At 42.7% G+C, this 144,179-nt stretch overlaps 1 protein-coding gene across 1 annotated transcript; it reads left to right on the top strand.

Moving 5' to 3' along the window:
- The first annotated feature begins 24,845 nt into the window (after positions 1 to 24,845).
- Positions 24,846 to 139,857, top strand: CPVL (carboxypeptidase vitellogenic like). The gene is made up of 12 exons (XM_043589171.1): positions 24,846 to 25,048; positions 33,082 to 33,200; positions 47,569 to 47,683; positions 48,833 to 48,891; positions 50,555 to 50,634; positions 56,708 to 56,774; positions 71,003 to 71,125; positions 71,647 to 71,778; positions 76,382 to 76,480; positions 78,204 to 78,377; positions 105,162 to 105,344; positions 139,504 to 139,857. The coding sequence occupies exons 1-12, from the start codon at positions 24,886 to 24,888 to the stop codon at positions 139,606 to 139,608; spliced, it is 1,419 nt and encodes a 472-aa protein (XP_043445106.1). The 5' UTR covers positions 24,846 to 24,885; the 3' UTR covers positions 139,609 to 139,857.
- The last annotated feature ends 4,322 nt before the right edge of the window (positions 139,858 to 144,179 follow it).

Raw genomic sequence — 144,179 nt, 5'->3', positions numbered from 1 at the left:
CCCCACTCATGCTCTGTCTGTCTGTCTCTCTGTCAAAATTAAATAAACATTAAAAAAAAAGATAAGAAGCAATGGGCCAATTATGCCAAGATATGCTAGTGAGTAGTGAAGAGAAGGAATACACTTGTCTCTAAGGAAAGACATGCACTAAAATCATCTCTGCCATGCTGCTGATGACTGTACCTGCACAGCCTGGACAGATGATCTCCTCTGTTGCAGGGCGGCTTCCGAACAGAATCTGTGCATAGATTCACCAGATGCGACACTCCGCTGAAGAATGGATATCAAGAAAGACAGGGTAGGTAATATTTAATGAAAATATACAGACTCATCCATTTTGTCCATCCCAGGTTTAGCTGTGCTCATATCCTCAGTTCATCAAAATACCTCTCACCGTTGTACCCTCCTTTCCATAGGGATTCTAGTGGGTTGAATGGTGTTCTCTTCAAAATGTATGCCCACCCAGAACCTCAGACCGTGACCTTATTTCGAAAGAGGGTCTTTGCAGATGAGGTAAATCCCTAAATCCAATGACTGGTGTCCTTATAAGAAAAGGAGAGGACATGCAGAAACACAGAGAAACAGCCATATAATGATGGAGGCAGACATTGGAGAGATGCAGGTTCCAGGTAAGGAACATCAAGGATTTCTGGGAGCTGGAAGAGGCAGGAGATTTTGCCCCACAGCAAATTTTCCCCCACGTCTGGAGGGAGAGCAGTCGGGCCAGAAGCTTAATTTCAGACTTCTCCCGCACTGTAAGAGAATAAATGTGTATTGTTCTAAGCCACCCAGTTTGTGATAATTTGTTATGGCGGTTCTAGAAAACTCATACAGGGACTACCACACACAGTTTGGCCCCAGGGCTCATCATCTTTTACAGGGATCATTTGTACTATTCTCTCCCAATTCGTCTGGTCCCGTGGCTGTCACCTCCATCCACACCCCCGTCCTGCAATGTACTTTACTTTGCCAACAGAATTCTCTTCTTTGTACTTGGATAACCTTCCAAAGACCCTCTGACTCAGTAATTCTGCTTTCCAGATTTCTTTCCTAAGGAAATGATTAGATGCACATAATTATTTATATGAGACTATTTCTTAGTGAATTAATAATAAGGAAAAATTGGAAACAACTCAAATGACCAAATGTTGGAAACGGTTGAATAAATTAGGGTAGATTCGTATGATTGAACATTATACAGCCACTGATATTATGTTTTTGAATTAATGGCATGTGAAAATAATTGGGATGTAATGCTAACTGCTAAAAGCACGATAAATAACACCATATAATACGATTCCAATTTTGTTTTAAACATACTTGCATAGATAAAAGATTAGACAAAAATAACACATCATTTGGTTATCTCTAAGGAGTCACAACAAAATTTTATACGACCTTCTTGTATATCCTCATATTTCTATAATGATCATGTATTATGCTCATAATAAGAAAATAAGCAATATATCTTAATCAAAATTTAGACTTCCAGTGCAGTGGCTTTCAAGCTATTTTGATGATATCTCATATAACAAATAAAGCTTGCATTATGACTATTGTAGGCTGAATACTCCCCAAACATGTCCATGTCCCAAACCCCAGAACCTATGAATATATTACTTGCATGGCAAGATGGACTTTGCAAATGTGACTAAGTTAAGGATTTTGAGATGAGAAGATTATCCTGGATTATCTGGTGGGGCAAATGTGGTTACAACCATCTTTATAAGAGAGAACCAGGAAAATCAGAATGAGGAGGAGATACGAGGACAGAAGCAAGAGGCTGGAGTGATGTAAGTAAGCGGCCAGGAGACAAAGAATGTGGGCAGCTTCTGGAAGACGAAAAAGATAGGGAAGGGAATCAGATTCTTCCCCGAAGCCTCCAGAGGGAATGCGGTCCCGCTGCCACCTTGATTTTAGACTTCTGACTTCAGAACCATAAGGGAATAAATGTGTTGTTTTCAGCCACTAATTCTGTGGTAATCTGTTGTGCTACCAAAAGGAAACTAATACAATGACCTAACATACACACATACACACACATTTACCCGAAAAAGAAAGTTTCACAAAGCATGACTTACTCTATTTTCTTTCCTATTTTCCTGGATTGAATTGTGTCCTCCAAAAAAGATACACTGAGGTCCTCACCCCCCCCTCCTTCCCATACCTCAGAATGTAGCCTTATTTGGAGATAGGGTCTTCACAGAGGTAATGAAATTAAAATAAGGTCATTAGGGTGGGTCCTAATCCAATATGATGGTGTCCTTATATAAGGGGGAAGTTGGGACACAGAGAAAGACGCACATAAGAGAAAGATAATGTAAAGAGACATAGGAGGACATCCCTGAAGACGGATGAAGAGACGCCTCTGGCGGGAATTATTCTGCCATAAACCCCGGTGCTATTAGAAGCTGGAAGAGAGAAGAAAAATCCTTCCCCTACAGGTTTCAGAGGGGTCATGGCCCTGCAGACACCTTTGCTCCGACTTCCAGTCCTCAGAACCATGAGACGATAAATTTCCATTCTTTATAACCACGCAGTTATTTAGTACTTTGCTATAGCAGCCCGAGGAAACTAATAAACCCATTCTATTCTATTCTAACCTATTTCGTTACGTTGATTTCATTAAGAAAGTCGCCTCAAATATGAATGACATCAGTCTTTGTAGATCGACATTCGAGCTTTTCCCACTCTGATTTCCTTCTGTCTGTTTTAGCCAACTGCTGACCCATCCCGAATACATCCAGTATTTGACCCTGAACCGTCAATCGTTCCCAGAACACAGCATCGATTCACACGTGGTACCCTCTCCCCACAATGTCCGTTCATTGTTCACGCCCAGCTTCATTGCACCTCCTCAGGAATGATATCCCTGGCCCCTTAGGCAGAGTCACTTGGTCCCTGTTCTCTGCACCTACAATGTTCTTTAGAGGCCCAATTACAGCCCTTATCATACTGTATTATGGGATCAATTTAACTGGTTCCTCCCTCCAACTAAACTTTGATTTTCTTAAAGAAGGCCACTTCTTTATTCCCCTCCCCCCTTTTTGTTTAATCTAAGCTTCGGTACCTAGTACAAAACCTTACACACCCCAGATACGGGGTGCTTCAAATATGTCAGTGCAATTTTAAACTTTAATAGCTTCAGAAGTATAAGTGCCACAAACTTACAAAACTATCATTTGGAAGTTTACTTCTTTTGACTCTATTATTTGGCTTTTAATCATTTTAATAGATGTCATTTTTTTCCCCCTTTGAATCAATGTATGCCATTTTTCACTCGGGGGAACTGAAACAAAAATTAAAACCGAAAAAAAAAAACCCGTGTTACTCAAAATTCACAAAACTAAATAAGTGTAAAATACATTTAGTTAAACTTTGAAATGATGTTTTTGTAAGTTGTAGCAATTTGTACCTCTGAAGTCCTTAAAACTCCAGTAACACTTTGGCGACACCCTGATTTTAAATAACTATGCTTGAGTGTGATTCATTTTTCTATTTACCATAAAATTCAGCTTGGTTTTCATTTAAGTGGTTCCATTTTGGGCAAAGGTATTCCTTGGCCAGTAGCTGTCCTTATATCCTAAGGCCCACAGTTTAGAAGGCCCCCTTCTGGCCCTCGACTGGCTGTACTTCTCCACATAGAGTGAGGCGTCCATGGGATTAAGTCCACTGTGTGTCTCCTACCCCAAATCCATACCTCCCCAAACCTCTGGAATCCTTCAGTTCTCCTCTACGTGACCTCTCACTCTCTAGGAGCCACACTGGCTTCTTGGCCTGGTGGTCCCAAGGCAGCAGCCTCAGAGCAGAAGCTGCAAGGTGCTTCGATTTCTGAGAAGCAAACAGCATTTGCCCACCTTCTAATGGCCAAAACTAAGCACAAAGCCAGCCCCGATTAAATGGGATGATGGAAAACAGACTCCATCTCCTGATGGGAAGAAGGGCCACATCACCTCACAAAGGAGTGTGGTGGCTTTGTTGGTGCAAGTGATATAAGTCAGTCAGAGAAAGATGTCATATGTTTCACTCATATGTGGAATTTGAGAAACTTAACAGAAGACCATGGGATAAGGGAAGGAAAACTGAGTTCCAGGGAGGGAGGTAAACCATGAAAGACTCTTGAATTCAGGGAACAGACTGAAGGTTGATGGCGGAGGTGTTGAGGGGGTGGGTGTTGAGGAGGTGTTGAGGGGGTGATGGGCGTCGAGGAGGGCACTTGTTGGGATGAGCACTGAGTGTTGTATGGAAGTGATAAATCACGGGACTCTACTCCCAAAGCCAAGACTACACTGTATATACTGTATGTTAGCTAACTTGATAATCAATCAATCAATGGATCAGAACTAGTAGCTAAGTAGCAGAGCCAGAATTCAAAGCCAGGTGGCCTGCTGGGGTGCTCTAAATAACCATCTCTGAACCTCAGGGCATTTGGGGACACTCTGATGTGGGAACGATGACATTCCTGTATTTTGTCTTACCTTGTTCTTGTAATCTCCTTACCGATTTAGTCTCTCTCTCTCTCTCTTCCCCCAGTGTCTGGCTCAGTGCCCAGTACCTGGGGCGGCGTGGGTTAAAAATACCTACCGATGTCACTTACAGGAGATGTGACCCTGAACAGGATACCTGACTTCTCTTAAGTCTCCACTTCCTGCTTGCAAAATGGGGATAATCTTAGTACAGAACTCATCAGGTTGCCGTAAGATTCCGACCCCACACCGCAGAAAACCACCTGACTCCATGTTGGTGTTCTGAGAGCTCCTAGAATCAGTGTGACTGGAATGCGGACCACGGATGAATGCAAGTAGACTTTTTAAACAGTGGCAGTAAAACACCACTTGGTTTCCAGATGCAAGCACCAGGCTTGCAAGCACCGGGGTTGCAAGCACCAGGGTGGGGAATAATTTCTAAATACAGTGTTTGAATTCTGATAGCAGCTTTAAAACAGTAGGCGGGAAAATCAAAACACACAAAGGAAGAAACACACCAGAGTTGCACCGCAGCCGACCTTTCTCTGTTACCTTTCCGGATTCCACTCTGGGGGTGCTTGCTTCTTCCAGGATGGAGAGCTCCCCGGTGGTGCCGCCAGGTCGCGGAGGCCGGGGGAGGTAGGAGGGGGTGGGGACCTACCTTTGGCGCCAAAGTTCTAGATCACGTGGGCCGCCGAGAGGAGCACCCAGCAGCTGGCGTCCTGCAAGGTAGTCGTGACTGCAGGGGCGAGGGGCGGGGTGCCTCACTTCTTCCCGCCTCCGCACCGCTGCGGGGGACTTGCTGGCTCCGGTGAGTGTGGAGCGGTGCAGCGGGTCCTGGCAGTGTCCCAGGGACTCAGGGAGCGCACGGCAGGTATCTCAGGAGCCCTGTGCTCAAGAAGGGAGGTAGCATCATCTTGGCCGGCTTGGAGTTTCCGGAGTTTCCAGGTTGGGGAACTGGGGATGCCTTGCACTTGGCTCTGGGTGCGCCCGGCCCCCGGGGAACATTCCAGAAGGCCCCTGGCACCACCGAGGCCTTTGCATGCAGGCCTCTTCCAGGCCAGGAAACCTCCCAGTTGAGGAGCCTCCCAGGGACGCGCGAAGGTGTGGGACACTCTTGGCGCAAAGTGGGGGCACATCCTTGCCTCCCTCAAGACGTCTCTTTGGGGTGTTTTGATTTCGTGGGTGCTTTGGAAGAGGGAAATGCCTTTGATCTGAGCATCCCACAAAAGGAGATTTAGCCCGATAGAGGGAAGGAAAGCAGGGGAAAGACGTGGACTATAGGATTAGGAGAAAACCAGGGGCATAGGACAGCTGGACAAGCTCCTGGCCAAGTGCATTCAGTACTTGCAGGGAAGTTCCTAGAAGCCAGTGGGAAGCATCCAGTACCTTTGAGGACAGCTTCGCTTCATGGGAAAAAATAGGCTTTGGTAAATTTTGGATTTAATCCCACCGATGCGTTTTGTTAGTTGGTGACCTTGAGCAAAGGTTTTAAGTTTATTAAGCCTCAGTCTCCCCATTTTAAAGACACTTATTTTTTTCTCCTCCACTTAAATGTACAAGTAACTTTTTACTATTTTGGGTGTGAGATGAGTAAAAAGAGATGTAAAGAAGAAAAAAAAAACATCTAACTAGAATGTATTTTGCTAACTTGAAAAATAACTTTTAAGAAAGAAAGTTGTTCCAAATAGGAACTTTTACACTTTTGGTAAAGTGGGTCACGCTGGCTTTGTTGGCATGTGAAAGTCTGTACAGTTGTCAAGACCCTTTGGCTGATGGGGCTTTCTAGATTTGTACTCCAGGTTAATCTAAGTCCAGTGGAAACCCTTTGTATTGTAATGAAAGTGTTCTTAGCAAGAAGCTGTTGCATTCTTTTTTTTTTTTTTTTTTTTTGGAGGGGCAAAATTGGTCTCACAATATATATGAGTCCATCTTATAAACCAGTTTATAGTGGGGGGTTCTCCTGCGCTGACTTGATAGTCCGAGAAATAAGTGGGTTTTGACTGACAGGTACTTCAAATGACTTAGAAGAGTTATCTGGAAAGTCCGCAGGGCTTACCAGTTCACTCCCCTTGAGAAAAGAAAAACAAGAAGCAAACAGCATGACAGTATTTGCTAATGACTTTGTTTTTGTTTCGGAAGGCATATGATTTGTCAGAGGGAAGACTGAGTGTTGAATACCACCCTGGTATGCACTGAATCAAGATAGTAAGAGGAGAGCTTAGTTACTGCCTCGGATAACGTCGGATACACCTTTATTAGCACCGAAATTCCCAAGGTAATGGCCCATTCTTAATAAGAAGTATAGTTCATTTTTTAAAAGTTTAATGATTTATTTTGAGTGTGTGTGTGTGTGTGCACGAGCAAGGGAAGGACAGAGAGAGAGAGGGAGAGAGAGAATCCCAGATAGGCTTCACTCTGTCAGCATAGAGCCCAACACAGTGCTCAAACCCACCAACCGTGAGATCAAGACCTGAGCTGAAAACAAGAGTCAGATGCTTACCTGACTGAGCCGCCTAGGTGCCCCAAATGTAAGTTCATTTTATTTTATTTTTTTTAAATATTTTTAACGTTTTATTTATTTTTGAGACAGAGAGAGACAGAGCATGAATGGGAGAGGGGCAGAGAGAGAGGGAGACACAGAATCGGAAGCAGGCTCCAGGCTCTGAGCCATCAGCCCAGAGCCTGACGCGGGGCTCGAACTCACGGACCGCGAGATCGTGACCTGAGCTGAAGTCGGCCGCTTAACCGACTGAGCCACCCAGGCGCCCCTGTAAGTTCATTTAAAATTTTTTTTTTCAACGTTTATTAATTTTTGGGACAGAGAGAGACAGAGCATGAACGGGGGAGGGGCAGAGAGAGAGGGAGACAGAATCGGAAGCAGGCTCCAGGCTCTGAGCCATCAGCCCAGAGCCTGACTGCGGGGCTCGAACTCACGGACCGCGAGATCGTAACCTGGCTGAAGTCGGACGCTTAACCGACTGCGCCACCCAGGCGCCCCTGTAAGTTCATTTTAAAGAGCAAACGTGATTATTCAGTTTAGCATTCCCAGGGGGTTAATAATGTGGGGTTTTCATGGACAGAACTAAGAACATTTAAAAGAACTGATGTAGGGAGGTTTCTCATAATTAGGAAGGTACTTTTGGAAAAATGACTCATTAATATCTATATAGACTTGGGAGAGGGTAAGCTGGACAGAATGCTGAAAACTGTACCTTCTTGGCCAGAACCAGGAATGGAGTTTAAACTTTTATGCTATATATTTGCAAGTTCAAAGATTTAAGCCATAATGGATTGAATTCATCAGGACAGTGATCAAGTGCTTTGTCATAAGGCCCAAATGCTAAGCGTAACTGAACTGAACCCAGATTACTGAGATTCCTCTCCCTTGGAGATACTGCAGGTATAGCATTGTATGTGAAACCACATGCTTTTCTTCATTGCTTTAAACCAGAACCTGGGGAGCAAGATAAGGAGGGCAGGGGATAACTTTTTAGGTCCTTAGATCTATTGGCCTGAAAAAGCAAATTCTTAGCATATTTCCAATATCCTTGGGTTTTATCTCTTAACCTCTTCTCCACAGTCCGATTCTAATTCGTGGCTGCTTTCAAATTATTGGGGTTATTTCCAGGCCAAAAGATGTATGTAGGTATCCTGGACCTTTCCCTTTTGGGATTCAATATCCTATTACTTACCTTTCAAAAAGACACCTAGACGTATCTTTGTGTAATTATATGGTTTCATTCTCCTTTTTCTCTCTCCGCAATCCATTCTGTTCACAGTTTAACGACTTTACTTGTCCCGGGACATGTGTGAAGACCTTTAACTTAGCTCTCAGACTTTAGGTCCTCTCCACTCCAGCCTAACACTGATGCTAGAATGAGCTTTTCTTTTTTTTTTTAAGTAGACTCCGCACCCAGTGCGGAGCTCAATGTGGGGCTCAACTCGGAACTCAAACTCACAACCCTGAGGTCAAGACCTGAGCCTAGATCTAGAGTTGGATGCTCAACCAACTGAGCCACCCAGGTGCCCCTAGAATGAGCTTTCTAAAGCACAAGACACTCCCCTCCTTAAATGCCTTCAATGGCTCCTGACTGCAGCCAGGATGAAGTATAAACTTCCTGCCATGAAATTCAGTGTCCTCCATGTGACTCCCAACGTAACCGCGCAGACCAAAGTCACCTGACCCCTTCACAAACTCTGCTCCGGTCAAATCAAACCCTTCCTTGTTCCCTAACGTTACTCTGGCTTTTATGTCTTTACAGGTAAGCATAGCTCCAGGCAAATAGAAGGCATTAAATCAATACCAGTTGAATGACAACGGAATTTAGGTAGGGTACACCTACCTAAAGTTGTAAAATTGTTTCAGCTTTTCTGAAAAATTTCATAATTGAACATTGTATATTCAGGAATTGTGGCAGATGCTTGCTTTCTTGTCACAGAATAATATACAGAGCCCTCAGCTGCCCGCTTAGGTTCTACCTTTATGGTCTCTTCCCTCTCGATTTTATGGTTTCTCTAACCTCATTTATGAGGACACAAAATCAGTTGTATTTGCTTACCTGCAGCAAAGGAGAACGGATCACGAAGAGGTTGGGATAGAGGGAGAGGCTTCTGAAAGGTTTGGCCTTGGGCCCAGTGAGGCAAGGGAGGGATCAGGGAAGCGGGGGTGGGAGGCATTCAAGGCAGTTCAGCAAATGACTGTCTCAAAGGTCTTGGTTCAGGAGGTGGAGGAGCAAAGCAGGGCTGGGGGACACAGGGCTAAGAGAGCAGTAACTACCCAGAAGAAAGGATTGACAGTCATTTTACAGCTGCAGTATGGCCTTGGGCATGCAGAAACATTGTCACTGTTGTGTTGGGAGCATCGTAATGTGATTACCAGCAGGGCTGATTTTCAATTTCTCAGGGGTCTGATTTTCCACTCATCCCTACACACACACACACACACACACACACACACGCACTTTAATGCACTAATGCTAGTTAAATTCATGGCAGAATCAAGTAGTGAGAGCTCTTAGTTAATGACACCACCATCTGCCCAGCCATTTAAGTCAGATCTGGGAATCATCCTAGATTCTGTTCTATTTCAACATATAATATTTCATCTCTCCCAAGGTCCTGCTAATTTTACCTTCTAATTATGTTTAAGTCGGCCCTGTCCACACTATTACCACTGCCCTTACCTGTTTAGGCTCCATCATCTTAACTCTGGATTACAGTAAAGTGTATTCACTTGTATCTGTGCCTTCTGTCTTTTCATTTAAATCCATCCTCACTCTGTGGCCATAATATTCTTTTCAAAATGTAGAGCCCTCCGTACCTGGTCACTAGAAGACGGAGGCTCTGAACACATCTTCAAGGCTGTCTGCAATTGCTCTCTGTTGACTTCTCCTCCATCCTGCTGTTTACCCACTTCCTACTTTATGCTGAGATCTTGCCTATGTGTTCATTATCTATTGCCATGCAATATAGTTTGAAAAGGTGTAAAACCCTTGGCCCAGCAAAATAAGAAAGACAAACGCAAATGAAGAGTGTGGGGAAATTCACCAGACTCGGCGTTAAGGTCAGGGTCAGGAATCAGCGTGGAGATTTACAACGGTCCATGCAAGTCATGTTAAGGACCTAGATTAAGACATGGGAGTAGCGCTGGTGACGAGAGGGCAAATTTGAAAAACAGCTAAGGGATTCAGTTGGCGATTGATTGGCTGTGAGAAGGCAGTGAGGAGACAGATAAATCCAGAAAGAAGCTGGAGTTTCTAGCTTCAGTGCTTTGAGAGTATTTTTTTTCTTTTCTTTCCTTTTTTTTTTTAATTTTAATTTTAATTTTAATTTTTTTTTAATTTTTTTTTCAATGTTTATTTATTTTTGGGACAGAGAGAGACAGAGCATGAACGGGGGTGGGGCAGAGAGAGAGAGGGAGACACAGAATCAGAAACAGGCTCCAGGCTCTGAGCCATCAGCCCAGAGCCTGACGTGGGGCTCGAACTCACGGACCGTGAGATCGTGACCTGGCTGAAGTCGGACGCTTAACCGACTGTGCCACCCAGGCGCCCCTTTTTTTTTTTTTTTTTTTTTTAAAGATAGAATTGGCTCTGGGGCACCCGGGTGGCTCAGTCAGTTGAGCAAACCAAGGCTTGATTTTGGTTCAGGTCATGATCTCACAGTTCATGAGTTTGAGCCCCACGCTGGGCTCTGTCCTGACAGTGCAGAACCTGCTTGGGATTCTCTCTCTCCTTCTCTCTCTGCCCCTCTGCCCCCCCAAATAAATAAATAAACCTAAGCAATTTTTTTAAAGATGTAATTGGCTTTATTAAGTTGTGAATTGGTTAGCATTTCATCTAGAAAGTGGAGGGGATTTCTGAGAAGTTGTAAAAAGAAAGTTATTACCAAAAGAAAAGGATCTTTCACCTTTCTTGTAGGGGGGACAGCAAGGGGTCTTATCATGCAGATGACCTCATCTTCCCAAGGGGGACAGAGAGGGCCCCTCCCATGTGGCAGACTCACAGCTACTCATCAGAAAATACCTGACTGACTGGTTAAGACTGCGTTTCTGGGGGAGGTTGGAACCGAAGTTAGATTATGTATTAAGCCTTGGTTTGGGGACTTGGCCTAAGTGAAGCCCTTGTGGGCCTGTAGTTTTCTTTTTAACAATCCCCCCCTTTTGATCAGGCTTTCAGCTTAACTGATCTATATGGTTAAAATGTAAGACATTAGCACTTTGAAAGTACTTCTAACCAAGACAGAAAAATAGGGAAGTAGGGACATGTTTAGAGAAGATACTAAGTGTAGTTTTTGAGTTCCTAATGATTTCTGTCCACATAGTTCATGTATGTAGGTGAAAAAAACCAACCAAAACACTGGTCTTACTGTTCCAAACTGCACTGGTGGACTGGTGGCTCTTCAGGCATAGCTGTCCTCCTGGGTTTTGTCTTCTGCATTAGCTCCCCTACGAGTGAGGCCTTACATCTTTCTCTTTCTTGGTTTTCTTCCTTCTTTCGGTGGAACCCATCTACCAGTAGCTTCCTGAGTAGTGGTATGTTAAGAATCAATTTTTGGAAACCTTATGTCCACCTGAAGATTTTCTCAATTTATCCTTATATTTGTTTGATAGTTTGGCTGAGTGTGCAGTCCTAATGTGAAGATCATTTTCCTCTTCGTATTTTGGAGGCACGTTTCCCCAGCATCTTTTAGCTGCCATTGAAAAGCTCAGTGCCATCTTGGTTCCTGGTTCTCTGTTGTGATATCTCTTTCTGTCTCTCTGGAAGCTTAATGACAGCCTCTTTATTTCTGGAGTGTGTTCTGTGTCTTCTCATTCTTTGATCCAGGAACTTGGTGGGTCCCTTTATATCTGGGAGGCATGTCTATATCTCTGCTAAATATTTTTGTGTTATCTCTTCCATAATTTCCTCCCCTGTAGTGTGTCTTACTTCTTTTTCTGGAACTCCCATTAGTTGGCTTTTGGTCTTCCAGAACCAATCTCTTAATTATCTTTTTTTCCTCCTGTTTTTAACCTCCTTTTCTCTTTTAGTGGTATTTTCTAGGAGACTTATGTGTCTTTATTGTCCCACTCTTTCATCAAAATCTTAAAATTGCTACCACCTTGTTGGTTTTCAGGAACATGTTCTTGTCCTTCATTTCTTTTTAAGGCAGTATTCTGTTATTTAATGAATGGAAGATCTTCTCTTATCTTCTTAAAGATGTATATGTGTTTAGATAGATAGATGTATCAATATAATGCTTCAATATAGATAGATAGATAGATAGATAGATGTATATCTAGATAGATAGATGTATGTGTATATATATATATATGTATATATACATATACATATGTATATATATACATATACATATATATGTATGTATGTATATATATACATATGTATATATACATATACATATATACATATAGATATAGATATATACACATGTATATGTATATGTATATATGTATATGTATATGTATGTATATATGTATATATATGTATATATGTATATATATGTATGTATATATATGTATATATGTATATGTATATATACATACGTATATACATGTATATGTATATATACATGTATATATACATATACATCTATATGTATGTATGTATGTATGTATATACATATGTATATATACATATACATATATACATATAGATGTATATGTATATATACACATACATCTATCTATCTATATATATATTGAAGCATTATTCATTCTACTCTTTGTGTTTTTGTTTCTTGTAGTTTGTTTTTCCTTCAAGTAATTTCTTTTGCTTTTTCTTTCAAATCAAAGGCTTTCTTCCAATTTCCAGTGCTTCTTTGATTCTAGTTTCATATTAAGTGGGAGAAACCAAGTTGTTGGTTGGAAGCTCTGTTGTGTTGAAGAGATTTGTCAGCCGTCCACTGGCTCCTTGGTATTGATTGATGAGGTCCAGGAGATTTTATTGGAGGACATATTAGTATGTGTGTGTGTGTGTGTGTGTATATATATATATCTATCTTTCGGTGGATTCAGGTATTCCAGAGAAGAATCCTTTAGTCTCCTAAATAGAGTGAGGGATAGAGGCATATAGTGCTGGCTGCCAGCTTTCTTAAAGATGAGCGTTTGAAGGACCAGAGGCATATCGGTGTGTAGATTTTCTCTTATTTTTCAATTGGATACCTCTTCCCCAGCTTTGACTGTATTTCATATTCTCAAATCTAGAGTTTCTATGGTTTAATCGCTCAAAGAATAAATCTCAAAGAACAAATAAATAAATTCTGCAGCATGAGTCTCTTCCTCTGCAAGGGATCTGAGGCTCTACCCGCTGTGACAGATTTTCATCTATCCCTCCGTTTTCAGCGCCACACCACCGTCCCCCCTTTGCCTTCTACAGAAGGCACCTACCCTTTGCCTTTCTGTGGTTTTGTGACATGAATTAGCTTGTTTCTCATTGATATTCTGCTTTCTCTCTCTGCAGACTATCTGTTCACTTTCCATCTAACAGCAACAACAAAATTTTGGTCAGCCATATTTGCTGTTTTCTTCAGCCATGGGATGTATACCTTAAAAAAAAAAGGTCTTCACTTTCACTTTAGAGTGGTTTAATGAGGGAGCAGAAATAAACACATGTGCTCAATTCACTGTGCCTTCCCAGAAGGGTTAGGTTCCATTTTGACAAGTTGAGTTTAATATGCCCATGGGGCATCGGTTGAAAATGTTCAGCAGACAGCTGGGTGGGTGAGTCTGCAGCTTTGGAGAAGAGTGGTTATTTGAGTGGGGGTCAGTGGAAGGTCTACTTGGAGTGATGGGCCCACCCTGGAGAGAACGTGTGGAGGAAGATAAGCCATGGACCAAGGATACACTCCTGGGACACCTAACGTTTAGGGGCAAGGCAGAGGAAGAGGGAAACATGAAGGAAAATATTCTAGAAGATCCCTGAAACACACATCACAAAAGGCAAGGCCATGGCAAATTTACCAAGGTGGTAATGACAAATGTGTCAGAGAAAGCAACTGAGACAAAGACCTTTGAATTGGGTATATGGAGATCATTAATGCCTGGGGTAAGATGGTGTGGAAAAAAGTGAGAAAGCAGCAAGTAAGAGGGTGAAAATACGTTGTTTTTTTGTCTTTGTGTTTTGGTTGTTGTGGTTTTTTTGTTTTTCCTTCAGAAACTATAGGGGTAATTATAGAGGGTGTTTCCATGGCTCAAGGACCAGACGAACAAATCTGTGGGCTTTTTCTAGGGTGTCCACTTTGGATACTATGCACATTTGATTTTAAAATACTTAATGAGGAGGTTTAGTTCTGTATTTATTTGTTCTTGCTATAGTCCATGACTTTGTTGCCCTTTGGTTACCTGTATGCAGGTATGTGGGCGGGTTTGAGTTTTAAAAATCATTTCTATTGATCAATTCCCATACCTTTCCAGGGCTGGTGTGGGCAAGCCAGAGTGTATGTGACTTCAGATTCTGAATATGTGTGTGAAGCTCATACTGTTAAGGATGCCTTGCTCCAATTATATATATGATGGAAAGTTCGCAGTGGGGTGTAGTGGGAAAAAAATTCCAGCCTGTTACACTTAGAAAAAAGTCCACCTTCCATTCTCCTGGGGTCTCTGAGGGAGCGCTCAGAATGGCAAACTCCTTTCCCTCACCTGAGTTCTGGAGAAATGGAGAAGACAAAAGAGCAAGGCAGGTGGAGAGTGAAAGAGCATTTTTATTACCGAAACTGGGTTGGGTTGGAACTCTTAGTTCTGGGCAAATAAACCTCCTACTGCTGAAGCCCAGGGTTGAGCAGATTTGCCCAACAATTTACAAGTCCAGACTGGGTGCGGAGAGAAGAACACAGTTCACTGTGAGGACATCAGGAGTTGAGCCCAGCATGCCCAGTTTACTACCCATATTTATCCATCAGATAAACCTTTCCACCTCTCGCCCCGCCGTCCTGGGAATGAACAAGAGGCGGGCATGAGACCGGTCTCACCACTGGTGGAAGCCTCAGGGCTGGGGAGAACTGAGCCTCTGAAACACATATTGGCTTCAGCACCCCGAATGATCGGATACCTGGCCCCGCTTTGTCCTTTCCCCTTCACTCGCCAGATTCCAGCCATACTGGTTTCTGGCCTCCTGGCCTCCTGTTATAGGGCCCTTGTAATCACTGATCTCCAGCCAGGAACTCTCTTCTCCCCGGATCTTCACCCAGAAGTCACTCATGTCCTTCAGATCTGCTCACAGGTCACCTCCTCACAGGGGCCCTCCCTGACCATCTGATATAAAATAATACCACTCCTCCACCCATCACTCCCGAAACTTTTACCCTGCTTTCATTTTCTTTTCTTTTTTAAAAAATATTTATTTAAATTCAAGTTAGTTAACATACAGCGTGGTATTGGTTTCCGAAGCAGAACCCAGTGATTCATCACTTACGTAGAACACCCAGTGCTCGTCCCGACAAGTGCCCTCCTGAATGCCCATCGCCCATTTGCCCATCCCCTCCCACCTCCCCTCCAGCAACCCTCAGTTCGTTCTCTGTATTTAAGAGTCTCTTATGGTTTGTCTCCCTCCCTGCTTTTATCTTATTTTTCCTTCCCTTCCCCTACGTTCATCTGTTGTGCTTCTCAAATTGCGCATATGAGTGAAATCATATGTTTGTCTTTCTATGGCTGACTTATTTTGCTCAACCTAACACATTCTAGTTCCATCCACGATGCTGCAAATGGCAAGATTTCATTCTTTTTGATCGCCGAGTAGTATTCCGTTGTATAGATATGTACCACATCTTCTTTATCCATTCATCAGTTGATGGACTTAATAGCTCCCTTTGTGCTCTTTCTCACCGTAAAGTAAGCTTTGTGAAGGCAGACGCTTTGTCCCTGGTTCTCTGTGCCTCCATTAGAGTCTAACACATAGTAGGAGCTAAAGATATGCAGTTTGAGCTGCACTGGTCCACTTGGATGCAGATTTTTTTTGATAAGTAAAGTAACATAAATGCGTTTTCTCTTCCTTATGCTTTCCTTCGTATTTTCTTCTCTCTAGCTTTCTTTATGATAATAACACAATTTACAATACATACAACATGCAAAATATGTGTCACTTGACTGTTGGTGTTATTAGTGAGGCTTCTAGTCAACAGTAGGCTATCAGTCATTAGAGTATGGAGGGAGTCCATATTATGCGCGGGTTTTAAGCTGTGCAAGGGTCACACTCATGACCTTCATGGTGTTCAAGGGTCAACTGTATGTCTTTGTTGAATGAGTGGATGGCCCCGTGAACTTGGGAGTCTGCCTCAGCTCTGCAGCTGACTGATGGCTTCATCAACGTGGACCTCTGTTGAAGAGCCACTGACTCCTTTGAAGACCAAATGAAATGACGTGTGGAAAAGAGATGAGAAAAATACTAGACTCAACTAAGGGAGTATAACATGGCAGTTATTCTCTATAATAATCGTCTCTCTTTTGGAATCAGGGAGGAGTTTCCTGCCACCTCAGGGAGTGCTGGTGAAGGTGACGACATTGCAGAATGTCCCAGGACCATCGTCACATAAAATGTTCTCATCCACCGTGTCCAGTCTTACCTTGTATTTGCCACGCTGTGTATCTTAAGTTTTTAGTTGAGAAATTTAGTCACAGTAGGTAGCAAAAAGGAGACTGATTCTAAGAGGAATAGGTCTAATTTACATCAGAAAAATCAAGAATTTCTCATTGGAAGACAGTGCTTTAGCCATGAGTCCTAAAGGACTGAGGGCTTCAGCCAACACTACAAAATTACTTTCAAAACTGAGGGAAGCATTTCTTCTTCCATTTCTTCTTCGCAGATAAACATGCCCTTAAATCACTTGCAATTTTAGCACCTATAAGTTTTATAAATGCCGAGATAATCCAGTTTACCCAGAATTCTGCTTTCGTCAAAAGCTACACTGAAGCAGGTTTTCTTATATTGTGTGATTTACACAGTGACATATGGAAAATACATGGACTTTGAGATCACTTAAATCTGGCTTCAAATTCCAGCTTTCCTGTTTGATAATAGCTAAGTGGGGGCTTGAAAAATTATTCAACCTAGTACTTAGTGTCCCATCTGGGTATGTCTTATGTAAACCTCTGGATTCAGGGCCTTTCTAAGAATAGTGTCAGAGTCAAACACATGCTGCCCATTAATAAGTGAAAGGCTCTGAGATGTTCTGGAACCAGGAAGCCTATTTAAGCTCGTTTAACCCAAACCTTCCCAAACTTTTTGTCCTTTTAAAATCTACTGATATTTTACTGAACTAGGATCCTATGGGAAACCCTGGCTTATAATAATGTCACACATATCTTAATAAGAAATCAATGTAGCTTCTCTTTCCCATTGTACTGTTGATGACTCACATTTTACCCCTCTCCGTCACGACTCCTTCCACAGTTTTCCCAGCCTCCAGTGGGATATTGGTCCCACTATCCACGTACTAGTTTCTTAGAGCTTCTTTAAAAAAAAATACCACAAATTGTGGGGCTTACACCATCAGAATTTATTGTTTCATACAGACGTCCAAAATTAGTCTGGGGCCATGTTCTCTCTGAAACTTGTAGAAGGGGAGGGGAAGGGGGGACCCTTCCCTGACTCTTGCTTTTGGTGTTTGCCAGCAAAAGCCTTGGTGATTCTTGGCTTGTGGATGCATCACTCCAGTCTCTGCCCCCACCCCACTGTCACATAGCTGTCTTCTCTGGCTTATTTATTTATTTATGTATGTACTCTGCTAAACATCAGTTACATTGCATTAAAATCTACCCCTAATCCGGTATGACCTCATTCTAATTTAACTGATTACATCTGCAAAGACGCTTTTTTCAAATAAGGTCACATTCTGAGGTGCTGGGGGTTATTAGCACTTCAACATATCTTTTGGGGGAACAAAATTCAACCGGTAACAATCCATGAAGTTGCTCTGGGCAGAAGAGCTTAGGAGTCATCCTTGCTTCTTTTCTTTCCCTCGGCCACTTTATCTAGTCTATTCACAAATGGCAGTGAATTTCCTTAGAAAATGCAGCTCACATTTTTCACCACCGCCACCGCTACTCTCTGGCCCCAGCCTCTCCCGTCTCTCCTGGGGTATTACATGAGCCTCCTAATTGGTGTCCTGGTTCCATCCTTTCTCTCCTATCGTCCACTTGCTAGGTGGCAGCCAGAGTGATCATTTCACGTTTCGCAATTCTGATTAGACCATATTACTCCCTAATGTTAATGAATATGAATACGGCTAAAACTCTACATATTTTGGCCCTGACCGCCCTCTGAACTCATCATGTGCTTGCCACTTTCTCCTTCATTCACTGTACTCCCATCAACAAACAACAAACAGACTTATTTGCACCTCAGGGCCTTTGCACTGTTTCCTCAAGGCTGGTTCCACCCAGAGATGTTTCCTAACCATAACTGAAGTGTTAGCCCAAATGCTTTTCTGAGGTCATTTGGAGCAGGAAGGGCCTAAGATATTGATGTTCCTCCATCATGTTTTGTTGAATAAAGACCACAGAGTGTGTTACATAATTTTTTTAAGATATTGCCCCCAAATAAAAAGGATTTCCTGATCAAAAATTGGTTGGTTTGGGAAATACTGGGCTAAGATTTAACAGATTTATTTACAGCAGAGATTCTTAGCAACATAATAATTTTATTCTGCAGGGATATAATATGTCATATTTCCAGATTTACCTGAAAAGGGAGGAGGGACTCTGGCCCACATAGCACATCTTACGAGATGCTGGTGTTGTGACTATAGAATAGTCTTTGCCAACTAATTGGGATTGGCCTTAACTCCTTGATTTACCACTTAGTGGTGTGAACTTGGGCCAATAACTTAAATTCTCTAAGGATCAGTCTCTCATCTCTAAAACGGGATGATAATAGTACCTGCCCCCCAAAGGTGAGAAATAAAAATATAAAGCAATTAGCACATCTGCTTGTACATAGAGAATGCCCAACGATTGGTAGCTGTGATTGGTATTGTTATGATGAGGCCTTTGATCATGAGGATGTCTTTCTATTTCAAAACTGTTATTAACATTTTGGGACATGTCTGCTTTCTTACTTGCCACCCCCACTCAAATTTTCCTTCTGGCTGGAGTGAGACTTCACGGTAAAGCTCCTTTCTATTGTGTCAGATATGATTTTCTCCTCTTCCTGATTCTTTTCATCCTCCACCTGCCACATAACTCAAATTTATCTTCCTTTCTTGTGAGTCCAAATGTATGATGGCAGAGATGGGAAATGACTAAGTCATTAGCAAGAGGAGACGCTCCTGTCTGATGCCCTGGGGGTGGGGGGGGGGGTGCTGTGAAAAGAAGATAGGCATGTTCTCAGTGCCCCCTCAACAGAAAGTTGCCTATCACCTCTCACCTTGCGTGCCGTGTGCTATGTCTTTTCTGGGAAAAGAGAGCTTCAAATATCAATTTTAGAAATTAAAATGATGTCTTGAGGAAAGTGAGGAGTGGATTGCTAAAAATAAAGGTTTATTTATAAAAAGGTTTGTTTATTTAGATAAAGGTTTGTTTGTTTATACACCTAAACCATTTGTTCCCATGGAAATCCTTTAGCAAAAGAGCTAGATTTGGGATTTGGTTTGGTATTTAAGTTGAGGGTTGCACAAGAACTCTTTGTTACAGGACTCAGGTGCTTTGGATGTGCTTGAATAATCTTGAGATGTGCTTAAATCTTTTTAAAGTAGAGGGGCGTCTGAGCGGCTCAGTTGGTTAAGTCTCCAACTTTGGCTCAGGTCATGATCTCACTCGCGGTTTGTGAGTCTGAGCCCCCGTGTCGGGCTCCATGCTGATAGCTCAGAGCCCGGAGCCTGCTCTCTCTCTGCCCCTGCCCAGCTCATGCTCTGTCTCTCTCTCTCTCTCCCACACAAATAATAAACATTAAAAAAAAATCTTTTTAAAGTAGAGGAACCACTTTCTTGTATACCCTTTTTTTACTACAGATTTCATGGAAATGTCTGTCACTAGGTGGCCTGTTTTATTAGTTTGTTTTAGGGAATGTTTTCATTATGTTGGGAGCCAGTTAAATAGGTAAGGGGAATCTAAACAGCTGGTCTATTGGAGCTATACCATTTATTTCCATCCTTTGATTAGAATAATCTACATATCAAAAGAGGGACGTGGGAAGGAGAGAAGAGAGTAGAGGGCTGCCTGACACATTTGCTTTCTTTGTCCTCATTCTGGAGTTTTTGTTTTTGATTCTTTTTCCATTGGTAGAACACACAGTTTCCAATGTTTTTTTCAGATTTCTTTTCTAGAAGCCTTGCATATCTGACCATGTTAGTGGTTGCTTCCAAACACAGAGGAAAACTTGGCAGGATTTTTCCCTTTTGTCTCTTCTGTTGATCATTTCTTTTTTTTTTTTTTCCTTTTGTTTATTTATTTTTGGGTGAACATAAGCAGGGGAGGGGCAGAGAGAGGGGGACAGAGGATTCAAAGCAGGCTCTGCGCTGACAGGCTGACCACAGCAAGCCCAATGTGGGGCTTGAACTCACCAACCTCGAGATTACCACCTGAGCCAAAGTCGTATGCTCACCTGACTGAACCACCCAGGCGCCCCTTCTGCCAATCACTTCGATTGGAATTGGAGCGTGAGTTGATGGAAAGTAGTTTCCAGCTCATTTTTCAAATTAGGAACATGAGACCAACACGTGTGGGTAAATGCTTAACGACTGGATTTCTGGGGGAATGGGGGTAAAGCCCTGATTTGTGCTGTTTGCTGATTTCTGTGGTGTAAATACTCCCACTGTGGCTGATTTCACGATGCCAACAAGATGTTCCTGAACACAGAGCTGGAAAGAAATGCACTGTAACCAACCGTTATGTAATCCGTCCACCAAATGCAAAAACCATAACCCCGAGTCATGGTAAAATGTAGTCAATAGTTATGCAGTGATGAGTTTTGAGTATTTATTACATCTTTCAATAAAACCTATTTAATGGTAAGTTTTCATAGTTTAATCTTTAACAATGCCTTTGTTGAACAACTAGCTCTCAAAGTTCCTGGAAAGGTAACCATTGGTTTTAACATAGCGACTGGGGCCCAGAGAAGTCACAGTCTTGCCAAATGGTCAGTGAATGAGTTGGCAGAAGCTGGATTAGTGTCAGTTTTTCTAAAAATCAAATTTCTCTAGGAAGATTCACTTATTTATGTTTCTGTTTGTTCATTTATTATTTTTTTTACGACTGTTACAGGCTATGAATTGTCTATTGAGACAAGAACAGAATATCTGAATATAATTGTAACCAAGTTTGGAAGTGTGGAAAACAGATTGGATGTAGAGCCACAAATAAATCCTAGCTTTAAGTCTTGGCCCTACTACTCACCAGTGGTGTAATCTTAAGGAGGTCACTTATGTACTTCTCTGGCTCCAGTTTTCTAGTCTCCAAGATGAAAGAATTGGTCCACACGAATATCTAATATCTCACATCTGTCTAAAATACCATGACTCATTATTTAGACACATCACTTCAACAAATATTTGCTGATACCAATCGCATGCACATTTGTTATGGATTCTATCCCGGGGGGCATTAAATACTATATAATAATTGTAATTATTATTATAACAGCCCCTCACATTTATGCAGAGCCTTCTAATTTACCAAAGAGAAAGTTTCCTTTGAGTCTTGAGGTTCTGTGGTTCTAGGAGATCAAGACAGACCTCCATAGAATGTTAGAGAAAGAAGAGTGCATTCCAGAAGAGCAAACAGAACACTTATTCCTGGGAAACGCAAGAGGTCATAACCAGGTAGTACCAAGGAATGAGGAACAAGCATTTTTTTTTTTTTTTGCCACATCTATCAGCTGTTTCACTTTCTCTTATCAAAAAAGCAAAGCCGAAAACTATTTTCTTCTGATGATAAGATTAATTATTGTAGAAAATTTAGAAGTTTCAAAGAAGTATTAAATAAGGAGAAACTACCCTATATCCAATATAATAGCCTGCTTTTCCTTTTCCCATTCTTGTCATTTTAATTGCTGTGTATAATTCCATCTTTTTGTTGTATAATAACTGACTTATTGTAAATTGTTTATAGTGTTGATAGTTTTTGTTATTCTAAGGAACACAGTGATAAATATCTGTGTTTATATTTAAAAAATTGTATGCTGAACATATGGCTTCCAGCTGTAATATTTAAGGATTAGTGAGACAATTTTAGCAAATCATATACCTTTGACCTTTAGCTTACTTGATTCTGCCAATATTGCTTTGTATTTACTTAGATTTTATGTTTCTAAACATTAAGAGGAACAGTTTGTCTGAATCCTTCAATATGATATATTTGAACTGGAAATAGCACCAATGTTTTCATATTATTCCAAATAGATATGATAAATTGTATGGTGAATACTCCCTCTCCCCCCCCCCCCGCCCCCCGCCGCCCCCGCCCTCCAGTTCTTAAGGCAATTGCTTCTAGTAGAGGATGTTTTGTTTAGAAAGTACTCAGTGAATGTTCAATACATTAAAAGATTCAGGCTAATTTAGTATAAACAAAAACATTTGAGAGGGATTTAAGAAGAAAACAACACTTCCTTATTCGTGATAATAGCCTTCATTTTCATTAGGAGACATGACAGCCAAGCAGAGTTCAGGAATTCTGGCAGTTAAATGAAAATTATGCAATGAAGTATGTTGTTGCTTTAATTCACCTCCATGAGAAACCATGACTCTAATAGTTATTTGATTAAATGTTAATGAGATCTACTAAATTGACCGAACTCTTACTTTTATGTATTAGATTTATGTCAATTAAAACAAGACGAGTTTTACCTCTTTCCTTTTTTAACATCTCTGAGTCAACATCTGCTTTCAAGGGAGGTGTTGTAACTACCCTGGTTATTTAAATATTAATGACTTCCATTAAAGGGAGCTGGAAGTTTGCAGCAGGAAGATTGAGAAATTAGATGGTGTGATTAGTTCCTTATTTCTGCCGCCAGGAAAAAAACCTCTTACTGGAAGAGCTTTTTCCAGTATTTTTTTAATTCCACAGATCTTCTTTTTTTTTTCCCCCGAACCAGTTGGAGAGTAAGATTGTTGATTTCAAGTATTCCTTGAAAGTAGCTACAGTATTAAAACAAGTTCACATAATTAATTTAGTGCCATAGTGGTCAGTACCTTGGGCTTCTTGGGACTAACTTCAGTTTTTAAATTCATTTTGTTCCTTATGATAGTCCATAATAGGCAAGACCAGTTTTTAGCTGCATATTGTATTTGGTTGGGCTTGTTTACATGAAGCATGGGGAATTCTATTAAGTTAACCATGAAAGACTTGACAAGAATTATATATTTGATCACATTATAATTATAAATGTTTATCTTATTGGGGAAATGTGTCTGAAAAGCTTTTAAAATTTGCTACAAACAGTATTTTCATTTTATGCTAACTTGGGTTGCGACAAGCCTGTGGTAATAGATTTTTATACATTTCATGTTTTTAAGATGTTTTAATGGCGTGGTATTTTAAGGCACTGAACAGTCCGAGGCAGGCATTATATTTGCATAATTGTATATTTATTTTTACATCCAGAAACCTAAGTGAGTAAAGTATTTATTAGTTTCATGTACTCTATTTAGACTTTAGAGCTAAGAATTCGGATCTTGCTTAAATGGTAGTAGGTGCCGAGTAATGTAATAGCACTGATGGAAGGTCCTAATTCTTAGCGTTAAGGATTAAGGTGAAGTAAGTGAGGCACTTGACTAGGGTCTAAAATGTAAGAGAGTGCCAAAAAACTGGATAATCATGATAAATAGTATTTTAATGCAACATCTGGAAAAAAATAAAAATAATGCAAGAAAATCCACGATGAACAAAACATCACAATTTTAGAAAAAGATGAGATCTGACCCTGCATCTGCCCCTGATTCACCTTGTGCCGGGTCTTGGCCTTGACTGGGTTTACCATGTTCTTGGCTGCGGCATTCCTTATCCAAGGAATCAACATTTCCTTATCTAACATTAGTGCCATTAATCTTTGATTTCCTGGTTGAGTTATTAGGATATTCAAATCAGCTAAAAATACATGGGGAAGCCCATTGAAAATACAAATTGCATATTTATTTACAAATGTAGGGAAATCGCCGACTTTAAGTCACTACTATTATCAGCCAAGGTGAGTAGTCTAAGCAAGCATCACATTTGAAGACCTTTGAAAAACTGTTCACAAAGGTTGAGGCCTAGCTCTTGAGTTTATCAGCTAGCAATAAGGGCAGAGACCTGAAGATAGTTGTAGGACCTTCCCTTTCTTCTTTCTTTTTTGTTCTTGAATGCAAAGTTTGTGATTTGTAAGAGACAGAAGAGGTAAGCAGAAATCCACTTGGTTTATTTTAAATTTCTCTGCCCAAGTGCCCATGGACAACTGAAGTCTCACTTTCGCTCAAGCTGTCCCCCCCATAAGTGATGCTTTCTCCATTTCTCCTGCCCATCTGGGTTCCACCCACCCTCCCTTCACACCTAATCTTGTTAAGGCCTTCCTAGGTCCTCTTGGCCAGAGATATGTTCTCAGTCCTGTGCCTTCCCGTGGTAGGTAAGCATCTCTACCACACATTTGGTGATAAGTTACAGAGTCCTTGTTGTCTTGAAGTTTTATCTGATCCTGCATTGAGTTTACTTTTCAGACCACAGTTTTAGAAATATAAATTGTTTCTCTAGTTAGATTGTAAATCCTTGAATAGCCCCTTCCTCTCCCTTAGACTGTGGACTTCAGGGTAAGCAGGGATTAGGTCTGTTTTGTTCAGGTGGTATCCAAGGTGCTTAGCAAAGGGCCTTTACACAGAACATTTATTTATTTATTTTACAATATACATTTTTTTTTAATGAAATAAATGAATGTCTTGTATATAAAAGGGCTGGGTAAATATTTACTCTTTGGATTCATCTGTTTTCATCCTAGGCCTAGAGAGACCGGTTGGTGCCATGTGGAAGACGATTGTTTTGGTGGTCGTGTTCATGTTCAGCCCTGGTGGCGGGATCTTTCACTCCTTATACAAAAATGTTCGGGTTTCCGTACCACATAAGGGAAACGTAGGAGAGCCATTATTTCTTACTCCCTATATTGAAGCTGGGAAACTTGAAGAAGGTAAGTTTAATAAAATCAGAAAACCACTGGGGTACTTTCAACAGTTTGGGGTTTTGTTTCATTTTGGTTTTTTAGCAGTTATTTTACAGGATTCAAAATACATTCTGGTATTTTTTTTAACCCAGCTGTTTTATTTCAAATATTAATGATTTGATGTCATGTATTATCAGAGTTTTGAGCTGAAATGAGAGTTGGTCAGGGACAGATTATCTGGTGGTCGAGTACCTACATTTCTATTTATAAAACTAGCGTAGTGCCTGTCCCCAGCTGGGCAATAATAAATACTAACCTTAGAACTTACTACACATACTGGCTCTGAGGATTCTACGTAAACTCACGTCAGCATCTTAACAACCCAGGCAGGTGTACCCATTTCACATCTAAGAACACTAAAGCAGAACGAGATTAAGTTACTTGCCAGAGTTGGGGGCACTTGGGTGGCTTCTTCAGTTAAGCGTCCGACTCTTAATTGAGGCTCAGGCCATGACCTCACTGTTTGTGAGTTCGAGCCCCACATCAGGCTCTGCACTGACAGCACAGAGCCTGCTTGGTATTCTCTCTCTCTGCCTCTGTCTAGCCCTCCCTTGTTTGCTTGCTCTCTCTGTCTCTCTCTCTCTCTCTCAAAATAGGTAAATAGGGGTGCCTGGGTAACTCAGTCAGTTAGGCGTCTGACTTCAGCTCAGGTCATGATCTCACAGTTCGTGAGTTCGAGCCCTGCGCTGGGCTCTGTGCTGACAGTTCAGAGCCCGGAGCCTGCTTTGGCTTCTGTGTCTCCCTCTCTCTCTCCACTCCTCCCCCACTCACTCTGTCTCTCTCTCTCTCTCTCTCAAAAATAAATGAAAACATTTAAAAAAATTAAAAAATAGATAAATAAACTTAAAAAAATTTTTTTAAAGTTACTTGGAGAGTCACAGCTGGTAGGTGCAGGATTTACACCCAGACAGCCTCCCTCCGGAGTCTATGACCACAGGCATACTGTTGGGCCCCTCTGCACGGCAAGTTACTCAAACATTCTAGACCTCGGTGTCCTCATTAACAACATGGAGTCACAGCCACTTAAGTCACAGGGATGTTATAAGAATCAGATGAGAAAACGCACATGAAAGCTCTATAACCTGTACGTTGCTCTCTAAATATTAGTGTTTGCAAATCACTTTTTATTTGGAAATTGTGGGGTTTCCAATAATTATTATTAATAGGAAAAAGATGTTATTGGGCATCATCGGAGACTAGAATTTATGACCTGCCTCTGTTCTTAATGCTTCCTTCTGTTTAGGTAAATCACTGGGTAGATAACACTACTTAATCTTTCTGGACATCAGTGGGTTCCTGAACTATAAAATAGTATATAGGCAGCTGTTTTCAAGTGTTGTTCGTAAAAGGAATCAGAGAAATGGGGTAGTGGCTGGAGGGAGCTGTGGGACCAGGAAGGGTCTTTAAACCGTAAGAGACTCTTAAAAACTGAGAATAAACTGAGGGTTGATGGGGGGTGGGAGGGAGGGGAAAGTGGGTGATGGGCATTGAGGAGGGCACCTATTGGGATGAGCACTGGGTGTTGTATGGAAACCAATTTAACAATAAATTTCATATTTAAAAAAAGAGAGAGAGAGAGAGCAGGAGACAATGTATTTGCTGATAGAAATGATTGGGAAGAGGGGACAGTTGATTGGGATGGGGGACTCTTACAGGAGCACTCTCTTTAGATGAAAGATGGGGAAGCTGGCCCATAGATGGAGACGTTGGTGTTTGCTTTGGAGGACTGACTGCTCTCGAATCACAGGCGGGACAACCAAGTTCATGGCTGTGAGGCTGCTAGGTTGGTAGACAGCAGGGGGATGTGGAAGTGATGCTGGAAATTTGAGGGAAATAATCATTTTCAAGATCAAAATAAATCTATGTACTCCACAAAGAAGGTTAAAAATAAAGCAACGCTTCTTCATTCAAAATATTCTCACAGCTAACAGGGTATTATTGTTTTGGGTTTTGTTTGGTTTAAAACCAAAACGTTCTTGTATCTTGGGGGTGCACTGGAGTCCTGGTCATGTGTCTTTTTTTCTGACGTACACGTCGACTCCATGTTTTACCATCTCTTTCCTGAGAAGAGGTGGAAAACTTGGATAAAATCGTCAGTGTATATTAGTGTACATTTTCTTAGAATTTATTAATTTATTTTGAGAGAGAGAGAGAGCCAGGAAGGGCCAGAGAAAGAGAGGGAGAGAGAGAATCCCGAGCAGGCTACGCATCATCAGTGCAGAGCCTGACGTGGGGCTCGAAGCCACGAATCGTGAGATCGTGACCTGAACCGAAACCAAGAGTCAAGACGCTTAGCTGACTGAGCCACCCAGGTGCCCCTGTGTACATTTGATGATGTAGCCAGCGACAGTGTAGTCAGAGAATGCAGTCATTCCTTTTTTTAAAAAGACTCATTTTGTTATTGATGTAGAAAAGTCATGAGAAGATGGTATTCCAATGGTACAGGCTCATATCACTAGACATATACGACGAGGCAAAATATCACCCAAATCTACAAAAACGGATCGCATGCATTCATTTGGGCTTCTTTAGTAAGTGGGTACTGATGGCTTAGATTATGTTCATTAACAACAAATCAAACCAAATCACTTAGTTAGAGCTGAAATGGCGTTGAATACTCATAACCAACCCTACCAATCCACACAGAAGGAATTTGAGACTCCCAAAACGTTACATGACTTGCCCAAGGATATGCAGGTAATAGGACCAGAGATGTGTTTAAGACCCAGATTTTCTGACTTCTGCTCTGGGATCTGCCTGCTCTAATTTGTTTCCCTTTGTTTTAGAATCTGGTGCTCTTCTGGAGTGACCAGATGCACACACATGAAACCAATTCAGGAATAAGGCAGTGAATACTAAAATACTAAAGTGTCACATTTTGAGGTAGGCATGTTGGAAATTTTGAGAAGGAAGCTATCCTATCGGTTGGTAGAGTCCAGAAAATAGCAATAGTGTAGTAAGAAAAATAACAAATCCTAATATTTAATAACTATATTCCCAATACATAGCACAGTTTCTATATGTAATAGGCATATATAATAAATACTTGCAGAATTTAAATTTTAAGCCTGAATATATGCCAGACATGGGTTTTACACACACATTAGCTTATTTAACTCTCAGAGCAATGGCAATGAAGAATGCATAATTATTGTTCCCATTTTAGAGATCAGGAAACTGAGGCCCAGAGGAATTAAATATCTTGCTCAGAGCCATTTAATGATAGTAAGTGGTGCCATTATAGTAGTAATTACTAAAGATAGTAATGCCAGAGGTGGCATTAAAACCTATCTTTGCTGGCTCCAGAACCCAAGGTATGAACCACTGTACTATGTGACTAGATCCAAACTAGGAAAGGATCTGTGTATACTGAGTGAGGAAAACAGTTAAGGCATTTAGCGCAAGCGACGCGTGGTGGTGTGTCTGTTTCATACATCTTGGAGGAACCAAGTGAAAACACAGAGAAATCCATCTGAGAGACTGTCCACATCCCTACCACTCCTGTATTCCTTGTTTACAAACATTTCACTGTTGCGGTCATCAGCAGTAGCAAGGAAGGTTTCTGAGGGAGGTAGTTTTCATCTTCTGCCCTTCTGTGCCAAGTCTGATAGATCGCCATCTGATGGATGACTTCTAAAATAGTAAAATTGATGTAATGTCACTTTCTAAAGTTCTGTTACGCAGTCAAAATCTTTGAATGGAATTTTGAGTGGCTGATCCAAATTCTGGTACATCTGGGTATTCACATACAGCCCTGATAACATAATTAAGGATAATTTTATTCATCCGCTTTACTGAAAGTTCAGGAAGCTCTGGACAGATGGTCAGCTCATTCCCCTAAATCCCTTTTGTTTATTGAGTCTGTCAAAACCTTAGGCGCATGAGTCTTAGTATCGCAATGGAACATTCTTGAGATAAACAGTAATTCACAAAAAGACAAGGGCGTTTTTATTTTTTAATCTCCCAATTAGCTGGCTTAGTTTTGTGTAATTGTAATTGCACGTTTACTTTCTCTGCAGCTAGAATAAACCCTTGAAACAAAATGAATAAAGGAGGCAAATTTTTAAATATTTACAAACACTGCCTTTTCACGAACTTTAAAGACTATTTTGTTATTAGGTGTCACTTTATTATCACTTACGGTCTGGCCGTGTCTTGTGCAGTACTGTTGATGACTGAAGACTTTGTAAATGTGAAATGCACCCTGATTAGCTGCTTCAAGTCCTTCTTTGGTCACAATCCAATCTTTTTCAAAGTGTTAATATCATAAACATTGGTAACTGCAGTGAATAATAAGGAGGAAGTGAAATCACTTCAAAGAAAACCTTTTCCTTTTTTTTTAAACTGTTTTGAACATTTGAATTGTGAGTCATGGTTCCAGGAAGTAAGAAACCCCTACATCTTCGGAGTTTATTTTCCACATTCCATTGGTAGACTCTGGAAGGATGAACCGAACGTTTGAAAATACAAAATATCATTTTAGTTGAAAGAGCTTTTAATTATTTTACCGTGACTTCGTTAAAGGAAATTTAAGAATTGAAATAGGGTGAAACACTTTTTAGTGAGCCAGAAAAAGTCCTTCTAAATTCTTAAGACCTTAATAAGGCCTGCCTTCTTTCGGAGGATTTTGTAGAAATATGCTAATCCTAGTGCATTGCCAATGCATAAATCAGCTGTACCTGTGGATATGAAGACAAGACAATTTCCCTGCTTTCCAGTAGCCCCTGATCTTCAAGGCAAGGCAGGAAATGTACCTGAGGAGGTACAAGGTAGCAGAGAAACAACTTTGGAAGCTTCAGAAAGGGAGGGCTGGGGGAACGTCGGAGTCATTGTCAGAGCAGGCCAGCAGACCTTGTGCTGTGCTGGCCTCAGAGAGATAGATTGATTCAATCATCTCTCTCCCATATTCCATTCCCTCCAGCTCCTTTCTATTACATATTTTCTTTTCTCATTCTTCTTCGACCTTTCTCATTTTTCTCTGTCTTCTTTCTCGAATCCCTGCTGCTCACATACCTCGCTGTGAGTCACATCTCATTTATTCCTAACCCTTCTACCTTCAGGTCTCTATCCACCTTTTTGGGGGTTCTCTGATTCTGAGAAGATTGATAGTTTGGGGGAAAATATGTCAGAAGTGTTTTCGGTACCACATTCCAGTTACAAAAGAAGTCTGGGGATATGATCTATAGCATAGTGACTACAGTTAGTAATATCATATTGCATATTTGAAAGTTGCGAAGAGAACAGATCTTGAAAGTTCTCATCACCAGAAGAAAAAATTGTAACTAAGTACGGTGATGGGTGTTTCCTAGATGTTGTGGTGACCATTTTGCAATATATGCAAACGTCGAATTGTTAGGTTGTACATCTGAAACTCATATAATGTTCCTTGTCCAATATATCTCAATTTTTTAAACAGAAAAAAAAAAAGTTTTGAAAGGCTGCCCAGCCCTGGAGGGTCAGCCTTCTTTGGGCTAATTGAGAGCGGAAGCAAAGTGGGGTGGGGTGGAGGCAAGGCTGCTGGAGGGAAGGGTGGAGGCTGGCAATCACCACTTTCCCTAAACATCCCCCTTTTCCTTTGCTTGAGATGCTCCTCTCCCTTTCTTTTTTCTTTTTCTGGCAGCAAGGGATAGGTCTTTTTGAGAAGAGCATGGGAAGAGCTAGAGAAGCTGGATTGAGTTAAGCAATCTTCCCTGGGGGAACCAGACGCCGCCAGAAAAAGGCAGAGTTTTCTAGACAGCACGTGGGGTGGCCCACAAGCCAGTGATGATCTTCGCTTCCTTTGCCCGAGCCCTTATTTTAGATGCAACTCCGTGTGCTGAGTTTGATCCCCACAGAAAGCCCAGGGTGGGGGAATCGGTATCCACATCTTGCACAAGAGGAAAGAGAGGCTCAGAGAGATAAGGCAGCTTGCCAGGGGGCCTGGTCAGAATCACAAACCTGGGTCTACCCATGTTCTTCCTATGGTACTAGCCTAGCAGGACCCTTCAGAAACTGCTCTTGAGACCCTGCCTTTATCCCACCATCTCTTCTGCTCCCAGATGCTACTTGTTCCTAATCAGCAGGTGCATTTCACAGGTAACAATAGCTGTGCTCCCTACGAGCCAGCTTCTTTTCTAAAGGTGGTACATGCATGGGCCCTTATTCTCATTGACACGTGAAGTCATCCACCTTCCGTGGATGAGAAACTGAAGCACAGGCAGGTCAAGGGACTGCCCAGGGACCACAGAGACGGTCAGTAGCAGCGTAAGGATCAGCAAAGTACGAAGGAAAGGGAACAGTGCTGTCTAGATGAGAGTTTCCCTGCCAGGAGGCAGGTTCATTTTAAAAGAGGAACTTGCAGCCCCGATGCCTTGGTGTGCTGGTAAGTGTCACAAGCAGCTCTGTGGGGACGGGGTCCTGATTTGCACGCTGATCTGCGCATGTAGACGTTCTTACCATGGCTTGTTGCCTGCTAGTGGTGATGTTGCTAATGCTAAGGTGGGAAGAGGCGCTAACAGCTTGAGAGCCTATGGGCTCCAGCACCCTGCTGAAGGCATCTTTAGTGGGTGGTGTGTGTGAAGGACTAAGCTTCCTGACCTGCTCCTCTCTCTAACCAGTCTCCTACTTAATATGTGTCAGACATAAATAGCTTTTCTTCAATCATTAGTTTTTACTGGGGACACTTGCTTTGTCAGCATTAAGGAATCTTTCTTCACCTAAACTCCCCTTCAGTTCCCCCTACCCCCTGCCATCCATGTCCCATTTCTCCTCCATTGTTTTCCTAATCACTGCTTGCGCTCCCTTCCCCCCCCCCCCCCCATGCCACCCTTACTTTGGGACTAACTCTTTGGTTGAGAAGCAGTGTAGCAGGGTCAGAGAAGGAGCAAACTCTGCACTCTGACTGCTAGGTTTGAATCCCAGCTCTCCTTTACTAGCTGTGTGACCTTGGGCAAGTTACTCACCCTCTCTGAGCTTCAGCTCATCTGTAAAGTGGGGATAATAATTACACCTACTGCATAATGGAAAGCCCTCGGTACTGTAGCCTTTAAAGTGTTAGCCCCTCTTAGTATTATTTACTCCTGGGTGTCCTCACGCTATCTGAGCAGTCCCTCTTTCCCCCTCCCTGTCCCTGTCCCTTTGGTGCCATAAAAAAGCCAGACCTCTGCCCTCTACAACTATCCTGTTGTCTTATTTGGTTTCCTGTGAGTAGCTATGAGGCCATGAGGTCACCCCTCGTCTCACTGCCTGCCTCTCCCTACCCTCCCAGCCATCCCCACTCCCCACATGCGTCAGCCTGTTTCCCTTAATGGAAGTGGCAGGCCCCTTGCTTTCATGATAAGGAGAGTGTGGAGAACATAGGCTTTCCGGAGGCTGAGAGCTGCTTAGCTATGTTGTTTTCCTTGTACCTGCCTCACCTTTTGGGACTTGGTGACTTCTGCCCTGGCCTTTTTATTTATTTATTTCTATTTTATTATTATTATTATTTTTTAATGTTTATTTCTGAGAGAGACAGTGACAGAGCGTGAGCAGGGGAGGAGCAGAGAGAGAGAGAGAAAGAGAGAGAGGTAGACACAGAATCCGAAGCAGGCTCCAGGCTCTGAGCTGGGCTCGAACCCCTGAACTGTGAGATCATGCCCTGAGTCAAAGTCGGGCGCTTAATCAACTGAGCCACCCAGGTGCCCCCACTTTGGTTTCCTTTTTAGAGTGGAGCTGAGGATAAGTGATTTTCTTTCTTTTTTCTTAGAAAGAAATCTTATTATAGCTCATAAATATATTTGGGGACCAAAGAAAAAAAGGTTAAAAATGCCCCTTGGCTACATTGTAAATGTGGAATATGTGGAACTGGCCAGGGCAAGCTGGAATTTGCTATAGTCCGTACCTTTATGCCAGTCTCCTGGTAGCTTTTCTGTTGGCTCCCTCCCAGACCTGGCCCATGAGAGGGAGAAGACCAGAGATGAGGCAGAGATAGCTAACTCGATATTATTTCTCTAATCCTCGGCTACATTCTTTTTTTCCACTAGCAAAAAAACAGAGTTTGGTTCCTCCTTTCCCTGGATCGAATGTGAAGAGTTACGCTGGCTACATCACTGTGAATAAGACCTACAACAGCAACATTTTCTTCTGGTTCTTTCCAGCTCAGGTAGGCCTGCGAGAGCGCTCTATGAGGACACTAACCCTCAGGAGCTGAGAGTTAGCCTAGGAAACCATACTTTAAAAAAAAAAAAAAAAAAACTTTTTTTTTTTTTTTCGCATCTTTTAGATTTTTTTTCTAAAAATAAGCGCCAGTGACTCCGTGTGGTGTTCCTGTTTATGTGCAGGAAACAAATGTTTGCAGGCAAGGTCCAGCTCTTAAATTCCTTGCAGCCTTATTCAGAATATTAATATTACCACCTTCTTCCTGCCACCGTCTTCTTAAATCATTCTGTCGTTGTTTTGTTCTAAAAATACCTTGGGCAAGGCTGGGCGGTGGGGAGCCAGTGGGGAGCCGAAGAGCCGAAGAATGATAAGCATGATAAGCGATGGGGAGATTCCCGAAATATACAGGTGTGATACATGTCAAAAGGTAGTTGATTGTGGACTTCTGTGGCTGCTCTGTCCTCTGTCCCCGTGGGCTTTGCAGTGCCAGCTCTTATTTTTGCGCCGCCTCCTTCATGCATCCGGTATCCATTAACTGGGTGCTACTCCATGGGAACATGGAAGAGAGAACTAAACTTATGATGGGGCTTTGGGGGAGCAGTGGGAAAGCAGTGCTAATCTAGGATGGCTTCCAGAAGGGGAATCACTTACCTTCTCAGGTCCATACACACAGCTGGATACATTCTTGTACTTTACCAGTCTTGACTTAGCGCACCCAGGTGCACACACACACACATATATGCATGTCACACAGCTCTTCAGCATGAACAAACCACTTTTGCCTTACGGGTACTGTTGGGCAGAATTGGTAGAGGTGCTGAGCTGCATAAATAAATTGTATCCCACCCCAGGATAATTTTCTATTTTCATTTTCCAAATTGGATTTGGTTTAGAAGCCAGAGAAAACAAAGAAAAAGCTATCCCTGCGGAGGGTTGTATTTATATTTGCATGTGATTTGCATATCGTCGTGTTGCATCTAGAAAATTGTTTAATCTCGGATAGTTTTCAAATCAAATTGCCTTTGTTGGTACTGTTGGGTTGGCTTTTCTTGACTTCTCATTTCTGCCTTCCCACCCACGGCTTCTGACATAGTTGGCCGCATAGCCAACTATGTGAATGGGAGGAAACATATTAGAATTGGTGAAGAATTCCAGATGCTTTTTGGTTGGGCTCATAGTAGTGTTCAGACTGTTGCCTACTCCAGGAAGACTTTCCCGAACCCTGGAGAATTTCTTAGTTCTTCCTTGATGTTATTGTTGAGTGCGCGGATGGGGTGCTTACTGCACAAAATTGAAGGAGAGACTTGCCCTCAGGGTTATATAGGTGCCATGCTGGCACCCAAGTGTCCCCCAGACTCCTGCTGCCACCTCCCATTGGTGGAATCCAACTGGAAACCAGAGGTGAAGGGTGGGGGAGTCCAGTTCTAGAGGTCTGTCTACCAGGGCACAGAACAGAGTAGAGAATGCAATAGAGAAGCAATGAGGAAAACATCCAAATACTCAATACAACTGTCTTAAAGAGAATTGGTGTACATTAAGCCTACCAATAAGACCTAATTCTAACAGGTGGACATTTTTCTCGTGTTCTTGGAAATCTCTTCAACTTTATGCCTTCCGGAAACCATACGATACATGTGCAGTTTTGATATCACACCTTTCAATATCCTTGAATGGAGGCATTTATCATGAGCCCCTTTGTATTAGTTCTCTATTGCTCTTGTACAAATTACCACAGACTTAGTGGTTTAAACAACACAGATTTATTAGCTCACAGGTCTGTAGGTCAGAAGTCTGACATAGGCCTCACTGGCTAAAATTAAGGTGTCAGCGGGGCTGTGATCCTTCTGGAGGCTCTCGGGGGGGGATCTCTTTCCCTGCCTTTTGCATTTTCTGGAGGCTGCTCACAGTCCTTGCCTCATGGCTCCTTCTTCCATCTTTACAGCCTGCGTCAGTGGGCTGAATCCTTCTCACGTTGCATCACTCTGGCCTACTCCATGGTCACATGACCGTCTCTGACTCTTGTCTTCTGCTGCCCTCTTTTACATTTAAGGACCCTTGTGATTGCATTGGGCCTACGGGATAACCCAGGATGATTTCCCCCATTTTAAAGCCAGTTGAGGGGCGCCTGGGTGGCGCAGTCGGTTAAGCGTCCGACTTCGGTCAGGTCACTATCTCGCGGTCCGTGAGTTCGAGCCCCGCGTCAGGCTCTGGACTGATGGCTCAGAGCCTGGAGCCTGTTTCCGATTCTGTGTCTCCTTCTCTCTCTGCCCCTCCCCCGTTCATGCTCTGTCTCTCTCTGTCCCAAAAATAAATAAACATTGAAAAAAAAAAAAGATTTAAAGCCAGTTGACTGGCAACCTAATCCCATCAGCTACCTTAATTCCCTGTTACCATGTGGCTTAACCTATTTACAGGATCTAGGGATATGGATGTGGATACCTTTGAGAGCCATTGTCCTTTTACCAGAAAGAAACACCTTGCACAGCTAAAATGGTGTGGACAGAAGTGTAGTGTTGCCCCACGTACCCACTTGGGGGAGGGCTGGAATGGGGGCCTGAAGACGCGAGTGTAGCCTATGGGGTCACCTTTCCTAATCCCGCTCAGTGTTCCTCTGAGGCCTGCGGGAGGGCTCTACCTCCCCCTCCGCGCTCTCTGCCTCCTTTAGCTCGGAGAAACCCCATTTCCTACTTTCTCTTCTGCTTGGATGGCTGTTTCTGATAGCAGTGAGCTCCCCACTGACATCTGCATGTTGAGTCTCCAATAGTAATAATCCAGATTTGTGAAAACAGAAATTAATGGGGTGGGGCGGGGGGAGAGAAGTGGTCCAATGAAAACAAAACGAAGACTCAGTCATTTCTTTCTGAGGTGGCCTCTGAGCAGGTATACAGAATTATCTAGAATAGAGGTGGTGTTCCAGGACTGGAAAGCCGGTCAGGGAAATGGGCCTAGACTCTGCATCCTCTCCTGGTTGCCAGACCGAGATCTGAACCCCCGCTGCATTAAACAGTGACGGGCTGTTAGGGGCCCCCCTTAATTCAATGAAGACCTAGCGATGCATCCGCTGGCCAGATTATGCTCTTTTGGGCCCAGGACTGTAGCCCTCAACACATTCTTAGATGAGCCCAAACGACATAAACTCGAGGCCGCCACACGGGAAAAAGATGTTAGAGCACAGCGTGTTCTATTGGAAGTGATAGGCTCAGCTTCAGGGGGGAAACGGACAGGGATGAAAGGCTGACAATTGTCACCATGTGGCAGCCAGGATAGATTTTTCTGAGACCTCCTTACCCAGGGAGGCCACATGCAGAGCTGGCATCTGAGGCCCCCAAGCAACCATTCTTGCCAAGCCAGTCAGGCTGTAAATTATGGAACAGGCCATATCTCCTTCTTGAGTGTAGAAGATAAAGCATGTGAGGAGAAGCAGTGGTCACCGAGATGGGGGAGAGTTCCTCTCATTTGGCAGAAATATCCGTTCATTGCCTGTCACGGGGAGGCAGCCGATACTCATCAGGAGAGAAATGACCCTTTACAAAAATTGAAGGTGGAGAAAATAAGAGACTCAGGAAGGATGCTGCACTTGTAATATCCTCTGAGTATTTTTTTTTTTTGGGGGGGGATGCTGTTTCTCAAATTAGTTTTGTTTTCCTGTTATTTCTGTGAGACTCCCCTGTTATTATATACAAATCAGTGCATAATGGATTCCAGAGCTGGAAATTTTTTGGTGTGTAGCCGGGAGGCAATCTGTGAGAGAAATAATAGGCATTTTCCGTGGGATAAAAAGTATAATGAAGCCAATAAAAATGTAACAATTGTAATGGCTTTTGTTAATTGAACATTAACTAGGTACAAAACACCGTGCATATTCTTATTTAAACCTTACGAGCACCACATGGGGAAGGAATTGTTATCCTTCTTTAAACAGATGAAGAGAATTACAGGGTAAATAATTAGCCCCAAGATGACCAACTAGAGATTGGCAGAACTTGAATTTAAAACTAGGCCTCTGGTAGAGAAATCTTTGTTCTTGATCGCTGTGTGTTGGTCCTGAGAATCAACTAGCCATGGAAGGTGCTAGACTCCGGTCATTAACATTATAGCTCTTGAGTTAGTCAAGCTTGCGTAAAATCTTGGCTCCACTACTTACGCCAGATGTGAGGATCACAGTACCTACCTGATGATGATTTTGAGACAAATGAGAGAATGTGGGAAAACCTTAGATTGGTGCCTGATACATAGGAAGTAGTGTTGCTATTCTTATTATTTCATAATTATCATCAGTATTATCATCAGTATCATTAGTTTTCCTATTATTAACACAAATACTGTATATAAAAAGTATAATGAAGCTTAGTTCTTAAGCCAGTCACAATGCGGGATGTTAAAGAAGACAGGAAATGGGCCATTCCAAATTGGAAGTCCCTGAATGCCAGCGAAGAATGCAAATTAATTGTTGGGGGGGTGTTAATACATTACAAAGCGAAACTGAGGTTTTCCACATTTAAGAAGATAAAAAGGCAGAAGATTATTATTGTTAAAATTAGAATTCTTCCCATTGGAGAAAGATACGCAGTATTTGACTTTGTCTTATAGGTATAGGAATATAGGTAATTCGTTGAATTATTTGCATCAAATGTGATGGAGCCCAAACCCGAGGCATTTAGACTTGGGCCTAAGCCCCTTTACTAGACCCCATCTTGCTCCTCTGGCCACGGGGAGTTGCTGGGATTCCTAGAATCTGAGTATCTGGTGACTGAGAAAGTTCAGTATCATATTGAGGAGTCAGCAAGGTTGGAATAGAGTGAGGTAGCCAGCCTCCCAAGAGCGATCCTTAGTTTCTTGATGTCCATTCTACTGTGTAGTCACCCGCCATATTGAATTAAGGCTGGCCTTCGTGACCAATACACTATAGCGGAAGTGATGGTGTGTGACTTAGAAGGGCAGTGCTGCTTCCGCCTTGGTCTCTTGGATCACTCACCCTGAGGGAAGCCAGATGCCATTGGGAGGACACTAAGACAACCATATGGATAAACCTGTTTGGAGAGGAAGTGAATGTTCCACCCACCAGTCAGCACCAACATTAGATGATCTTCATCCAGCCCAAGTCAGATGACTGTAGCCCTGGCTGATATCTTGGCTGTCACTTCGTGAGAGATCTTGAGCCAGAACTGTCCAGTCAGACGTCCCCAAATTCCTGGTCCACAGAAAGCACGAGAGATGATAAATGAATATTGTTATCTTAGGCCACTAGGTTTTGGATGCATGTTATACAGCATTAGATGACTAATATAGCCTCGCGTCCTATACTCTTTGGGCTGTGACTACGATATCTTATGACAACTAGAACTCATTCCGGTTCTGTCCAGTTACTTGCTTCACAGTAATAGAGCTATCAACATTTTCCCTGGACAGTGAACATGATATTAGGCTTTGTCAGTAGAGGGTGCTGGAGAGACATTGCAGGAGGAAGTTGGCTTCTCTTCCTGTTCCCTTGTCCTGCATTTCACTTTCTCCTGGCCCTGCTGTCCAGTCCGTCAGCAGGGCGTGTGTGGGAACATCCAGTAGCCCTCTGCTCTAGCTGGGCGCCCAGACCGCGAAGACCCTCAACAACCTTATAATCCTGGCTCCGTCCCAGTGACCGCCTGGCTGCAGCTCCTTCAACACAGACGCCATAACATCCTAGGCCATGCCAGCGAGCAGGTTCCCTAAGCCAACCCTCAGCAGCCTTGGCCACCTGTACCCGAGGCTGGTTTCCCACCGCCTTCCCAACGGGGACCCCGTGCACTCCAGGTTGTGTGCCACTTTCACACAAGTGGACTCCCAACATTTTGACTTGCTCTGTACCTGCTCCCACCAGCCACAGACCACTTTTCCCTGGAGGCCTTTCCTCCTTGCCCCTGGATTCCTGGCCAATTTTGAGCCAGGCAACCCAGTGAACTTCTCAGCCACCCAGTGGGTATAACCATACCTTCTTCAAGGAGGTCTAGACCATAGTCTTGGGACTTACACCTTAGGGTGTAAGCCTTGGGAAGAGCCCCATCCCTGCCATATGAGTTTGCCCATCCCTGGGCACTTTCCCTCAGTCCAGAGTACTCTTTGGAGTTCTCCTCACATATTTATGGTTATCCCCCATTATAATGAATATCTCTTTAAAATTTCCCTGTTCCTTGGTGGACCCAGGAAGCCTGTCCAGCATGCTGATATTTGGCCAACACTGAGGATGTGCCTCTTGGGGGAGCCGACCCCCCCTGGCATTACATCCCCACTTCTGCCCACCGGTGGGTGGGTGTGATACCCATGGTGGATGGGGACCAGAGCAAACACTGGAACCTGTAACAGAATTAAAGGTCAACATTTCCATATGAAAAGTAACAATAACTTTAAAATGGGAAAATTTAAAAATTAAAATTGCTACATGGTTTCTGTCTTCTGATTGGACCCTAACTAATATATCCACCCCATTCTAAATCCTTCTCTCCTGCCCCGAGACACCAAGGGCAGAAAGTATGGTCACCTGGAAAGGCATCAGGAGCCGGGACAGCCAGTCTTTCTGTCTCAGCCTTATTCTGACCAAGGCCACAGGATCACTTATCTGTGCCTCATTCCTCTCTCTTGGCAGATCAACATGCTTTGTTTCTCCAGGTATCTGGCAGAAGATGGCTGCCCTACAGTTTCTGCCTTTACCTGTTCTCGAACTATGCAGTCACCAAAGATCCACTAGCACTTCTGCTAGGGGCAGATGTGATTGGCCCACTCTGGGTCAGGTGTTCTTTCTCGGTCCAGTCAGCTAAAGCTGAGGGTGCCGTTTCGTGTGATGTAAGCATGACTAATGGGCCCTTTCTTTTGGTAAATGGAGAGTCAGTTCCTAGAGAAGGGGTTGTGGATAGAACAGATCTCTGGAAACTATGTCTACCACAGATGGCCGTAAATCCATTAGTCATACGACCAAGATTTGGAGGTCGTAGATATTTGTCCTCAGACTTGCACTGTTTATCGTCTTTGCTATTATTGTAATAACGGCACTGGAGATCTGGAGGAAGAGAAGGTAGGTGAGACAAAACAAGGAGAAAGCAGCTAAAAGTGATAAATGACAGATCATTCCGTCCATAGACATATTCAAAATGCAGAAACCGTTGTGTGCCTGATTTAACATGGAGAAGAAGGCGACTAACTTGTTCAACCATTTCTTTGTTTGCAACAAGAATGGGAAAGACAGGCCTCTCTCCAGCACCACCCCGCCTAAATTCTAAATTCCAACTTGATGGCATGAGGCACCAACAGAGAAGCCATAACTGCCTCATGAAGGAATGAGAGCCAAGTACAAAGGTTAAGAAGGAGAAAGGTAAAGAAGATTCTAGTGGTTGGAAGTTGGCTCAAATTAATGAGATGACTCAAAGCTCCATGAGAGTCAGTGGGAGCTTGGTAGTTATGTCAAGAGGCCTCAAAACAGAAAACAAACAAACAAGCAAACAGAAAAACCAAAACACGTTTGAGGAAGTTAGTTTTCCCGACGATGGGGCAATGGCAACAATCGTAGTAGAGGAAGATTTAGCGAGAGGTCAACAGCAACCACTGTAAGTAAAAATTCTTCCCCAAAGCACAAAATGTCTTAAGCAAGTTGTTTATATGTATTGGGAGTGGGTGTGTAGAATTAAAATGTTACTAGTTAGCTAGTTAGCGATTCTAGTCACAAAACCAATTGCGTTAAATAAAACTCGCTGCCTTGATTAAACCATTAATGCAGCAGCTGAAGTATCAGCGGAACTGGGATCTGTGTGGCAAAATGGGAGTCCATTCAAACATACTTGGGGGAATTTCAAGACATTTACTTGGGGTACTAATGACTTCAATTAAGATAGAACACATTACTTAAACCCAGCAAATGATCAGCCTCTGCATATAGAAGCGTGAAGGGAGCTTTAATTAATTTACTAATTGCACGTCTCATCTTAAGTGGTACCACTGATTTGGGCCTGTTAGTGGTTTGGTTGCTGTGTTCTCTTACAAAGTATGGTGCCCTTTGTGGGGTGGGTGGGAGGAAGAGGGTAGCTAGAGTATGTACCCAGCCCTGGGCATTGGCGGACAATGTTGCCCTAATACTTGCTTAGATACCTAAGATTTCCTGGTGGCAGATTTCCTGGTCTTCTGTATAAAATGCAATCAAGTGACTTCCGAGTACCAAGATTGGCAAGACTTTAGTGCCACTCCCACCCCCAGATATATGAACTTCCTGCTTCAGTGATATGTGTGAGGCCTGAGTAGAAGGTTATCTTTACCGTGGAATACAGAAGAGGGCTTCAGAGGACAGAAGAGAAGGTGGGTATGGTTTGACGGGGAGCGGGGTGACAAGGAAGGCTCAGAGCACAAGGGGATGCCTTCTACAGAGGGCACGTCCACGTGGGGAGCAAAGGGCAGGAGGGCTTGGTTTCATTAGTGTCTACCTGTGTTCCTCTGTGCTCGCTTAGAAGCAAGGAGAAAGGGAGAAACTGGGTGTTTCCAAGTATCCTTTTATGTACAGAATGTCAAACCGAATGAATGAGTGTCACTTATTGGAATGATGATCTATTAAGACGTCGGGTAGATTTGTTCACCATCGTTATGAATAAGTATTGGGATGCGCTAATGTGAGACTTGGTGAAACTTCTGTGTGTAGAGGTTCTAAAACACTAAATAAATAACCTGCTTCCTTCTGGGCTCTTCATTTGGGAACAAACCCCGAGAAAGGAGTGTCCAAGTTCATGAATTGGCCACCAGGGGTCACCAGAAGAATTTAAAGGGCTTCTGAAGCAAAGCCCTGGTTTCTTGCTCACCAACAAAAGGTGCAGGTTTGTGGGACCTGTGTGCCCACACTCTTCTCCAGTGGAGAGGCTTCTCGCTCAAACATTTACTATTCCTATGTCCCTTCTCAAATTTATAATTTCTTCGTCCCTTCTTCGTGATCATCAGTTCTTGCTACACTACTTGGACCTACACAACATTAATAGAGATCTTATTTTCTTTATAATTAAACATATAAATGCTTATTAGTAGAGGATTACTTACTTTTAAGGTCTTAGCTCGAATGTTAGCCCCTCACCAGACGCCTTCTTTAAGTAGTCAATCTAATGGCTTTCTATTACTCTCTCATATCACCCGTTTATTTAATTACTTATTTATTTCCTGTCTTCTTACCTCCCCAGAAAAATAATCAGAGCTAACATTTAAATAGATGTTTGGTCGGGGCGCCTGGGTGACGCAGTCGGTTAAGCGTCCGACTTCAGCCAGGTCACGATCTCGCGGTCCGTGAGTTTGAGCCCCGCGTCAGGCTCTGGGCTGATGGCTCGGAGCCTGGAGCCTGTTTCCGATTCTGTGTCTCCCTCTCTCTCTGCCCCTCCCCCGTTCATGCTCTGTCTCTCTCTGTCCCAAAAATAAATAAACGTTGAAAAAAAAATTAAAAAAAATAAATAGATGTTTGGCTATTAATAGCCAGACACTGTTCTAAGTGCTGTGCATATATTAATTCTTTGAATCTATATCGCAACCATATAAGATCGGCATTATTATTATTATTATTTTTAAGCAGAGGACACTAAGACACAGAGAAGGTAAGTAACTTGCCCAAGAGCACACAGCTATAAAATAAGATAGTTGGAATTCAGACCTTGCTAGTCTTGTGCCAAAATACATGCTCTTAAACATTAAGTATCCTACTGTCCAAACCTTAGAACAATGCCTGTCAGTGTTGTATGTTAAATGGGTTAATACATTGTGGTAAATCCAGAATGCCATATGGTTTAGCCAAAAGATGATATGCACTATTACGAAAAGATTTTCACAACATGTTAAGTGAATACAGTAAATATAGAATATCTTATATAGCCTGATTCTATTTTTGGAAAAAAGTATTTACACACATAGCATATATAACATCTACAAAATATATTTACATGTGTGTGTATGGGGGGTGCATAGAGAAAAACCTGGAAAACTAACCATCTCCACGATCATCTCTGGGGACTACAACTGGTGGGATAAAGGAGATTTTTTTAATACCCTCTCAAATACAAATTAATTAAGAGTAAGTGCTTTCTTTGTAACATAAAAAATTTTAAGGAAAATTTCTAGAACTTTTCACAAAAATAAATGTACTATTTCTCGTGTTCCATATGCTCTTGAATCATCGCTTCAAAATAATAAGTACTTTAAAAGCCCTGAACTTTGTTAAGTCTTAAGTGAATTAAAGCACTTGCTTCTTATAAGTTTTTCAATGTGGGTTTTTGTTCAGGATGTCTTTGTTTACTTTTATTCATTCCTAAGTCGGGGGTGCAGAGGGGGAGAGGGCTGCATTCTCACAACTGAGAGCTAAATATGTCACCCTAGGAATGATCACATTACAGCTTTATGCCATTATTCTTGATGTAATTATTGTTGCAGGCCATGTCATTAGGATGTCATATCAGATTACAAAAGTCTGTGTGCTGTGATATAACTAACTCTTGGGGCTTTAGCACTGAATACGTAAACCTTGATTTTCCAGCATCTGACTTTTGCATTTCATTACAGATGAGGCTAGTATTAGCTCATAGGTTGGTTGGAGTGTGGTAGAAAGATGTGTTCATGGAGTTTTCTTTTTTCTTTTTTTCTTTTTATTTTTATTTAATTTATTTTTTTTATTTACATCCAAGTTAGTTAGCATATAGTGCAACAGCGACTTCAGGAGTAGGTTCCGTAATGCCTCTGACCCATGTAGCCCATACCACCCCCCCCGCAACCCCTCCAGTAACCCTCTGTCTGTGCTCCATATTTAAGAGTCTCTTATGTTTTTGTCCTCCTCCCTGTTTTTTATTATTTTGCTTCCCTTTCCTTATGTTCATCTGTTTTGTCTCTTGAAGTCCTCATATGAGTGAAGTCACATGATATTTGTCTTTCTCTGCCTAATTTCACTTGGTGTAATACCCCCTAGTTCCACCCGCGTAGTTGCAAATGGCAAGATCTCATTCTTTTTGATTGCCGAGTAATATGGAGTTTTCTTTAAAAACGGGCTTCCTCAAGGGGTATTTGAGCTCATTTACCTCCTTCAGGAAAGTACATTCGAGGAGCAAGGTCGGCTGAGGTTGGAGGTGTGTATGCTGATCTCTTATTATTGAAGCATTCCAAGAATGCAGTGTCCTGTACTTCAAAGTTGCATAATAAAGATGTTTGGCACCGATGTGTTTGACTTGACTTTGTAGTGTGGCCTCTCAGGGTCAGGCTATTTTTCTGAGAGCCCAGAGGTCCCATCATTGTGCCAGGTCACAGGAAGGGACATGAAAAGGGAGGGGAGGGGAGGGGAGGGCAAAGACCAGAGGGCCAGGGCACCCGAGAGGACAAACTTCCTTTACCCTTGCAGCTTCTCAGCCCTGCCTCCACATCAGAACCACCCGAGAGCTTTGAAAAAGTCTGATGGCTGCCTCACCCCAGACCAATTGATTTGGTATCACTGGGATTTGGGCCTAGGCACTAACGTTTCAAGAAGGTATTTTAATGGGTGGCCAAGGTTGAGAACCACTGGCTCACGTGTAGCATACCGTGGCTTCTGGAAGCTCTTGTGCACATTCGGAAAGAAGTGGGGGCTGGGCGTCCACTGGAATGGGTGGGTGCACAGTACCTCCCATTCCCAGGGAGGCTGGACCTGCATCCACTGAGATGCACTGGAAGGTGGTCCCGGTAAGTGGTGTTGAACAGCACGTTAGAGCGTGGGCCGGGAGCTAAAAATCACTTATTCAGACCAAGCACACAGTCAGGGCCAGGCAGGTTAGGGTACAGATGGTTCTGTTTATCTGGCCCAGCAGAGTTTGCAATATCATTTCATGATCCATTTTCTCACGCCTGTGAGGTGGGCATTATTGCCATTTGCTGGACTGGGAAGCCGAGGGCTGGAAGATTCTGAGGGTCAGGATCACACAGCTGTTTTGTGGCCAAGTAGAACCAGAATCTGCCGGGCTTCCAATTCCAGTTGGCATACCAATGCCCCACTTCCCCACAGCAGCCTTAGAAAGCCGTCTTTGATTTTAATATTTCCTAGCTCAACTTATAAGAGAAATCCCTAATTCTTTTGAATTCTTTATGGACATTTGCAAGGGGACTAACTAGTGAAAAACTGACCAGGGAAGGTATTGGCCAAAGGTGCAAGGGAAAACACCAAACAAGCCGCTTTTCCGGTCCTCTCATTTATGGAGCGTTTATCTTAAAACCATCTATAACTCCTAGTGTTTCTTTCTCACATCAGTCGCTGACGTGTGCAGAACACGTATTATATCCCACTCAACTGAGCTTTTCGAAGATTAATTTTAGCCCTCACATCAACCACATGACATAGGTACTATTACTGATCCCCATTCTACAGATGGGGAAACTGAGGTTCAGAGAGCTTGGGCATCTGGCTTAAGGTCACACAACTAGTAGATAGGAAAGCCCAGATCTGAATCCAGTTAGGGGTAAGAGCTCACGGACTTGCATTATACTGGGCTGATTTTTAGCCCTGTATACAGCCCTACAGTCCTGCTGACCCAAGTTTCCCAGTCTGACTCTGGGCTCCTACCTTTTCTACCTGTTTCTTTAACCACAGTGATTGTTTGTACTTATTATACCTTTATCACACGTTAGGCATTCTTCCAAAAGCTTTACAGATTTTACCTCATTTAATTCCTTGATGCGGGAGAAGGGACCTCAGGGTAGACCCTCCTACAGAGGCTCTTGTCCAGCTTACGGCTGTTCTTACCACCACCTCCCTTTCTGCAAGGCTGACTTTGTCAGACTCCTGGTGACCCGAGAGGAGAAATCCCTGTCTCACATCTGTCTTTATGGTTAGAACCCTGTGGTCAGCTCTGCTTCTAGGTTCTTGGCTGTGGTGCCCAGATCTCCTCCCCTTGTGTTAGTCTTGCCTCTGCCCACAGCCTTCTCACATCATCCGGGTAGATGGAACCAGTCCGCTCAAACGTGCAAATGAAACACTGACTGCTCTCTACGTGACTGGGCTAAGTAAGAGGTTGTAGATTTCGTTCTGAGCTAAAGCGATGAGATCTTGCTTGCTAAGCCTGGCTGACTGAACATCAAATGAGCCATGACTTCCAGCCAACACTCACTGTCACATCCAACTGTGAGCCTCCCTGAAGCCACTTTGAGCTCCTTTCAGATTGCTCTGGAGGATTCACGTAGGGCCTGGTGACCTCTCGTTCACCACTCTCACATGCAGCTCTTTTCTGTGTTGACGATTTTCCTCCGCCATTTCCCTCTGTCTGTGGCATTGTTCCCTGGCTCCTCTCATGGCTGGATCCATCTAGAATTCAGATCTCCTTCAACTCAGGATCTCACTCAGTCTTTCCCTGATCACCTGTGTTTAAAGGAAACACCATTCTTTTCTGCCTTCACCCACTCTCTTAACATCGCCTTTATTGCCTCTTCATACTCTTTAATCATTGGGTTTATTCTTTATAGTCTCTGTGTCACATGAAAATAGAAGCAAAAGAGAATAAGTCTTTTTCTTTTTCTTTACTGCCAGAAACTCATTTTTCATCATCCCCACTCTGCCAATGACCTTTTCTTATTTACCTCTTCCCTGTCTCCTAAATCAATTTGTACCTTGTTTGGGGTTTTGTTACTAACTGATTCTGGGCCTATGCACTTCTTCTCAGTTCCCTCGTGTTTTTTTTTTAATGTTTATTTATTTTTGAGAAAGAGAGACAGACAGAATGCAAGCAGGGGAGGGGCAGACAGAGAGGGAGACACAGAATCTGAAGCAGGTTCCAGGCTCTGAGCTGTTAGCACAGAGCCCGACGTGGGGCTTGAACTCACGAAGTGTGAGACCATGACCTGAGCCGAAGTCGGATGCTTAACTGACTGAGCCACCCAGGCGCCCCACAGTTCCCTCATGTTGAATAAAGATGCTGTTGTCTTTGTGGGCACCCTCTCAATGAATGAAATCAGAAAGGCAGTTTGGGCTCCAGTGAAGCAGGTGAACTGTCACCGAGGAGGACGGGTTCTTTGTTGTGCCTCTTTGGGAACATGTTGGCCAAATGCAAGTTTAAACAGATTTTAAAAATATAGCCACGCCCTAGGCAATGTCTGGGTCTCTAGGGGCCTACAGAGGCAAAGCTTCTATCTTCAGTGGGTTTTCTGGCTATTGGCAGGAAAAGACTGAACTGAGCAAGATAGATACCAGCATGATGAGGCAAATACTAACTTAAAACAAGAGATAACCAGCACTGTGCTTGTAATGGAGAGCAGACACCGGGGTCTGGGCAGGCTTTATGAGATTTAGTCGAAGCAGTGAAAAACACAGGGTTTGGATATGTTTGCTTGGGTGTATTCTTTTGCTTAGTGCTCCGTGTGGTCATCGGCTTCTTTGTCCCCCTTAGGTACAGCCCATGGCTGCTCCAGTAGTTCTCTGGCTGCAGGGCGGGCCAGGAGGTTCATCCATGTTTGGACTTTTTGTGGAGCACGGACCTTATATTGTCACAAGTAACATGACTGGTAAGTATTACTTGGACTCTGTTTCCCCATGGAGAGGTTTTCACCTGAAACTTACATCTGCTGCATAAAAAAAAATTAAAGTATACACAGAACCACTAGGAATAGCTTGATAGTTGCAGGTTATAAAAACATATCTTTCTGACCATGTCTGTCCAAGAAGGAGGAGCCACCAGGCTGAGTGTCCTGGCTGGGCTGCCTTCTCCCTTGAAATCTGAGTGAAAGGTTCTAAGCTATTTTCTTGCAATCTGCTGCTGACTTAAGCAATCTGGGCTTATGAAAGCAGTTGGTATTTATTACTATTTGGGCAAGCTCTTTTGCATGAGCCTAATGGGTGGAATTGTATCCCTAATTATTCACATCAACAGAACACCGTATGGTTCAGTAGCATAAATGGTCAGATATCCTGGAAGCAAGATGCTGTGGGTGGAGACAGGGGTGAAGGAAGGGGCAGAGGAACCACATCTGGTTGTAACCCTGGGTCACCTCCATCTCATTTTGGGGGTTGGGGAAGATTGTTTACTTTCCCTGGGACAGAATTTGGAGGGCGAACGACTTTGTCACTCAGGTATAAAAGAGTTGTTCTCTTTGGCATTAGGAAGGAAGAAGAGGCTTTAGAAGAAGCCGCTGGGAAGGAATCGACGGGAAGTCGATTTCCTTCCCGTGTGGTATCTCCCTGAGGGCTCCGAGGCATGTGTTTGTCGGTGTTTATACCTGCTTATTTATTTCATCCTCTGGTGGGCACAGGGTTCAGTTTTACTGACGACCCCCAGGGATACGCAGTCAATGAGGATGAGGCTTTAGAAGAAGAGACTTTAAGAATGGTTGATTGGATCAGACAGATAGGAGGTTTATAGGTTTTTTTTCTAAGTGAAACAGTTGCAAGGGGTTTTGTTTCCAAACTTTATCCTAGATGGAGAAACCCTCTGGGGGTTTCTCTAGGTCCGGGAAAAGTAGAGGAGAAGAGGGGAGAAGAAAAAAGGTGCTGGTGTCTGTTCCCTACGGTATGAGGCTGAAGCAGTGTCAAAGGGACCCAGGAGTTCATTAACACGATGGGGACAGGTGGGCTTGCTGGGCTGCTGACCAGAGCCAGGCCGTAGGTGGGCTGGTTGGTTAATGACCCAGTCTCAAACCTCTTCTCTGTTTTACTAGTGCGTCCCAGAGAGTTTTCTTGGATCACCACATTTTCCATGCTTTACATTGATAATCCAGTGAGTATCCGATGGTCCTATGAAATGCCAAGTGGGCCTCTCTTGTCTTTTTCCTTTATATAAGGTACATTTAAAAAATAAGGGAAAAGAGGGGTGCCTGGGTGGCTCAGTTGATTAAGCGACCCCCTTCAGCCTAGGTCATGATCTCGCCGTTCCCGAGTTCGAGCCCCACGTCGGGCTCTGGGCTGACAGCTCGGAGCCTGGAGCCTGTTTCGGATTCTGTGTCTCCCTTGCTCTCTGCCCCTCCCCCATTCACACTCTGTCTCTGTCTCTGTCTCTCTCAAAAATAAAAATAAACGTTTAAAAAACATTTTAAAAAAATAGGGAAAAGACACAGGTTTAGGGTTTTCTTTGTAAAACAGAATTTAATCTCTTAAACACCATCTGAGATGGCGTTTTTCCAGCATATATCATTAAATCTGAGTTTGGAGGAATTTTTCTTGCTACTTTCTCTCCTCTCATTTTTAATCTTATGAAATGTCCTGTTCACTGAATTATATCATCCAGGATAAGGGATTGGTTTCTTTCGACTGATGATCTGCCTTCCCCATATCATGGGTTATTGTATAGTATTGGAATTCCTAACATTTCTAGCAGAGTTGTAGATTTCAAAAGTCAAAGCTGGTCTCCTTCATTTATCACAGTGAGCCCCATCTAGGAGCAAAATGTGGGGTTCTCCTTTGGAAGTTCTTCTGAAATTGAGTCCAATAAACAGAAAAATAGGAGAGTAACTTTAGAGTTAGCTTCTGCAGATCAGGAGTGTCGTTGCCCCCTAACTGATTTCTCTGATTTCTCTCACGCCCCAGATGGTTCCGAGAAAACAGATAAATAGGGAGAAAAAAAAAAAGTCCAACATACTTGTTCCCTCTTTACCCACCAAGTTTTGCCAGCCATCCTCTTTCCTCGTCTACAATTGCGTATTTCAAAAGAAGTCGAATGAAATGTCCTGTTCCCTTGTGTGTTTAGGGAAAGCAAAAACAAAAATGTTTACACCTAGTTGAGGTGCATCCTTTATGCAGATTTTTGACACAAAGTAAGTGGCAGCTTCTTCTGGATTTACAGCTTGGTTGTCTATGCGCTTCTAGGTGTAAGGAAGTGTTAGTTTCAAACTAATCTTTATTTTAAAACTTCTCTACTGAAGGTGAAGGGGCTTAGTGGCCATATTTCTCACAAATAAAAAAAATGAAAACACACACACACACACACACACACACAAACTATCGTTCATCTCCAGCCTAGAGAGTTCCTTCTTAGCAGGACAGAGCAATGCGCCCTCCAGGTTTCAGAGAGGGGACAACTTTGGGTCTTTTGATAGTGCAGCGGTGGGGGGGCGGGGGGCAGGAAAGGTGAATGGCTCCCCTTTAAATCAATATCTGGCAGAGTCCACATTGTGGAATCAGGACAGCTCAGCCACTGACCCCAGGGCAGAGCTTTGTGCTATTGTTCTATTTGGGGTTGGTGGAGGGGAGAGGCAAAAGGTGAAATGCAGCATTGCCCCCACCATGGGGATGGGTAAAGGCACATGGGGTAGTGTGGCAGAAATCCCAGCTCAGAGGCTTGACTTTTGGAATAAGGTCGATTTCCTTCCCGTGTGGTATCTCCCTGAGGGCTCCGAGGCATGTGTTTGTCGGTGTTTATACCTGCTTATTTATTTCATCCTCAGGTGGGCACAGGGTTCAGTTTTACTGACGACCCCCAGGGATACGCAGTCAATGAGGATGATGTGGCACGGAATTTATACAGGTAAAAGGTCTTGGCTGTCTCTTGACCTTCTTCAGACCAAACGTTTTTCTATTTCAATACGGAAATTCACCCAATGGTGTCAGTAGTACTGATGGATCCTCATGGACTAATTCTTAAAGACATATTAAAAATACGTCTACATGAGGAGCTCACACACTCACACACACACACACGTGTGCGTGTGCGCACATGTGCGTACACACAGTCTGCTTTTTGCTTTGTTACTTTATCACTGATAACTGTGAAAATGGCCGGCAGACTTGCTGGGATGAGCACTGGGTGTCATCTGTAAGCGATGAATTGCTAAATTCTACTCCTGAAACCCATACTGCACTATACTTGAATTTATTACTTTTATTTTTTTTTTCAACGTTTATTTATTTTTGGGACAGAGAGAGACAGAGCATGAACGGGGGAGGGGCAGAGAGAGAGGGAGACACAGAATCGGAAACAGGCTCCAGGCTCTGAACCATCAGCCCAGAGCCTGACGCGGGGCTCGAACTCCCGGACCGCGAGATCGTGACCTGGCTGAAGTCGGACGCTTAACCGACTGCGCCACCCAGGCGCCCCTGCACTATACTTGAATTTAAATAAATTAAAAACAACAACAACAACAACAACAACAAATGTTCAGCAAGAAAATAACAAGGAGGGCTGAAATCCTAAGGCACGACTGTAATTTTGTAAAAATATCCTTTAAGAGACAACAGAAACGGAACAGAATATCCGACCAAAGATTATTTTCAAGCCTTTCAGCTAGGTGCCTGAGAGGATGTTGTGTGCTTTCCAACATTGTATTCGAACTTTGCATTTGCCCAGAAACAACATCTTCTTGCTCGTTGCTCTTTTTTCTCGGGACTCCTGTTTCTGTGGCCTTCAGATGCAATTTTCCCCTCTCTTGCTTCTCCTTCATGACCCCCAGGCTGAAAGCTTAGCTTGTTAGCTAGTCTCTGACTTTTTCCTTCATCTTCCACAACTCTTCTTTTACTTAAAAAAAAGAAAAAAAATGGAAAGAAGATGTAAAGTTGTAAGCCTGGTCAAACACTGCACATAGAAGTTCTTCTTTTTTCGTACCCATATTTGCTATGGCTATTTTTAGTACTTTTTTTTTTTTTTTTTAAGTAAGTGACCATTCTTATTTGGTCACATTTTCCCAGTCTGTAAATTGTTACTAGAGGTCAAGTCCCGAATTCTTTCAGATCAGTAAGGTACCACCTTATGCCCTATAATCATTTACTCACAGAACCCTAGTGGCCAGAATGAGATAACCAACTCCCCTATTTCCTAATTGTACCGCACACTCATTCTGCTGGTTACTTGGTGAGCAAACCCAACCAATTGCTAAAGTGAAAGTAAGTCTAATAACAAATCAGAGTTTTCTGATCTCTGACAAAAGTTTTCCATTTTATTCTTTCTCCCCAAGGCAGATGGCTAGGGAACGGAGGAAAGAGTAACTTCTGGCCTTTCTTCCTGAGACATTTCTTTCTGTCTTCTCTGCGGACCCAGAAAACAAATATGGCTGTTGTTTTCTACACTTTCTTTCTTTTTTTTTAATTTTTTATTAAAAACAATTTTTTTTAACATTTTATTTATTTTTGAGACAGAGACAGAGTGCGAGCGGGGGAGGGGCAGAGAGAAAGGGAGTCACAGAATCTGAAGCAGGCTCCAGGCTCCAAGCTGTCAGCACAGAGTCCGATACGGGGCTCGAACTCACGAACCATGAGATCATGACCTGAGCCGAAGTCGGACGCTTACCTGACAGAGCCACTCAGGCGCCCCTGTTTTCTACACTTTCATTTGTCATTTGTCCCATTATTTAGTCGCTTCCATTCTGTGTCCAGGGGCATGGCTAGGACCCCACACTTCTGCTTCCAGGTACATTGGGTCCTGGGAGCAGATTAGCCAGATTTCCACAGGATTCCCCCTCCTCTGCCCCTAGCGCAGGCACCTCCTCTTTCCCTATAGACACATAATCATGATGGCTGTCCTTACAAGTTTACTCAAGTGCCATGAGCAGTGACTGTGTGCTCTCATTTTTCAGATAGAACACCTACTTCTCCCCTTATTCCTCCCTGCCCTCTCTGACCCTCTTTTGGTTTAAATCCAAACAAGCTCAGTTGTTTAACTAGCAAACACCCAGAGGGCGGAGGTTCTGTGGTGAAGAAATGCATCAATCCCCTCTAAGCCAGAGCATGCAACCCGCCATTCTTTTTCTGTCTCTTCTTCCCCTCCCCCAAAGATGGTTACAGCTTCCAGTTGACCCTCCGTGTGGATGTATACTGCTGACATGTGGTACATCTCCTCTTAGATGACATGTAAAGAGAACCTATTTCAAAGCATCCATTGTTTATAGCTGTTTTAGTTCTTTTTTGCTTCAGGCTCTTAGAACTGGAAAATAGCTAATCAAGGGTAGTGCAGAAAACTGATTTCAGCTGTTTCCTTTATAGTTTACACTATTTGTTTCCCTTTGTGACTACATTCTTCTCTCCAGCTCTCCAGATGAGTGTTTGGAATAAGAAGGTCGCTTTGAAACCCATAAACGTAGGTTTAAAGAGTAGACCTTCTTTTTCTCCTTTTGAAAACCATCTTTTTTTTTTTCCACTGAAAAACCCATTCCTTTTGACTATTAATAGCCCGTGCCTGTAAGGAGTAGACTCCTAAAGAGGCATTTGACATTCACACTTAGGCTGCCCTTGTGTGTGTTTGTTTGGAAGCAAAGGCTTTTTGCTAACCAGACATTTAAATATTCGATTTTTTTTTTAATTTGGAACATGCTATTGAGCCACAATGCCCCTCTGATTTAGCTAAAATAAATAACTAAATATACTAAAGAATAACAAATTTACTAACTTTGATCTGGAGTGTATGGTCTGGTACCATTCCCCTTCTACCACTGTTTATCGATTGCCTGCTACGTGCCAGACATTGTCCCTGATGCTGGTAATAGAGTAGTCAACAAGCTCCCCTAGTCCTTGGTCTGGTGCTTACCCATCTTGAGCGTGCCTGAAGTTAGTTTCTTAGCAGCCAGATGGAAATGCTACTATCATTCTATTCCACCTGCCGCTTTGTATGGGAAATAGTATCAATTGCTAAAACGTGTTTCATAACCATGTGACTATGAAACTGGTTTCACATATTAAATGAGAACACTGGACGGAGCAGATGATGGCCCGGCCATAGTGGGGGTGGAATGGATGCGAAGGATGGCTGCCCGTGTGCCACTGCTGAACAAAACTGCCGAGCTTCTTGGCACTGTGCTTATTTCAGTCACACTGTTACTGACAAAAGCTCCCCCTTGTCTGGCCTTTGTTGGCATGGAACTTTTGCTTAGATTGTTTTAACTTCTTTTTAACGTCTTGTGTTCATTATGCCTCTGACTCCATTAGACCTCTCCAAATTCTCTAGTGCATTATCATTTCCATCTACTTGCTGTGCCCCGAACCTACCAGCTTCCCTTTTTACAAAATGTATCTGAGGAATAATTTCTTCCTAGTCATTTTCCCCTGCGAGGTAGATTTCTTCTTCTTGTCCTTCAGTGTAACTTTCTACCACCAGATGGCCTTTGACTAAAATTCTGTTAGCGAAAGCCCCTGGCACAATGCTAGCAATGTTGCCAAATGGCATCGTCTGGCAGAGGCAAGCTTCCTGTGACAGCGAGCTCTTGTGACTGTGCGTGGACAGTGAGCTCGTGTGACTATGCACATACACGCGTGCGTGCAAATGTGTGTCTATCATGTATTATATATTTTAGCAATTCTGCTTCTAAATTTGAAATTTTATGTAGGCGTGATTCTAGATTGTATTTTTGAGCAAACCCTCACCGTGGAATAAGAATTACATATAGTTGACTAAGACACAGTTAAACAAGCAAATGGCATATGTAAATCTAACTTACTAAATTTACTTTTTTCTTCCTTCACTCCCATTTAAGAAAGCTCTACCAGGGTGCCTGGGTGGCTCAGTCAGTTAAGCGTCTGACTTCAGCCCAGGTCGTGATCCCACGGTTCGTGGGTTCGAGCCCTGCATTGGGCTCTGTGCTGACAGCTCAGAGCCTGGAGCCTGCTTCAGATTTTGTGTCTTCTTCTCTCTCTGCCCCTCTCCTGCCCATGATCTGTCTCTCAAAAATAAATAAGCTTTAAAAAAAAAAAAAGACCTACCAAAGGCTTGGATTAGCCAAATTTTTGCTCTGATCCTCTTGTGATATTAAAACTGTAACTTCCTCAAGTGGAGAACTTGGAAACTTCAGCTAGAGAATCCTGGCATTTTCAAGCTAGAAGTAACCTGGAAGGTTAGCTCCTTGAATTAAGATTGCCAGATGAAATACAGAATGCCTAGTTAAATTTTAATTTCAGATAAATAATGAATAATTTTTATAAATCTAAGTATGTCCTATGTAATATTTGGGTCATAGTTATGCTAACGCATTATTTGTCGTTTATCTGAAATTCAAGTTTAATTGGACGTCTTGTATTTTTATTTGCTAAATCTGGCAACCCTAACAACTTTAACAGATTCTCCAAGGAAATAAACTTTAAGCCAAAGCACGAGGCTTAATTGAGATTTACTATGTTAAACTGTCTATTGCCATTCCAACTAGCAGGAAGAGGGAAGAGAAATAGTTTTTAGCCTGAAGGTTGGCGAGGGAAGGGTAGAAAATAAACTCCTATTTTTATCTCTACGCTAAAGCTATCTTATTGCCAGAACAAACATGGAAGCTATATAGTGCAGCTTTCCAGATTTAGTTGCTACAAAGGCTTTACTTACTGTCAATAATAAATACAGAAATACACCAAAACTCTACAGTGGTCTTTCATGATGGATTTTTATGGAGCCTTTGCAAATTAAGTGCAGCCAGACCCGGCAGCGAGCCGTGAGCATAATGACCCAGTTTTGCCTCTCTGTAACCCTTGAACTTTCTCCTCCTCCTGGTTTTGCAGGGCCTCCTTCCTTGCCTTTCATCTTCACTGGATGGTTCGTGGCTTTTAGTCCCTCAGCAGGAAGCTGGAACAAAGCTCTGCCTGACTTCTCAGACAATGCAATCTGGGTCAAAACACTGATAGAGCTTCTGAATTCCACAAGTTTTGTTTCCTTTTTGAAAGATTTGGTCAAGTAGAGAATCATTCAATAATCTACCCTTTTCTTGCCTATTATGAAACAATTTCTGGAGTCTGTTGAAATCTATTTCAGGAGAACTCATTGAAGTGGCTGTTGGCATTCTTTAATAAGTGTGATTTTTTTGGAGCTTAGATGCCACTGTACTGTTAGTTCTATATCTGGCCATTTGGTGGTTTTCTTTTAAATTATGGTCATTTTACAGCCTTTTTGCTCTTTGGTTATTAAAATGCTGAAATTTTGGGACCCCCCCCCCAATAGAAATGTTCAGGGTTCCTCACAGGAAGATGTTGGTAAGCAAGTAACATTTTCATTACTTCACCAGAAACCCAAGTTAATGGGGTCATAAGGCTTGCAGAACTACCTCTAAGAATTGCTGTAGGGGGACCTGGGTGGTTCAGTGGGTTAAATGACCGACTTCAGCTCAGGTCACGATCTCACAGCTTGTGAGTTCAAACCCTGAGGACAGCTCAGAGCCGGGAGTCCACTTCGGATTCTGTGTCTCCCTTTCTCTCAGCCCCTCCCCTGCTCATGCTCGCTCTCTCTCTCTCTCTCTCTCTCTCTCTGTCTCAAAAATAAATAAACATTAAAAATTTTTTTTAAGGAATTGCTGTAATAATAGGTGAAAGCCTGTATCACTTTGCTCAAGGGTACCCTCAACAGCTAGAAGATCTAGGTTGGTAACCCAGAGATTTGGAAACCTGCCCAGAGTGTTAATGTCCCCTTGTCTCAACCTCTTAGTATCCTAAAGTAAGCCCACAATTATTTTCTAACCATCCACGGTGTGGAATGTTACATACGTGACATTTTGAAAACAACGCTTACAGGAGCTCACAGCCTAATGGCCTCTTCCTTCAGATGTGAAACTTACCGTCAAAAGGTTAGTTTTGGTAGCATAGCATTAAGCTTTTTTGATTCCATGTGATTTTTTTTTTTATTGTTGTTGTTCTTCTTTTCACAGTGCACTAACTCACTTTTTCCTGTTGTTCCCTGAATATAAAAACAATGACTTTTATGCCACGGGGGAGGTAAGTTAAAGTCCTGTGTTCTTGTGTGCTTCCAATATCCTCGGGACTGAAGTACGGTGACTCATGCATTCAGTATGTACATACACGTACACAAATATATATTAACATTAATTCAGCCCGTATTCAGAATTCTCTATCCCCCAAATGTTCTCTAGAACCCTTTTTTTAAAAAAGAAATATAGGGCTCAGTAAAGTTTTGCATATCACGATGGTCTCAGTCCCCTGACATATTGTTGTGGTTGTCTCATGATGATGATTTTGAAGAGTGTAGGCCAGGTGCCCTGTGGCATGTCCCGTTTCTGAATTTGGCTGATTCTTTCCTCAACGCGTAGATTCAGTGAAAACATTTCGGCAAGAACATGACATGGGTGATGCGTGTGCCTCCTATCTTATCACGTCAGGAGGCTCGTAATATCAGTTTGTCTCATTATTGGCGATGCTACACTTGGTCACTTGGCCCAGGTGGTCTCTCCCAGATCTCACCGTTGGAAAGGCACCTTTTTCTCTTGAAATTAATAAGTAACATGAGACCATGTGGAAATCTGTTCCCTCCAGATCTGTCACCCTCTAGTTTTCGCATTCATTGATGATTCCTGCCTGAATCCGTCATTCCACTGGGGGGTTGTAAATGGTGATTTTTTTTGAGGGGGTCTATCTTCCTATAGATGTCATCTAGTAGTCTTCTACAGAGAAGATCTTCCCCTTTTCTTCTTTTCTCAACATCTGAGCACTAAGTGTGCCCATTGCTCCTGGGATGCCATTTCTTTCAGGCTTTCTTTGTAAGCAGAACCAGGGAACTGAATGACTTCATACTGACCCTTAATTCTAATTCAACATCACGAGGTTCTTTTTTCCTTTCCCCATTCTGTGTTTGTATACCCCTTCTCCCACGCTGTGGACCGTGTTTCCCAGCAGCATCAGTGTATTTATTCCTTTGCTGGATCCTAACAATATGTGCAAAATGATCTTAGAAGGTGACATCAGTACCGCTACCAACAAAGAAACCTCCAAGTTACATTCAATATTTTTTGCTACAATTACTGTTATCCTTAGACTATATTTCACTACAGGTTTAAAAGTACCATATTTCAAAGTTCTAACAATTAACTCTATTTTTTCCCTAGGCTGATTATGTTACAAGTTTTTTAATTTTTTTTTATGTTTTATTTTATATTTGAGAGAGACAGAGTGCAAGCAGGGGAGGGGCAGAGAGACGGAGACAGGATGTGAAGCAGGTTCCAAGCTCCGAGATGTCAGCACAGAGCCTGATGCAGGGCTCGAATTCACTAGAAGGGATATCACAGCCTGAGCCGAAGTCGGACGCTCAACCAACTAAGCTACCCAGGCCCCTCTATGTTACAATTAAAAAAAAATTTTTTTTACATTTATTCATTTTTGAGAGACAGGGAGAGACAGAGCACAAGCGGGGAAGGGGCAGAGAGAGAGGGAGACAGAATCCGAAGCAGGCTCCAGGCTCTGAGCCGTCAGCATTGAGCCTGACGCAGATCTCGAACCCACGAACCATGAGATCATGACCTCAGCCGAAGTTGGATGCTCAACCGACTGAGCCACTATATGCTACAATTTAACATACAGTTAAGTTCACTTGCCTAGGTTGGCTTCAGTTTTAGGGTTTGCTTTTTTTTTTCCATCCAGTTAAATTTAAGGTTATTTTAAGCACGTATAACAGCCAATACTTTGAGAGCCCAGGAATCCCAAGGTGCTAGGAACACCACTGTGAACAAAACAGAACAATTTCCTGCCTTCATACATTGTAGAGGCGAAGACAGTGATGAGTGAAGAGATACATATGCGCTATGCGTCAAGCGGTGATGAGTGTCATGAAGAAAGATGAAGCAGCTGAGGGTTGCAGAGTGGTGCAGGTGCCCTCCTGGATACTAGAAAGGCTCTCCGGTAAGGACACAACTGGGCAGAGTGCCGAGACTAGTAGATGCAGACTAGTGGATGAGACTGGTACAGTGATAGCTGCGGTTATCTTAGAGAAGAACTCTCCTGGAAGGAGGGATAGCAAATGCCAAGACTAAGGTGGGGACAGGCTTGGTGTGCTCAAGGAATAGCACGGGGCCACTGTAGAAGGAGCTGAGATGGGAGAGGCAGACAGATCACGTAAGATGATCTGGCCCATGGAAGATTTTGGACTTTATCCCGAGGGTGATGGGAAATCGTTGAGGGGTGCAGTGTTCGCTGAAAGAGTAGTTAGAATCAAATTCGATTCAATTCAGCACTCCTGTATCGAGTGACTATGGTGGCTGAGGCATTGGACCCGTATTGGAAATTCAGCCATTAATAAGACGTTGAGCCTACCCTTAATCTGAAAGCCTGGCAATAGGTAAAATACTGAATGAAAAGGACGATTAGAGAAGTGGCTGGAGAGACAGACAGCACAAGGAGAGTGCAAATAGCTTACTTCTCTCAGTGTGGGATCCTCAGGAAAGGCCGGACAGAAGAGGTGACAGTTAAACCGGATTTTGAAAGATGCGTAGGGGTGGGTTAGTCAAGGATCTTTTGCTTATAAGTGACAGAAACCCTATCCAAAATGGCTTAAGTAAAACGGGGTCATGGCTGTGTCTGGGTGCTCAAAACGTTGTCATCAGGAATTTCTCTCGATCTACTCACTTGACTTTGTACTGCACTAGTTTCATTCTAAGCTATGTTTTTTTCACTGGTAGCCTTGCACCTCTACCCCATCCTAATGTTCTAAGTATAACCTATCAGCTCAACTTTTCTTCCCCAATAATTCCACTCTATTCCTGAATCTCACGTGACCCATTTGGATCCCATGCCTGTTCTAGAACTACTAACTGGGGTCAAGGGGATGGACATACACGTTGGCCATAATGGTGCCTGAGGCCCACCCAGTGCCCTGGGAAGGGTGGGATCATAGTGAGGCCCTCCGCCTCTGAATCACAAGGCCTGAGAGTGGGAGATGGGTGGTGCACCAGGGAAGACCCCAGTGACGATACTAGAGGAAGGGCTGGAAGGATGCTGGATAAGCTCAAACCACAGAGGTCCACCGTAAGGGAGACAAGGTGAAAACAATCTCAGTTTTTCCAAGGAAATGGCAAGTTAATGGAACCAGGAACTTCCTCATCTTCTGCCTGCGTTCTTCTCTATTTGGAAAGGATATTCTAACTGTTTGCCTTACTCCACTTACATCCTTTTTAAGCCAGCTATCTGGTCAGGATTATTTAGGATCTCTACCAGTAATTCCCTGCTGGTCCTTGACTTTTAACCCATTTCAGAGGCAAGTGGGGCAAAGGGGCAGGAAGCGATGCCTCTGTCATTTTGGAAGCCACCCTGAAAAATTCCCAGTCTCCACCTCCACCAGAGGAGTGATCTGCTTACTGTGTAATTCCTGCCTTGCAAATAATGTGGTGATGCTGTTAACCATGAAGTTGGACTTTCAGCAAAGCTGCCCGATTCTGGATGAGAAATTTGTCTATTTCACATCTGCCCGGTGGTTTCATGCATGTAACTGAATGTGTGTAGGAAGGGACAGTTTTCTTTTTTACACTCTTGGCTGCCAGGATGAATACTTTTAAGGAAACCTGTGCCTTTTGAGTGATGAAGGAAGATGTGAACGAGGGCAGGCAGGAGCCGGGATGAGATGCAGTCACCAGACAGCAGCATTTTCATAGGGGCTACAGGGGATATGTTAAATCCAGGGCCACATCTCTTTCTAGAAGGAAGAGCACTAAATAATAACACCTTGGTGGTTTGTTTTATTAGAATGCTGTGTTTTTCCAGTCTAGTTTGTTCCATCTGGTCTTCTGTTTTAAGGTTAGGAGGCAGAATGGAAAAGTAGTTCTGGGTTAATAATCAGGGGACCTGAGATTCATTGCTGGCTTTGCCTCTCTGGGTGATTCCAAGCGAGTTCTTTAACCTCTCCTGGCCTCTGCTTTTCATCTTCTAGTCGGAGGGCTTGGCTTTTCAATTAGATCACTTTCAGGGATATTTTGCTTTACTAGATGTTCAACCGTAGTTACCTAGATGTACTCTTATAGCATCTGTATACAATTGCAATTTTAATGTAATACCCACCCTCTTTCTCTCCATCCCCCCCCCCCCAAAAAAAACCGTTGTGATAGATTTTTCAAGAAAGGGAAATCCTATCTGTTCAGAACTTTTAATTTCCTCACACCGTTCCGGAGGCTGAACAAACAATGCCACTAAAGTAGCAGGATCGTGATTGAAAAATAAATGAGTAAACTCAGAAATGCTTCTCTGGGGCTCCTGGGTGGCTCAGTTGGTTAAGCGTCTGACTTTTGGTTTTTGAGTCAGGTCATGATCTTATGGCTCATGGGTTCGAGCCCCGTGTCGGGCTCCACCCTGACAGCACAGAGCCTGCTTGGGATTCTCTCTCTCTTTCTCTTTCTTCCCCTCCCCTACTCTCTCTTTCTCTCTCTCTTAAAATAGATAAACTTAAAAAAAAAAAAAAAGAAAAGAATTGGTTTTCTCCTTTTCAGCGCAAATGTACTGGACCTAAATATCCTTTCCATTTGCGTACTATGAGTGAGGGGTATAGCCTGATCTCAAAAGGTCTGGAGCAGCTGTTCAGCACCCTGAATTTGGTGCAAGAGAGTCTGGAAGTAATAACAATACCTACTGCATAGGATTGTTTTGAGCATCTAATTAGATAATCCTCCTCAAATATTTAATGACGTGATGGCTGTGGTGAGTACCGAACACACGATGACTGTTATTACCGTTCTTGGTGAAAAGCTGGATTAATACGTTATGGCTCCAAAGCATATGACCTAATGCATATAGACAGGGCCTGAGATATTTTAAAAGTTCTGCTCACGTCTTTCTGGGAAGTGGCATTGTCTCTCCTGTTATTTTGAAATCATCTTCAAAAGAAATAGTTTGCTTTGTCTAAACAACGATGGTGGGGCTTAGAAGATGATATTTGAAAGTTTGGGATAGTAGCGAAACGTGCCGGGACCGACCCAGGCCCCCTGCCACAGCCGTGTGGCCCATGGCGAGCCCACAACCAGGCATACTGTGGGATCTGCCGGCGGTACGATCCAGAAGGAAGAACCGCCTTGTCTCCTTCCCTCCTTCTCTCCATTTCGGCACAGAACACCAACTGGAATTAATTTTCTCTAAAGAGAGACAAATGTGTCTGTAAATCACCCTCCTCAAGGCATGAAAAAAATGTACTTCAAAAAGAGAAACAAGCTGCATTTAATTCACATAATTAACTTTCTTTATAAGGGTTATCCTTTCTGAGCCAGTAACTATTAGTGAGATTGCTCTTGTTCTTGAGGTACAGACTCACTTGAGAATCCTCTCAAGTGTACGTGGGCCCAGCTAGAAGTTAAAGCAAAACAGCCCTCACTGGAAGGCAGGAAGGTGGCGGCGGGAGGAAGGGGGACTGCCCATTGTTCTCTGAGCGTGTGGCTTTGCGTCCTCTCCCCGGAAAGATTCCGTGCCTATGGGTGGTTGTGGCAATGAATGGGGAGCGTGTCCAAAATGGCAGAATATGTGGTTACAACTGAGCATCTCTCCCTGATCGGGAGGAAGGGGCCAAGTTGCCTCAGAGGCAATTTTGCAACCATGGTTAATGTGAGGGCCAAATAAAGGCAAAGCTTTGAAGCTATTTAAAAATTAGTGAGCTTAATAGGATACTTTATCTTCATCTGCATGAGTGAAGTCCTGCTGGGATCATGGAGTCTGACAACATTTACTGGAATCATCATGGTCCACTGGGTTCGGGTTGCAGGCTCCCAGTAGGTGAGAGCCGTGTTTGTGTAATGTGTTTCCTACACTACTAAGCAAAGTGTTTGTTGAATGTTACAGAGCAGCCTTGTGCAAGGTTGTTGCTGGACAAAATAAAAATATTGATGACATTTCTCACCAGTTTCTTTTCATCTCCCTTCCATCGCCCCTGTCTCCCTGCTCTGTGTCCCGGGCCCTGAGAACCCTCCTTTCTACTCCTTTATTTTCCAGGTCCCTCCGGTACCCTACCTGCCACCCCCAGCCTCCCTTTCTTCCCTTGGCTCTATTGTGCTCAGGTCCTGTTTCTCCATCATGACTGTTTTGTTCCTCTCCCCCTTTCTGACTTGCCATCAGCGCACTGTCCATTAGAAAGGATCTGATAAATTAAACTTACTCTCAACATGCTTGTATTTGAATAGAAGGCATAGTTGTAATCGGGAATTTTCCAGCACTGATATACAAGCAGGGAGCGGGAGAGAACTATTCTGCAGGCCCACACCAGTATCCTTTTAGCCTAGGCTTGAATCTGGCAGCTAGGAGGAGGCCTTCAAGAGTCTATAGTTCACTAGTTTTATTTGTAGCTCTTATTTGAGAAGACTGAGTGTGGATTGTAGGGCAGGCATGGGGCTAAGCACTGTTTTATGTATGTCATAGCAACCCTCTGAAGCTGGCACTATTCTTATCGTCCCCATCATACAGTTGAGATGACTGAGGCTTGGAGAGGCGAGGTAGGTCTTACCAAGGTCACTCAGCGAGGATTGGGACTAAGCAGCTGGATTCCGGAGCCCAAAGACTGTAGACAAGAAACTGGCTAAAGATTGGAACCCTGCTTGTGTAGATGCTGTCTGGAGCCTCAAAACCTCCATCGCTAAGACCTGCCTCTTCCAGAAAGCAGGTGCACTGCGCTTAGAGGGGAGTCAACATCCCTTCCCTGTTTCGTGCAGAATCTCTAAGGGTTATCAACCTTATACAAACATAAAAGAAGTTCCTTGTCCTTTTGCACGTTTCTGTCTTTCTGGCGAAGGCTGAGTTTTAATCGTAAAGACTTAGCTTTGATCATAAAGTTTTATGGAGTAAATGAAAGTTTCAAGTGATATAAAGGCTTGAAGTCCATGGAATGCAATTATTTATTAAAGCTTAGAACTTGCTGAATTTTATTAGATGACATCCAAGCCGCTTTAACTCTTTTTTCTTTTAATTTTTTTTCAACGTTTATTTATTTTTGGGACAGAGAGAGACAGAGCATGAACGGGGGAGGGGCAGAGAGAGAGGGAGACACAGAATCGGAAACAGGCTCCAGGCTCTAAGCCATCAGCCCAGAGCCTGACGCGGGGCTCGAACTCACGGACCGCGAGATCGTGACCTGGCTGAAGTCGGATGCTTAACCGACTGTGCCACCCAGGCGCCTCCAAGCCGCTTTAACTCTTGAGCTCATGACAAATGTCTAGTTTCAGTTTTGGTCATGTGACCTGCCAATATTCCTTTTAGAATTGAAAATGAATTTGTGACTTAGAACTGGAAGTTTGTACCTTTTGGCCTCCTTCCCCCAACTCCCCCTCCCCCAAATCCTCTGCTTCTGGTGACCACAAGTCTAATCTCTTTTTCTTTGTTTTGTGTGTGTGTGTGTGTGTGTGTGTGTGTGTGTTTTAGATTCTACATGTAAGTGAGATCATACACTGTCTTCCTTGTCTGACTTATTTCACTTAGCATAATGCTTTCAAGTTCCATCCATGTTGTCGTAAATAGTTGGCTTCCTCAGTTTTCATGGCTGGATAATATTCCATTGTATGTATGTACCACACACAACTACTTTCTCCATTCATCCATCGATGGACATTTAGGTTGTTTCCATGTCTTGGCTGTTGTAGATAATGCTGCAGTGAACATGGGAGGGCACAGCTATCTTTTCAAATTAGTGTTTTGGTTTTCTTTGGATATATTTTCCAGAACTAGAATTGCTGAATCATATGCTAGTTCTTTTTTTCATTCTTTGAGGCACCTCCATACTGTTTTCCATACTGGCTGTGCTGGATTCTTTTTTTTTTTTTTTTTTAGAGAAGCATCCTTTGAATAAAAAATAAGAATATATCATTTGGAAGGCCGCATAGCGTGTACCTTTGCATAAATATGTGACCAAGAGATACAGATCAAGATGTTTTTCTTATGTGTCTATTCCTAGAGATTCTACATTTCTTTTAAGCTCATTTTGCAGAACAATAGATGTTTAGATAAACTCATACTCTTGTTGGGAGCCTTCTTTTATTCTTTTTGCCCTTTTTTTAAAAATTTTTTTTTAACGTTTATTTATTTTTGAGACAGAAAGAGACAGAGCACGAACAGGGGAGGGGCAGAGAGAGAGGGAGACACAGAATCTGAAACAGGCTCCAGGCTCTGAGCTGTCAGCACAGAGCCCGACACAGGGCTTGAACTCACGGACTGTGAGATCATGACCTGAGCCGAAGTCGGACACTTAACCGACCGAGCCACCCAGGCGCCCCTCTTTTTTTTTTTTTTTTTAATTGCACCAGTGTGGTCTGGAAATTAGATGACACATGGTCTAGAAATGTCTAAGAAGTTGTACAGATTACCACAATACCAAAGTTCCAGCTTTCCCCATTCATTAATTTTCTCAACTGGCCATTTTAAGGACACACGTCTTCTCTCAGAGAAAATAATGGTCCCCAGTGAAATAAGAGTCTACCCTGAGGCCAGATGAAGTCAAGGTCCCTCTCACTCAGTCCTGTCTTCTGGGCTGCTGTATCATCTGTTACTCCATTACACTTGGGCTCTTCGCCCGTTTTTGAGGTTTTTCAATGTGTGTATAAAGCTCTCTTCAAGGCCTATCCCCTTATTCTCTTTGATCGCCTCCAAAAGTGGGGGTGGTTCCACCAACAGTCTTCGTGGTTGATGATATGCTAGAGGATACAACACTGCTATGACTCCTTCCAGAAGGGTAACCCGCCCTGTGTCCTTCTGGGGACACGAAGGAGTTATGACCAGCCCATAGGTGAGTTCTTCAAAGAGATGTTCATTCCAGGTGGAGTGGCTGGGGGAGCGGGGACAGAGCAGAGCAGGGGGTGCTCAACATACCAGTCCTGAGGCTGACAAACTCCGCCTTTTCCACTTCCAGGCAGGGCTTAGGAACTAGGACCCGTGGACAGTGACGCTTTGTGTCCAGGCTTCGGTGTGTCTCATTTCCAAGGCCATTGCTCATTATCCTGGGTGAAGGTTCCACATGTTTTACCATAAAACGTATACCTAGAAGCAAGGCAGAGAATGAGTATAGCTGCACCTATTTTTTTTAACCTAAACTTTAGTAAGAAATGCAGACGAGAAACGCAGAGCAGCTTAAACAATAGTAACTGCTAACATATGTGAAATTTCTGCAAGAGGACATTGTTTCCATTATAGTATTATTCTCTGACACGATTTTTTTTCTTCTAGGGGCTGATTTTAGATATGAAATCTTTTTTCCTCCTTTAAAAGTAACCGGGTGGCAGGGGTACAGGAAGCCCGCTGTGAATGTTGCGGGAACATGTAAGCAGGGAGGGCTGCGACAGAATACGCAATTACAAGTTTCTTTAAGTCCCTAGTTCATTGTGCTTTCACACATCTGGATAATTAACCAAGCATTACATTCTCTCTAGACTATTTTTACAAGTACAATATGCTCCCAACGTGATTTCCATTAGGCTGTTCCAAACATCCTTTAAGAACTCAGAAAGATTGCAGACTGAGATTGAAAACCACTGTTCAGCTGTGATGTTGAGACCTTTTCCTCTCGTGGGGGGAAATACAAGACTGAGAGCTGAATTCCGAGATCCTTCCGATGTAAGAGGAAAACTGGAGGCTTATTGCTTTTTTAAGCCCCAGGAATACAAGCATATACAAACACACCTTAATATCTCTGGTCCTCCTTGTCAGAGCCGAGCTCAAAATATGGTCACCATGGGAAAACGTGAGCCACACAACAACGGTGCTGGAAACTGCAGCTTGAAGCTTCTTTAAATATTAGGAAGGAATAATAAGGGCAGACTAAAATCCTGACGTGTCGATGGCTAACCTAATTTGAGTGGTTGTGTTAGAAAAATACCTTTGTCTGGCTGAGGTCCTCATTCGAGGGTCACTGCTGAATTCTGAAACAATATGTGCTCAGATAGTTAGTGGCCACGCTTTTCCTCTTTTCTTCTTTTATAATCGCTTTGATGCTGTTTCGAGCTTTTATGAGGCCAGGGTCTGATCTGCTGGTAGAGGGTTAGTGCTAATTCACAGGCTTTAGGAGCTTCGCCGGCCAGCTGCTGCCCACATTGATGAACACCAGCAAGAGATCGGAGAAACCACAGGGCTGATAGTTGTGCTGGTTGTTGTTCCCATCGTCGTTATAGGCAGGACTCAGAACAAAAGAAACAAGAGTTCATAAAATTACAGGATTGCGACTGGAAGTCCTAAGGGCCATAGAGTTCATTTCTAATAGGTGAACAAACCTAAAGTCTCTCCCCAAAATATACGTCTCTATTCTATTTAAAATACATCCAGAAAAGAGAAAGCTGGGTAAATAAAACATTTGATTTATTGTCTGGTTGTCTTTGAAAGTGCTGTGGTGGTCAGAGATCGTTAAATTGAGAAATAAATGATTTGGGAAGAATAAACGAACCCGATCTTGCCAAAAAATAAATAAATAAATAAATGTCTCCACGAGGAGAGTGAAAATAATTGAAATTTCATTATAATGTTTCAGTGTCTGTTTTCCATAAAATAATCCCATAATTGTCTACTGTGTGACAGCCTGAGCCACTCAACCAATGGAATGATTAATGAAAACAGCAGTGAAGGATTTGTCACACTGACACAGGGCACGGAAGTGTGTGATAGTCATTAGAAAGCAAAAATGAGATAAACATCATCGTTAGGAGAGCAGATGTGGACTGAACAGTGAGGAATCTGTTTTGGACGTGGTTGTAGAACTACCCGTGTTTTCTTTGAATGGCCAACTTAGCAAGCTTGTAGGGGATGAACCCAGGGCTGAGCCCCAGCTTGGGAGACCATAGACTCGTAGTCTATTCCAGGACCCTTGACTGAAATGTGATTTGATATGAGAGATGGGAGATGTGGAGGCAGCCAAGCCTAGATGAAATCCCAGCCAGGCACGTGATTGAAATGCATAGACCCTTGCTTTCATCATTTTAAAACATAGGAAGATAATGTTAACTGTCAGGTGGCTCAAATTAAAGTGGGGGAGGTAGCCTGTTCATAGTAGATCATAGTAGATGCTCAGAAATTGAGTGGATGTTCCTTCTTAATTTCCTGCCTGGATATATCCCAGATACACATGATGGTCAAGGGCGGGGGGGGAGGGGGGTGGGGGGGAAGGAAAGGTGCCATAAAAATGTGGCTGTTTTCGCCTAAATTTGTCATCATCTTCAATAGAGCAATTTAAAGTACACGCCCTTCCATCTCAGAAAGAGCCAAAGAGATGTTCTATCGCTAGGTCTTATAACAAGACAGCTTAAGGGATGACCTCCAATAGAGAAAAAATGTTTAGCAGTAATGACAGGTTAGTCATTCATTTCTCAAACGTGTCTTCATGGTCCTACTATGTGCTGGGCAAGGTACACCTTGTGAGAATAATAATCCATGAAATGGTAGACTTTGCCCTATCACATTAAAAAAATTTTTTTAACATTTATTTATTATTGAGAGACAGACAGAGACAGAGAGACAGAACATGAGCAGGGGAGGGGCAGAGAGGAGGAGACACAGAATCCAAAGCAGGCTCCAGGCTCTGAGCTGTCAGCACAGAGCCCAATGCAGGGCTCGAACTCACAAACCGGGAGGGCATGACCCGAGTTGAAGTCGGACGCTTAACCAATTGAGTCACCCAGGCGCCCTTGCCCTATCATATTTGAGTCAAGTTTTCTGTAATATTTTTTCAAAAAGAAAGCATTAGCTTTACGAGTCTTGTGTTGTATTCATTTTCGTGCCTTCTCAAATATCTACTGTGATGCCTTTGACAGAAGAGTTGCCTAATAAACCATTACTGAATGAAGACTGTACAATACAGGTTTACCACTGAAACGATTACTCAAGGAAATTTGGCCTCTTTTGTTCACCTTACAGAAATTATATTCGATAAATGTTCACTTATTGTTCCTCACAAGAGAAGATAGCACTTTGGGGCAGCAAACTGCATTTCAGGCATGTAAACACATCTTATTACCACAAGGACTCTAAAATGTGCTCATGGTTATGAATGGATACGTTGTTTTGAGTCAATACTTTGCCCAAATAATTACTACTCCACAGAGGTCTGCATCAGTGAGGAGATCCTGTATAAATTACACAGATTACGTAATTGTATCATACCTCGGAAGGAGTGTCAGTTTGGGAGCAGGTCAGGGCAGGTTTGATTCTGATTCTGCCACTTAACATCTCTGAGCCTCAATGCCCTCGTATTGAAATGGGAGTAATGGCATCTCCAGCATGCGATTATGGTGTAGAATTAATAGAGCTCTCGGGGGCTCCCAGCCTTTGAACTACAGACCCCTGCAGAGCCTTGGAAATATTACAAAGGGTCTGCAGACTCATAAGTACCCACATGATGCCTTTAGTCTATTTTGAACACACATGCATTCGCGTTCTTCAAATGCAAGTAAGCTAATTCAAGACCATTCATTCAATGACTGTTGGCTGAGCACTAACAGATAAACAGCATCAGGCACAGGGGACATACTAACCCACAAAAGAGACGTGGAGCCCTGTGTTCGTGGATCTTTGGTTCTAGTGTGGATGGGAGAATAACGATGCACAAGATGAATTAGTTGAAGTGTATAGGAAAGTGAATAGGATTCGATGAAAACATAGAGAAAAGAAATATTAAATGTCAAAAAAAGGGGGTGTCCAAATTTTAGAGGAAAAGCATCCCTAGAAGGCTTCACTGAAGGAAGTAGGGGAGTTAACCATAAGGACACTGAGGGAAGAGCATTCCGGGTGGCGGGAACAGCTAATGCAAAGGCCCTGGTGGAAGAGGCCAGTATGGATCACAATCATGATTATGGTCCAAGACGGGCTGGAGACGAATGAGCAAAAAGGTAGCAGGGGATAGTGTTAATGAAGTGACCAGATCATGCCAACCCTTATGCCTCCAAGAAAGCACTTTTGCTTTTACTCTGAAGGAGATGAGACGTCATCAGAGGGTTCAGATTTATGTTCTAGTAGACCACCATCTTGAAAATAGACTGGATGAGGGGAAGGACAACAGCGGGGGCAGGGGGTGGTGGTGAGGCCACTGCAATAATCCAGGCAAAAGAGGAGCAAACCTGGAGCAAGGTGATGAAATATGGGTATGTGAAAACACCGGATCCTGGACCTATTTTGACAGAATAGGTGCAATTGACAAGGCTCGCTGATGAACTTTTGTGGGGGGAGAGAGAGAGTGTGTGTGTGGCGGGGGTGGGGGGGGGGCGGGGGGAAAGAATGGCACCAAGATTTTTGGTCTAAGCAGTTAGAACAGAGTTAATAATAGAGAGGCTGTTGGAAGGCTTGGGGATTAGAGCTTCATTTTGAACATACGAAGTTTGATATTAGACATGAAGGTGATGGTCCAAAAGGAAGCTTTTTAATGTAAAAAATACAAAACGATTTTTTAAATCTCCCTGAATAGTAGCTTTTGTCAGCATAATCTAAAAGCAGAATTATAATGTTTGCATCCACAAAATATTTTAAAATTGGAAAAGAACTTTGTACTTGGAAAGGTTGGAAACAGAGATAGTTGTCAAGTGACAATTTCAGTAGCCAATAAATACTACTTTCCTTTTCCTCTTGCTTTAATACATGTTGCTTTCAAGCTGCATCATCGTAAGTATTTTGAAATCTTAATTTTGGCCTTGGGGGTTTCTTTTTCTTTGTAAATGAAGTTTTCAATGGAGCTTTCTGGTAAGAAAGGTTCTGTGGGTGGCGGAATCGTATTCACTGGCCCATGTTATTTTGGAAGGAAGTTAGACTGTTCGCCTATTACACATCCACTTGTCATTTTTTGTGCACCTCACCCATGACTTGCATGTCACGGGTGCTATTTGGAATGCCAAAAGAAGTGACAGACAGAGCTCTGTGCTATTGTGGAATTTACAGCGTGAGGTAAAGAAAATATATGGTATGTCTCATGTGGAAATACTGCTGTCTTTCTTTAATTCGCTTAAACACATAATTTTATACCTTTTTTTTAATGTTTGTTTATTTTTGAGAGACAGACAGACAGGGTGTGAGCTGGGGAGGGGCAGAGAGAGAGGGAGACACAGCATCCAAAGCAGGCTCCAGGCTCTGAGCCATTTGCCCAGAGCCCGACGCGGGGCTGGAACTCACGGACCGCGAGATCGTGACCCGAGCTGAAGTCGGACGCTTAACTGACTGAACCACCCAGGCGCCCCATAAACACATAATTTTTATAGCACCAATTTGTGATGGTTCATTTTAACACCCGCCCTTCTCAGTCTTACGCAGGGAAGTACGTGCCAGCCCTCGCACACTATATCCATACATTGAACCCCGTGATGACAACGAAAATCAACCTGAAAGGAGTTGCTATTGGGGACGCGTATTCTGATCCCGAATCAGTAGGTGTCTCCTTTTTCTTTTCTGTTCTGTCCCTGAAAACATTAAATCCCCTTTCGTCAAATGGAGGCTCCTCTTACCTTAGAGACCTAACTTGGTAGAAGGAAATAATGTTGCCCAGTTGATTTTCTAATGATTGACATCTTCCAATTTCTACAAAATGTTTTAAGCTGTCAACTCCCTATGTCAGCCTAGATTGGGTGTGAGTGCGAATGTGGGGCACGCACGTGTGTGTGATACTGTTTGTGTGAATTTTGTGCACATGTGGGTTGTGTGTATGCTTGTGGTATGTGTGGGCATTGTGTGTGGTATGTGTATTGTGTATGTTTGTACGTGTTGTGTACGTGTTTGTGTGTTCTGTGAGATCTGTGTGTGTGTGTGTGTGTGTGTGTGTGTAATTGTCTTGCTTGGCTAATTTCAGCACGCGCTCAACGAATTACAAAGGGTTATTTCATCAAGCAAGTGGGTCCCTAGCTTCTCTCTTTCTCTCTGTGTGGCATTTGTGTTTCTCTTCTCTCCTCAGATCATAGGGGGCTATGCAACATTCCTGTACCAAATTGGCTTATTGGATGAGAAGCAGAGAAAGTACTTCCAGAAGCAGTGTGATGACTGCGTGAAATACATCAGGGAGGAGAGGTGGTTTCAAGCCTTTGAAGTGAGTTCTGGGGCCTGCGTTGCCCTGGAGCAATGAGAACCATCTGAGGAGGGTCCTAGAATCCCCGTGGCACTCAGGCATTTTGTTGTTGTTAGAGAAGGTCTATCTGGGATGCTGTCTGAGCTCAGGAGGCAGATGTGTGGGCTGGAAATGGAGAAAAGAACTGTCCCGGCCTCTTTGAATTTACTTGGGCTGTATTTTAAACCTTCGATCACCTTGGAGTGTTTATCTAACTGTGTCTTTCGTTAACTGTTTTGATTTCTTTAAATGCTGTGTAGCCCTAAAGGCATACCCCATCACAAGGAAATCAGAAGAAAGGCTACCCAGAAAGTGGGTGCATGTGCTTCAACCTATGCTCTATCCACACACAGTGTCTCAGCTGGAGAAGTGGCCCCAGTGTGTAACAAATGTCACACGTTCCTGTGCGTCAGGAACAAAGGTTATGAAGTATAGAAACCAGCACCTTTTACAGAGGGCCACTGGTGTTTGTAAATATTGTCACATTACTTCCCCAAAGCCGAATTTGAGGATCAAATAATACGGGTATATTCCTCACCCTTTTCGTTGGGGGGAGAGCTATTTCAAATCTGAGACTATATAGTAGATAGTAAGACATTCGGGGTTTTGTTTGGGTTTGATTTGGTTTTGCCAGTGCACACAAAGACCGTGTATCCACAGTCTTCCTGAAGGGTTTTTGTTTTGTTTTGTTTTGCTGCTTTTGCCATAGAGCCATCATGTTTTCTACACGAGTAAATGAGGCAAGGATTGCATTTTGAGGACTTCGGTCTTTTTGTTATTGGGAGCACATCCTGTATCATTAATGCTGAGGCCTGGTGTTAGCAGTCTTCTAGGCACTGCAGGTCAGCTGGTTCAGATCAAAACGAGAGACATACAAACTTAGAAGGGGGTAGCAAATATAAAATGCTCCATTTTATAAGTAAGGGCGCCTGGTGTGGCTACAGAGTGTGGATTCAGAATCTCCTGTGCAATTGTAAATGCCAAGGAAGAGGGATCTTATGGGGACAGGGAGGGTTGCCTTTCAAGTTGCGATGACTATTTTCAGTCTAGTGTTAGGCTGTCTGTTGTAGTAAGTGGAAAGGGTGAAAGGATTGAACCGTTAGAATTTAAAATTAATATCAAATTTTACATCACGTGAGACCAATAAGCAAGTGAGATATTTGATGTGTTTGTGAGGAAGCATCCAAGAATTATCGATGTTAAGAGGAAAAACATCTGATTGGCCCTGAGGGATAAGGAAAGCAGAAAAGATGTCCATGATGCATGATGCGGTAGCCTGAGCACCCACAGGTTTAGTGAAACAGTTGTCAAGTTCAGGTTATTCTTTGCATTCGGAGGTAATGAGGAGACGCCCTGTAAGGTTAGAGTTTCTGCCAAACTAGATTCATCAGGAAAAAAAATGCAGAAAGACACCAAAATACAGTACAAAACAAAACGAAAACAAAAACGACAACAAAACCTGAAATCTTTGAAGGTATGCAATGTCTCTGTGACCATCGGTCCAATATTTGGAGTGATGAATTAACAAAAAAACCTTTGTTTTTTTCAAGGGAAACAGATAAAATGGCACTTGGGAAAGTAAGCAAGTACTCGTCAAATGTGTTTCAGTGTATGCAATAGAAGTCTCCCAAGAAATCCTGAGACCCGAGAGAATACAAATGTCAAAATCACAGGCCTAAATAATAGAGCCTGTTTGATGCTCTGGTCCCTTAAAATGATTTAGTTAATCAAAGAGCAGTAACTCAGAGCTGGAAGGAACTTTATAGATCATCCTCTGCCCTTACACACACACACACACACACACACACACACACACACACACGTCCACACTTCCTTGGGGAGGAGGTTAAGGCCCAGAGGGCCTGCCTTCAATTGCCAGAAGCCACTTAATAGATTCTGGAAGGCCTAGAGCTAGAATCCACCCCTGCCCCAACACCATTCCAACCCCAGTATTTCTCCTGTGGCTAACTTTCAGGCAGTCTATAAAAATCCTGGGACAGGGGCACCTGGGTGGCTCAATCGGTTAAGCACTGACTTCGGCTCAGGTCTCATGATCTCGTGGTCTGTGAGTTTGAGCCCCATGCCAGGCTCTGTGCTGACAGTGTGGAGCCTAGAGCCTGCTTCAGATTCTGTGTGTCTCCCTCTCTCACTGCCCCTCCCCTGCTCATGCTCTTTCTCTCTCAACGATGAGTAAACATTAAAAAAATTTTTTTAAATAAAAAGATAAAAATAAAAATCCTGGGACATTTAGACATTCTGCAAGGCGCACAGTGGCCCGTCCCTGGTCCTGTATTGTCTCCCTTATCATGACAATGTTCTGGATCACAGAGTTCTTTTTGTGAAGCAAGTTTCAACCAGAAACTGGATTTCACAGGTCTGGACCACCCACCTTCTTTATTTGTTTGATAACAAATGATTTTTCACTCTGAAATCAGATCCATGCTTAAGGATTGAATTCATCTCCTGTTGGTGTTGATCATTTCTAACGATAAATACCCCAAATGCTGCATCCATTCAGGACTACTGCTGGCCTACAGTGTTCCCTCTGGGTGGACAATTTAGAAAAAGGCGTCTCCCTCTGGGCTGACATAGTCCTATGGATTCAGGGCTTGGCAAGTGGACGCCACCATTGTATGAGCCGTCTCGTACATGAGCCATGAGATGGCTCACACAATGGCTGTGTCTCCAAATGCAGCCCAAACCTAGTTATCCAGCTCGGCAAAGCAGAACTTTGGCTGGTTCTCCCGCCCTTCTCACCCCTCCACCAGGCATCCCCATGACGTGCACAATCTGCACAGCCAGAGCCAGTGGTCCTGAGCGACCGTGGCATTGCACAGACTGTATATGTACAGTCTGGATATATACAGACTCAATTTCCTCATCCCAAAACATCCCAGTGTTCTCGATCTCTTCTATGACAATCCCTTTCATCTTCTTGCCCTCCCCCACCGCCTGCTTCAGCCCTGCTGCTGCCACTCTCCCCCTCCCCCCCCCCCCCCCCCCCCCGTCCCCATGCAGGGGCTGGGTTCTTTCTTACCTACTCTGTAAGGCACTTGGTTAGGAGGTTAGAGGGGATGTCCTTGCTCCTCAGTGCTACTTCCAGATCATATCCTTCGGGAAGCTCTGAGTGTTGACTCTCGTATCCTCACATGATACCACCCACCACTTTTTTTTTTTTAATGTTTATTTTTGAGAGGTGGGGGGAGGAGCAGAGAGGGGCGGGGGAGACACAGAATCCGCAGCAGGCTCCAGGTTCTGAGCTGTCAGCGCAGAGCCCGACGCGGGGCTCAGACTCAACGGACCACGAGATCATGCCCTGGGCTGAAGTCGGACACTCAACCGACTGAGCCACCCAGGCGCCCCACCACCCACCACTTCTTGTTGTAGTTACCTACAACCCTCTGGCTTTCTCCTTCTCATCCTCTGAGTATTGTAGCTCCTGCCTCACTGTCCTTCTCTCAAGGGCATCATGCTTGCCATTGTTTCTAGTGATCACAGTATCTGCATGAATGACCCTTTTAATACCTGGCCCCTTAGTTCTTTAGCTTCCTCTCTTTTAGTGATCTTGTTCTCCTCTTTACCTTAGCTGTTCAGTCCCCCTCCCAAAAACAAATCTGAAAATCACTCCACGATCTCAGATTCCCATTGTGCCAGCTCACTTTTCTGAATATACAAACTCAAATAACCGTCCTGCAACCCCACTGTCTTCCGGTCCATTGATCCTACTACAGTTTCATGATCCTTAACCCCTCTAAATCTTAGCTTCTCTAATTACCCGACTGAAATTCAAGGCCAGTCCACCTCCTTTGGCTGGACCGCCATCCTGGCTACAAGTGCCACTCTAGCACCCCACGCCTGCCTCTGTGCAGCTGCACGTGACTGGAGAAGAGCACGCAACCACTGTTCTCACCTCCGCTGATGACCACTTTTTAAGGTCAGGAGTCCAAAGGGAACTTCCGCCAACTCCAAGCACCTGCGCATTTGTCCATACCCTCTGCCCTCTCTCCTCAAACTGTGGGTGAGTGGTCAGCCGTCCGTGTTACGGCTGTCCTTCCCGACAAGCTCACTCCCACAGTCGGGCCTTTGGGCTCACTGTTTCCCCTGCCTGGAATGTTATTTCCTTAGATGTCTCCATGGTCCACTTCCTTCCTTCCAACAGGTGTTTACTCAAATGCCACTTTCTCAGTGAGACCTCTGTTTCCTCCTCCCCGCGGCATCCGTGCTCACACACACACACACACACACACACACACAGGCCCACACACCCCCATGACATTCCCTACTCTTCTGCTCTTTACTTTTCTCCTTAGGACTTCTCACGCTTACCTTACTGCATGTTTTTCCTATGAATGCTTGCTTATTGTCCTCCTCTAGAATATCAGCTACATTAGGGAGGACTTTTGCTCTGTCGTGTTCACAGGGCCGTGTCCCCAATGCCTGAGACAGTGTCTAGCACAGACAAGATGTGCAATAAAAGGTTGTTGAAGAAAACAACGGAGGAGTGTCAACGCAATGACAAATGTCTGTACGTTTTTACCTACCCTGATGTTTTCCTTGTTTCTTTCTTCCCTCTCTCCCGACCTAGGTACTGGATAAACTACTAGATGGTGACTTAACAAACAGCCCTTCTTACTTCCAGAATGTCACAGGATGTCCTAGTTACTATAACCTGTTACAATGCAAGGTAGTGAGTTGCAACAGTTTACAAACTATACTAGTGTTTGCTTAAACCTTTTGGTAACACCAAACGTCTTTCAACTTGAGAAATACTATAGCTGGGATGGGGGGTGGGAGGGAGCGGGGGGTAGGTGATGGGTATTGAAGAGGGCATCTTTTGGGATGAGCACTGGGTGTTGTATGGAAACCAATCTGACAATAAATTTCATATATTAAAAAAAAAAGAGAGAAATACTATAGCTGACTTTATACTAGATAAATATGTCCTAACTGTAGTGCATTATTTGGTCTACTAATCTGTAGGATTTTTTTCCCCCACTGATGTTGTATATGTTATAACCTGACCATCAAGAATGTATGATATTCCAGATAACTCAGAACAATCTCTGATTAACAGTTTCCCCCCAGTAGAACCTGTGATACAAAAGTTCTTTTGTCAAGGATAGGCCAGTATTGCAGTTCTGGGTATTAGGTTCCAGAACGCCAAGACTGTAGTGAATTTCTTGAAAGTGTCCACATTATTTGTTCTGTACTTAAGGCAGCTTGGATAATCAAAACTGCCAAAGCCTTTATGAAAATATTTGCTTTGTCTTACTTTTAACTTAAGAAGGTTTGTGCGCTTAGTATGGCCCTCACTTCAAGCTCTCTGGAATATTTCTTAAAGTATTCAAGTAGTTTTCTTTCATAAAAGCAGGCCAAAGTTGATGTCTTTTGTGAAGAATTAATCAAATATAACCAAGGGAGCCAAAGTGGGGATTTGGATTTGTACAATCTTTGTCTAGTGTATATGACAATGTATCTTGTTTTTAAAATTGCCTTATTTATTAACTATTTCATAAATAAAATACAAAGCTAATTTCAATAGAATTTGCTAACCCTGTGGTTTTGGATCTAGAGTCTACCAAGAGGAAAACATGTGGTAGGCAAGAGAGAAACAGAATGTAATTACATTTCTTTTTTTCCTTACAAACTAATGTATTCAACAAATTAGCATAAATTGATGATGCACAAAATTATTGATCTCAAACTCTAAGTTTTTTTATGATTTTTGTCATTTTTTAAAATAGCACTTACTCCTTTGTCTTTTAGTATGATGAATATCACAGACTTTTCAATACCACAGACTTTTATGCAATATTTTTTTTTTTTAAATAAGGATCATGGGCGACTTTTCTTTTGTCTGATGTCCTTCATAAGGTATCATCTGTTTTTACACTTGGTATATTTCCCCCTTTCAATTATGGTTAGCTGATAATTTTCTATGTATGGTTTTAATAAACAGAAGAACATGCAAAAGAATGCCCAGCTTTTAGTCCGCCATGCCACCACCTGGCTCCTGTGGTCTGTTTGACCCTCCTCCTGAAGAGCCTCCGACAAGAAGCAAATTGCTTTTGATAATCCCACCTCTTCCGTTTTTCCGGTCTTGGCCTCAAGCTGTTGATTGGAGTCCTAGACTGCAGAAGTTTCGTTACCGAGAAAGGAAAATCGAGCATTTGCAGATTGGCTATTAGGCTCTGAAGGTATCAGATCATCCAGTTTTATTGTCAGTAACATTTAAATTACCTCACAACCCCCAAGTTAAAAATGTCAGGGTGGAGACCAGAGTTAACAGCCACGTCTCATCTTGTTCATGATGGTTTATGTTCTGAGAAATTTGAAGCTTTCCCAGCACGTTGTTCCTGTCACCAAGTCATGTTCTCTGATATTTTTCTGATGTCTCCTTCCGCCAGGAACCCGAGGACCAAAATTACTATGGGAAATTTTTGTCCCTCCCACAAGTGAGACAAGCCATCCACGTGGGAAACCGGACTTTTAGTGATGGATCCCAAGTTGAAAAGTACATGCGAGAAGATACAGTAAAGTCCGTTAAGCTATGGTTAGCTGAAATCATGGATAATTATAAGGTAAGAGGGTTACTTCTTTTCCTGTTGATTTCAAGAACTTTTTAGATTATCTAGAGCAGAAGTGACTTTCTTTTGTTTGTAATTTGACGGCCGCCATGTTTTTATCTTTAAGATATTTTACAAATGTAAATAACAGCTCCCCTATTGTTTGATTTCGTTGAACTAAGTTTTTTTTTTTCCTTCTAATTAAATCACTGTCCCCTGATTGTTCCTTAAAATGGAATTCTCTTTGGCACATGCCACCTCTCATCATTGAGAAAAGAAGTACAGCAGAGCCAAGAAGTTGATTGGCCTGTGGAAGCCGGTTTTGCCTTATTGCCTGCTTTATAATATTAATCCCCATGAAGTCAGGAATAAATGCAGCCAACTGGTTATTCCAAAAGATGCATTTTACCTAATAATTGTATTCATTCCCATTGCTTAGCCACCATTTTTTCAGTATCTACGTTAAGCCCAAGAGCGTGCTAGGCTGTCAAGTTGAAACAATGAATGAGAAAGAGTCTCTGTCTTGAGGAGTGTAAATTCAAGTACTGCGTTGTCTGAGATGTTCTGCCTGATTTGGTGCTGGATGTACCAAAGGAAAGTGAAAGCGTAAAGCCCTGAAAATTCAGGCAAAGGGGTCATGGATCCTAGAATTCTCACCGTGAGGGATGGGCACCAAGAGCAAGTGATGGAGGGAAGAGTCATCCTGTGAATTTCTTTGCTGCTCCTTTATTCTCACTTCCTTCTCTGATCTTCTTGGGCTCTTATCATCTGTCCCAGGCGTGGTATATGGGCCAGCTCTGCAGGGTAAGTGTGCTCATGATCGAGATCACCACCCGAGGTGATCCACTTCCTCTCTATTTCCTGGCAGAGGCAAGAGTAATGTTTGAGATGAGCCAAAAACAGGGCAGCTGCTCTCCAGCACAAATTGTATAAATTAGAAAAAAGGCAACCTCACCTCAGGATACTTTAGTTCCACTGGTCAAAAAATTCTCCAAATAGATTGCTTTAATTTGAGCCAAACCCTTTACGACCATTTTCTGCATGAGGAATACACAGGTCTACGATGTCTCTGTTAGGAATACTTTCCCTCAGGATTATTCAGGCTACAGCTGTCATTACTGTGCAAGGGAGTCCATCACCACACGTACCCTTACTCGATTGTGTTTTGAAATATGCCAGACCTAGAAGGCCCCATTTTTTTTTTTGATGATTTGAGTCCCTAGACATACATACAGCCTTTACTGAAAATAATCTAAGGCCGATGCCATGCAGTCTACAAATGCACTACAAATTTGCAGAACTTTATGAAATGCTTTCTAGGAAAGAAAGGGTCTGGCTGGATGAGGTCAGAATTTCAACCGTCCTAGTGTTTGGTTCTTTTGGGGGGTCCTTCATGCTTGCCAGTTGGAGACTTCTCTGCACACCTGTTTAAAGCACTTAGCTGGTTGTCCTCTTCTGCAAGCTCTCAGACCATGTTGTCTCTACAACTGTGGGCACACTTAGAACACTGGACTGCCATTACAGGCTGTCATTTCCAGCACTGGAGCAGATCTAAAGAATGAATGAATGAATGAATGAATGAAAAATAAGTTCCATAAATTAGTGATACATCGAAAATATATCTTATGAACTTTTCCATAAATCATTAGATTTTAGGGGCGCCTGGGTGGTGCAGTCGGTTAAGCGTCCGACTTCAGCCAGGTCACGATCTCGCGGTCCGTGAGTTCGAGCCCCGCGTCGGGCTCTGGGCTGATGGCTCAGAGCCTGGAGCCTGTTTCCGATTCTGTGTCTCCCTCTCTCTCTGCCCCTCGCCCGTTCATGCTCTGTCTCTCTCTGTCCCAAAAATAAATAAACGTTGAAAAAAAAATCATTAGATTTTATCTACAAATTTATTAGGCCATAAAGAGGTGAACGCTTGTGTTTTCAAGGCATAAACAATAGACTATAATATAACATCAAAGAATGCAAAGTGGGTTTTTTTGAGGGGAGAGCAAATAAGGAAGTTTGTACATTTTTTGTGCCCTTGGGAGATACATTTTCTCACTGTATACATTTAACTAGAATGTGGTTCTTTTCTCAACCACGTGAGGATAGGGTGGACTGTGCATCTCCCCTGAGAATATAAACTCTCCTGATATTGGCTAATTGCCATAGAGTATCCATGGAGTATCCAGTTATCGTAACTGATAAAGACTATATTGACTAAAAACAACCCAATATTTTGATATGTAGACTTCTCTGTCCTTGTTTCCCATGTGTCTTAAACCAACCAATATGAATTTTAATGAAATCAGAATATTTCTGAGACTTGAAGCTCTGAATCAGTTGTTAGATAAAAAAGAGAATAGATTAGTGGTACAGATAAACCATGTTTCCATAGAGAAAGAGAACAAGGGGCGCCTGGGTGGCTTGGTTGGTTAAGCGTCCGACTTCGGCTCGGGTCATGATCTCACGGTCCGTGAGTTCGAGCCCCGCGTCGGACTCTGTGCTGACAGCTCAGAGCCTGGAGCCTGTTTCGGATTCTGTGTCTCCCTCTCTCTCTGCTCCTCCCCTGTTCATGCTCTGTCTCTCTCTGTCTCAAAAGTAAATAAGCATTAAAAAAAAAAAATTTTTAAAAAAACATTAAAAAAAAAAGAAAGAGAACAAAATGTGCCGTCAGTCCAAGTACAGACTACAAAATGGCGCTTCTAAAGCAGACTATGTATTTTGCTACAGCTGAGGTTGCCTCCAGGGCAACAATGATCTTTGGCTTGTCTGTTAATGGTGGTGAACCTCAATGTATATGCAATAGAATCAGAACAACCTACGTTGGCTTAAAACATTAGTACCCTCAAAGTTATATTTATGCAAGTCTCAGTGCTAATTTGTCATAGAAAACAGTGCACATGTTTCGATTCATAGGAACTTGGAGGTCTTTTTCCGGTACTAGATTCACTTTCAGCAACACGAAGTATCTCTGATGGGCTGAGGAGACCTTCGACAGTTTCTGGGAACTAATAGAACTCCTGGCCACATCAGTTTCTGTGTGGACTGCATAAACATATAATCATTTTCTAGCAATGCCTTACAGGGAATGTGTATTCAAAGTCATTCTCTTTCATTAACTTCAGATCTTTGGGCAGTAAATTGAAATATATTAGCAGTTTTCAAAATAACTAGGAAGAGAAATAATCTCTCGGACTATTGGAATTCTTCGTGATTAAATCGAAGTCACAATATTATCAGGAATTTTAGGAGTCAGCTGTGTTGTAGAGAATGGTGGTTATGAGCATGGGTTCTCAAATATTTTGAGTTTGAATTCTGGTTCCCCATTCACTGGCTGTGTCCCCTTGGAGGAAGATACTTAAACTCTCTGTTCTTCAGCTTTCTCATCCATAAAAGGAGAATAATCATAGCACTTGTAGGTGAGTTCTTGTGAGAACGTAAATAGATTACGTATGTGAAAACACTTAGAACAGTGACTGATGGTTAGAAAGTACTTGAAAATATAAACTATTATCAATGATGTTCAACAAATTTTAGCAAAAGTCCTTAAGCATGTGCTATATATAAAAGTTATATAGGAAACCCCGGAAAACACAAAAATAAGAAAGACTTAACAGACTTTTGGTTTCTAGTCCAGCATGTAAGGAGCTTAGAAGTTACCACTCGATCCCAAGAACAAGTAAAAAGTTAAACAAACTGAAAAGTCAACAACTCTTCTTAGATCTGTGAGAGAAGTGAGGTCAGAGGGCAAACCACTTCTCCACAAATTAGAAAGAGGCCAATACCACAACTTAATCCAAGCAGAAACTTCCATAGGAACCAATGCCAGGGTAGGAAAGCCTGCACTGTAAGTTTTTACAATAAGAAAATGAACAACCCCATTAAAAAAAAAATAGTCAAAGACTTTAATGGACCCAAGTCTTTTTGTTTTTTCATTAAAAATTTTTTTTGGGGCGCCTGGGTGGCGCAGTCGGTTAAGCATCTGACTTCAGCCAGGTCACGATCTCGCGGTCCGTGAGTTCAAGCCCCGCGTCAGGCTCTGGGCTGATGGCTCAGAACCTGGAGCCTGCTTCCGGTTCTGTGTCTCCCTCTCTCTCTGCCCCTCGCCCGTTCATGCTCTGTCTCTCTCTGTCCCAAAAATAAATAAACGTTGAAAAAAAAAATTTTTTTTTAAATTTTTTTTAATGTTTATGCATTTTTGAGAGTCAGAGAGAGGGTTTGAGCGAGGGAGAGGCAGAGAGAGAGGGAGACACAGAATCTGAAGCAGGCCTCCGGCTCTGAGCTGTCAGCACAGAGCCTGACCCGGGGCTCAAATCCATGAACCATGAGATCATGACCTGAACCAAAGTCCAACGCTTAACCAACTGAACTACCAGGCCCAGTCTTAAGACCTTCACCTCACTCAAGAAGATATGCAGGTGGGATAGACGCATATGCAGACATGTTCAACATGATATATGCCATTAGGGAATTGCAAATTTAAACCATAAGATACCACTACATACCTATTAAAATGACCCAAATCCAAAACACTGACAACACCAAGTGCTAGGGAGGATATGGAGTAATAGGAACTCTTATTCATTGCTGGTGGGAATGCAAATTTGTACAGAACCTTGGCAGTCCATTTGTGTGTTTGTTGTACAACTAAACAACTCTTACCGTACGATGCACTAATCATACTCTTGGGTATTTACCCAAGTGAGTTGAAAACTCATGTCCACACAAAACCCTTCATGCAGATGTTTGTAGCAGCGTTATTCATGATTGCCAAAACTTAGAAGCAACAAGATGCCCTTTAGTAGGTGAGCAGGTGACCTGTAGTGTAGACAATGGACAGTATTACTCAGCGCTAAAAAGAATGAGCTATCAAGCCATGAAAAGACATAGAGGAAACTTAAATGAAAGAAGTCAGTATGAGAAAGCTACATACGGTATGTTCCAACTATATGAGATTCTGAAAAGGACAAAAGTATGGAGACAGTAACGGGTTCACTTCTTGCCAGGGGTTAGGGAGGAGGGTGAGGTGAATAGGCAGGGTGTAGAAGATCTTTAGGGCAGTGAAACTATTCTGTATGATCTTACAGTGATGGAGACATGTCATTATACATTCGTCAAAATCCATAAAGTACACAATACCGCAAGTGAACCCTAATGGAAACTAGGGGCTTTGAGTGATAATGATGTGTTAGTGTAGGTTCATGTGTTGTAACGAATGTACCACTGTGGTGGGGGAAGTCGATGGTGGGGGAGTTTGTGCGTACGCGGGGATAGGGGATGTAATGGATTTGTCTGTTGTATTTTGCTGTATGCCGAAACTGCTCTAAGAAGGAAAGCTTATGAGTTAAAAAGCGAAAAGACTTGATTGTCTGCCTAGTGAAAAAGATAGTTACCAGTAGAGTTGATAAAAGGTAGACTCATTTTCTGCTTCCAGCACAATGATAAAGCAGACACTGAAAGACCCTTTCGTTGAAATACAACTAAATTCAGAGCAAATTACAACAAACGTGATTGTGATGCTTTTAACCGAAGGAGACCTCAAAGCGAAAAACAAAACAAACCGGAAAAAAAAAAAACCAGAAAAGAAAAACAAAATATTTCAGATTTTTGTTAGCTAAGTTTGACACAAATGTAATCTCATAATCAAAAATCACCCAGTATGCTGGGAAACAGGCTACCCATTGCTGAGGATAAGCGGAAGCAATTATAAAATGTGGAGCTATCCAAGGCACCTCCGATGTAGGAAATATGAGGCACAGAATAGAGAATAACTAGGTATGAAATATTTACACACATAGAAATGGAGTTGAAAATAAGCAGTGAACAAGGAACCATCAAGTAGGGCTAGGCCAATTTGAAGGAGAACCAGTAAGAGCTGTTACAAATGAAAAATACAGTTGTTGTATTTAAAGCCCAGTGCTTGCGATAAAGAACAGATTAGACATTGCTGCCAATAAGATTCACGGGTTAGAAGAAATTAACCAAAATGGAACACAGTAAGACAGAGAAGAGTTGAACAATATGATTAGTGAGCTTGATTTAATGAATGTATATAAATCTCTAAACGTCATAATCAGCAAGTCTCAAATATTTTAAAGAATTTGCATCATACAGCCCGTATTCTCTGCCCATATACAATTAGTTTAAAAATCAAAAATAACAGGGGCGCCTGGGTGGCGCAGTCGGTTAAGCGTCCGACTTCAGCCAGGTCACGATCTCGCGGTCCGTGAGTTCGAGCCCCGCGTCGGGCTCTGGGCTGATGGCTCAGAGCCTGGAGCCTGTTTCCGATTCTGTGTCTCCCTCTCTCTCTGCCCCTCCCCCGTTCATGCTCTGTCTCTCTCTGTCCCAAAAATAAATAAATGTTGAAAAAAAAAAATTAAAAATCAAAAATAACAGTATACATTAAAATGTCAAAAAATACAAATGAAAATGTAAATCTGTGTCACTTAGGTATCAAAAATGTAACGTTCAAAAAAGGATGAAAACTACATGTATAGTGATTTAAAACGTAATGCAGTATCACTAGAAAAAAAACTTATGGCAACAAATTTTAAGCAGATAAAATGGGCAGAATTCTTGGAAAATAGAATTTACAAACACTGATTCAAGGAGAAATAGAAAACCGTAATGGTCCTTAACCATTGAATAAATTGAGTCAATAGGTGAAAATTGCACCACAAAAAAACACCATACCAACAGGGTTGTATATGTAAATTCTGCCTTTCATGAACTAGATTAATCTAATTTTATACAGACTTTTTTACAGAGAACAGAAAAAAAGAAAATACTACTCAAATTGTTCTAGGGCACTATCATGTTGTTACCAAAAACATTTCAGGAAGAAGACGGAAAACTCTAGAACAATCTCACTTATGGGCATGTATGTAAAAATCCTAAACAGGATATTAAAACAACCTGATCTACCAATGAATAAAAAAGGTCAAGTTTAGTTGATCCCGTGTATACAAGGACACTTTTGTATTAGAAATTCTATCATAGGGACACCTGGGTGGCTCAGTCGGTTAAGCGGCCCACTTCAGCTCAGGTTATGATCTCAAGGTCCATGGGTTCGAGCCCCACATCAGGCTCTGTGCTGACAGCTCAGAGCCTGGAGCCTGCTTTGGATTCTGTGTCTCCCTCTGTCTCTGCTACCCGCCCCCACCCCCGCTCACACTCTGTCTCTGTCTCTCAAAACTGAGTAAACATTAAAAATTAAAAAAAAAGAAAAATTCTATCATAAAATTCACCACACTAAAATTTTAATTTTTAAATGTTTAGTTTTGAGAGAGACAGAGACAGAGTGCAAGCAGGAGAGGGGCAGAGAGAGAGGCAGACACAGAATCCGGATCACGGTTCAGGCTCTGAGCTGTCGGCACAGAGCCTGAGATGCGGCTCAAACTCACAAACTGCAAGATCATGACCTGAGCTGAAGTTGGACACTTAACGGACTGAGCCACCCAGGTGCCCCACCACACTAAAATTTTAAAAAAGAAAAACATTTTTGTTTCATCTAAATAGATGCGAAAAGTGGATTTGATAGAATTAAAATGCACTTACAATAAGATTTTTGGCAAACTAGTAACAATATCTGTATTAGTTTCCTATGGCTACTATAATACCATTACCACAGACTTGATGGCATAAACTACAGAAATTTATTTTCTCATAGTTCTGGAGAATAGAAATCAAAGTGTCAGCAAGGACCCATTCCCTTTAGAGGCTCTGTGGGATAACACATTCCTTGTCACTTCCAGTTTCTGGTGGCTCTTAGCATTCCTTGGCTGGTGGCCACATCATTCTAATCTCTGTCTCTGTGGTCACATTGACTTCTTCTGGTCTATGGTCAAATATCCTTCTGCCTCCCTCTTATAAGGAGGCATTTTAGGGACTGCATTTAGGGACATTCTGGATAATCCAGGATAATCTCCCGAAATGCTTAATTTAGTCACATCTGCAAAGTGTGTCTTCCTCCTTTGTTCCTCTGTTCCTTTCTTCCTTTTTTATTTGCTACATAAAGTAACATTTACAGGTACCAGGGATTAGGATTGAGTATTTTTGAGAAAGGGCGATTATTCAGCTTAGCACAGTATGAGACTTCCTTGACTTGATAAAAAATCTACCAAAAGCCTACAATAAGGATTATTCTGTTTCATAAAACAGAATACACATTGCTTTAGAATCAGAGTCCATTATGGTATGAACAAATGAATTAAAAAATGAATGGAGGGATGTTCCCATTACTAAATGTATAAGGAATAATGGAATCATTATTTGGCAAATAGTACAGTAATAGTTGTTTCAGGCAAGAATCACTAATGGATGCTAAATTCAGTGAGGGAAACTATGATGAGAAACAGGGTATCAATGTCGTCTCAAAGTATTCCCCTTCAAAATATTTATGATGAAAGGAAAAAATTAGTAACTTTACAGTAGAGAAACCTGGCATGTAGGAACCAAATGATCTCAGTTAACATTACCATTAATGAGACAGATCAATATTATATGCCTCCGATGTATTGTACTAAGAAGACACAATAACACTAATGTGATATTCTTTCAAAAAATGTCTAAGAGGAATTTGATCATGAGGAAACACCAGGCAAACCAAAATTGGGGGACATTTCACAAAATAATTGCTAGTACTGGTCAAAAGGTCACGAAAAACCAAAGACGAAGAAGAAGAGGAAGAGGATGAAGAGAAAGAAGAGGAAGAAGGTTGAGAAAGAAGAAGAAGGCGGAGAGAGAAGGAAGGAAGGAAGGAAGGAAGGAAGGAAGGAAGGAGGAGAGAAAGAAGAAAAGAAGACAAACAAAACCCAACCTGAGGGACTAAGGAGACTTGAAACCTAAATACATACAATGCATGACCTTTTATTGGATCTAGGACCCTCAAAAGCTTATTAGGTGACAAATGGAAAATTTTGAATAAAATCTGTAGAATAGGAAATGGTTTATGTCAATATTAATTTTCTGGCCTTAATGAGTTCATGGTGATTATGTTAGATGTTAATAATTTGAAGGCTACATAAAGGGTACATAGAAATTCTTTGTACTATATAACAGCTTTATTGAGGATACACTTCACATACTGCAGAATTTACCCATTTAAAATGTTCAGATCTGTGGTTTTTAGGATATTACCACTATTTAATTTCAGAACATTTTCGTCATGTCCCAAAAAATCCCTCATCTTTTAGCAGTAACGCCCACATTCTCCCTCTCTTCAGCTCCCAGCAACTATTACTCTACCCTTTCTATGGATTCGCCTATTTTAGACATTGTTCTATAAATGGAAGCCTGTAACATGTGGCCTTTTGTGACTGGCCTCGTTCACTTAGCATAATACTTTCAGGTTCATCCACGTAGCTTGTGTCAGTATTTCATTCATTTTTATTGCCAAATAATATTCCGTTGCATGGATATGCCCCATTTTATTCATCCATTCATCAGTTGTTCCCACTTTTTGATTATTATGACTAATGCTGCTATGAGCATTCATGTGCAAGTTTTTGTGTGGACATGTGTTTTCGATTCTCTCTCAATTCTCTTGGCCATATCCATAGGAATGGAATTTCTGGGTCATATGGTAACTCTACATCTAACATTTTGAAGAACTGCCAAACTTTCCAAAGTGGCTGCGCCATTTTGCAATTTCCCCAGCAATGGATGAGAGTTTGAATTTCTCCACATCTTTGTCAACACTTTGACATTTTTAGTATGAACTATCCCTTTGTGGTTTTGACTGCCGTGTCTCTAATGACTAATGATGTTGAACATCTTTCCGTGTGCTTTTCATTGTTCATTTTTGTAAATTCTTGGGAGAAATGTCTCTTCAAGTCCTTTACCCATTTATTAATTGAGTTATTTGCCTTTTTATTGTTGAGTTGTGGGAGTTCTTGATGTATTCTGAATATTAATTAGTCCTTCATCCAGCATAGGATTTGGAAATATTGTCTCTCATTCTGTGGACTGTCTTTTCATTTTCTTGGTGGTGTCCATTGAAGCCCCAAAGTTTTCAATTCTGATGAAGTCCAATTTGTCTCTGTTTTCTTTTGTCACTTAATGCTTTTGCTAGTATATCTAAGAAACCAGTGCCTAACTCGAGGTAACAAAGATTTATTCCTATGTTTTCTTTTGGGTTTTATAGTTTTGGCTATTTTTTGTCATTAAAGGAAATTAATAAACCACAGATGAATGCAACAACATAAGGACTCGTAGCTACGGAAGAATACATACAGAACGAACCACGAACACAAGCCAAAATAAATAACATATTATTTGGAGATACGTATATATGTAGCAAAACTGTTTTCAAAAGTTAGGAAATTCTAAACCTCAACTTCAGGACAGTGGTTCTCTCTGGGGGGTAGACAGAGGGTTGGCACAGAGAAGTGCTCTGGGTACATTCAATGGTATTGGTAACATACCAGTTCTTAGGATGGCTGGTGCATTTGTGGATGTCTGTTTATTATTACGCTTCCTAACCTCAGATACAGTATAATATATTCATATATATATATATATATATATATAGTATTCATAATAAAATTTTGAAGGAGCCAGACTGTGATTAGTGCTTTGCAGAGGTTTAATTGACCATGTTTTGAGCATATGGGCTGCTTAGTATGGCCATGCCTTTAAACTCCTTCAGCATATGACAGAGATTTGCAAGACATTATCGTGGAGGCAAAGACAGACACCCATCTACTCTCAGAGACTTCCATCACTCTTCCTCACGGGTAGACATTGGTGACATAATCTGAAATAGCAGGTCATCAAAATAATCTTTTCCTACCTGGCCCTATAGGCCTATTGGTGGGCAACAAATTTACCTTACAAATCATATTCTAGTCCAGCTCCCTGATAGTGGTATCCGGCTGTGTTCAGTGTCAGAATTTAAATTTTCCCTTTCACTTCCAAAGCTATAAAATTCTATTTATCTCATCGACAATAAGCATAATTAGGACAGTCATCTTACCTTCTTGTTCACCACTCTATACAAGACCTAGCACTGTGTCTGACATATAGCGGGCACTCAGTAAACTTTGATGATGAAAGAATTGTCATGGGAAAAAGGAAGTAAGGTCAAAAGGCTTGGCAGAGAGTAGATGTTGCTTCATACATTTTACTTCCTTTAATTTGCCCTTCTCTTACCATTGTGAAACTGCACTTCCTTGTTGGTTATGGGGTACATCGCTCCTTTTGCTTTAGAAGCACCTGGGGAGGCTTGGGGTGCCTGGGTGGCTCAGTCGGTTGAGCGTCCGACTTCGGCTCAAGTAGTGATCTCACGGTTCATGAGTTCGAGCCCCGCGTCGGGCTCTGTGCTGACAGCTCAGGGCCTGGAGCCTGCTTGGGATTCTGTGTCTGCCTCTGTCTCCGCTCCTCCCCTGCTCACACTCTGTCTCTCTCTCAAAAATAAATAAATATTAAAAAAAAAAAAGAAACACCTGGGGAGCCTCAAACAAAACAAAACAAAAACGCTAATCATGGCCCACTCCACCAAATGTTCTGATTTAGTTGCCTAGTATAGCAACTACCACATAGTGTGCAATAAACTTGGAAGGAAAGGCAGGAAAAAGGACAAAATCACAGACACAAGACAAGTGGCTTGTTCCTTTATAACATAATAGGTCTTTACAATGAGCTCCTATTTGATTTTAGTAACTGCAGATAATTCACCGGTCTGATTGCCATTGATTATATTATGTGTATTATGTTCCTTCCTCTTGCAGCAGAATCACACACACACACACACACACACAAATATACTCTCATACATTGATTATAAGATGTATCTTGATTTTTAAACGAATAAAATGTGGTAGGGTGTGGAGGGTATCTCTAGAATCTAGGAAATGCAGCCCGTACTCTATAAGAGCTATTAGCTCTGAATACCTTGCTCTTTGTAGAACCCTGTGCCCTGGTCCCTAGGCCTTTCTGATAAAGAAATTACACTGTTCTTGTGATGATTCTTTAAAAATCTGAATATGTTTGGGGCGCCTGAGTGGCTCAGTCGGTTAAGCGTCCGACTTCAGGTCGTGATCTCACAGTCCTTGAGTTCGAGCCCCGCGTCGGGCTCTGTGCTGACAGCTCAGAGACTGGGGCCTGCTTCAGATTCTGTGTCTTCCTCTCTCTCTGCCCCTCCCCTGCTCATGCTCTGTCTCTCTCTGTCTCAAAAATAAATAAAAACATTTAAAATTTTTTTATTTTTTTAATAATTTTTTTTAACGTTTATTTATTTTTGAGACAGAGAGAGACAGAGCATAAATGGGGGAGGGTCAGAGAGAGAGAGGGAGACACAGAATCTGAAACAGGCTCCAGGCTCCGAGCTGTCAGCACAGAGCCCGACGCAGGGCTCGAACCCACGAACCGTGAGATCATGACCTGAGCCGAAGTCGGACGCTTAACCGACTGAGCCACCCAGGCGCCCCCCAAAAATATTTTTTCTAAAGAAAAATCTGAATATATTTTTAACCTCCCTTTCTCTGTCTGGTTATAGTTCTTGCCTTCCACAAAATATATAAGCTATATTTTCAAAGACTAAATGTGCACGAGAGAGAGAATGTGAAGGGGAGTGTGTGTGTGGCGGTGGGGGCAGGGGTGGATTTCCTGTGTGAAACCATTATTTCAATGAACGGGAGTTCCAGCTCTATACCTAAGGGTCATTTGGATCCAAATCAAAGCAGTGACCTTGGATTTGAAGTTGCTTCTGTTGCTAAATTGGAAGACCACTGCAGTTTCAAGAGGTGCATCTCCAAATGCCACTTCTTACCTCCACATGCTTGTATTTTTAAAGGTTAAATTGCCCTGGGGTAGGGCTCAGTTTGCTGTGTTTGAAAGTTCATCTTGTCAGGAAATTGTAAATATAAAGTTACATTTCCCTGTCATTTATCATTCTGCAGCTCATTAAGTTTCAACTAATTGCATCTTCAGAATTCAGGACCTTAATGTTTCTCAGCTTTACCACCAGATGAAAAATCTTAACACCCAGGTCATTAGAGTTCTATTAACTTATCCTAGGCTATCAAAAGATCTTCATTTAGAAATGGGCAGGTCCTGATTAGTGAATGTGAGTTAGAAATTTGAAAGGGAGATATTTCTAGCAAATCTAACTCATTTTAGTGGTCATTCTAATTGCTTGTGACATTTTCCTTAATGACATCTTCTGATGGCAAAATGGCTATGGCAACAGTGGCCAGGAAACTAGATTTGATAAATGTCTAGCGTCCAAGAAAACTTTAACACTTAAATAGGTCTGATCCTTCAACTTCTTAGTTGGACTCTAAGCTTCCACAAAGCATGATGGGAAAAGTCAGCCTTTGTTGACTGTAAGCCGCTGTGATCACTTTTCTTCCAAACCCTTTGAAGACAACGAAGGGATACCAGCGCCCGTTCTATGAAAAGCTTCTGGAAGGAGGAAGGAGCTCCCAGTGAAATACAACTAAAGAGAGGGAAGCTAATCCTGGGACATTTGTTTTATGTAATCGTAGCCTAGAGACAAGCAACCACCACTTTACAGACAAAAATAGCATACATTTGAAAATCAATTTATACTGCAGAGGTCATTATGTATTCATTTTTCCTGTTTCAGTTATAATCCAAGTACAAGAGTAGTACTAATGTTTTTATGAGCCGAACTTCTTCTGGGCTCCTTTAATTTTTAAGCATTTCAATGAATAGAAGGGAAAGAGAATACTCATAAATTATGAAACAGACTTTGATTTCACCCAAACTTGTCATGCTTTTGATACCTTTTCTTGTTTGTCCTTTACATTTATGTTGGGACCAGGGGCGCCTTGGTGGCTTAGTCGGTTAAGCGTCCGACCTCAGCTCAGGTCATGATCTCATGGTTCGTGGGTTTAAGCCCCGGCTCAGAGCCTGGAGCCTGCTTCAGATTCTGTGTCTCCTTCTTTCTCTGTCCCTCCCCTGCTCACACTCTGTTTCTCTCTCTCTCTCTCTCTCTCTCTCTCAAAAATAAATGAACATTAAAAAATTAATTTATGTTGGGATGAAATGTTTAAATGACAACCAACACCTATTTTTATTTTCTTACTTCTTTAAGGTGTGTGAAAACACATGCCACGTAAATTGGTTTGTTTTCCGTTGCTTTGCCTGGTAAGCACCGTCATCAGTTGCAAGGGCTTTAATTTGTTGTGTGAAGGTACCTCACGCTCAAAACTTTAGAAGGCACATTTGTGATTTATGGCGGTAGGAAAAATAGAATTTAATCTGGAGTTACCCAAATACGGCAGGGGGAGGGTGGTATGAGGAGAAAGATAATAAATGACGGTACCATTTGCTAGGTAGGCTCCAGGGATCTAAACATCAATAAGCAAAGAAATGCATATTTAAATCCAGTTGCCAGGAAACCCAACTGCTGTGACATAAAGGCAATTATATGAGTTGACTTTACCTTGAAAAGATAAACAGGGAAAGAGTGAGGAGAGTAGTCCTTTCTGGATACAGTGAGGAGTATCTCTTGTGCAATAAATGTCACCACACGGCAGTAGCTTCCCCATCTGTAGTCCTCATGCTATAGTATAATAGGAGAAGATGCAAAAACAATCACGGAAATGTTGTAAAACACCGGACCGTCGGAAACCGGTGTGGGAGAATGTTTAGTAGGTGGATGGGCACTGGGCGCTTATGTGGTCTGTGTGTTAGAGAGTCACCTAGCAGCCGTGACGGAGCCAGAATACAGAGCCAGTGTTTTAGTTTTTCTAACCTTCGCCATCATCACTTGAGCCCATTTGCCTCCAGGATCTGACTCCGGGTTTAGTGCTTTTTCCACGTGAGTTTCCTCTTCTGCCATCAGAATGTGACTTAATTCAGTGGCAGTGGACCTTGTCTGTTGGTTCAAAAGGGGAGGCAGTGTTCGCGCCCTTCCTGCGGCCTGAGGAAACCATATTCGCAGCCTCTGGGAATTAGACGTATAGGAGTGGCTTTTCTGGCTCTTTGGATGGGTGCCTACTTACTCTTGTCCTCTTCTAATATGAAGGCAAAGTAATCCTCATTTGCAGGGAACTGGAACTTTCTCAGGCTGGAAGGGACGTTTGTGCTGGGAGAAGAGAATGTGGACGGGTTGACACGTGTCAAAGGCCAGCCGGAATCTGAAGTGGACCGCACTTTGCTGAGTGTTCTACTCACGGGGTAGTGGAGGGCCTGCCTTGCCACTGTCCGTATTCCCTTTGGGAGTGTCTGAGCACTTCTGAACTGATGCCCGTTAAGGTTATTTGGTACTTCTCCTGTGACAAGACCACGCTGCTTTCTGTCAGTCTTTGGGATAGCTTCAGCAGGAGGTCATTTCTCTGCCCTGCCCAGGCAGAAGGGAGAGCAGGCAACGGTGACATTGCACGGTGGCAGGGGCTCTGCTTCCCTGTTTTGTCCTCTCGAAGACCTTGGTGGACCCACTCGGTTTTGTGGCGGTGCTATTTGCTTTTGAACTTGAGTGACCGCGATGTGGAGGAACCGGGAGCTGGAAGGGGACTCGAACGTGTCCCGTAGCTCCTGTCTTCCTGTAAAAACTGAGGCTGTAGGAACGACTTCTACTCCCGCCCATGAACTCTTTTCCAGTTTCCTTTGTCCCGCTCAATGAATGAACTGCTGATTGCTCCTCTAAGAGTGGCTGTCCTTGGAAGTTGTGCCTGTCCTTTGGCAGCTGTTGACAAAGGGACAGATTTTCTTCACAGGGTATGCCAAACCCAAGGTATAATGGCGGCTGTCCAATAGAAATATAACGCAAGCCACATATGTAATTTTAAATTTTTCGGGAAGAAACATTAAAAATGTATAAAGACATAGGTGAAATTAATTTTAATAACATTTCTTTACCCCAATATACCCAAAATGTTATCAACACGCAATCAATATTAAGAAATTATTGAGCGAGGCGCCTGAGTGGCTCAGTCGGTTAAGCCTCCGACTCTTGATTTCAACTCGGGTCACGATCTCATAGTTTGTGAGCTCGAGCCCTGCGTTAAGCTCTGTGCTGACAGAGGGAGCCTGCTTGGGATTTTCTCTCTCCCCCTTTCTCTGCCCCTCCCCAGCTTGCATATGTGCTTGCTCGCGCATGATCTCTCCCGAAATAAATAAATAAACATTAAAAAAGAAATTATTGAGATATTTTACATTCTTTTCTTTGTACTAAGCCATCACAGTTTCAGTGTGTATCTTAGACTTATAGCCCATCTCAATTTAGACTAGCCATGTTTCAGCCACATGTAGCTGGTGGCCACTGTATTGATTAGTGTAGGTCAATATCTGTGGACTTAATTATTATAAATTATAGCATTTTTTATTTGTTCCATGGGGCTGTTTCTTGTTGCTTGGGTTGAGTGCAAATGTGTACTCATTAATGAAGTCCATTTAATAATGGGGAAAAAGGAAAGATTTGGCTCCTTGGCCTACCTTTCAGTAGAATAATAACATGGGCAAGCATGAGACAGTCTTTGGAGATGACCCTTGGTGTGATCTTGAAGCTGACATTCTGATGACCAGGAGGACAATTCCTCTCTCGAGAGGCTTGTCTGGGGGAATGGACAGTCCTGCTCCGGGAGCAATTTCAGTTCGTTAATCCAGTTATTGTAATGAGGGTCAGAGACGACTCTTAAGAGGTTAGGAAATCAGGAAAAGGCTCCGAGAGCAGACCCTGAAGAAGAAGCCGAGTAAAGAATCCCCTCAAGTGGGCCCCCATGACTTTTCTATTCAAACCGGAGGAAATGCATTATTCTGGGTCATTATGAGAAGTAATTTTAAGTGTGCTATTCTAGGTAGTTAAATTTTCTTTCAAAGAGCTCAGGGTCGCAGTGATGGCTTGCTGGATCCTTTTCAAGTTGGCTTTGCTTTCTTGTTCCCCTCACAAAGCAACTGAATTATTTAGTTAAGTTGCAAGAAAGCAGGAAGCATTTTCTTTGGCCAAAAGACATTATTTGTATAATCGCCGGACACTCACTCAAACTTGTTTCTCCCCTTTCGTTTTTCTTTACTCGTCTTGGCAAAACCAGCTGGTAGGGGAATGGCAGGCACATGGGGGTGTTTATTCTAAGTTCATTTCCCCCTCTGTCTTTGTCTTCCCTTTTCCTTAAACCTGGAAGCAAATTACATCCCTTTTGAAGAACAGCTTGGTTGCAGAAGTGACTACTGTTGCATTCGATCGTTGCACAATTTTCCACCAGTCCTCTCTAGGCAGGCCCTGGGGATGCAGGCTTCCTGAGCATGGCAGTCCTATATCCCCACAGAATCCCCAGGAAGAAGTAAGGCCAAAAGCACAAGCGGTGGGTAGGTAGGGTTGAGGCATCGTCCATGAAAGGATAACAACTCTGCCTCCAGTCGGGAACATTTCTTGAACGTTATACTCCGCAGCTGAAATTCAGTTTTTCTTTTGCAGTCGAGTTTTTGGGAAACCCTCGGGAATTACCCTGTGTCGAAGTGGATATTAGTGAAGTTAATTCTCTTCTGTTCAGGAGAAAGGCACTGGTGGGTCATGCTAATTGCGTCAGGCAGGAAAGAACTCCCAGCTACATTGGAGTTTGTAATAGAAAAATGATAAGTAAGGCGGCCAGGAGAGGAAGTGTGGAGGGCTGCTTTGTAGGAGTTTCATTGATTTAGCATCTGTAGGGAAAGCTTCTCTTAAAAAAAATTTTTTTTTTATTAGTGAACAGGAGAACATTCAAAACTAAGACAGATAGCGGCCAACTGGGAATGCTGTGCAGCCTGGAATAGCTTAGGCTGCTGTTCAATCATTTCCCCAAACAGGAAACCACAAAATGTTAGAGATTAAGGTCACTAGATCATTGGGAAAAGAGCATAACTTTGTCTGCAAAGTATTATGATGGATTGTAAATGGGCCAAAATATAAGCATAAATCTTTCGTCTAAAAATGCAACAATAAAAATCCAGCCTTCTCGCAAAGCACAGTTTGCTTTCCTGTCATACTGCTGCTGCCCCTTCGGCAGCATTTCAGAAATTGTCCTAATAAGTGGAGGAGCAAAGTGGGGGAAACAGAGAGAAAACCTTTGTGTTCTCTGTGGGTGACGCGTGTGTTTCGGTTTGGGTTTTTAAAAAAGAAGCTATCGTTTAGATCAGTAAGGGGCCCTCACATGATTTATTTTCAGTCTTGCGCTTTTCTACCGGTGACAATGAAAATATATCAAAATCACATTCATATACATTTCTTCCCCAAATCTCTTCTTTCAAGTATTCAGTTGTATAGCCACCGTGAAAACGCACAGATGTCTTTTTCCACCTGTGAGTATCACGTGGGACCTCCCAACTTGAAGTCAAAATCTGATTTCAGAAGGCATGGGGTCTTTTTACTGGACTCTGCCGGCAAACTGGTCTGCCGCTATCTTTGGCTAACAGTTGGTTGCTTTTTATCTGCCTGGAAAATATTTACCCTTCAGGAGTATACACTGTGTAAAATAAGGTTAATTATCTGATTCTGTTCGTCAGATCTTTACAAAGGAGGGGTTTTCTTGCGGAGAGACTTAAATCCATGAAAAAAAACTGATTTAGGGGTGCCTGGGTGGCTCTGTCAGTTAAGCATCTGACTTCGGCTCAGGTCATGATCTCGTGGTTCACAGTTCAAGCCCCGCGTCGGGAGCTCAGAGCCTGGATCCCGCTTTGGATTCTGTGTCTCCCTCTCTCTGTTCCTCCCCTACTTGCACCCTGTCTCGCTCTCTCTGTCTCAAAAATAATAAATAAGGAATTTTTAAAAAAACCCTGATTTATATACATCCAGAACCTTGAAAGGTTTATGGTTTGAAGTGTTGAAATGACTAGACTTTAGAAAGATTTAAGTGGAACTGACTTTTTTGTTGACCCCTCTTTTTTTTTTTTAATTTTTTTTAACGTTTATTCATTTTTGAGACGCAGAGAGAGACAGAGCAGGAGCAGGAAAGGGGCAGAGAGAGAGGGAGACACAGAATCCAAAGCAGGCTCCAGGCTCCGAGCCGTCAGCACAGAGCCCGATGTGGTGCTCGAACTCACAAACCGTGAGATCATGACCTGAGCCGAAGTGGGACGCTCGACCAACTGAGCCACCCAGGCGCCCCTTTTGACCCCTCTTTTAAGGAAAACTTAGACATGAAAGAGTAAATTTGCCTCTCCTCTTCTAATTATTCGCTGGTTTTTAGAAAGTTAAAAAATATGGAGCATTAGGAGGAGAGGGGGTCACATCTTTTTTTTTTTTTTAATTTTTATGTTTATTTATTTTTGAGACAGAGACAGAGCATGAACGGGGGAGGGTCAGAGAGAGGGAGGCACAGAATCTGAAGAAGGCTCCAGGCTCTGAGCTGTTAGCACAGAGCCTGATGTGGGGCTCGAACTCACGGACCATGAGATCATGACCTGAGCCGAAGTCAGACGCTTAACCGACTGAGCCACCCAGGCGCCCCTAGGGGGTCACATCTTTTGATACCTGTTCCCTGGGTGTCTCGTCCTCAGGCTCCCCACCAATATTTAGTATCGAATAAGTGGAGATTTCACGTGAGCAGATTCAACAAGCAAACAAACAAAACACACTCCATGTATAACTGAGCATGCATTCTTTCCTCCAACTCAGACAAAAGGTCACTTCCCTTCCATTTTCAATGGAAGTGAAACTCAGCTGCCCGTGAAACTCAGCTGCCCGTGAATCCTGGAAGGGAAGGAAATAAATGAAGAGAGTTGGATCGAGACCTACTGATCTTTCTTTTTTACCGATGACAAAGACACAGATACAGAGAAATATTTTCCTCTTCTAAGAAAAACAGTGGCATAAGCGTTGAATAGATGACAGGTACTCTTGCACCCTTGCGGGGGGTGGGGGTGGGGGGACACTGAGGAAGGGGTGGATACAGTGTTAGCTCGTTGTGGGTGAGTGGAAATACAGGCACGGCATGGCCAGATCTCCCAGTAATTAGACGCCGGCATCTAATTGCAACACTGTGTAGACTACGCGAGTGTTTATCTGCAAGCTGCATGCCGACTTCAGGCAGCCCACTTAAAAGTTATGCGCTCCACTATAGAAACTTAACTTTTCAGGTTAATTTTTGAACGGGAGTGACAACAACATTGCTAAACCGCTGCTCTTCAGGCTCCAGGGTACGTTTTGCATCTCACATGCCATCGGGCCCTCTCAGCAATCCTAGAACATAAATATTCCCCTTCACAGAGGAGAAAATTAAGGCTCGGAGTGGGTCGATGACATACCCAAGGTCGCTTCTTTTGCCCAGGCCTTGGGAGGCTGCGCTGGGGCTGGAGCTCAAGCCTTCTGTCTGCACGCATCCTACTACTTTTTCTACGCCCCTGCTGTTGGTTTTGTTAAACTGATGACCTAGGGCGGTTGTATTAGAATTTTAACTCTTACATCCTAAACCCTGATTGTAATCCACAGATAACGTCTCACTTGGAAACCCTGGAGCTCTTTGACTAGCTATGTGGAGCTATTCAAATGTGGTGATAATAATAATTAGCTTAATTGAATATTCACTGTGTGCCCAGAGTGCAGGGAGCTTTACTTGCATTACGTTATGTAATTCTCCCAGTGACCCTCTGCCATGTATGTTTCTCTTCCACCCATTTTACAGATGAGGAGACGGAACTCTAGATGGATTGAGTCACTTAAGATGATCTTGCTAGTAAGAGGCAGAGTTAGGATTTCAAACCCGGCCACGGAGCCTGTGCTCTTAACTATAAACATGCATCCTTCATTCCATGCTTATCTTTAGGTTTGCTTCCTGCCTGTGGAATTACAAATATAGGATAAACTACCTATTCAACGTGCTCCTTTGGGGGCAGTGATTTAGATGGTGAGGCAGTACAGAAGAGGGCTAAGAAGCACACATTTGGGACTCAAGCAGATCTGAACTTGAGGCTCTGTCCCCAGTTTGCCTCCTCTCCCTGTACCTCTGTCTCCTTGTCCCTAAAATGGGATAAATAACATCGGCCTTCTGGGGGTGCTGTGAAATCATGGATGCAAAATGCTTAGCACCACTTCCCCAACATAAGAGGAATGAGAAAGTTCCACTCTGATTCCAAATTGTCCGTTTAAAAGCTATGCTCTTGACCATACTTTTCTAGCCGTGAATTATGGGCAAATTCCTTGCTGTCTTGAACCCTATGCTTCAAAACTGAAACTCCTTTTAAAAGAGTAATTTATAAACTCATGGCTCCGACTACCAAAAAAAGACTGCTGAGGTATCGCGGCCAATGTGTGTAAAATTAATAGTGAAAGGCATGTTATTTCAGGCGTTTGAATAGATGGAGTTCAGGTTTATCCCAGCTGGACTTCCTCCTACTGTAGGCCTTTTCTGCAAGGGTGAGATTGGCAACTAAGTGTTTGACTCAGAAGGACCATACGCATATTCTGAAGGCTTATTTTAGAAGAAGTGCTTCATTGAGTCTTTCAAGTCTTTATCCGCGTATCAACCCCCCTGAAAAGGAGGAGGAACTTACACTCATTGAACTAATTTGTGTCAGGCACTGTGCTAGCAGCTCTGTGCACATTATCTCATTTACTGTCACTACCATGAGATGTAGGTCTTAACCATATTCATATCCAGAAAAGGGAATGAAGCCCATGGAGGTTAAGCCACACGTCCAGGGGTTCCCAGTTATTGTATACTGGGGCCTGGGGGGCACTGGTCCATTGGTGTATGAGTTTGGATTTCATGCTTTCAGCAACAGAAACAACTGTGCTTGCTTGAAGCATAAAAGAAATTAATCAGATGACATGATAGGTCACAGAATTCCCAGAAAAAAAAAATTGATTGAAGCACTGGATTGAGACTAAGGAAAATTCTGGGGATCTAGGACGAAAAGCTAGTGGGCAGACTCATCAGGGAAGCCTATGTTACTCTGCCCACAATTCACATTTTATGAAAAGAGCATTTGAATGCCTTAGCTTGGGTCACATGCTCATCCCTTGCACAGAGGAGGCAGGATATTGTGATTGACAGCCTCCACCAAGGCTGGATCCATTGGGGGGGGTGTGGGAGTCCAGGGGAAGAGAGAGTGGACCTAGGCAGGCCAAAGCAACAGACGATCGATGTACAGCATTATAGAAAACCTTTAGAGAATGCAATTGACTCTTCCCAGTGTCAGTACTTTTTCTGGGATGCCCAGCACTGAGCAAGGGCTATGGAGCCAGGAGAGCCTCGTTCTCAAGGAGCCCAAGCTCTGCCACAGCTGCTTCATCAGTGGTACCCCCTTCAACAGAAGTGAGACATCTGTCGCCAGCTGGATAACGTCCTTGCACACATCATTGTCCATGGAGCCAAAGTGAGAAATGACTGAGAGATGTCACCAGACTTGGACCAACAGACCAACGTTATTTCTGAACTGGAGACGTGAACTGTGTCTCACACTCAACCAACTCTCCCTTGCCAGAGGCGTTCGGTAGCACAAAACATTTAGCTACGGGGAGTCAGTAAATGCCTGTTGGTTTGAAGGAATTTGGCTCCTTTCTTAAGGAGTTCTGGGTAGAAGTTTGGAAGTCTGGGATCTCAGACATGTTCTGACCCCTCGCTGTGTCACAGTTTCCTTAACAGTAAGGTGGAGGCAGACGTTGTAATTCCTCTCGTCCTGACCTCAAGAAACAGTGTGAGAATAAAGTCATATGTACGTGGAAGCACTTTGGGAGGTAAAGAACATAATAAAAATGCTTTTCTCGGGGCGCCTGGGTGGCACAGTCGGTTAAGCGTCCGACTTCAGCCAGGTCACGATCTCGCCGTCCGCGGGTTCGAGCCCCGTGTCGGGCTCTGGGCTGATGGCTCAGAGCCTGGAGCCTGTTTCCGATTCTGTGTCTCCCTCTCTCTCTGCCCCTCCCTCGTTCATGCTCTGTCTCTCTCTGTCCCAAAAATAAATAAACGTTGAAAAAAAATTTTTTTAAAAATGCTTTTCTCATCTCTGCCTTTGCCTCTACCAAACAAACAAACAAATAAACAAACAAGATGCTTAAAATCGAAACCACCTTCTACCATTTCTTATAAATGCCTGAATTCTGGAATGGATTTTTAAGATCATCTACAAACAAACTAGTTATGCTGTTTGCCTAGTTGTCATAAAAAATTGAGAGCTGGTACTATTTGGGTTAATACAAATTATTCCTTAATAAAGACCCATTTTTGCCACCCATGGTTCCCCAAACTTAGTGTTATTGTTTGTTTTATTATTTTTTCATTATAAAACCCCCTAATCACATTTTCAAAAACAGACCAAACCAAAACAACAGCAACAACAACAAAAAACCCACCTAGCAAACAGTCAAGTGAAAACAAATTACCCACACTGCAGCTACCTTAACTGTTGGTATTTTGATGTATTCTTTTCCCAAGCTTGAAGCATCTTTTAAACCTTTTTAATGGTTATTTATTTATTTTTGAGAGAGAGACAGAGACAGAGTGCGAGCGGGAGAGGGGCAGAAAGAGAGGGAGACCCAGAATCCAAAGCAGGTTCCAGGCTCCAAGCTGTCTGCACGGAGCCCGACTAGGGGCTCGAACTCACGAACCATGAGATCATGACCGGAGCCGAAGTCGGACGCTCGACCGACTGAGCCACCCGGAAGCCCCGATGAAGCATCTTTTAAAAAAAACAATGTCACAATCATAGAGTACAAAGAATCATAGTCTTTGCTGATGTTTTAATAAGAAGTATTTTTTCACGTCTTTGCAAAACCATCCGTTTCACCGCGCTAACTGGTCAGACCTCGAGTAAAAGAAAAGAAAATTTTCCAAAGGGAGTGCCTTTGCCATTGAAAGGAGGCTTCACAGCTGTCCAGGAAGGAAAGCGAGGAAACAGGAAGGAAAGTGTTTAGGGGTGCTGCCTCGCGTGTCACTGGAGGCCAGCTGCAGCCAGTGATCCTCCTGTGCCTGGTTTTGTTACAGTCACTACTGAGAAGACAAGGGTAGCTGAAAGCCGCCTTCATTTCTGTCTCCTCCTCTCTGTCTTTAGATCTCGTTGCTTAAAATACCATCAAGCCTTGGGGAGAAGCTTGCCCCAGACTGTCCCAGGGTTAGCTTGAAAGCCCAGCGTCCTGGAAAACGCCTCAGGCCAGGGCAAACCCGGGGCTGTTGGTCACCCTAGAGGAAGGAGTGGAACAAATGTGTGCCAACGTGTGCCCTTGGGCTTCAGGACCACCCCCCCACCCCCACCTCCACCCCCCCCCCACCCCATGCTCCACGCTCACCCCTCCCCCCAGCCTCTTGGCTTACTGGATCCTGGGATATCTCCCCACTCATCCAGCCCTAAAGGCAACTGAAATATTCCTGTCAGGGCTGATGAGAGTAAATGTGACATTTAGATAAAAATAAAAGCTCTGGAATTCTTATATTTAATGCTGGCAGCCTTAAATGCCAGCTTTGAAATCATTTTGCTTGATCATTAATCTTTCATTTTTTTTGTTGTTGTTGCATTTGACTTATGTGCCCTTTCGAAGTTAAAAATGTTTTCCTTGCTTTAAAAAGAAGATTTCCATTGCCCACCCTCCCCCCCGAAGTGGGCCTCTACCCATCACATGCACAACATTAGGCAGTTCAGCCCTTCACGGCCTCGTTCCCGAGAGTTAGTGCTCTCGTTTGTGTTGAGTCTTGAATAGCAAAGGGTACGGCTCAGGCATGGACTTCATTTCAATTCAGTCCAACAAACCTGTGCTCTAATGCTGTACAAATAAGCCTGCTTTTTGCCGTGACCCGTGGATTTGCATCCCCGAAGGAGAACACATTCAAATCAATTTCAGAATACACTGATGATAGTGAGGTAGCTACAAGAGACCCTCAGAAAGAGGCAGGCTTCATTTAGTAGCCACGGAGTGGAAACCAGCCAGTTGCACTTGTGTGTTTGCTAGTTAATCAGCATCTTTTCATTGAATTCTGGAAGAGGAAGTACTTTATAGATAATTATCTTTGTTAATCAGGCCTTCCTAGGATGATGGAGTATTTAGGCCTTGTTCCTTGGTACAGATCATGTGTGATTGCTTCCATACTGTTGGCAAGACAGCTGTAGGAGTTTTGCATGCACCGTAAGTACCCAAGGTCTTTGAGGCAATGTCTTTGTATAAACAACGCACATTTTTATGGCTATAGTTGAGTTGAGTTTTTTAAAGAGGCTTTAAATCGATCAGGAGTTTTCCCTTTGGGTTTCTGCTCAGGAGAGCGGAGGTGGTGGTGGTGACGGAGTAACATGAGAGGCCCAGGGCCCTTTCATCTTACGCTGAATCCTGGCCCACTGCTGCTTGAGGATTTGGAGTGTGTAAAAGTCCTGGGCTGTTTAATTATGTGCAAGCCTTTTAAGAAGCCTGCACCAGGAGGGCAGAGATGGAAACATAGGCAGTGAAACATTTTCTATCCAATTTGAGGATTCGACCAAAGGTCTTCACTTGAGCAAAACCAGAACTTCCAAGTAGATCAAAGGGTAGCGTGGAGTTGAGGAAAACCTCTTTGTTGGGGGTTGAGTGACAATGCCTTAGGAGAACTAAGGTCATGTTAGTTGCATAAAAACAACCTAAGAAGAGTGGAAAACAAAGGAGAAAATTACTCAGCTTTGTGCCACCTAAATTAACCAACCGTATTCCTTTTCTTTAAAGGTGCATGCCATATATGTAAATATGTATACCTATTTTATACGCTCATAATTGTGAAATATATTTGACTTTCAGCTTTCATACTTAACCGTGTGTGATAAGTATTGCTTATCACATTGCCACACGGTTCAATGAAACATTTTAAATGGCTTTGCACTATCCGATAGAAAATCTGTTCCATAGTTTATGTAACCAGTCACTAATTATGGAACTTTTAGACTGTGTTCAAGTTTTTCATTATAAGACGTGATAAACAGGGCGCTATATATATAGATATTTCTTTGGGCTTATTTTCATAGAATTCCTTTCACAATCTGGGGTTACGGGGACAGCGAGCCTCAACATGTTAAAATCTTTTTGTTAAAAATGGATCATTGCTGGGGCGCCTGGGTGGCGCAGTCGGTTAAGCGTCCGACTTCAGCCAGGTCACGATCTCGCGGTCCGTGGGTTCGAGCCCCGCGTCAGGCTCTGGGCTGATGGCTCAGAGCCTGGAGCCTGTTTCCGATTCTGTGTCTCCCTCTCTCTCTGCCCCTCCCCCGTTCATGCTCTGTCTCTCTCTGTCCCAAAAATAAATAAACGTTGAAAAAAAATTTTTTTTAAAAATGGATCATTGCTTTCCTCAAGAGTGGTGCCATTTTTACACTTCCTCGGCATTGGATAGTATATGAATTCTTTTTCAAGCCAAATGAATATTAGTTTTGGAGAAAAGACAAGACCTTGCTTCAGAGTTGGTTCTCCTATAATATCCACCAACTTATCACACACACACACACACACAAATGTATTCTAGGAAAAAAAGACATTCCTCATTGTCGACAAGTGGCTATCATGTTTAAGAAAAGGAGGTCTTAGAAGTTGCATGGCAAACATATTTGCCTCCAACGTGTAACAAATCTGAGGCCTGCGTCTATCTGTCCGCCTCAAAAAATCATAGTTGCCCCTGTAAAGTCAATGTCAGAGGGGAGAACAATATGGATTCTCAGCTCCCGAGAGAATGCTCAGCTACTGAGAGAAGGCTTTGTGCAGATTCCTATGAAGGTTCAAACTTTTGGAAGAATTGCAGTGGCTGAGACCAGGCTTGAGTTTATTTTAAGTTGTTGGGGTGTGTGGCCAACTGGAAAAAAATGACCCCGCTCCCCTGCTGGACTGGCCTCTCTCACGTTACCTTTCTTCTCATGCACACACTATCTATACGTAGATAGATTCGCTGCCTTCCCCTGCTGAATCCCGCATTTGCCCCCGGATCCGTTTCATTTCAGGTACTGATCTACAATGGCCAACTGGACATCATTGTGGCAGCCTCCCTGACAGAGCGCTCTCTGATGGCCATGAAGTGGAAAGGATCCCAGAGATACAAGCAGGCAGAAAGAAAAGTCTGGAAGATCTTTAAATCCGATAACGAAGTGGCCGGTTATGTGCGGCAAGTGGATGACTTCTGTCAGGTATGGAGACACTTTGGGACCTGTAAGCTGTGAGGAATGGGATGGGCGGGTTGGAACTAAAGCCTGAGTACCAATAAGGCATGGCTGACCCTACACAGAGTCACGCAGTAGCCAAAGTGTGCCTTCTGCAGCCCTAATTCCCAGAGAGCAGGGTGGTATGAGTTCATTCAAGTACATAGTCCCTCATGGAAAACAAGAGGAAAGTGTAGATATTGTTCAAGAGACAAGGTGACGATCAAAAAGACCATACTCAGCCCCAAAAGGCAAATCGTTAATCAGAGATTTAGTCTATTTGGGAACAAAGGAGAGCTTGAACAAACAACCTGAGTTAGATTCGGCGTCATCTCTTCTGGCAAGTCTTTGCTCACATTTGTGTCTTACACATGGAGCCCCAGGACAAAATCTGTCTATCTGATGCCCCTAGCGTGACCTCCACTTTAGAGGTCAGATGTTGTTCCTGGTGAAGCCCATCTACTGTGCCTCTAGTTTGCAGGTCTCAGCTTCTCAAGGATCAGCAGGGCTCCTTTGGTGACTATGTGATGATTACACTATTTACCTCCAGAAAGTTTTCGGAGAAATTAAGAATGTCCCCTAGTAAGCTTTTGCTTAGTTAGTCAAGAGAAGAAATTTAAATCTTCCAGGGGCACCTGGGTGGCGCAGTCGGTTAAGCGTCCGACTTCAGCCGGGTCACGATCTCGCGGTCCGCGGGTTCAAGCCCCGTGTCGGGCTCTGGGCTGATGGCTCAGAGCCTGGAGCCTGTTTCCGATTCTGTGTCTCCCTCTCTCTCTGCCCCTCCCCCGTTCATGCTCTGTCTCTCTCTGTCCCAAAAATAAATAAATGTTGAAAAAAAAAAGAAATTTAAATCTTCCAGACTAGTTTGATTTTTTTTTTTTTTGAGAGAGAGATAGAGACAGAGTGAGTAGGGGAGGGGCAGATACAGAGGGAGATGGAGAATCCCAAGCAGGCTCTACACTGTGAGCGCGGCACCCTATGTGGGGCTCGAACTCACTCACAAAACTGTGAGATCATGACCTGAGCCAAAACCAAGAGTCGGACGCTTAATGGACTAAGCCACCCAGGCACCCCTTCACAATTTTCTTCTAAGGTTTATTTATTTAGAGAGAGAGAGAGAGAGAGAGTGCATGTGTGAGTGGGGGAGGGGAAGAGAGAGAGACTCCTAAGGCAGTTCCACACTGTCAGCACAGAGCCCAACCCAGGACTGTATGTTACAAACTGCGAGATCATGACCTCAGCCGAAACCAAGAGACCGATGCTTATCGACTGAGCCACCCAGGTGCCCCTTTCCTCAATTTTTTATTTGAGGCAACAATGGGACCTCAATTCTATAGGTTTGAATATTTGGAATTACAGCTTTCCAAGTACCCGAGCTTACCACTAGGCAAATCCATGCTCCAAATAAAAATTAATCTCAGAGGAGTGCCTGGGTGGCTCAGTTGGTTAAGCATCCAACTTCGGCTCAGGTCATAATGTCACGGTTGGTGAGTTTGAGCCCCACATCCGGCTCTGTGCTGACAGCTTGTTGCCTGGAGCTTGCTTTGGATTCTGTGTCTCCCTCTCTCTGCCTCTCTCCTGCTCGTGCTCTGTCTCTCTCTCTCAAAAATAATAAGCAAACATTAAAAAAAGAAATTAATCTCAGAGGCTTACTGGGTACTTTGGGATAGTAAATAAGTTTACAAAGAATTTCATAAGGGTCACTGGGTTATGATATACATTTGTGTTGGAAGGAATGATAGATCAAGTAGAAATTACTGGTAGTCTAATGTATAAAGATACTCTTCCTTCCCCTGCCCCAGTCATTCTAGCCATTGAATAACGTAAGAAATTTAAATATCTTGTAACGTTGACTACCTGGGACAAAGGAAACAGTAGAGAGACATATTTCTGGGCTCACGTAAAGGGAAACTATGTTGGAAAATTTATAACATTATAGTTTCTAAATCAAGATAAATTACACCACAGAATTAAAAACCAGTGCCGTGGCAAACGAAATGAGTCAGAGTAGAAACAGTTCCGGTGGAATGCATGTGAGGTTTGAAAACGCGGGGGGGGGGGGGGGGGGGGGGGATGAAGAGTGGAGGGTCTGTTGACCTGCAGAGGGATTTGGAGATAAGACGGTGAGAGCTGTGTCTGTCCTGTGTGTTTCCGTAAACTGGAGCACAGGCAGTCTTGGACTGGATATTGACTTGGGAACCACAATAGCAGGTTAACTCTGAAGACTGATTCCAAAAGATTGGAATTCCGGGACAAGTGGAGGGTCTCCATTTGCAGAAAGTAATCTGGACTTCATTTTTTGGTATTTATTTGTCTGTCTTTAAATAACAGGTTCTAGGGGCGCCTGGGTGGCGCAGTCGGTTAAGCGTCCGACTTCAGCCAGGTCACGATCTCGCGGTCCGTCAGTTCGAGCCCCGCGTCAGGCTCTGGGCTGATGGCTCAGAGCCTGGAGCCTGTTTCCGATTCTGTCTCCCTCTCTCTCTGCCCCTCCCCCGTTCATGCTCTGTCTCTCTCTGTCCCAAAAATAAATAAAAAACGTTGAAAAAAAAATTTTAAATAACAGGTTCTATAGCAATTCAAATACTTTTTTTTAAAAGAGAAAAGAAAAAGTCAACGTTTCAACGTCTGAAATTGCATTTTAATTGATGCCCATGTACACAATTTTACATAAACTTTACGTAATTTTAACAATGTTATATAAGATTGATTCTGCCGTGTTTCTTTCTTATAATAAAATTATTTATTGAGTTACAGCACAATATAGAAAACGTTCACAAGTCACAAATGTATAGGTAAATGAATTTTCACAGAGCAAATGTATAGGTAAATGTAACCATCACCTAGATAAAGAAATAGAATAGAACAATGTCCCCACTGTGGTCACTATTCCCCCTTCTTCCCAGAGTATCCACTGTCCTGAATTCTAATATCCGAGGTTACTTTTGCTAGATTTTGAATTTTGACAAATGGACATATTCTCTATATGCCCTTTCTGTGTGGCATTTTTGCTTGACTTTATATTAATGACATTTACCTATTCTTTTGCATGTAGCAGTTGCCACTTTATTTTCATTGTGGTACAGTATTCTAATATATATTTTTATATTATTATAATATGTAATATTATATAATATGACTGTTATTTACAAGTAATATATATTTAACATATGATTTTTCTTTTTTTTTTTTTTAAAAATTTTTTTTTTCAACGTTTATTTATTTTTGGGACAGAGAGAGACAGAGCATGAACGGGGGAGGGGCAGAGAGAGAGGGAGACACAGAATCGGAAACAGGCTCCAGGCTCTGAGCCATCAGCCCAGAGCCCGACGCGGGGCTCGAACTCCCGGACCGCGAGATCATGACCTGGCTGAAGTCGGACGCTTAACCGACTGCGCCACCCAGGCGCCCCAGATTTTTCTATTCTCCTTTTACATCCATTGTTGCTTTATGTATTTTGTTATTAAGTGCATATAACTTCAGAACTGTTATACTTTCTTGGCAAATTAAATCTTTTATTCTTATGAAATGTCCCATTTTATGTCTAGTGATGCTTCTTGCCCTAAAATCTAATTTGGTGATAGTAGGGTAACAATGCCAACTTCCTTTTGATTAATATTTGCATGGGATATCTTTTTCAGTTCTTTGATTTTAATCTTTCTGAATGCTTATATTTAAGATGTATCTCTTTTAAGTAGCGTATAATTGGGTTTTGTTTTTCTTTAATGGAGCCTGACAATATTTTTTAAATGGGATAGTCCATTTACATTTAGTGTAATTACTGATATATTTGTGTTTAAATCTACTACTTTACTGTTTATTTCCTATTTGTCCTATTTGTATTTCAATGTTCTCTTCCTCATTGTGTCCTTTAATATTACTCAAATGTTTTACATCATTTTCATTTCGTTCCCTATTCTGTAAGCTTGTCAGGGTATACATTCTGTAATCTTGTTTAATGATTATACTCAAGGGTACAATGTAAATTCTAGACTTATTCAATCCTCATATAAATTAGAATTTTACCACTTTCCAGATAAATGCAAGAGCCTTAGATCTAACTTGCCAACTCTCCTCCTTTTTGTGTTATCATTAAAAACAGTACAAAGAAGGGGGGGGGCGCCTGGGTGGCTTTGTTGGTTAAGCGTCTGACCGGCTCAGGTCATGACCTTGCGGTTTGTGAGTTGGAACCCTGCATTGGGCTCTGTGCTGACAGCTCAGAGCCTGGAGCTTGCTTTGGATTCTGTCTCCCTCTCTCTGGCCCTCTGCCACTCATACTCTGTCTCTCTCTCTCTCTCTCAAAAATAAATAAAACATTAAAAAAATTAAAAAGCAAAAAATATTCTACATGTAATTCAAACACCACAAGCCGTTATTTGCATCATGTTACACAACCAGTGTCACTGTGACTTACCCATAAATTTACCCATTCAATTGCCCCTTAGCGTTTCTTGCATTTCCATGCTTCAGACTGGAATTATTTTTCCTTGCTTAAAAAAAAAAAAATCTCTTTATTATTTACTTTAGTAAAGTTGTGTTGGCAGCCATTTCTGTTGTTGGTTGTCTGAAAATGTCTTTGTGTCACCTTTGATTGAGAAGTACATTTTTCATGGAATTGAGTTTTAGCTAGGCAGTTACTGTCTTTCAGCACAGAAAAGATATTACTCTGTTGTCCTCTGACTTGTATCACTTCCGATCAGAAGCTGTCCATTTTACTACTGCTCCTTTGGAGGTGGTTTCTTTTTCCACCTGACTACTTTTAGGATTTTCTCAGTTTTTGGTTTTCAAAAGATTTGACTATGTGTATGTAGCTGTGATTTTAAGTGTGGGGTGTGTGTGTGTGTGTGTGTGTGTGTGTCTGTATGTGTGTGTGTGTGTGTGTGTGTCTGTGTGTGTGTGTGTGTGTGTGTGTGTTATACGGGTTTCTTAAGCTTTTTGAAACTATAACTTGATATCTTTTGTCATATTTGTCATTATCTCTTCAAATCCTGCTTGTTCTCTGTTCTCTCTTTCCTCTCCCATGAAGACCTAATTATGCGAACGTTAGACCTTTTCATTTCATATAGCTTTATTTCTGTTCTTTCTTCTTTCCATTCTTCAGTTTTGATATTTTCAATTCTCTCTTCTAGTTTTCTGTTCTTCTCTGCTGCTATTCCGGATATATTATTTAGCCCATTTATTTTTTAATCATGGCAATTGGTTTTTTTATAGTTCTGGAATTTTAGTTTTATTCTTTTTTATAGATCTCAACTTTCACATTATTATCTATTCCTCACCTTGTTATCTATTTTTCGGGAACACATTAATCCACTTAGTTTGATGCCCATTGCTGATAAATTTTAGATTTGTATCACCAATTAGCCTGATTCTATTTTTTCATGGTAACCGGATCCTTTTCTCTGGTATGCCTACAAGTTTTCAAGTGAATGTCAGGCATTATGCAGGTAGAATTATAGAGATAGTTTGAGTTTGTGGCTGATGATACTTTCCATCAAAGAGATTTTACTTTGCTTCTGTCAGGCAGTTAGAGTAGGGGTCAAGCACTTTGATCAAGTCTGGAATTGATTATATTTAAATCTGTATGTTAGCTGGTCTATTTCCATGGTCCTAAATTGACATCTGTAGTGTTAACCAGGGCCTCTGCTCTTTGGCAGCCTATGAACACCAATTTTTGTCTCCCCAAAGTTCCACGCAGGTTTCCAGCCTCTTATCTATTCCTTTAATAAAGGTTTTGTAGCCTCTTGGCCCTGAATCAACCATTGCTTTTATGGTGAAAGGACCACAGGATGTCTGATTAGCTTTTTGCCCTCCTCTCTACTTTGTAAGCCTGGCCCCTTACGGTAGTCAGAATAATGGTTCCCCAAAGTAGCCCTTCTAATCTCTGGAACCTGTCAATATGTTATATCATATGGAAGAAGGAATTAAGGCTACATGTGGAAATAAGGTTGCTAATCCTCTGACCCAGAGATGGGAAAATTATTCTGGATTATCCAGATGGACCCAATGCAATTACAAAGATCCTTGTAAGAGAATGAGGGAGGAGGCACCTGGCTGCCTTAGTTGGTAGAGCATGCGACTCTTAATCTTAGGGTCATGAGTTTGAGCCCCATGTTGGGGATATAGTTTACTTACAAAAAAATAAGTGAGGGGTGCCTGGGTGGCTTAGTCAGTTAAGCATTCGACCTCAGCTCAGGTCATGATCTCGCTGTTCATGAGTTCGACCCTGTGTCAGGCTCTATGCTGACAGCTCAGGGCCTGGAGCCTGCTTCAGATTCTGTGTCTCCCTCTCTCTGCCCCTTGCCTGCTCACACTCTGTCTCTCATTCTCTCTCTCTCTCTGTCTCTGAAAAGTAAATAAACATTAAAAAAAAATTTTTTTAAGTACAAGTGAGAGGCTGATGAGTCAGAGCCAGAGATTTGAGGATGATACACCGCTGACCTTGAAAAGAGCGAAAGCAACCATGAGCCAAGGAGTTCAAGCAGCCTATAGAAGCTAAAAAAAAAAAAAAAAAAAAAAAAGACATTGATAGAGGCTCTATCCTCTAGAGCCTCCAGAAGTAACAGAACTCTGCCAACATCTTGATTTTAGTCCATCAAGACCATTTTGGACTTCTAACCTTCAGGATTACGAGAAATGTGTGTTGTTACAAAGGCACTGAATATGTGGTAATTTGTCACAGCAACAATGGGAAACTCACACACGCCTCACATCCTGGCTGCCTTGGTAGATCACCATGACTTTTAAATGGGCGTGTTCTGTATTTTGTCCAGCTTTTCTAGTTTTTATCGTTGGTTTTGGTTTTTTAGCAGGAGGATTGAGAGCAACAAATTTCCTTGCCAAGACAGGAAGTGGCAGTTGTTGCTCTCTTCTTTTAATGTATCAGATTTTATATCAAATATATCACATTTTCAGAGTTATGGCATAAATTCTTAACTTATCTTTAAGTAATATTCCGTTGAATGGATGTAATTAATTTTCCAAACAATCCTCTTCTTGTTGGCCTTTTAAGATTGTTTGTTGTCGTTGTTGTTATTATTGTTATTTTCTAACAAATATGTGTTTCAGTAGTTCTGATCAGTCGAAAAACACACTATAATTTTTCTGTGTGTGCAAAATAACAAAAGATAGGAAGGAACAGAAGATATACCAACCAAAGACAGGAGTTATAAGGGTGGGTTCATCATTTGTGTTCAGTAATGATAAAGTAGCTTTGCTTCTGGAGCACGTGTGCTGGACATTGTGATTGGCGCTTCGTGGATATTACCAGAACATCCTTGCAAATCATACAGTGTCATTTCCATTTTACATATGAGGAAACAGACCCTGAGAAGGTTAGCAACCCTGTATCATCCAATGACAGGAAGGGGATTCAAACTTTATTCATTTTGTTCCCATAGCGCGTTTGCCAATGTCTGTCATATTGCCTCTGATATTTAATTGCCAGCCGGGTGGGGAATGTTAGCTCAGTAGAAGAGAGGTTCTCAGGAAAAAAAAAGACTCCTTTATGTAATTTTTTCATGTGCTTGAAAGGTATTTGTTAAGCTTTCTTTAGGTGCAATATAAAAGAGTTACTTACTGAAACTCATTAGGTTCTGAAGTTACCTCCAGCAATATTTGAGCACAATGTTCTAAAAAATAGGGATAACTGGGGCGCCTGGGTGGCGCAGTCGGTTAAGCATCCGACTTAAGCCAGGTCACGATCTCGCGGTCCGGGAGTTCGAGCCCCGCGTCGGGCTCTGGGCTGATGGCTCAGAGCCTGGAGCCTGTTTCCGATTCTGTGTGTCCCTCTCTCTCTGCCCCTCCCCCGTTCATGCTCTGTCTCTCTCTGTCCCCAAAATAAATAAACGTTGAAAAAAAAATTTTTTTTTAAATAGGGATAATAATAATAGTTACCTGCTGTGGACTAAATTGTGTGTCTCCTGATTCATATGTTGAAGACCTAACCTACAATGTGATGATGTTTGGAGATAAGACCTATAAGGAAGTCGTTAAAGTTACATGAGGTTGTAAGGGCAAGGCCCTGATTCTATGGGGTTAGTGTCCTTATAAGAAAAGACACCAGGGGCGCCTGGGTGGCTCAGTCAGTTGAACATCCGACTTTGGCTCAGGTCATGTTCTCACGGCTTGTGAGGTCGGGCTCTGTGCTGATGGCTCAGAGCCTGGAGCCTGCTTTGGATTCTGTGTCTCCCTGTCTTTCTGCTCCTCCCTCACTCACACTTGGTCTGTCTCTCTCTCACTATAAATAAACATTAAAAAAAAGGAAAAGACAAAAGACACCAGAGAGCTCACTTGCTCTCCCTCTCTCTGCCACATAAAGACACAGCAAGAAGGCAGCCCTCTACAAGCCAGAAATAGAGCTTACACCAGAAACCAAAACAGCCAGCACTTTGTCTCAGCTCCAGAACTATAAGAAATAAATTTCTGTTGTCTAAGAACAACAGTTTGTGGGATGCCTGGGTGGCTCAGTCAGTTAAGCATCTGACTTTGGCTCAGGTCGTGATCTCATGGTCCATGAGTTCAAGCCCCACATCAGGCTGTCTGCTGTCTGCACAGAGCCTGCTTCAGATCCTCTGTCCCTCCTCTCTATCTGCCCCTCCCCTGCTTGTGCTCTCTCTCTGTCTCTCTCAAAATAAATAAACTTAAAAAAAATTTTAAAAAGAACATTCTATGTTATCCTTATAGAATTATTAAGGGAATTCAACAAGTGATTAGCATAGAGCAGAACCTTTTCATAGTAAATGCTTATTATTATTATCCCAAATCACATATAAGAATCTACATAACAAAAGGTAAATTGTAAATAGTAAGTCAAGATCAGGGAAAGTGTTTGATTGAAAATCAACCCTTGGGGGAAAGTTTATTTTATTTTTTATTTTTTTAACGTTTTATTTATTTTTGAGACAGGGAGAGACAGAGCATGAACAGGGGAGGGGCAGAGAGAGGGAGACACAGAATCCAAAACAGGCTCCAGGCTCTGTGCTGTCAGCGCAGAGCCTAAGGCGGGGCTCGAACTCACGGACCGCGAGATCATGACCTGAGCCGAAGTCGGCCGCTTAACCGACGGAGCCACCCAGGCGCCCCAGGGAAAGTTTAAATATTAAGATTTAGGCTATTAAGGGCAAACATGAAAGTGGGACTGCTAGGGAGCGATGGACGTGTCCCTTGTCCTCGCCTGCTGCACTGCTTTATGATGACAATCCCACCGGGCACACTCAACACGTCCTCCAGATCCTTGATGGCTGCTTCTGCCCACCTGTGTCTCTGTGTCCCTCAACCAGCCTCGTGGGCCATGCCAGCACTTGGCAGTGCCCATGTGACCAGGCTACGGGGCAGTGTGCACCACAGAGGTGGGAAAAGGGATTGGCCGCCACTCAGGAACTTGTGACAAATACCCCACTAAGCCCCACTGACTCTTCTTGTGAATGCGAAGCACATTGAGCGATGAAATGGCCCTCCTCCGGCTGCCAAAAAGTGGTAACAAAAGAAGCAAGGCCCACATGTGTTTGTGATAGGGAGTGTTTTACCACACGGCCAGGGATCCACATTTTATGTAGGTGATTTTAAAATGTTGGCAGAACTCCCGCCCCCCTTATGCTTCAGTGTAGGATTGGGGGTGGTGCGCGGAGACAAGGGGAATTAAGGAGGGAAATGAGCTCCGGGGCTAACAAAGGCATTCTCTGTGAGCCTTCGGATGAGAATACCGCCCAAATGTCAAGCGTCTGATAATGAAAAAAACGGGCCTGAGCCACGGACTTGCTTTTCAGCAACAGCAGCATGTAAATGTGTCTGCCAAGAAAGAAACCTCACTCTTTGCCAGACTCCACAGCTCTTAATTTAAAAATCGAAACCAAAGTAGACTTGTCTCCGGATGGTTGCCTAAAATGTCCGATTCAGAGGATGACAGCTGTCCCTGGGGAGCAACGGGGTGGAGAGAGCGCCATTCTGCCCACGTGTTCCCGTCAGGCGATGCCTGGGAAAACCAAAGGCAGCTCCAGCCAGCCTGCGGAGATCAGGTGAAGAAGGAGGGCTGGTTGTTGCCTCCTACTCGTTTCGTTCCCTAGAAGCCAGCACGCCTTTGGTATCTACGCGATTCTGAGAATTGGAGACAGCCGTATTACATCATCTGGGGCCGTGGGCTTCTCTCAGTTTGTTCATCTGTAAAATGCAAGGTTTGGACTGAGTTATCTGTAAGATATCTAAGAAAGATCTGAAATACCTATTTTTCATTAATGCCCAGAAGGGTTCAGTTAGCAAGCAATATAGAATAGTACAGTGACCTTCAGTGTGTGTGTGTGTGCGTGTGTGTGGACTTAATAGTGTTACAGTGTAGACCAAAGGTCTAATCCTCTTTCTCCTTGGCTGGTGACAACCCATGGCCACCTGTTGCTCCTTTTGGGGTCTTTCTCCACCCTCCTCCAAAAGTCAGTTACTGTTCATGATCTGTGAGCATGCTGTCACTGCTTTTGAAATGCGGGCTATTTTGTTATTACGCTATTTTGTTTTTATACCATTGAATTGTCATTTTCACCCTAAGGAAGTTTTGACTCCACATTTAGAAATATAAAATTTTAAGCAGAATAACACTGGTGAATTTCTTTAAGAATATCTTTCTAAAATTAACTTTAAAGGGGTGCCTGGGTGGCTCCGTTGGTTAAGCGTCCTACGTTGGCTCAGATCACGATCTCTCAGTCCTTGAGTTCAAGCCTCGCATCCGGCTCTGTGCTAACAGCTCAGAGCCTGGAGCCTGCTTTGGATTCTGTGTCTCCCTCTCTCTCTGCCCCTCTCCCGCTCACTCGCTTTCTCTCTCTCTCTCTCAAAAATAAATAAACATTAAAGAAAATAAAAATAAATTTCATGAGGCTAAAGTTTCTGAAGAAAGCACTGCAACCATTTCAAATGTTTCCATCTTTATTTCACTGAAAATATTTTATTGAGACTAATTATTTTCCATGTACACATTGAAAGAAAGGGTTGAGTCACCGGTCCATTTTCATTCTTATCAAATCTTACTGGGCATAAGTTTCTGCTAACATGAGTTTTGCAGAATTTCAAACAAGCCTATTTTTCCCGACTGCAATTTGAGTCATTGTTATTTTTATTTCGTATTTTCGTTATCAATATCAATTCAGGTTATTTAATAATTACAGGATGGATTGTCTCAGCTAGGTAGCATTTTACAGCCGAAGCAAATTTTAGATCTCATTTTCCAAGTGGGAAAACTGAAGCCCAGGGGTTAAGTGACTGTCCAAAGTCTCCTACCCATTTAACGACTGAGCTGGGATTAGATTCCAGGCCTCCTGGCTTCCAGCCCAGTAGTTTTCTACTTCACAAGGGTACACACCTCTGGAATGATGCATTAGCAGCTGCATGCTAGCACAGTGAAAACTGCCACCTGCATACCTGTCTGCTATAATTCGAGAAGGCCTGGGAAATCTCACATCTGATGTTTTCACATCTGATGTTAGCTGTGAAGTCACATGCATGTGCCCACTTCCTATGGACAGAGCATCAGGGTTTTTAACAGGTACTAGAGCTTAGTAGGAGGTGAGGTCAGGCTCACCCAATGTTAAGAAGAGTTATGGCTTCATCTGGGAACTTCTGATATTGATAAAAGAACAGATGCTGAAATTAGCTAAAATGAGCAGAGAAAACATGGTAGGCAGAGCCTCAAGGTGGGTGCCTGAAGAGCAGGCCACCAGCAGAGCACACAGCTTACTGGTTTCCAGTCTGGAGCCTGGAGAATGAAAACCAGGAGAGAGACTGGGAAAGGTCCTGTGCCCTCAATGGTAGGAAAGTGGTGAGTGCTCCATTGTTGAAGCAGTGGGAGCCATTGAAGGTGGCTTTTCTTTTTCAAAATTTTTTTCAATTTGTTTAAAGTTTATTATTTTTATTTTGAGAGAGAGACAGAGAGAGAGAGAATGAACATGGGAGGGGCAGAGAGAAGGAGAGAGAAAGAGAATCCCAAGCAGGCTCCACACCATCAGCATGGAGCCCAACATGGGGCTCGAACTCATGAACCATGAGAGCATGACCTCAGCTGAAACCGAGAGCTGGACACTTAACCAACTTAGCTACCCAGGTTCCCCTCCAGTTTTTTAAAGTGTCAAATACTAATACCATAAAATTTATCATTGTAACCATTTTTTAATTTCATTTAATTATTTATTTCCTTTTAAGTAGGCTCCACAGCCAACATGGGGCTTAAACTCATGACCCCGAGATCAAGAGTCAACTGGGCCAGCTATTCCCCCGTAACCCTACCCATTTTTAAGTGTGTTATTCAGTGGTATTAAAAGCTTTCATGATATCATGCATCCATCACCACCGTCCATCTCCATGGCTCTTTTCATCTCCTCAGCTGAAACTGAAGCTATTGAACATTACCTCCCCACTCCCCAACCCCAGCCCCTGGCCAACCACTGTCCTACACATTCTACTTCCTGTCTCTGTGAACTGGACGGCTCTATGTATCTCTAATAAATGGAAACATACAATGTTTGTCACCATGGAAGGTGGTTAAGCACGTTTGCAAAGCTGTCCTTTGGGAAGTTTAAAATGGCAGCAATCGGATGAATTCAGGGTGGAGAGAGGTCAGGGAAGGGGATCCTGGGAAATAAGGAGTCTTGTAAGGTGCTCTATTGGAAGAAGCTTCTTCACCTATTTCCTGAGCCCAGTGCTTGATTCTGAGGTCCTGAAATGGAGGTTGTGGCGATAAGCTTTGGAATGTTGTGAGGACTGATCGCTGTTTGAGAAGTGGTGTTTACTCTGTGGTCACACCTACTTAAAAGCTAAGTATCCACAGGGAGAGCCTACATGCTGGTGTCATTCTAGTGTTCTCCTTGGGCAGCCACAATAAGCACCACCAGCCCCCTAAAGCACAAGCCCTGAGCCACGACTGCACCTTGACCCTGACCTGAGTGTGTCTTGTGAGACCCTCAGGCCGGTGGGCTGCCATACTCTCCTCAAGGGCTTCTCCCTGAGTTTCCAACAGGAATGAGACCTTCTGCTAGAGGTTATGTAAGAGAAGCCAAAGGCAAGGAGCCCCCCTCGCCCCTCACTGTTTTGGAGACTCGTGACCAATGGAAGGTGGTCTGGTGTCAGGAGAGGAAGATAGACTCTGGAGCTAGACAAACCTCGTGTGAATTTCTTGCCACTCACTGGCTGGGGGCCCCTTCTGGTGCTGTAAACTCTGAGCGAGAAGGGTGTCGGGAGGGCCCAAGGGAATGGCTAATGACGGCCACCAGTTCTTCCGCATTTGTCAGCGCTCGGGCCCGCGGCCTGTCACACCCTTTTTAGCCACCGTTTTACGGAATGCTAATCGCTTCCCTGTAAATTACGTGATCGTACTTACTGGTTTACAAAGGAGGAAACACAAGTTTCACCTGCGCAACGTGCTTAATTGCGGTAGTGGTATTTGAGATCTGACAATGTCAAATCGTGGCAGCGTCTGATGTTTGACAGGGTCAAAGAGTAGTAATATCTGAGATTTGACGACCCAAATCTCAACCTTTCCCTTGCGCCACCATGCCTCTAAGTATGGCAGTGAGGGCAGTGTCGGGGGAAGGGATGGGATACTCCTGTTGGCCGGACTAGTCTACACGTCTGGCCTCGGGGTGCGTATGTGGTGGTGGTGACAGAGGTGGGGGCGATGGCCAGTATACTTGGCAGTGTATCTGGTCCACGTGGAAAAGTCCGTTTCCTAAAGGAAAGCAGGGTGCTTACAAGAGGGAGGAGGAGAGGGAAAGCATGATGTGCAGACAGAAAGCAGTAAGAACCCCAGCTTCCCAGGTGTGCCCTTCTAAAACTAACATTCACTTTGTTTTATTTCTTTGACTACACACAACTGTCGAACGGAGCCAAGAATAACCACAGTCCTTTGAGTCCAAAGGGAGGCCAGGCTGGGATTGGAACCTTTCCACAGATAATCCACAGAGGGAGTGACAGAGAGCTGGCCATTTGCGTCTCTTGGACTTCCTCCTGACAACTGTTGTTGTTGTTTTGTTTTCTGTTTTGTTTTGTTTTGTTTTGTTTTGTGGGTTTTTTTGGAATTTTAAACACCCTAGGGAGCATTAAGAACTATTCCCCAAGGAACTAACAGTTCCAGAAAGGGCTTCATCAAGTCCTTGGTGCCCCTGACAAAATCAGAGTAAGCAAAGAGCAACAAATGTGATTTTGTGTGTGTGTTTGACTAGTTGAGAAGGGAGGCGATGAAGTTAAAACAGTATTTAATGGAAGAAAGTAACTGTTAAATAGATTTGAGATGATGATTACCAAATGCAGCTAATTCCCTGGGGACATGTTTTGGCTTTGTTACAGAAATTGTTACCCAGAGTCTTCCTCTCTCTCCCAGCTCTGTCGCTTTCTACAAAGAGTGCTGTCCTGATTCATAGGTTCTTTGTCTCCATCACTAGATCTGGGAAAAGTTCTGTCCACGCATGGGAATCAGGTGGTGAGCAGAAGACCAGAACATAGCCGTCAAACCACGATGATGGCAATGGCCATGGCTTGCTATCATCAGAGAGCTCCATGGTAGTCACGGGCTAAGTTCTCCAGAATCAGGCATTTGGGCCAAGGTTGGGGTATAAGATGCGTATTAGGGATCAACACCTGTAAAAAAAAAAAAAAGGTGGGGGGGAGGAAGCAGAATTGACAGAAGAGGAAATCAGACAGTGACGCATGCCTGAGAAACCTTGGCCAACCCAGCAGGGAGCTCTGGAGAGAGTCTTCTTCCATCCACGTCCGACATTGGGCCAAAATGGCCAAGCCTTTAACCCCCCACCTCACTCAGTCACCAAATGCGGGCTGCCCTTCGAAGGGCATCATCTTGGGAAAGGCTGCTGTCTGCGGCTGAGGCAGACCTGAAGGTGCTGACGGCTGGAGGCTGGAGGCTGGGAGCTGGTCCATCTTCAAAGGGGGATCTGAGGGTGCCACAAAGGCCACCCAGATAATGTAGTTGTGAGCTCTCAGGGTTGGCAGGGGGAGTGGGGATGGCATCAGAGGCTGGTGGTTTGCCTGATGCCACATGAGATATAGGTCTTTGCATAATATCAGACTTCCCCTAAGCGCTCAGTGTAATTAGTCTATCTGCATTAGAAAGATGGATCCAGCCTTGCTCTTCAACTCCTAGCAAGATTCCAAGCGAAGAACAGATTTTTTTTTCAGGAAAAAGAATAAAGAATTGTCAGCAAATATTTCCCTCTTTCAGTTATTTATTAACAGAATAATCGATCACTCCAAAAGTCAGTGGCTTAACACAGAAGCAATTTATTATTTCTCATTATGTGGGTGGAATGGGCTCAGCTCGATGGTTCTTCTGACTCACCTGAGATAGCCTGAGACCACCCAGGCAGCTGCATTCAGCTGTGAGTTTGGCAAAAGCTGAGACATCCAAGGTGGCCTCTTCTTCTCCAGTACTCTTTCCATATGGCCCCTAACCATGCAGTGTCCCGACCTAGCTTCACAACATGGCAGGTGGCTTCCCAAATTTAGAAGCCAAAGATGTTGGTGGGTTCAAAAGTTCCAGAAAATTATTGCCACTGCATTCTCTTGGTCAAAGCAAATCACAGAAGAGGCCTAGATTCCTCTTAATGGGAAGAATGGCAAAGAATTTGGGACCATTGTTAATCCGCTGCATTTTGCCAACGCTTGCAAATATAGATTCCCAGGCCCTATCTCCAAATATTCTGACTTTGTCTGGGGTAGGACCGGAGAATCGGTATATAAGCTTGTTAGAGAATTCTAATGCATCCTGTTTGGGGGAACCCTAAATTGTGATGTCTTTTGCCCTTCTACTGATGCCCAAATGTCCTCCTCTTGCAGGAACCCCATGTGGCTTATGTTTGGATAAAGTTCTATTCTGATGCCTACAGGCTGCTCTAAATCCTGACCGATTTTACTTCCTTACACAGGTCAACCAGAAACCTGAGAACATAGTTTTCACTCTTAACAAACCAGCCATTGATCTGAAACCTCACTTTTTAGAAGAGTGTCCTATAGCCAACAGTGTCTACTTGTGGGGCTCTGATTCTCTGAAATCCTGAGACAAAACCTTAAGGTAAATTTTAGACCTCAGTCCCTGCTGTGCATTGTAGATTTCACAAGTGGTCTTTGTTCTCTCAAAATACTGATAGACCATTAGTAATTTGGACTCGTAGGGAGCCTCTGTTATTTACTCAAAACATTAGCTTCCTTTTCCCAGCAGACTTCTGTGCTGTACTGAAATGCCATGGTCTTCTGTGCAAAGTCTTTAGATAGTACCGTGTCTTTGCTACTTATCAAAAATGAGACAACCAGATCGACTGCTGTAAACGTCATCCAGATCGATTCTCGACAAAGATGGGTGTCCACCATGCATCTTGAATTTATTTCTGGATATTCATCATTGGTAAAATACTATGATGATTAGATACAATTAACGTCATGTCAAAGCAAAAATAAAAATGCAATGATTTCAACTGAAACTTTATCAAGAGTAAACGTAACATTTTTATTAGGTGATCATTCAGTTCTTTAGTAAGAGTTCTTAACCTAGGGCAAGCATCTGTGGTTAGTATTCAAAGGGTCAGTGAACTTAGAAGGGAAAAAAATGCATTTTATGTTCACTGACTTCAAACTTAAATAGCATTTCCTTCCATTATGAATTACGAAATTTAGCATTTCCTCCCATTATGAATGTAGGCAACAAACCGCAGAGGCCTTAGCAGTACCTTTGACTCTGTCACCAATAGAAAGCAGAAATACTTTCATATCAAATACACATACTGTTTCAAATACCTTGAAACAACATTTATCAACATCACTACTACTTTAAAATTAACAGTGGTTATCGGGGGCACCCGGGTGGCTCAGTCGGTTTAGTGTCTGACTTTGGCTCAGGTCATGATCTCACGGTTCATGAGTTCGAGCCCCATGTTGGGCTCTGTGCTGACAGCTCAGAACCTTGAGCCTGCTTCAGATTCTGCATCTCCCTCTCTTTATCTCCCTGCCCCTCCCCTGCTCATGCTGTCTCTCTTTCTCTCTCTCTCAAATAATGAATAAATGTTAAAAAAAAATTTTTTTAATTACGGTAGTTACCAGACCCATTAGTCGCTCTTGTTGAATGTGTTCATATGGAAGTACACATAATGCTATATCGCAAATTTATTTTTTACTACTTTGTTAATTTCAATATAATGGGTTCATTTGTAATCTGTTATATATGTACATATATGTAAAATGTCTTTTAAATATTTTTTAATGTTTTTATTTATTTTTGAAGGAGAGAGAGAGACAGAGCATGAGCAGGGGAGGAGCAGAGAGAGAGGGAGACACAGAATTTGAAGCAGGCTCCAGTCTCTGAGCTGTCAGCACAAAGCCCGATGCGGGGCTTGAACTCACAAACTGTGAGATCATGACCTGGGCCGAAGTCGGATGCTCGACAGACTGAGCCACCCAGGCGCCCCCATATAAAATGTATTTTAAAACATTATTCAGAGAAGTGTCCATAGGCCACAGTAGACCCATGGACACATGACACAAAATGACCAAGAATCCATGCATTAGACTATTTGAATTACTGAATAATTTCTAGATCCTCCCCACCCCCAACCATAGACCACCTTTGGAGAGTGAGTTATGAGTTATGAGTTTAGCTCTCAAGTAGCCTTGAAGTGTATTTCGAGTTCATGACCTTGGCAATTCTAACTACTGCTATCGCCATACACAAGTGACATAGTGCAGAGATTAAAAGATTGGATACAGCTCTAGACCCTGTTCCACCACTTACTATCTGTGTGACCTTGGGCAAGTTACTTAACCTCTCCAAGAGGTTCTTCATCAAGGAAGTGGGGATAACATTAATCTCTCTCTCTCTCATGAAAAGATTAGTTGCTAGGATTCAATGAGATAATACGTGTATCTATGTGTGTGTTTAGAAATATATATATATATATATATATATATATATATATATATATCTCACTTGACTATATTGAATATATTTCATATATATTTCATATATCACTTGACACTTACCTGGCACCTAGTAAGCATGGAATAAATATTCCTACTGCCTCTCCTAGCGTTAATCTGTTTTCACAGGGCAAGAAGCTCTCTTCCCAGTCTAATAGGGTCCTAAATAGATACTATGTTTTAAAGGCTCAACTAAATGTTATTTATCAGAAAGGCTTGAAACTACAGCAGCTGTATCCTGTTGTAACTTTACTCAACAATTTCCGTGAGAGGTAGAAGAAATAGAGGGGCTGGGGACATAGTCCACATTTTGCCACATGGCAGTCTAATAATAATAAATAAAAATACACTGAGTAACGAGATGTTTCTAAAGCATTGAGTCCCTTCTAGTTCAACAATATCTGAAACATCCCTGTTGACAATAAATGAAGCGTCCAGCCTTTTTGTTTTTGTCTTTCTTCTGTGCCATTTGTACTGAGCCTCTAACATATGGAACCAGGGAAGCAGGGGACTATAGGAATTTAGATTTAAAGAGGGAAAAAATGTCTAGCAAAACAAAACCTCCAATTAGCTGGCCTCCTTTCTGCTCTTCTGCTGTCCTGCCTGGAGTATGTGGGTGTTTATTTTTGTTCCCAATATTTATTTTCTTCTGCGGCAACCAGAGTCCCAAGGTTTAGATTCTGGCACCAGCCCGGTCTTCTCAGAGCCGCGCGCCAGAGGGGCACTTCCCATTTTTGCTTTGGTTTCCGTTTAATTGCTTCTCTATATCCTCCCCACTTGCTGTTTTAGACACATGGCCCATCTCATCAGGTCTGTGTTGGACAGATGAGAAGAGCGTGACAGAGAACATGTTAAATTTTTTAAAGATTCCTTTTTGTGACTTTGGCAGCATCTGTAGGTGGTTTTGCTTTACTTTTTTTTTAAATTAAAAATTGAAGAGTAACCAAAGAGTACATATAACACTTTGTGAGATAAAACAAATAATGATGAATGAACACCTTTGTACTTACCAGCCAGCTTAAGAAATGCAGCATTACCAAGAACTTACCTTCCCCAATCCCACTCCCTTCCCTCATTGCCTCTGGAGGTAAACCACCGTCCTGGATTTTGATTTTTATCATCCGTTTCCTTTTTTATTAGATTTTTAAAGCTTATTTATTTATTTTTGAGAGAGAGAGAGTGAGCACAAGCAGGGTAGGGGCAGAGAGAGAGGGAGCGAGAATTCCAATCAGGCTTCATGCTAACACAGAGCCTGACGCGGGGTTCGAACCCATGAACTATGAGATCATGACCTGAGCTGAAATCAAGAGTTGGGTGCTCAACCGACTGAGCCACCCAGGCACCACCCCCACCCCATCCTTTTCCTTTTATAAAAAAAATTAAGTTTTACTACAGATATGCATCTCCATAAACAATATTTTTCTTTTCATGTTTAATTTGATATAAAAGGACTTACTCTATATGTCTTTTGCAATAATATGCTTATGCTGTTCAGTGCTTTCTGAGATTCATCCATGTCAATAGGTTCGGTTGTGCTTTGTTTCTTTTTCATTGCTGCATAGTATTCCACGGCATGATTATACCATTCATCCATTCCTCTGCTGCTGGACACATGGGTTGTTGCCAGTTTTTCTGCTACTACAAACATTGCTGCTGTGAACGTTCTTGAACATATGTCCTTGTGCCTGTGTGCAAGAGCTTCTAAGAATAATGCCTAGAAGTGGCACTGATGAGTTCACAGGGTTTGAGCATCTGCAGCTTCCTCAGATAACGCCAAACTGTTTTCCAAACGGATTATATTCTTGCCAGTAATGTATAAGAGATATGATTATTTCACTTTCTCACCAACTCTTGGACTTCCTCTTAGTCCTCTCTCCTGTGGGCTTGTTTGGTTGAAGGGGGGCTTAATGCCCTTTCTCACGTCTGCCATTCAGTTTGTCTTCTTTCTCTCTTGCCGTCTTTCCCGTCTTCTCTGGCTATCATCAAATGGAAAGGCTTCCACACACGGTGAAAGGCTGAAGTGAACACATCGTGTCCAAGTCTTGGCACTGCTCTGGTTAGGCAGATGCATTTTTCTCTCTGGATGTCCAGGGCTAAGGTTGGCTACCGAAATACCCAGCTTAAAAAAAAAATAAGAAATTTTTTTTTAGAAAGTTCCTCAGCCCCTTTTCACTTCAACTCACCAGCAGTGACTCAATATAAGAAGCAACTGAGAAAAGTAGACGTGGGCACCTGGGTGGCTCAGTCAGTTAAGCATCCGACTTCGGCTCAGGTCATGATCTCACAGCTGGTGAGTTCAAGCCCTGTGTCAGGCTCCATACTGATGGCTCAGAGCCTGGAGCCTGCTTTGGATTCTTCTCTCCTTCTCTCTCTGCCCCTCTCCCGCTCCTGCTCTGTCCCAGTCATTCTCAAATAAACGTTAAAAAAAGTGTAATAAATTTTAAAAAAGCAAACAGATTTTAATGTACGCCACGGATTTGCAGGCAAGACCTAGACCATTGGGAGGAGAGTCTGAATCTTTTCCCAGCACATCAAAAATACCCCCACTTCCATTACTTTCCCACTGAGACAAGAAGGAGGTGAAGTGACTTAGCCAGTTGCTTTGCTATGTGTCTTGCCAGAAAATTAAGAAGACTAGTAATTGATAAGTATTACTAGCATTTGCCGCATCTGCTTTATAGATCCCTCTCAGCAGCCTGACTTGATTCATATCCTAGTGCTTGACACAGAAACCGCAAAGAACTATTTAACGAGAAAGACACCGATTTTATATCACACAGTAAAAAAAAAAAAAAACCCCGTATAGCCTTTTGGGCACATTTTTAAAAAGATGGCTCCCTTACTTTATACATTCGAAAACGAAACTGTGTTTGCTTTGTGGTGTTTTAAGAAAAGGCACAGGCTTTAGAAGATGCTATTCAAGAACACTCTGTGTTTTAAGTTGTGGTTTAAATTTTTTTTTTCCTTTGACAATAGCTGGTCTTCCAGCTAGAGTGGTCCTCCTCTCCACTCTACTCGTCTCTCGGTGCTTTTTCCAAATGCCAGTCTGATCATGTTTTCCCTTATTCAAACCTCCTCACGGAATCCCCGCTACCTGTAGAATAAAGCCTGAAGTCTCTCCATAGAGTACTAAAGAGGTTAGTCTGGCCTGGGCTTTCTTCCCCCCACCTGAATTCTCACCCTCCCTCCTTCTCCATTAGAATCCTAAAGAACGAAACAAAACACCTTATAATTCCCCAGACCCACCTTGCGGTTTTTTTTTTTTTTTAATTTTTTTTTTTTTCTACGTTCATTTATTTTTGGGACAGAGAGAGACAGAGCATGAACGGGGGAGGGGCAGAGAGAGAGGGAGACACAGAATCGGAAACAGGCTCCAGGCTCTGAGCCATCAGCCAGAGCCTGACGCGGGGCTCGAACTCAGGGACCGTGAGATCGTGACCTGGCTGAAGTCGGATGCTTAACCGACTGCGCCACCCAGGCGCCCCCCACCTTGCGGTTTTATTAGTCAGCAATCCCCATGGAAAGGCCCTTTCTGCTCCTCTGGCTGCCCAGAAAACCCCCATTTGCCTTTCAGGGATAAGAACTACCTCTAGGGGGCTCGGTCAGTAAAGTATGCCACTCTTGATCTTGTCATGAGTTTGAGCCCCATTCGAACATAGAGATTATAAATAAATAAGTAAATAAATAAATAAATTGACCTCTAGGAAGCCCTCCTTCTCCCAGAATACCTCCTGCTCTACATCTCTATGTACATCTTCTAGTGCATGTACCTCACTGGGGTTTCTCTTTAGTTTACCTCCTTAATTGCCTTTCTCCCCTCCTTGACACTGAGCTCCTTGAAGACAAGAATACGATATCATTTATCTCTACATGTAGCAAACCCCTTAGCACCGTTCCCAGCACCCAGTAAATGTCCAGTGAATGAAAATCAAATTGGCCCCTACCTTATATTCACGCCCATTCGCGCGCGCGCGCGTGTGTGTGTGTGTGTGTGTGTGAAAAATGCAATTCTCAAGGAGTGCTGTGGTTGCTTACCAATTGCATGTACCGAAGTGTCTTCTAGGAAATAGACTAGGTGTGCTAAGATCATGAATGGTTCAAAGCAATTCCCTTCAAACGAAAGGATGCCCTGTTCATGTCAGCTGAAGACGATTTCCTTTCTGTGTTACACAGGAGAAGAAAGGAGAAATATTCTGGGAAATAAACGTATGGGAGGAGTAGAGAAGTTTCATTATCTCAGTGGCTGACTAGAATGTCCTGTCCTTTAAAAAAATTGAGTTTTTGGTGTTTGGGTTTTTTTTTTCCTAAAAAAAAAGAAAAACAAAAAAACCCACACAGCTTGCTTCCTGAAAACAAAGGAAATAATAAACAATAGCGACTCCCAATTTTACTCTGATTATTTGCCAAGAGTCATCTTAGTTCATGTGGTTCTATTTCATTAGAGAGGGCTGATTAGCATAAAAAGAATGCTTCTAAATTAAGCTACCCAAATATGCAGTTAGTTAATACTCAGGGAGCTAATTTATTGTATTATTTAAAATACAAATTGGGTAGCAAATCTATTTACTGAGGTATAACAGCTAGGCAATGATGCATAATTTTCTCTTAGCTGTTGAGTGGTTTTTAATATCTATTGAAATTTAACAGAGAACCATTTCATTATGAGAAGTGAATAAATACTAAGAAGACTAACGTTTAAAGTATTATCCACACATGGAGAATAGGTTTTAAAACTTAATGATATTTGAGGAACAAAGGGAACTGGGGTTGCTTTTTAAACGGCAACATTTTGTGTTTCAATTTGAAGTGTAACCAGATCCACAAAATTGCTTGTGGAAATGTTAAAAAGAGCCAAAAAATAAACAAGGTGGAGGGTGGAGTGGGGCCGAGAAAAGGGCAAGAATGAAATAAAGTTGTGTTAAGAAACCGCCACATCATCAACTGGACCAAAGGCACTACCTGTGCCTTGGACAGTCTTTGCTTTGCTAGTGAAAACCATGTGCCTTGTTTTATTTCAACCAATAACATCATGAAAATGTTGTGATCATTGGCGTGTCCCATATCCTCAATTCCTGGGGATATTTTTGGGTCTGGGGTCCCCTTAGGCTGTGGGTCAGGAGCACAGTGGAATCTAGGTACCCTTTCTAGTCAGTAGTTGTCCCAAACGGACCAGCTTTGGGGTGTTGCAAGGGATCTACTACAAACAGAAGCATCCATGAATGTTGTGGTGTGGTCTTGAAACTCTTATTACCTATTATACCAGAACTCAGTGGGGGTAGGCAGGACTGGAAGCAGGCAGCAGGACCTTCTCATCTTTCTGCAAATATATGAAACCCTGCCCATCTGATTTCCTAAGCCAAGATCTCAGAGACGTTTTAGACCTTATAATTTATTGATTTGAGTAGATATTTCTTTTATTTATTTTGGGACAGAGAAAGAATGCTCTAATGTTTCATCTTTCCCCAGGAGAGCCAAGATGTCAGAGAACCAGTGGTCGGAAGATAAACTGGCTTGGGAGAGGGGGGAGACATTGATCTGTAGTGTTTGCCCATTTTCGTGGTGTAAATATTCCACTGTGGTTGATTTCAGGCTACCAACATAACACCACTGAACGTGGAGTTGGGCAGCAGTAGACACAATCGGCTGTCCTGAGCCAGTGCCAGAGCTCCAGCACACAATGCTAGAGCCTCCCTGCACTGATGTTTGTAGGAGGTCAACCTTCAGCGGGATGGCTGGCTCTTGTCTCCCTGTTCCCCAGAAGGCAGCGAGTCGGACTCTACGTACTCGATACACCCCCAGCAGAGAGCATTTGCTGCCGTAACGTCTGCCCTCTGCTCCCTGGCGCCCCCCTTCTCTCCTCCCAAAGAAAACTACAAACAGATCATAAAGCTAGATATTGAGTACGAGTAATTAATGAACTAGATTTTGTGCTCTTTACCCTCTTGTGGATTTCACATATAAAACTGGACATGGAGGAAGTGAAGTTTCGATTGCTTTTTTTAACTGCATCAAATCCTAGGTTGTAAAGTGAGTTCTTCAAAGGGGATAAAAACAGACAGAATGGCTTTTTGCCATTCTGCTAAGACAAGTGAGGTCTTGCTTGCTTGACATTTCTATGTGGGGAGAAGAGGGTGTTTGGCATTGCAAGTGGTAAAAGGGGGTGGGGGGAAAGGATGGGACGGATCATGATGTTGGCAGGTTTAAGGGATAAAATTCACTCTAGACAGTTAAGTCAAGCATATTGACAGACGTTTGAGCTCACATTCAATCTGCTTTCTTACTTTAATTGGGACCTTTCCCGTGGGAAGGAAGGATTCATAGCATGGAAATAAAGAAAGCCTGGAAGAGAATTTTTGTCCCTCCTGAACAATATAATTCTTCTTCTGAACAAGTATAGTACTACATTTTATATTTATTAGTGTTGTAACTTCTGATCTTACTCCACTCTTAAAGGGAAAACATACTCCTCTGACGATAAAAAAGGAGATAATAGTCTGATGACCATTGCATGAGTGTTGATATATGTCTGTACGGCACACGGTACAAGCTTACTATGTATTTACCAACTGAGTGCTGTGCAATGTTTAATATGCATCTCTTTGAATCCATACAAAAAGTTAGATATTCTTAGAGTTTGCCTGACCCTTTTTCAACTTTAACAGTTTGAAGATCCCATATTCCCAGGAATCCCTCCGGTCAGGGCAGACTGGGACAACTGGTCACCCTAATTTTTACCTTCATTTTTACAGATGAGAAAATTGAAGCAGTTAAGTCCCTGTGCCAAAGTCAAGGGGCTGGACTCAAATCCAGATCTGCTGAATCCTGAGTTCATGCTTTTGACCACTAAGCCGAATTGCTTCCTACGACACTGTCCTGTGCTTTAGTTTTCCACTGACAAAAATGATCAAGGGGGAGAAGGTTCTAACCTTAGTCATTCATACCAACATTGCTGAAATTAACATAGAAATTCTTGGAGCTGATTTAAAGAGAATTTCCATGACTTTTTTTTTTTTAATCAGAGACATTCATAGCACATTGAAACATCTAACTGATTTGATCTGGTGAGATTAGGCTAAGAGATGTGATTGAAGGGCCTTCATCTCTGAGGCATTCATTTTGTGCCTCTCTAAAAAGATGGGGGGGGTATGACTTGATCACCAGATTTCTTCTCATTTCAAGGCTCCCTGATTGTCAGGAGTCTGTTTTTCATGTTACACAGAAAGGTCTCTGCCATTTATTCTCATCCTTCTATCTTGTGTTTTCCTTTGGAGACAAAATGTCTTATTTTTAAAAAAAACCACTATTACCTTGTTAATAATACATTGTTTTATCATCTCTCCTTTAATTTTATTTTGTGTTAATTTTTAAATTTTAATTCTAGTATAGTTAACGTATAATATTATATTAGCTTCAGGTGTACAATATAATGATTCAACAATGCTATCCATAACTCAGAGCCCATCATGATAAGTGCACTTTTAATCCCTTTCACCTATTTCACCCATCCCCCCACCCATGTCCCCTCTGTTACCATCAGTTTGTTTTCTATAGTTAAGAGTCTCTTTCTTGGTTTCTCTCTCTCTCTCTCTCTTTTTCTTTGTTCATATGTTTTGTTTCCTAAATTCCATATATGAGTGAAATCGTCTGGTATTTGTCTTTCTCTAACTTATTTTACTTTAACATTATAGTCTCTAGCTCCCTCCATGTCATTGCAAATGGCAAAATTTCATTATTTCTTCATGGCTGAGTAATATTCCACTGCATATGTATACCACATCTTCTTTATCCATTCGTCTGTCGATGGACACTTGAGCTATTTCCATCACTTGGCTATTGTAGATAATGCTGCAATAAATGTAGGGATATTATCCATCCTTTGACCATGTCCTTAGAGATTACAACACACGTGCGGATTTAAGAAAGTTGACTTTGATATCATATGATTTCACTCACATGTGGTCTTTCAAAAACAAAACAGATGAACGTAGGGGAAGGGAAGGAAAAATAAGATAAAAACAGAGATGGAGGCAAACCATAAGAGACTTTTTTTTTTATTTTTTTTTCAACGTTTATTTATTTTTCGGACAGAGAGAGACAGAGCATGAACGGGGGAGGGGCAGAGAGAGAGGGAGACACAGAATCGGAAACAGGCTCCAGGCTCTGAGCCATCAGCCCAGAGCCCAACGCGGGGCTCGAACTCACGGACCGCGAGATTGTGACCTGGCTGAAGTCGGACGCTTAACCGACTGTGCCACCCAGGCGCCCCAAGAGACTCTTAAATACAGAGAACAAACTGAGGGTTGCTGGAGGGGAGTTGGGTAGTGTGATGGGCTAGATAGGTGATGGGTATTAATGAGGGCACTTTGGAGATGAGCACTGGGTGTTTACTAAATTCTATTCCTGAGACAATTATTACAGTGGATGTTAACTAACTTGGATTTAAATTTTAAAAAAATAATAAAAAGGGGCTTAGTCAGTTAAGTGTCCGACTTCGGCTCAGATCATGATCTTGAGGTTTGTGAGTTGAGCCCTGCATCGGGCTCTGTGCTGACAGCTCAGAGCCTGGAGCCTGCTTCAAAGTCTGTGTCTCCCTCTCTCTCTGCCCCTTCCCTGTTCACGCTCCGTCTCTCTCTCTCTCTCAAAAATAAATAAAACATTAAAATAAATAATAAATAAATAAATAAATAAATAATTTAAAAAACAAACAGAAAGTTGGCTTTGAATCAGTGCATTTATCATTTGCCAGATATGCAAATACCTGAAAATACCTTAACTCTGTGCCACCTTTTGTGCAACTGTTGTCTTTTTTGTTTTATTTTGTTTTAACTTCTATGTGGTTTGTACTCCACAAGACATTATTATTATTGCCATCCATTTATTTTTATGTACACATGTAGATTCTCCATTGCTTTTCATTCTCCTCCGTGTTTGCATGTTTCCATTAGGGACCATTACCCTTCTGTCTGAAGAACAATCTTCAAACCTTTCTTTACACACCTGCCGGCAAGACCTTTCTCCAGTTTTTTCTTTCCTTGAAAATATCTGTATGCGGTCATTTACATGGACATTCTAGGTTGTAGCTGTTTTCTTTTCTAACTTGAAAGATAGGATTTCACAGTCTTCTAGCTCCCATTGTTTCCGTTAACTAGTCAGCTTTCTTGTTTCTTTGAAGTTATTGAAAGTGCGATTTCTTTTTCTGGCAACTTTTAAGATTTTCTCTCTGTCTTTGGTGTTAACAGTTTACCGTTGTGTGCCCAGATGTGGTCAGTTTTCTTTGGATTTTTCCCACGTAGTTTCGTAGAGCTCCTCAAAGCTGTGGCTTGTTGACTTTTGCCAATTTTGGTGAGTTTTTTACTCACGGTCTCTAAACTTTACTATTTCTTTTGTACTGTTCCTTCTTTCTCTTCTTATTCCAGGACTCCAGTTAAACACAGTTAAATATTTTGTCATCTCGTGTCTTTTTTTTCCTTTCCTCCGTGTTTTCCATAACTTCTTAAATAATTTGGTCATGGTTATTTTAAAATCTATCCCTGATAGCTCCAGTATCTGGATCCCTGTGGTCTCTTTCTGTTGTCTGCTTTTTCCCTTGGTCTCTGGACCTTTGATCTTATCTTTTGGCATGCCCACTACGTTTTCTTGAATGCTGGACAAAATGTATGAAAAATGATGTTATCTTTCTTCAAAAAAGGCTTTTTTTTTTTTTCTGAAAGCCAGTTAGTATAGGGGCGGATCATCTGGCTTCAGTCAGGGGCTCACATGGCGAGTGGGTGCTAGAGTTCAGGTTTTGGAGGGCTAACCTTGTCTTTGATGGGTCTAACAGAAAGCCTGTGATATTCACCTCCATGACAAGCCTGCAATTTCAAATCGCATCTTTTGTTTCTTTGGGGTTTTCTTTCTTTCTATTTTTTGGTCTCCCAGACACCCTAAGCCTTGCTTCGCTTTTCATCCTTTTATCTGTCACTTTTTTTTTTTTTTTTTTGGCTTCTTGGCAAGAGAAGCTTAGGCATTGGTGAGTTTCTCAGAGAGAAAAGCAGCACAAAATGTTAGGTTCACTTCTCCGCAATTCTCTTTTCTCCATGGTCTTGGCCTCTCAAGCCCTCGTTGCTTTCTGATACTTTTCAAACAGCGTTTTTTTTTTTTAACTTTTTTTTTTTTAATGTTTTATTTATTTTTAAGAGAGAGAGAAACAACGGGAGGGACAGAGACAGAGAGGGAGACACAGAATCTGAAGACAGGCTCCAGGCTTTGAGCTGTCAGCACAGAGCCCGACGTCGGGCTGGAATCCATGAACTGTGAGATCATGACCTGAGCCGAAGTCGGACACTTAACCGACTGAGCCACCCAGGCGCCCCAGCGTTCTTTTCTTTTTAATTCGGCTTTTGGTGTTCTTGTGGGGTGGGGTTGGTTTGACACATGCTATTGCATCATGGTCAAGAGTGGACATCTTGGGGCGCCTGGGTGGCTCAGTCGGTTAAGCATCTGACTTCGGCTCAGGTCATGATCTCACTGCTTGTGGGTTTGAGCCCCGCGTCGGGATCTGTGCTGACAGCTTGGAGCCTGGACCCTGCTTTGGATTCTTTGTCTTCTCTTTCTCTCTGCTCCTTCTTTCCACCTCAAGAATAAATAAACATTAAAAAAAAATTTTTTTAAGTGGAAATCCTAAATTATGATATTGTTGTAACTGATTAAGTGAGATGGTATATCTAGGAGGCCCTTAGGGAACTGTCAATAGCATCAAAGCTATGTATTGGATACAAGGATGTGTTCCATTGTGATGGCTACATTTCGGTCAGCTAAAGCACCTTTCCCCGTTGTGTTCAATAATCCATTGCTACACTAGACACGTACACTGGTAAATCTCAAGTTTTCCCGGAGTGTTTTGGGAGCAGCTCTTAACTTTGACCTCTGCTTTTTTTTTTTTCTTTTTTTTAGGGGAAGGGTTATCGTTGTTGGTTTTGATAACAAGCTGTGGCTTGTTTTTTTATTCTCATTCCCAAGTACCTTTTGTTTTTAGTATATTTTTTTCTTTCAGGGCCTATTTATTCCGTTTCTGCTCATGGTTACGGTCTGCAAACGAAAACGTTAAGATTTTGTAAATATGAAATAAGGTAAAAATAATAAAACAACTCTAGTATAAATCAGAAACCATAACAAGCAAGATTCTCTTCCAGGTTTGCATCGTCCTGTAGTGAAAAAAGAGATTTATAAATCTATCCCACATTGCTTGCTTCCCAAACTCACCTCTTTTTCTTCTTTCTTGGTTAATAGCATCTCCCCTTGCACAGCTGGGACAGAAGCCTGAAATGGGGCGATGTGTGTATGTGCTGGGGGATGCTTTCACTTTACCTTTATGTCTGATTAGTCACTGATTTTGTTGGTTCCAGCCCGACATTCCTCTTCTCCTTCCCCTCCTCCCCATTTCTCCCATGTGCCCACATCCTCTCTCCCCTGGACAGCTGGTCTCCAAATTTGCCTCCCTGCCTCAGTATCATTTCCTTCTAAATCAGCCCCCCCAATACACAAGAAGTCATCTTTCTATAATGCAAATCTGAGCATATCACTCACTACCATGCTTTAAACCCTTTAAGACATGTCCAGAAGAGGCAACTCCCTAGAGACAGAAGGCAGCCTAGTGATTGCCAGGGGCTGGCAGGGAGAGGAGAATGGGAAGAGATAGCTAATGGATATCAGGTTCCCTTTGGGGTGATGAAAACATTCTGCAACAAGATAGTGGTGACGGTTGCACAACATTGTGAATGCACTATGCTACTGTCCATTTAAAAATGGTTAGAAGGGTGGGGCGCCTGGGTGGCTCCGTTGGTCGGGTGTCAGACCTCAGCTCAGGTCATGATCTTGTGGTTTGTGAGCCCAAGCCCCGCGTCAGGCTCTGTGCTGACAGTTCATGTGCGGAACCGCTCGTGGGCTGTGGGGTGTCTGTGCACTTTCGCACTCCTCTGTGTTTGCAAGGGCAGTTTCCTCTGGGTGTGGTCCCTCCCCCACCCCAGCCAGCATTGTCTGTCCAGATATCTGCTCCTCCAAGGCTCCCACGAAGTCTCCCCTGATACACCCACATCAACACGCCCAGTGTGAATTTCCCACTATATCTTGTCGCCTATAAAAGCACAACCGGGAAACCCTTACGGCCAGGTCCGTGTTTCTGGTTCCAGGGAGAATTATATCCTTCTCTAAAAATTAAAGTGGAATGAAGCTTGAAAGTGTTTGCATAACCCTTTTAAGATTCATGACACATTTGTGACCCCCTGGAACATCTGGAATACATGAGTTTAGAGGTTTCAGCTCTCGTGTAGAAACACCCAACATACGCAGTTTCTGTTGCTGAGACCAATTCTACCCAGGGAGCCTTGGGATTAATCTTGTCACATTTAAATATGGAATCATAGCCCTGTCGCATTTTGTTACACACCTCTAAAAACCGTGGCGTGGTTTGTGCCCTTGATTTGTGAGTGGTGAGCAGCTTGGCTATAAACAACAGAGTGATTTTTTTCGGCACTCAAAAATTTATCTTTTGGTTTTTTTCTGGCACTCGTAAATTTATTTTTGAAGTTAACATCAGTAAAATGCTCTATATTAATCTGCTAGGGAATATACTTTGAAAATTTTGTGACATGCGAAAACGACCTTGTTCCTAAATGAGTTTTTCCTTCCAATCTTCATGGCACTGTTTATGATGTGATTTGGTCCCGGGCTGGGGGGTCATGCAGGTTACTGAGAATAAGAATTGTTAACACCCAACCCAATCTCTTCTTCACCACTTGATTATCATGGTCATGGAAGTGTGTGCGTGTGTGTGTGTGTGTGCGCACGCATGCACGTGTGTGTGTGTGTGTGTGTGTGTGTGTGTGTGTAAATACCAAGAGGGCAGATGATGAGGAAGAAATACACTAAGGTGAGATCATGACTAGGTGTTAATTTCTGTTTGCGTTCTCTATTGATATAAATAGAGAATTGCCCGGTTTGCCACAGAATGGAAAAAGGTTTTCTAAACAGTGGTTCTCAAAGAGTAGTCTTTGGACCAACAGCATCAGCATTACCTTGGAATTGTTAGAAGCGTCAGGCCCTGCCCTGGACCTTCAGAGCTGGAAAGTCTAGGGGTTGGGGCTCAGCAATCTGTCTTAAGAAGCTCAAGCATCTTGGGGCACAGTCACGTTTGAGAGCCACTGTTTTCAGCAACCCACTCAAACCCAGATTTCTTGATGCTAATGTAGGAATACAAGGCTTTAGGGTAGTTTGATACAAGCATTTTGATCCTGGCTTTTGAATAGGGAGGACCATTGGAAAAATAATGACAATGGCTAATATTTATTGAGTTCCATCCCAGTCCAGACACCGTGCTAAGTGTTCCATGAATATTACTCCATTAATTTCTCACGTAATTCCCAACTATCCCAAGAGGTAATACTTTCTTCTCTCTTGTACAGTTAAGGAAACTGAGGCTCAGAGCAGGTAAATTACTTGTCCAGTGTCACACAGCTTGCTGTGCCTCAAGTCTTGCTCCTGCACACTGACTCCAAGCCACGCCATAAAGGCTCCCCCCCCCCCCCCCCCCATTAGCTGCAGCTCTGGTCCTGGAGGCAGACTGACCTTTTAGCTCTTGGATTCAGCATACCACCGTTCCGGACCATTGCTGCCAAATTCATTTCCAGTAGAAGCAGCAGCTGGGTTTTGTCACAAACATGACTTTCTTAAGTGTCCTCAGCTGAGCTGAAGTGGCACAAAATCACTCATCAGATTTCTGCCAAGGCTGGAGATTTGGATGGGAATCTACAGGACAGAATTCTAGCCTGGGATTGTGGGGGCAGCAAAAGTTTTCCTCCAGAGTCACCTACAGGGACTCATGTCACACGTATGTTCACTTTCAGTCTGTGACAAAGCAAGACATGTTGGGTTCCCAGATGCAAGCTTGAACACAAATGGTAGATGGGCTCCACTGTCATTGGAGCAAGGGACAAACGGCCATTGATGGAGTGTTGCATGAGGCAGGTGTTTCCAATCGCATGTGAGGGTTAAGTCCTAGCTCACGTCTGTAATGGCGGTCTGCTTCCCTTACCTGACTCAGAGGGCTGTTGAGAGATGGGTGAAATGTTCTGTGACTAAGCTGCAAAGTTTGGCTCAAATGTGAAGAATGATTGTACAAATACCGCGACTTGAATAAAAACGCTGGTGTCTGCATCAGAAGCCAGGTTCTAGCTTGTTCTCTCAGTTACGATTGTGTGACTTGGGCAAGCCTCCGAAGAGCTCCATGTCACTCTGTCACCGAGGCTGGTGTGAATGGTGATCCCTACCATCTCTCTGCACACCTGGGCTAGCTGTGAGCTGCAAAGCAAAACTCATCTACTGATGTTGACCCCACTGGCCGCATGGCAAGGTTGTAGGGGGCTGGGGGTGGATTTGTAATATAATAAATGCACTACGGAAATATATCTGTACTCTTTTTCTGCCTCCGTTCCCTTCTTATTGAGACAGGTAAAACACGCTACGAAGGGCCTCGTCATAGTGGTCCTTACTTGCCGATTGTGACTTAGCAGCTAGAACGCGCTGAATGGGATCCCTCACTCCATCCACTACTGGCCGCTGTCCGGTTGCCACATGTGCCATAGAATATCTCAGGCTACAGTGACTCCCCCATGCAGGAGCCCTGCCAACACCCGCTGTCAGTTCTTTCCCTTTTGGTACTGAATCATGAAGGCCTCTCCTGGTCCTCTACTTGGGGCACTTGCTGCTGAGCCTACAGTCTTTCTGAGTACAAAGACCAGTACCCCCACCCTGACCCCACCCCTTTCTTAAATTAGTATGGCACCTAGCACTAGGGTCTGAATTCACCTTAACTATAGGTGTTTAAGAATGTGTTGTACATCGGGGCGCCTGGGTGGCTCCGTCGGTTGGGCGTCCGACTTCAGCTCAGGTCACGATCTCGCGGTCCGTGAGTTGGAGCCCCGCGGCGGGCTCCGGGCTGACAGCTCGGAGCCTGGAGCCTCCTTCCGATTCTGTGTCTCCTTGTCTCTCTGCTCCTCCCCTGCTCACGCTCTGTCTCTCTCTGTCTCAAAAATAAATAAAAACATTAAAAAAAAAAAAAAAAAGAATGCGTTCTACATCTTGTTAGGTGACACAGGTAACCGTGCCATCCAAACTCAGTGAGTCCGTATTCAACACAAGTGCATTTCAGGGTGTGTTAATTTTACATAAAATCTGGGGGAAGTGTACTGATGCCCGCATTTTACTTTGAAACGTGTCAAAAAAGATAAGATGGATTAATAGATGGACAGTGAGAAAATGAGTACCGTGGGCGTTAACGAGAGAACCTAAGTGGTAAGTCTATGAAATTCTTTCAGATGTGCTGTATGTTTGAATAGTTTTCACAATAAAAGGTGGGGGGGGGGGGAAAGTAGTACTCTGTGCTACTCAAAACGATGGCCTTGTAACATTTCAGGTGTCAAAGACTTCCATTGATTGTCGTTTTAATTTTTTGGAGAATCCAAATATCCTCTGTATTAATGGCAAACGCTGAGATGCCAGGTAGAGAGCGCAGGGTGAGGGCCACATGGGTCAGCGGACTGAAGGGGGGGAATTGGGTGCATCCCTCCAGCTGGTTGTGGACCGACCTGGCCCCGGGTAGTCCTCACCAGGTAAGAATAACCGACCACGGGGCAGCAGACGGCTCCCTCCCAAGAGGAGAAAGACAATTCTCACGTTTCATGCATGTGAAAGATGAACACAACTTTGTGTTAAAGTAGCTAGCCACGGGGCGCCTGGGTGGCTCAGTCGGGTGAGCGTCCGACTTCGGCTCAGGTCATGATCTCACAGTTTGTGGGTTCGGGCCCCGCATCAGGCTCTGTGCTGACTGCTTGCTCAGAGCCTGGAGCCTGCTTCAGATTCTGTCTCCTTCTCTCTCTGCCCCTCCCCCGCTCACGCTTCGTCTCACTCTGTTTCTCAAAAATAAAATAAAAATGTAAAAAAAAAAAAAATTAAAGTAGCTAACCACACACTTGTAGACCTTATCCTACCTTAACGTACCTGTTATGAAAGCTATCAAATCCAAGACAATCAGCATGCCCCAAAGGCCTGGATTGATAGAATATGTTCCGTATTTCATGTAAGCTTTACATTTAATCTGAACTAAAATTTTCCCTTCATGTAGAACATCCATTTCTCTTTTTTTTACCTTTTACTTTTCTTCTCCAAGGTAATTGTTCGAGGTGGAGGGCACATTTTACCCTACGACCAGCCGCTGAGATCTTTTGACATGATCAATCGATTTGTTTTCGAGAGAGGATGGGATCCTTATTGATGGATAAGCTGCTGTCCTAAAAAAAAAAAAAAAAAGGTCAGGGAACTTAATCTTTGAGAAGAAAACTTCCAAACCTGAAAATGTCGTATAAATAAGAAAAGTACCTTTTTATAGCTTTTTATAGCCTTAAAATGTTTCTCATCAATAAAAAATTATCCTTGAAACAAGTAAGGTTCTGTTTTGGGTGAGAGATGGCTCATTATAAAATTAACTGTAAGAAAATGCTATGCGGGGGCGCCTGGGTGGCTCGGTCGGTTAAGCGTCCGACCTCTGCTCAGGTCATGATCTCGCAGTTCATGAGTTCGAGCCCCACGTCGGGCTCTGTGCTGACAGCTCAGAACCTGGAGTCTGCTTCAGATTCTGTGTCTCTCTGTCTCTCTCTGCCCTCCCCCTGCTCACGCTGTGTCTCTGTCTGTCTGTCTGTCTCTCGAAAATAAATAAACAAAAAAAAATTGTTTAAAGAAAATGCTACCCGTGATTAGGAATGGTATCTTGTGACCGAAAGGATGGGAAGAATGGATTCAGAGACACTGTTTCAGATGGAAACAGATAAACGGAAGGCGGAGGTCTTGAATAGGAATTTTAAATTCCTTCTAAGAGTGTGTGCAAAGTGCAGCAGGGGAGTAAAGTTGTCACAACATTTTGTTCTGTAAGTAACAATAGAGTTTGTCATAGTATGTACCTGGAAGTATTTCAGAAGTAGTATTGGGTAAGAGCATCTCATTGTCACTCCAAAGGAATGGGTGCCATCATGATGGTGGTGGACAAGACTTTGGAATGTGGACAGTCTTAGCCAGAAAGGTAGCTTGGAATTCTTTGAAATAGAAATTTTACATATAAAAGTAACAATGCGCCAACTGGCAATACGTAGAGGATCATATTCAAAGGGCACACTGAATCTGTGTCTTTTCTTTTCTTTGGTTTTGTTTTTGTTTTTTTTTTTTTGCTTTTTGGGGGGTTTTTAGTTTGTTGGTTCAAGTGTCCCCATTTACCAAACAGCCTGCAGGCCGCATTAGTTATGAGCCGTTTTCAATTTGGATTTTAAATTCTGTGCTTCTTGTAGCCAAATAGAGAACGAACTAATTTTGTGTAATTGTTGGAATCTCAAAAAAATTTGAGATACTCTGGCATCAAAATATATACATTTATAAATATGCACACATTAGTAATTTTCCAGCTAAAATATCACATCTTGGCACATCTTTCCTATTTATGCATCATGTGCTCTCATCTCTAATTTTCTACAGCATGTTTGGCTTTTTCAACATCATTTCCCTCTCATATTACCCATTTATGAATTGGCTCACTGGAGAACTGAATTTTAAAAGTCAAAACTCATTCTTGCTGCAAATATTTTGGGTCTTTTCAACTTCTCATTCTGTGCCTGATTTCATTCAGGTTCGTGATCTTCCTTTTTTTTTTTTTTTTAATAGATATATTTCCGGGGCGCCTGGGTGGCTCAGTCAGTTGAGCGCCCGGCTTCAGCTCAGGTCATGATCTCGAGGTCTGTGAGTTTGAGCCCCGCGTCAGGCTCTGTGCTGACAGCTCAGAGCCTGGAGCCTGCTTTGGATTCTGTGTGTGTGTGTGTGTGTGTCTCTCTCTCTCTGCCCCTCCCCCACTCATGCTCTGTCTCTGTCAGAAATAAACATTTAAAAAAATTAAATATATATATATATATTTATATTTCCTTGTGCCCATGTAGGAGGAGTCGTCAAATCAAACATTCTGATCAAAAACAGATTTTAATTATTGCAGAGAATAAACTAGAGTTTTGTATGTGGCCCCACCTGCCATTTACATTGTTGCATTTGGTCCCAAAAATATGCAGTGGAAAAGGTACCAACCGTGGCTGGGAAAGTGCCATGCGTGTCACACCTGCCGTGGACATTTCTGGGTATGTCACCTCACTGTCCTCGCTTTGCCAAGTCCCAAAGGAGGCAGCCCGAAGAGATTGCTGAGGTTCCTTTCAGTTCGCACGTCACTGTACTAGTGTCCATTTCACAAGGGTACCGTGAGATGATATAGTGAATCTTCATTATTCATAGATGCCACGTTCGTATGACCTGTTCACTAAAATGTATCTGTAACCCCAAAACCAATAGTTGCTCACTTTTGTGGTCATTCACGAACACGTACCAAGCGATGAACAATTTGAGTTGCCCAACGTGCATGTTCTCAGCTGCGGCCAAACAGGTGTTCTTTTTGTAGTCTATTTAGTGCCATGTGTTTTTTGTTTTCCTTGGGTTTTTTTTTTTTTGGCACTTTTGTGCTTTTTGTTGGTGCTTTTGCCATTCAAAAGGGTTCCTACACACAGTACTGAAATACCGTGTAGTGTTCCCTCGGTGCAGGAAGGCTGTGGTGCGCCTTGTGGAGAAAGTACATCCGTTAGGTATTCTTCATTCAATCATGAGTTATAGGGCTGTTGGCCATGAGTTCAATATTAATCAAGCAAGAATATCTATTTTATGAGGTTTCTTTCAACAGAAACACACGTAAAACAAGGTTGTGGATTAATTGGTTGACAGAAATGTGACCAGAGGCTAGTAGGAGCCACATGCTTCCTGTATGTCCCCCTGGATCAATGATTTAGAATTCACTAATTCGGTATCTGGGGAGATGTTATAGAAGATAACTAGAGTGAACAAAGAGAATCGACAGCATTTCTAGAACAGCAGAGGGACCAACAGAAAATAATAGCTCAATAAATAGAAGTTGTAGGTGCAGTCGTTTTTAGTGTCTCCCTGCCCCAGGCATAGGATAGTGGGGAGTACTGGGGGATGACCTGCCAGGTCTTCCCAGAGCAACCCGAGCCAACTCCCCTGAGGGTACAGTATTAGAGAGACTAAATCTGGCAGGTAGTTTAGTTTAAAAGAAGGGAGAGAAGAGTAGTTCAGAGACTAAAGGAAAACAAGGTTTTGAATTCACTGGGAGAGAGTCCTTTGTGTAAGAGAACCTTTGGGTGGGGTACACACTCTCCGTGGGACGTTCAAGACAATCCATTAAGATGCCCCCTCTTGGTCCAAACATGAGACGGTCTGATGTCCCACATGGCTGCCATTACTTCGAGCAACTTCCACACAGAGAGGGAGCTATAGGGAGGAGAGGTGAGGGACCTTCTCGTGGTGCTGGGTCCAGCGTATTGCCAATTACAGGTCCCATGCTGATATGATACTATCCATGGGATTCATTTCATAAAAACAAAGCCTTCAAAGAGTGGGATCTTTATAGGGCTTTGCCATTCGATGGGGAATGGCCCGGTAGGCCTCTCATACCCTACTGGTCATCTCATGGCAGTGTATTTAAAGAGCTGTAGGACCCGGGAACGAGTTGTGCATTCTTTCTTTGACAAACAGGCGAGTGTCAAAGACTAGCTGTCATTTTCTGTCATGGCAAGTGGCTATTGTTAGTATGTCGTCTAGCAGATATTTTTTTAAAGTCAACACACACACACAAATCAATAAATAGTAAACATACAATCTGTCTTTTCATGGTAGAAGTGACATATCAACAATTACTGAGAAAGTCATTTTTTTTTAAATTTTTTAAAATATTTATTTTTGAGACAGAGAGAGCAAGAGAGAGAGAGGTCATGCATGAGCAGGGGAGGGGCAGAGAGAGAGGGAGACACAGAATCTGAAGCAGGCTCCAGGCTCTGAGCTGTCAGCACAGAGCCCGTTGTTGGGCTTTGACCCACGAACTGTGAGATCATGACCGGAGCCGAAGTCGGATGCTCAACCGACTGAGCCACCCAGGCGCCCCGAGAAAGTCCTTTCTTTTCAAAAGAAAGTCAAACTATGGCAAGAACGTTTTGAAAACAGATGTTTGGAAATGTTTCCATTTACTTTGTGTGGCACAATACAAGGAAAAAAAAAACCTTATATCAAAGAAAATTTCAACAAACATCTTTGAATAAAGGATAGGGAGGATTGAAAAATGAGTTTGGGAAGCTAATAAAGTTTATCTAATGAGGCATTTCTTGCATCTGGATCTATGTGTCTCCATTTGTAAAGTGTCTCCTTCAGCTCTGATGGACTTTGAAACCAAGTGTCAAAGTAAACTGAACATATAACCAGACTTTGAATTGCTGTATCACAAAAGGGTGACCCTAGATTTTTCAAATATGACAAAGCATATTCAACACATTGATCCTATTTAAAAATATATTAGCAGTGATATTTTAGAAAGTAAATATACTCGTGCTACTAAAAATCAAATACGGTTTTTAAAAAGGAAGGATGTAAATTTTCATCTTTATCATTTTAACGTTTCTATGTTGATTACTATTTTATAAGGTAAATGTGATTACAGTCGTGGCATGACTATAAATGAATGAATAATTATTTTTTTGCTGTGCCTTCAGCAACTTTTAAATGATGGAGTGACACATCCTTATGTATCTTTGGAAGAGCACTGTTTGAGAGGACAGAGAGAGTCCGCAGGTAACAAAGTATGTTAAACTCTGTACCGATTTTTTTGGAAGTTTATGGATTCATTTTGAGAGAGAGCGCGCACGCGCGCAAAAGAGAGAATCCCAGGCCAGCTCCGCTATTAGCTCAGAGCCCAAGGCGGAG

This window comes from Prionailurus bengalensis, chromosome A2, assembly GCF_016509475.1.
Source record: "Prionailurus bengalensis isolate Pbe53 chromosome A2, Fcat_Pben_1.1_paternal_pri, whole genome shotgun sequence".
Classification (NCBI taxonomy): Eukaryota; Metazoa; Chordata; class Mammalia; order Carnivora; family Felidae; genus Prionailurus; species Prionailurus bengalensis.
The sequence above is the reverse complement of the archived record's forward strand: the minus strand, read 5'-3'. Positions and strand labels throughout refer to the sequence as shown.

What these genes read in the sequence shown, in the direction of transcription:
- CPVL (XM_043589171.1), top strand. Translation starts at nt 24,886, where the DNA reads ATGTGGAAGACGATTGTTTTGGTGGTCGTGTTCATGTTCAGCCCTGGT. An exon ending in TCTGGTTCTTTCCAGCTCAG is followed by an intron (nt 33,201 to 47,568) that starts GTAGGCCTGCGA and finishes TGTCCCCCTTAG; the next exon opens with GTACAGCCCATGGCTGCTCC. An exon ending in CGTATTCTGATCCCGAATCA is followed by an intron (nt 71,126 to 71,646) that starts GTAGGTGTCTCC and finishes TTCTCTCCTCAG; the next exon opens with ATCATAGGGGGCTATGCAAC.